The sequence below is a fragment of the Puntigrus tetrazona genome, chromosome 1, assembly GCF_018831695.1.
Source record: "Puntigrus tetrazona isolate hp1 chromosome 1, ASM1883169v1, whole genome shotgun sequence".
Lineage (NCBI taxonomy): Eukaryota > Metazoa > Chordata > Actinopteri > Cypriniformes > Cyprinidae > Puntigrus > Puntigrus tetrazona.
In genome coordinates, this window is record NC_056699.1 from 17,015,289 (window position 1) to 17,142,788 (window position 127,500).

The window sequence follows — 127,500 nt, forward strand, 5'->3', positions numbered from 1 at the left end:
GCTTTTCTTGCAATTGTGAATTTAAAGCATTTCACAACTCTAAAGTCTGAATTGCAAGATGTAAACTCACAATTCCATTAATAGACGTCTGAATTGTGATAATAAAAAAAAAAAAGGTCACGATTACTATTACTTTTTTAATGTGATGGACACAAGCTTGCATGGTGACCAAAGGCCATGAATGTTGGAATTTTCGATGACTGGCATCAGCTACCATTCACGTCCAACCCCCATCCACTGAAGAGCAATTTCAATCAAGGTTCCAATTGAATTTTTGCATAGAGGACCCAGTTTTTCTATTGTACATTCTATAAAGTAATGACTCATTCAGTTTAGGTACTGTAGTGTCTTGCCAAGAACGAACATATTTCACACTGTAAAATGGGTTTCAGCTGAAGGTAAACTGAAACTAAAAACAGAAAAGAAAAACAACCTGTTTTTTATATTGTCTATTATACGCAGGTAGATCTGAGACGTGACAAGAAGTATGGTTTTTATAAAGTCATCAACTGTTAGAACTTTGTCCGTCTGTGCTCTGTGATTGACTCTATGTTTCCGTGGGATAGAAAACAAGTGCTAATGTTTTGACCGAATGACTCAATTTTGAATCGAGCTTGCTGTGTTTTGATAGAAATAGTACTGTATATGTATAAAAAAGACTTCAGAGAGATGGAGAGTTCAACATCACACAATTAGCTAAACGGTTTAGAAATAAGTACTTTAAGTATTGGTAAACGCTTGGTAGCAACTGAAAAAAGAGTACTGTAAAACAGTGAGCGTTAGTGTGAGGCGCTGATGAGTTAGTGCTCTATTTTGATTGGTTGCGTTTGAAAACGGGAATCAAGATACTTAGAAAACCGTGCATTGTGTGCAGCTGGAAACTGATCCAAAGGGTTAATCAATTAGTTTATGGTTTCGATTTGGTTCTAGTTTGTGGTTCTAGTGTTTGAATGTCGAGTTTCAGAAATTGTGGAAAACAAAAAGTTAAGTAAGTAGTCTGCTATACCGTTATAAAGATTATAACATTCATTTACATTACAAGCTTCTCATTACATTCTTCATTTTATCTTACATTTTGGAAATATATCTAGATTTCATATATGACCTCATTCTACTGTCATATCGCTAACGAATTATAAGAGCTATAAAAAAAGAAAAGAAAATACATGCAAACTTTTTGTTTTCTTTTTTGTCTAAAGGTTCAGTAAACTGTTCAATAAAACAAGAATCAGACTTTGCACTGTGAATATGCTAAAACCTTGGAGGAATGGAAAGAAAATTGAGAGTGGATAATACACGTGTCTGCAGAGCTCTGTCTTGGCTTTTAAAAATAGACAGACAAACCTTTTTCACAAAGATAAATAAATAAATAAAAAACGTTGGGTTCAGTGAAGGTACAAAAGTACTATCTGTTCCATCACAGAACATTCTGTAAAGCAGGAAAACAATCCGTCTAGCACCTTTGAATAAATTGGTTTGAATTAAGAACTGGGTCGAAGACTCATCGCTTGTGTTAAAACTCGAAAAGTTTAAACAGGTAACAGGAAGTCTTTGGTAAATAAACGCTCGCTGTCTCCAAAGACCGTCCCTCAGGTTGTTAGTCGTATAGCGATTTGAAGGAACAAAAACACAAGGAAAGTTCTTCCATGGTCTCTTAGGAAGCTGAGCACCATTGATGTTGTTCCATTCTTGACCTCGCAGCTTCCAGATCCGGCGTGGGAGCACTCGCAGGGACCCAGACAAAACGGAACTATCACAGGGATAAATTAGCGATGTCCCATGTGGCGCGGGACAAAAAGAGTGGCATTTTTACAGAGACCCTTTGTTCTGCGGAAAGTCAAGAGAAGCCGTGTGGATCCACTCTCCTTCATTTCCCCCGTCAGAATACAAGTGCATGCTGCGAACAAGGGATGCGGAGGAGGGGAGGGAGATTAGAGACTCTCCACGCTGATTCTCTCTTCTCCCAGCAGGAGCAGCTATCGAATCACAGGCCACGAACAGAATGGTTTTTAATGAGCCATCAGACATATTAAGGCTGATAAAAAAAGAGCCATATCCTCTAATTTCCCTTCATTAATTAGACGGAAGCCAGACTCATCAAAGGCAGCCGGGGAGCCTCCTCATGGTGGGAACGGTGAAATGGGGGAAGAGAGGATATTTGGTTTCAGGGAGCTTTAAAATTCCCCCTGGGACATCTTCTGTCCCCCACCGCCACCCCCCCTCCCCTGCTCGAGGAGAGAGAGAGAGAGAGAGAGATGTGAGGAGGAAGAGAGAAACGGAACAAAGCTATGGACAGACAGACAGGTTGCTCGAGAAAGAAGGCCAGAATGCTTGAGGGTGGATGTTATAGCATTCGGTTATATCTCCAGGAATTATTCTTAAAAATAGTATTTCCTCTGAGGTTATATAATGCATCAAATAAAGAGGCCAACATTCTTATAAAAACTGGAAAAGGACTTTATAATTCTGTGTGCAAAGCCTATAGGTGCTTTTTTTTTACTTTATTATTTATTTCTGACATTGCTGTATGTTATAATATAGAATACTGTAGTAGCAGATGCACTTTTTTTTATTTTGAAACAGGTGACACACTTTTTAACAGGCACGCCAGGTTCCCATGCTCTCATAAGACTGAAGAAATAGGGCATTGTTGTTTTGTGTTATCTACTGTGGCAAGTGTGTACTAAGTGTGAGTGTTTCTTGATGTAGAAGCAGGACATCACGAGACTGAGGCCCTTCTGTGAGTGTGAATAGCTTCTGGCATGTCTTTAAGGAAAACACGGGTTATGACACGAGTGTCCATGGTGGAAGAAAAAATGAAAAGGTCCTTTAAACATTTAACATTTGCCGTGCTCTTTGTATTCAGTGGTTCTGAAAAACTTTAGTTTCGAGAAATGTTTAAATGTATTGACCTTGACACATGGTGTATCTATATATTGATTATATATATATATATATATATATATATATATATATAATGGAAAACTGCACACGGACCAAAATAAATGTTGATGATGATTATGTGCTTAGTAATGCAAGATGGTTTCTTTTTGAGTTTTTTTTTCTTTGTTTTATCATTAAATAATGAATAAAATATTATGCCTACTATTTCGCTTTTCTTTTCAGATTTTTTGTTATTTTAATGAGCCATTTTATTCATTACGAGGACAGCCGTGAATACATATTACAAAGTAATGAATGAATAAATAAATAAATAAATAGAAGAAAATATGATGGCTGGGACTCGCAATAATAGCTAATGGCAGAAGTTACCGCTAAAGCAGTTCTTTACTGGAGGAGGTATGTTGGGATGTAGATGATGAGGCACTTACGGCTCCGGAAAAAATGTTTTTGGCACATTTCTTCCTCACAACTGCAGATATGAAAGTCAGCTAAACTGAAAAGACCACAAGCAGACCGCTAAGGCTATGACTCAAGGCGATCGAAGATTTGACAAGAAAACATTCACTTAGAATGAGGCAAAAGAAAAATCTGCTATAGTGCAACTCTGCCTCAGGTCAGATGTCTTTACTGTTTGGAGACCGAGTAACAATAGAGTCCGTCCTCCTCAATATCTTCCTCTTCCAAAAAAAAAAAAAAAAATGTCATTTCTTCCTCAGTACAGAACCATTTCCCTTCAAACCCACTCCAGCTGTGCGAATATATGTCCTCCTGAACTTTTTGTGGAAATGGAACTGAACCGACACGCACCAACAGACTTCTGTTGCATCTGCATGAATTAGAGCTTTCATTTGTCAGGCAGGTAAAACACAGGCAGAAGAGAGCATGGAGACGCTGCAAGAGACGGGCCTTGTTGACTTGCTGAAATATGTTGCCAACCTTTCCTCATGAATTCTAAATCAGCATGAATTAATTCATGTCCAAAGCAAACTACAAATAGAAATTCCTCAGCAGGAGTAAGAGCTTTCTCAGTCCCTGTACAGGAGGTATTTTTCAATGTCGATTCACCTCTGCAGGCCATGCAGGAGCACGGCTTTCGCATTAAGAAGTAAATATTGTTGTACCGCTATATTTAGGCCAATAGAAAGAGTATCGCAGGGTCTGTACATATTTAACATAGGTTCAGCTTTCCTCTGTCTATTTTAATCACGATCAGTTGGACGTAAATGGCATACATTAAAATATCTTACAAACCATCTGGGGGCTTGATTGTAACATATGCTAAAGCTGGCCTTTAGGTGCACATACCATATGTACCTGAACAATACTGAGTCAAACACCACTTACAGACTAAAGAAGTATTAATAAATAAAGCATTAATTTATTAAGATTTTTAGATTCTCATTTTGATGGCTAAATTATATATATATATATATATATATATATATATATATATATATATATATATATATATATATATATATATAGTCCTAAACACCTCATATTCCATTAGAAGGATTCCATGAGAGATATTAATAATAATTCAGACCTCCATATTCTGATAGAAAGCGAATCCGTGACTTTATTAGCCCTTGAGTATTTGCCTTTTCTGTTAAGCACGATTTGTGAAATATTCTCTGAAATATTCTAAAGTTCAGTGGTAAAATTTGTCACCCAGCTTCCATGATATTTATTACATCACATCAAGTGATACTGTATAATAACGCTATCACATATAATTATGCTCGTGTGTGTGCTCCTCCAGGTATTATTAAGTCTAACATTCTCTGCATTAGTCCCACCTATTACAGAAACCCTGCACGGCACTCAGTTACATGCAAATGGATAGTGTTTTTATTCCCATTAAATTTTAGATATCGTTTTGATGTGATGATTGGGTCTCTTTGGGCATAATCACGGAGGAAGTGACAAACAACATTAAGCAATTAAAATTCAAAGAGAACTGCAGAAAGACCAAAAGAAACACTGGTACAAGCTGTTCGGTGGCAAAAAGAGGATAAGAAAAAGACGGCATTTGGGGAAGCTACTTTGAAAATGTATAAGCTAATCATATTTTAGTAGTATTTAAGTAGACTAGTTGAACTTCAGCTCATTTTTTTAGAACAGCCAATCATGTTTAGCCTATTTACACCACCACTGCCAACTATCGTTTATAATAAAGTGTATATTGAAGTGTAGAGTGAATAGTTCTTTGGTGTATGGTACCATATAGACCCCGACCACCGGCTTTTAGTGATTTCATGGCCAGGTATTGCATCAAAAGAAAATATAGCAAATATTATAACCACTGACTTTGTGATATGCCTGATATTTCATGTGCTTTGAATCTACTGTCAATAGGATCAATTAAATAGTAAGAACATTGGCTTTGACAAGTCCTATTTTAACAGCTTGTTTGCATCTGTGTGCAGACTTCAGACGGATCTCAGGGTCAGGAACAAGTGGATATTTTATTTGTAATTGTGTCCTAGAATGTGTTGTGGGATTATATGTTCGTTCAGAGCATTTGACTCCAGATTGTTTTGCAAATGAGTCACAGTATAATAAAGTTGAAGGTTAAAGCCGACAAATGTAGGCTATACACTAAATCGCATCTTATTTTATATACGTTTAGTGACATAAAATGGTATGATAATTTGCATAATTAGCAAAGCTCAATCAGGGTGACTAGGTGTCAAAATACATTTTTTACTAAAACATAAACAGCACAGTTTATTTATTGACTCTGTTCCACTCTGTTAGGCTTTAAATGTTAATTAAACTACTAAGGGCGTGATTATAGTAAGGGCGGTTATATTTCTTACGGGTTCATCCAATCACAGTGCACTAGGTCAGCTGGCCAATCAGACTGTGCTTGTGGGAAAGTAAAAAAAGAAAAAAACTAAGCGTTTTTTGAGAGGTGGGGCATAGATGAGCTACAGTAATGTTTAGTATTTGAAAAATAATTTTTTTTTTTTACATTAAAGCATATCAGCATATTCTGTTACACCAAATACACCACACAATGATTTTTAAAATTGCATCATATGACCCCTTTATCGTTTGGTCATGCTACAAAAATGTCTTGTTACTGGAAACACACATATTTCCACTTCTGTGGAAATATTGTATCTGAATATAGTGTAGCAACATAAATCCAACAAGAAGGTTCATTAATCAAAGCATACAGCTATTAAAACAGAACAAGGGACGTGGTTGTGGTTGTGAACATTTTTAGTGTGAAGAACCCACTGATTAATTGCAAGTCTGCAAGTCACAGAGGCATAAAGTGCCTTTTTTCAAAGTTGTTTGTTCATAATGGATTTTGTGAATTAGTCCTTTTGGTGAAATACTTTTTTATTATTGCTTTTAGAAGGAAAATGCTCTAATGACACTTAGTGAGGGCCTGAACTATTCAGTACCACATTGTTGTTTTTTTCATTTTCCTCTGGTGAGAAATTTTTGTGTAATTGCTTGTGGCACTAAAATCCTGTCAAAATCTTGAAATTATGTTGCTTTGATAGAGCACAGTGAGAGAGCTTTGGGCTAATTGAAATGACTAATTGTTGCAATGACCTGGCAGGCCTTTCATGTTTTATATGGGTGCATAGCCACGAGACTGTCAAACCAGACTAAGAGACAGTGATGACTGAGAGAGTGAACAAGAAATAGGCACAGAGGGACAGGAAGTTAGTGATTAGCAGGGAAAAGTGGTCTTTTATGTTCCTGGGTTGTAGAACTTTCAACTTTCAAAAACTCTATGGACTATGTCAGCCAAAAAAAAAACTGTCCCTGGTTATATATAATTGAAAACCTTCCTCTATTCGATGCAATGCAAGCATGTATTTTTGTTTGAAGCAACCTGCTTAGAAGTGCTTGTGATAAATGATGTCCGTAAAAAGTTTCAGGTTTAACTTTATCTGATCTGTCAAGCTGTACAATGAGCCACTCATATCAGACATTAATATTAGATTGGTATTTTTGTTTATCCTAAAGTGGTGTGTGTTGATGGTCAATGCACAATTACTGTAATACAAAAATTAATTCAAAATTTAGACTGAAACTGCATATACTTCTTATAAAAGCACTGTGATAAAATTAAATTATATTATATTTAATGATTTCTTTTTTCTCCTCACAATGGCAATGAGTAGGTAAACAAAAAATATACCCTCTTTAAATCATTACCCTTGCGACAAACTCATAAAATAACACACTGTTAACCTTATGAATCGATTATAAATTATAGCACTGATTTGCGTTTATATGGGAAAAAACGAAAAAAATCTGATTGGCTGAGAGGAGAGTGATATTCTAATGATTAAGCCATTTGTCTGTTTGTATTTCTCACAGTGCCCAAAATAATATTATAATATAATTTTATAAATAATGCTTTTTTGGGTCACAGAATGTAATATATATATATATATATATATATATATATATATATATATATATATATATATATATATAGTCCTGTGGAAGTCTCAGGATCATAAAATGATGCAATGATAGGATGTCCTACGCACCTATCAGACTATGTATTTGAGAACTTAAGATTTAAAACATTTACTAAAAATAAATAGTTGATTGTTAGATAATGTTTACCCAAAAACAAGGGTTATTGACAGTTTAAAATGATATGTCAGGCATGTTGAATAAATGTTGACAACTTATAAAGATCTTTCCACTGTAATGAACACTATTCATCTGAGGATTCAAACAACACATGCAGTTCGTTGTTTAAAGACCTAAGCAAATCAAACTAATATTTAACAAACCCATTTAAATTCCTTTAAAGACATGAATAAATACACACATCAAAAGTTATGTTATCGCCAGCAGCCTATTTGCACAGCTATTTGCAGTCACCGAGTCCGATGGGGAGTAATCGCTACCCACTGTGTTATAGCAAACATCTCCCCACGTTCCTGTTCACACAGATTTTCATCCATATGCGCAAATCAATGGCTTCCTTGTGCTGTTCTGAAACATGGCATGAATACTATAGCTGCCATGCATGATTTGCTTTTATGAAGCTACAGACATGTACGTGACTTAGTAAGTGCATTTATTATCTAGTGAGTCTGCTTGCAGCATCGCACCACATGTGGCCTGTTAGGTCAGGCAAGGCGACGTGCTCCACAGAGAGAGGATCAGATCCTGCAGGCTCGGGAAGCATCAAAGCCTCGGCTGGTCGACCCTAGAGTTTCCCTCTGAGCCCCTGAGCCAGAGATAAGACAGACTTCATAACAACAGCAAATCATGAGTCTTGGATAGAGGATAGAGGATGGTGAAAGTACTAAAAATATGCTGGTTTATGAAAACTCAAAGACTTAAGAGCATGAACTGGAGAAGGGGGCAAATGGATTGATCTATGATGCACCAAGATTCATTTTCTGATTATGGATTATGAGAAGGGATGAAATTCTCATTGATTATTGGGAAATTAAAGCTAAAGCCCAATTTCTATGTGATAAGCATGTATGTATTCAGATAACATACTGATTTGGGCTGAGAAGTTGCCATTATTTTTTTTTCTTTTTTGTTAATTTAATACACATACTTTTACCAGAATCTGAATGCAGAGGTTTTCATCAGTCTGCTGGGAAATAAAGTGGTGATAAACATGCTGCTACACTGATTTGCTGAATGTGAGTAAAGAACAAGAATATTTTCCAGTAATTAATTCAGCATTGTTCAGAAATTGAACCCGATTTTACAAAGTGTGACATGGATCAACATCTTTGTTGACCCTGGAACAGCAATGTCCAATCTATCTATCTATCTATCTATCTATCTATCTATCTATCTATCTATCTATCTATCTATCTATCTATCTATCTATCTATCTATCTATCTATCTATCTATCTATCTATCTATCTATCTATCATCTTAATTATAATAAAGCATTTCATTTTAGAGTATGAAATGTTAGAGTTTAGTGGAATGTAATATATGTATAGCAGGTCTCCAACCTTTTTTCATGTGGGAGCTACTTTTTAAAAGTGAAAGCAGCTAGAAAAAAAAGCATAATATACAATACTTATCTTATATAAGTTCCTAAATGCATCAGTCCAAACTGTTATAAACAGTGTTGTTAAAACATTATGGAAATATTAAAAAGGTATTCATACACACACTGAAATAATTGTTTATTTAATAATTTAAAGTTTTTGACTAAAGCCAACAAACAAAATTACCATGACTACGCACTTTTTGCTTGCATAAACAGTGAATTAAAACATAAGAAAATCATGGCCAGATTTTAACTAACAAAAAATATTCAGAACATATTATCTACTGACATGTACTACAAGTTCAAATAAAGTTTTCAAAATAAAATTATAACATATCAGCCTTGAAATATTTATGAGGATGAGTCAGAATGATATATTTATTTGCATCTGCTTTTGCATAAGCTAATGTGTATTTTAACAATTCCAAAACTTCTAATAACAAGGTAGGCTATTTTCCATTGACCAGTTAAGATTTACAACAAACATTTGGTCTAATTGTTATATTGGTCAGAACAAAAATACGGCAGATGGAATTATATGAATATGAAAAACATTGGTTAAGTAACCATAGTTTTCTGTCTGTCAGTCACTACGAGTTATGTCGTCACTGGGATCTTGCTTGGAGCCCTGATTAACTCTGATTAAGAGAAGATACCAATGAAATTTGGCAAGTGGTTAACTATTCCTGAGCCCCCCTTCCCGTCACATGGGTATAAATAGGCGACAGGTGTAACCACTCGTCAGATTTTGCTTCAGAGCCCAGTGCTGCATGTTGGCTGTACTGGCACTTTCGCTAGCAGAGAAAGCTGGAAAAGGAACTGTTTGTGTGGCAGTAAGACACAGTCAGCTGCATCCCTGCTCTTGGGTGTGGTCATTACCTGTCTTGCACCTACGACCATGAGCGCCATATTGGAATCCAGGGGGAAGATCAGATGTCGATCACAGCATCTCACAGGCTCTCATCAGCTGAGGATAAATACTTGAAGGGGCTTTTCTTTCTTCCCAGAAGTGCATGAGGAACAAAGTCGTGGACGGCCCCTTTCTTGGTCAGAAACCGCTTGTTAATAGTCTGTGATGGGGGAAACGTCCAACCCTGACACAGCTTGCCCATTGTATGTGGCCCCCAAGCCAGGGGTGAAGGCATCCTTGTAAACCACAGCATGTCTGAAGACCTGTTCTAGGTGTACTATAGCCCTGAGAAATGCAAGGTCTGACCATGGGGTGAGGGTTTGGAGACAGGTCAGTGCCACTTGGACCCTCTGTCATACCGCCAACACCAAGAGCTACAAAGAGTGTGCTGAACTCATTCAGTCTTCTCCTTTTTGGTAGAGTAGTCAGGAGCTGATATGACTCTGAGTGACCAATGTAACTTGGAGTGACCAACTGAAAGGAAAGCACTGAAAGGTAAGTTTAGCAGAAGAGGGTAAATTTAAACTGTAGAAAAGAGCTGTTTTCATGGTAACCTCTGCAAACAAAGCTGCACTTTGTTTCGAAAGGCCAGTTTACACTGTACAGACAACCAACAAACAAGTTGGCTGAAGTTGTCATGTTCACACTGCACCAACAGACACTGACTAACCAAATATGGGCTTAATGATAAAAATACAGAATGGGATCATTAAAATAATCTCATGGCCAATATGTCAATATGACCTACCTCCATTTAAGTCATGAGCTACTGGTGGAGATCACTACTGTATAGTATATTAGCCTGTGTTTGGCATGTTTTGCATGATTATGAAAGCCGTCATATTAACCCTCCTCTTTCCCAGCACCACCTGTAGAGGTCTACTAGGGGGGTGCTGCATTTCCTGCAGCAGCCATCCTTTGTTATTTTTGACTAAACACATAATTATAAGTAAACAAATAATTATATTTGCTCTTCAGCAGCTGCAGCATAGCAGCAAACAGATTTCATCTGTCAAAATTTTGCTGTCATGGCAGATTTTTTATATTTTAAAATATATTTAAAAAGTCCTGTCTATTAGGGGATAACTAGAAATAAAGTGAAGTAGTAGTAGAAGTAAGAAGTTTGGCTCTGTCTTATACTGATACCACCCTTGGTGTTTAGGTCGAGGCTTGTGTCTGATTCTATGATCTCCTGCTGTTTAATGTCCTCAGTTGCCCTGTTTTCTTTCTTCATCTGCAGAAAACGGGAACAGTCAGAGGATGGAGGCTTCCTAATTGATGCATTGCTCAACTACCCCTTGCAAAAAAAGAAAAGAAAGACGAAGAAAGATATAAAGTTGAAAAAAATATATTGAGACACGCCCCATTATAACACTGTTCTTACAGAGCATATCCACACCATGTTACATAAGAGCTCAGAATGTCAGAATGTGCTGCTTTGTGCCAATGGCTAAACAGAAGCAATGCTGATCTGACCACCATGTCATGCACAGGAATAGCCAGAGGTTTTAGTCTATATTATAATTTATGTAATGCCAAGTCAGCCTTACTCAAGAGAAGTGCTGAGTTTTTCGAAACAAGAAGAAGAAGTGATTTGGGCTCATCAAAACCTTTCAGTGAGCAGTTCTTAAAAAGATCATATACTCTAAAAGTTCTTAAAAAGAACATATAATCTAAAAAACATTTCCATTGTAAAAAAACCGTCTGTGTAAAGAAAAGGTTCATTGAATGTTGAAAAGTTGATGTCCAATAATGACTCTTTGATTTATGAATCCAATCAGTACAAGCCAGACTAAAACCTTGGCAGACCAAAGCATTCTCTGATCTCTCTGAAGAACAAACATCTCACATTTCAGATCAAAATGACCAACTTTACAACACTTAAATTTGAGATGTCTCATTGCATCCCTTTTGCGATTTCTCAGCTTAAACTCATTCTGCCTACTGTGCAACTCACATTTCTGGTTGCGGAAAAGATTGAAGGCCAAAAATAACTCGAGGACATGTTCTTGCAAAGGCTGGCGCATTTTAACAGCCTCAGCAAAAAGATTGCATGTGATTCTGTGTCCGTATGATTGCTAGCCCACTCAACAACCATATAAATCTGTAAATTCCTCTGTCAACTGTCACCGATCAAATAATGAGCTCCTAAGCAACCCTGTCACATTACAATTCTAAAGAGCGGTAAAAGCATCACTACAGCTGCCTGACATCCATTCTCAAAAATCATTCCTTTTTCTTCTATCTATTCCACTTCGGGTCATAGATACGGGAGTTTTGTTACGACTTTAGTAGTGGAATGATTTGCAGATGAATGCAGTGCAGTCTGAATACTGTATACTTCTCTAAAGGTCAGCAGGATTATGAGAGAATGGGAGCAGCGTCTCTCTGAGAGTCATATCATGCTGTCTGTTCCTCTGGGTAGAGCTTGTCCTTTCAAGCTGATTTAGGAACGGCTTCCCCTGAGTAAATCTTACCTTCATGGTGAGAGGAGAACAAGTACAACAGATTTTGGATCATGCGTGAATAGGAAACTTCAACTGACTCTTTTCATGTGCAGTCAGAGCACCAACCTGACTCTCAAAATAAATAGCCTTCACAATGGAATGACAGCTGGGATAAAGAACACTGAAGTCTATACAAGCCACTGAATATGCAGGCTTTTTTTGTCTGCTTGCATGTATGCATGCATAAAAATTATTTTGAATGAGATGCGTGTGCTAGTTTTATATATATAAAAAGTGGCTGACTGGTCTTTTTGTAATGCTGCGCAAGTGCTCACGTAAAAATGAAGCTAGAGCTGTAGAATGTACACATTAAAATGCTGACATTTGTGGCCCACAAACTCATCCCCATGTGCAGAGGTTTGTTAAGATACGTTTCCTCTGGGAATTCTCAGAGTGTAAAACAGAAAGCCCATTGGTGTTCATTAAGCCTGACAGAGAATAGCTCTGCTTGATGCTCCCTGCTGGATTATCAAATTGCATATGCAACATTGGAATAAGGAAGAATAGGGTGGCTCCAGTTGAATTTAGCTCTTTTTTTTTTTTATTAATAATTGTTTCGGCACCATTTGCTAAGGATCAGTCTCGATGAGCCCTGTGCTTGAACATGGCATAATAAGCACCGCTTAGCTCAGCGTGTCGCCCTTTACAGCAGGCCTGCTTGTACAGCGCTAGCCTGTGCTTTTAGCATTAGCATTGTATAATGTGAGTCTGAATTCAGATCAGGGAGGTCAAGGAGAACTGTAGTGTTAAGTAGACCATACAAAAGTCGATCAAAATATTACAAATTAAAGTAACTGTTTTGTGTTGCATTATATTTAAAAATGTAATTTAAATCTGAAGATGAAAAAGATGTAAAGATTTTTTTTAGCTGCCATTACTTCGGTGTCACATCACCTACCTTTACCATATTTTCTTAGATACAGATGCTATTTATAAAAGCTATTTACACTACATGCTAGTAGCCATAAATTCAAATTACAATCCTCTTTGTTGCGAATAGTGTCAATTATCTGCACTTAATTATTGTAGTACATTATAAAACAGTACGCATTAATAATGTATTGAATCTGAATTATAATTTGAATTCAAATTATTAAATTGATGCCACCTTATTGGGACAATAAAACTCTCTCTACACCTACCCTAACCCTACCCAGCAGTGGAAAGAATACTACGAAATTGTACTTAAGTACAATTATTGCTACTTATAGCATAATTTACTTTAGTAAATGTAAAATGCATCAGATATCCTTACAGCTGAATAACATGGAGATAGAGAAGCTTGCACTCATGAAACGTGGGAGACAATAAGCACACAAATGCAATGCAATGAACGCTAATTGACATGGCTTCTATCACGGTATAGAGTACATATAGTATAGTATATACTGTATATATTAAAAATATCTATTTTCTGTCACACTGTGATAAGAAGCAACAAGGAAACTACTGGAGCTAACTGTTTCAAACATGACTGGTGTTATATAGTAATTTTAGAGGAAAACATGATTTGTCTTATAAATTGTCATGTTTGACGCTATTAGTCAAACCTACCATCTCAGAGAAAACAGTCTGTGAGTCTTCATGATTTAAATGGTTTAAAAATCACATTGAAAGTGTACTTTGTTATAATAACAATGGAGGACTGCTGGCCCATTTTCAGTAGGACAAAAAAGAGCATCTTATTAACATGTTAACCCATACCTAGGCTTGGGAACACATATGACAAAATAGTTCATCTATTGTAATGAATGTTATGTCAATTAGCAAAGTATTATTCATATACTATATTCATTAGCTGGAAATTGCCTGACAAATTACTTTTTTTAGCTACAGTTATGTCTTTTTCCATATAAGGGATTTTCTGCATGTTATAAATTATTATTACTTAGAGATTGACAGTCAAAGCAAAGCGTGGTATAAACGGCCCGCCCCCGCAGCTGTTTTAGAAATTCTGATTGGTTTTGCACCAATCAGAAGTCAATCCTGTCTGCTATTTGCTGAAGCCCGGCAGTTTGAAAAGGGTTTCTCCAGTGGCACTTTTGTCTTTTTATATATATATATATATATATATATATATATATATATATATATATATATATATATATATATATATATATATATATATGTATGCATAAACAATAAACAATGCATAAAGGGTGCAGCCTGTCCTGATATCAAAAAGATATCATATCATATAATTTTCATGAAAAAAAAGTAACAGTGAACAGAAGTGAACGAACAAAATCAATATGTTACATTCATTTGTATAACAAGAATATAACGAGACATGAATATTAAGTCAGGTCTGATTTGGCTGTGCGATCACAGGGCTTTGATAAATCACATTCGTTAGGGATGGTAGTCCAAAACTTGACTACCAGAAATTAGATTTTTAGATGTCCACACTAGAATATGTAGAACTGTGCTTGTCGTCCACTATTCCTCAGAAGAAACTGCACGTACTGTAATACAAGTGTAAAGTGCTGCAGCAATATGCTGCACTACAGTGTCGCAATAACTCATTTCTTCACTGTCATGCCTTGTTAGCAGCCTCTGCTGTCCCAGCAATGTGCATAATTCATCAATACTCAGTCCAAAGAAGCACGGACAGCAATTACACCAAGGCATGTGTATGGTCATGAACCTAATTACATCTGCAAAGCACAGAGATTCCTGTCGGTCTGTTGTCGTTGGGGCTGAAGGATGTAGTGTGAGTTGCTGTACCAGTGACATCCACTCTTGCGGAGCCTTGAAAATGTCATTCGCATCCTCAGATATGACTCTGATGTGTCACCATGGCAAAGCCTTTGTTCCAGAACGCAAAATTTCATCAGCACCTTGCAAAGCCAAGGACTTGTCACTCTGGCATAACAAAATGGATCAGGGGATTGAAAATGACATGGTGTTTTATTAATGTAATACATGTTTTCAAATTCTTTTTTTCTCATTCATAGACGTACTTTTTCTGCACAACAGTAAAATGATCTGAAACTAAAATTATTTTTATTGTGAATTCTTTTTCTTTCTTTCTTTCTTTCTTTCTTTCTTTCTGTCACACCCCTGGACTGTTTTGTTTGTGTTTTCACCCACCATGTGCTCTGTGTCTGTTTCTGTCTCCTCTTCATTGTGTTGTAGTTTTCACATGTGTTGTGTTAATTCATGTCATTATTTGCCTACTATAAGAACTACATGCACTACCCAGCCATTCACCTCTGACCGTGGACATCGCGGACAACGACACCATCCCCACTCAGGACCCAGAGCCCAGACCACCATCTCCGGAGAGCCAGAGCCCAACACCACTAATAACCCAGAGTCACAGAGTGCGATAGTACTGACGATTGCCTCGGAGCCAGAGCTGGCAACAGAGCTCGCCATGGTGGAGAAAGCCCGAACAGCGAGAACAGTGGAACTCCACCCAATGCACCATGGCTGAGGGTGAGCTAATGCATCTGGGGCTGCAAGAGAAGGATCTGATAGACTGGGAAAATGAACTGGAGTTTGATCCTGCCCTTTTCCTCTCTCCTTCATCTGTGCTGGTCCCGTCCAGCCCAGAAGGGCCTCCCAATACTCCAGTGCCCGCACCTCATAGGTGCCCTCCAGTGTTTGCTCCTCAAGAGCCCCCTCCAGATTTAAGTCCAGAAAAATCTCCACCGCTGGCTCTCCACTCTGCTCACCCTCAGCCCACCATCGTCGGTCACCAGCACCATCTGCTCCGAATTGGCCCTCCGGATCCTCACTGTCGACTTGGCTCATCGGCTATCCGTCTCTGTCTCAAGCTCCTCCTCCACCTTCTCCGCCGCCATTAGTCAGCCCCCTTGAGTCTGCGGTCATTCAGTGGGCCCCCATCATGGCTGTGGCCTGGGTCCTGCCTGGCTCCTCCTGCTCCTCTCTCTGTTGTCACCACCCAGGACTCTGTCCTTCATCCTCCTCCCGGTCATCTGGCTACCTCCTGAACCTACCCCATATTTTCCTGTCCCGTTCTTTTCTTTCTATGGGGTGAGGTTGCGCTTCCCAAAAGAGGTATGAACTGTCACGCCCTTGAATTGTTTTGTTTGTGTTTTTACCCACCATGTGTTTCGTGTGACCTGTGTCTCCCCTTGATTGTCATTGTGTTCTGGTGTGTTGTTTTAATGTCATTATCTCCCCAATATAAGTTCCATTCTATTCAGTATTGGTTCTCTGGTCTCACCAATGCAGACGTGTTTGCTACCTTGCCTGTCGGATTATCTAGATTATAAAAAACTGTTTATTGTGAATTTCCGTTTTCAATGCGCTTCTGCCTGCTGCACACCATATATGTTCCATAAAACTTGTATTTTTAAAAATATCATTATAAGACATATTATAATATTACTAAAAATATTTTTCCTGTCATTCTAACGCTGCAAATATCCTAAAACATCCAAATATTTTTTTGTTTTTGCTCAGCAGTTCTGCTCTATAATTTTTTTTCTGTTTTCTATAAATGTTTTCTGTTTTCCATAAAAAAGTCTAAGTACTCAGATTGTATTTAATCTTATTGAATTAAATCTTGTTTTTGAACAAGAATAATGGATGGAAGAGAATAAAAAATATTCTCTTTCCCTGTTTTACTATAAACTCATTCAATCTTTTTTTTTTTTTTTGAGCAAACAAAGATGACAGATGATAAACAGCATTTAATAATCCACAACAGGGTAACACACACACACACACACACACATAGGTTAAAGCCAATTCACTGTAGAACTTCACAGTGAAAGACAACTTCTTGAACTCAGATTTTTTTCCCAGCTCAGGGTCTCAAAAAACAATCAGTCAAACTCTAAAACAGATGCTGCTGCTGCTATGGTGGCTCGTATACTGTATAGTATGCTCAGGTTGCAGCTGGCCAACATGAAGCTTCTGCGAATCACTCTGGTAAACAGACTAAGTCTTTGTTTGAAGATGCTGTTTACACAAGCTGATAAGTCAGATTTATGAGGACAGAAGGTAAAGATGGTGGACCAAAACTGCACAGTAATGTCAAGGGGGCACAAAAGACAGTTTCACTTCATAAAGCAGATTGTTTTTGTAATTACATTGAAGTGTTAATGCTACACCAAACAAATATGGCTGTTAGTTTATGTAAATTGAGGAGTGCTGGCTGAAGGCTGCATGCAAGCTGCAAGAATTAATTTTCAAACTACAGGGTGGCACACGATCAACAGCAATCAAAATCCAATTAGATTTCACTGCAGTACATACAGTTTAGTTAACCATGGTAGTATTGGAAAATTACACATTTTTATGTGGAGTATAACTGATATAGAATATAGAATTTAGTTTGTGTAGAACCATGGTACTAAAAACACCAGGTAATGGGTTTAACCTGGAAGTCACCACCATATTGGTATTTATCACAAATATTATTATTTTTTCTTCTCACGAATGGAAAGATGTTGGACTGCTGTGGATTGCTCTCCCATAGCAACATGCATATTACATTTTTTAGTAATAGAGTACATTTTGTTGACCATTGACATTTATTAAAAGCATTAGAACACGTCTGAAAAAAAATAACATGAAGTCCCATTAACATTTACCTTACCTAACAACTGAAATCATGCATCACAGTTCTGATATATATATATATATATATATATATATATATATATATATATATATATATATATATATATATATATATATATATATATATATATATATATATATATTTGAGTTATTATTATTATATATAAAAGTTATTATTATATTTATAAAAAAAAATTTATGATGGGTCTAAAATTAATTCAAAAGAAAAGCCTACCATATAATATTTAATTTGACCACCTAATGTCAGCATATTATTAATCAAGGTTTAACTTTCTCTGAAAATTGCTTGAAGGAGAAGAAGAAAAAATAATTATTAATTTCTTCATTTTGAATGAGGCTATTATGTACCCTGACCATGAAAACAATTCTGAGGTGTTCCATTTATGTCAATTGTTTGGTCAACAGCTAATGTCACAATTATTTAATTTTAACATGTCCCTGGCAAGCATATCTATAGAATCAAACTCAACACAAAAGCACAAACACTCTTTGTCTGCAGGGACTGAATATCTCCACAAGGCCAGTAAAGCTACATTGTGGAAATCAGCTGATAGAAAGCTGATAGAAGTCATGGAAAGTGAAAAAAACCAAACAATATAAAAAAAAAAAAACATAATCTATTATTGACAATCACACACGGCGAAGGAGAGAAAGTGATGGTACACTATTTCTATTGGCATGACAGAGCTATTGCAAATAACCATTGAAAAGTTGTGCTATGGATATTCACGTTTAAAAAACTTGCTATGACAACAAGATTAGTTTAGCCCTTCTAAGGTTCATACAGCAATGAGCAGCATTTCTGCTCCTCACACATTTATTTGATTCTGTGGTATAGAACGTCGAAAATATTTCAAAGTAGCCCATAGCTTTGCACAAATTTGCAAAGAAAAGGAAAGAAAGAAAACTAAAATAGCCAACATACTTTTCCATATTTCTCAATAAAATAGATGATTCACCTTTAATTATTTACAGACTCCTATATTAGATATTATTTCACGTCTATAAACACAGTTTTAAATGTTAATTTTAAATTGTATTCATTTTAGATCTTCAGTCTAATTTTATATTTTATTTTTAAGTCTGTGCTGCTTTGCTGAATAATATATTTGTTTCTGAGCACAGTTTGAGTTCCAAAACCTCAGAAATCTTCTAGTTAAAAAGAGGTGACTGTGTTCCACTTACAGCTGTGAGCTTGAGAAATACTGTGCAAAGGACAGACCACTCCAGAAACCAGACCCATTTACAGTCTAGAATAAAGGCCATCATTTAAACAATGATTGTCGGGCAAAGTCTAGTCTACTTTCAGCCAGCGCTAAAAAAATATGAGGACACTTCACTTTGACTAAGAGGTAAAATACAACTTTAAAGTTGAAAAGTGGTACAATGGATACTTTGCGCTAGGGAAATCATTTTTTGGACATCTCTGAGCACTTAAAGTTACATTTAGACCATGTCACTGAGACAACAAATAGCGCCGCTGTCTTCTCCCATCCTTCAAAAGACGAGGAGCAGAGGAGCTGGTATTTGACCTGAAAATAGATTTTAATTTGTGATTTATGCAACCGCTGCAAGTCTCACAGTATGGACTGTCAGGAAATAGATGATATTAGCCTAGGGGCGTTCGATAACTAATTTAACCCTGGGCGCTAATGCTGAGTCTGACAGATCAATCAAGAAGGTGTTAGATTCTCTGATGCTTATGATTCTCTCTAGCTCTGTCAACCTGCTCTATTAAATGGAACTGACAACATTAGCAGACTCAATTAAATATCAAAAGTCACAGAATGTAATTTTGGCTGAATATTGTGAATTTACTGCTTAAATTTGTCATGGGTTGTCCTGCTCCTCGAAGAAAACTCCCCTTGTCCAAAAGTCACACTTTCAGTCATAACTTGAGTACTTGTATGATGTATTTGTGTCTGAGTGAGCATGAAGACCACAAGAATGTGTGAAACTTTTTACTACCTGATGGGATACACGTACAGGGGAAGTTTTCCGGACAGGGTTTAAGAAAGCCAATATAGGCCTAATTTGACAATCAATATTTCTGGTGTTCTTTGGTCAATGAATCCACATACAACAAACAAGCAAAAACATAATGTGATTTTATGAAACTTTATGATGTTTTTTTGTCACCTAGGAGCATGAAATTATCCAGCTATGGCTTCCTGTTTCACAAGAATATAAATATGAGGAACACAAAGGCCAAATTCTGTTCATCATTTATCACAGACAAATAAATACTTGAAATGTAACAAAATATGAAGTCGAGAAAATAGCACAAGACTTTAAATATATAAATATAGAAAAATAAATAAAAATTACACTGAAGTTAAAAAAAGAGCTAAAGTATTGAGCATTTCCACTATCATGACAATAGTTAAGTTCAATCAACAAGAAATGTTACAAATCTGCCTATTGTATATTGTCTGTGTCTATATTGTCCTACTAGAACGTGAGACTCGCAGCTGGATAACTGCTGAAAACAGTTCAGTTTTGGGGTCAGAAACCCTTATAATGGGCTGTGGTTGGATCTTCAAACAGAACAATGACCAAAAGCAACGCAAAAAAATGGGTCACTGAGCACAAAATGAAAGTTCTGCCATGGCCGACCCAGTTCCCTGACCTGAACCCTAGAAATGTGAAGAAGAGAGAATAACTACATGGAGATGGGAATCTGAAGGCTCTGGAGAGATACTGAATAAAGGAATGATGTCTGGTTTCTTGCCAGGTGTTCTTCGAACTTATCAGTTACAGTTAGTTATACTGTAGGTGAATACTTAGATATGGGGTTGAGTTTGCAAAAAGTATTGAGAGAGAGAGAGATTTCGCTTTTCAATTCCATTTTACTTGTTTAAGTAGGTTGTTGTTGTTGTTTTTTAATAAAAGATAAAATTATTAATAGGACAGATTTATTTTCACTAACTTCTTTGTTCATATCTACAAAGGGTACCAAGAATTTTGATATTTAAAACAGGTTTAGCAAAATCTGATGTTAAACCTGCCTCCTGGTAGGTTCAACTTGAGCCCCAATTTAGTCCTGAAATATCTCTAGTTCCTCCAAAAAAATCAGACTATTAAATCTGGACCAAACTAAGTCTAACACTATTTGGTATAAAGGGCCATTTTAGTGTAGGACTAGGTTTAATCTCTGTCCAGGGCACTGCTACACTGTGGTGTAGTGCTTAGTATGGTTTTCTAATTTGAGTCAATACGTCACATCTGTAAACATGAAGTATATCATCTCATTCGCTTGTAAGGATCCTGCAGGTGGCGCATCGTTTAACCGTTTAACTATAGACTATTTCAACATGATCTCAGTATCAGAGCATTAAATGCATATTTGCTATAAAATGGGTAGGTTTAGGTCTGGGGGTAGGTTAAGGAGCATAAAAATCTACAAATATACACTATACTCAAAGTCACACAGTGATGATGTTGTTAACATTATTCATTTGAGAAAAAAGTATAACAATAACGATAATTAGCAGGACGGAATGTGATGTGTTCGATATAAGCTAACCGATCATTAAATTTAATAAACAAAATAAATATCACCACTGCTCATCTTTGCACCAGAAAAAAATGTTGACTTTTTTTTTTCTACCAGATTATTAATATCTAATTATAATATCTAAGTTTCTGTGGCCTCCCATGAGGTCTCACACAAAAGTCTCACGATTTATTCCGAAACACGATGCATAATGGGATGCACTAGCCTCAAATAGATCTCTGCAGCGGTATGTGCAGATTTAGTGTTTTTAAGGGCACTGCGCTTGCCGTTTTTAAGACCTGACACAGTCTTCTGCACACACACATGCTCTCAAGTGGCCAAGACCTCAAGCGAAGTTTTGCTCCAATCATAATCAAAAACACCTGTACCAGCCAATCAAGGTGTTCAGGATTACTATGAACTTTGTGTGTTTTGTGCAAGTTGAAGCAAAACTCTGCAGGACATTGGTCAACAAACCAGACCAGTCTGTGAGTTTAACTAAAACAGCAACCTTTACATTGGGTGGGCTTAACTACTATGTGCTTACATTTAAATTAATAATTTGGTCAGTGCACTTATTGTGTACACACGTTTTTCATTGGACTTATATTTTTAAAAATACTTATAATAACATTTAATTCATTTCTATAATTAAATTTGTAATTAAACTTTTATCCCTTACAGCTTAACCCACCCATCCCACCAAACCCATATCCCACCTTACCCAGCAAAAATGTTTTGCAATACAATATGTACTTTTATTAATTGTATTATTATCATTTATTTATTTTTGTTAACGTAAGCAAATAGTAAGTTAAGGTCCTCTAATATAAAGTGTTACACAAGTTCCCATATGTAAGAGAGTGATTCAAGTCAGTATTATGTAAGATACTACTCGGGGAATGTAATTTTAGGATAAAATTAATTTTTAGAATTAAATTGTGGAAGTCATGCATTGACTCATGCTAACACGGTCTGCCGCTGCTTGCTTCCTAGAAATGATGTAATCTGATTAGTCTTGTCAGTGTCAGTGACATTAAAGGGTGTAGTTAGAAATATAAGTGGCAGTCAAGCATATGCGTAGATGGTGGCTAATGTTGCACTACCGCACTACCATTTATTGATTGATTGATTGCAATCTTTTGAGTTTATTGTGGTTCCTTACTTATGAAACAGAAGATTGATTGCCAGGACAACTCAAAAGCCGCTTGAAGCCTGCCTTTTTTTATGAATGCTATGAATGCAGAAAAATTAATTATTAATTATATATATAATTACAAATAATGATATGAATGCTACGTTTTACAGGGTAGATATATATATATATATATATATATATATATATATATATATATATATATATATATATATCGGTGGAGGACTATTAAGTTGTCCTCACAGATTGTACGCACATGCAAATTACTCTTATGAATTGCTTATTTTTAGTAAACTAATGTCAGTGGAACAAGTCTGTATACTGATTTATGAACAGATGATTTATGAGAAATAATGTATAAAGAGAGTTTGAATCAGACTGATGTTATTATAACTTCTTATTGAGGTAATGAATTGAAGTCTCTTCAGCATTTGGTGGTGAAGTGAAGAGCGGTGCGGGTAGTTTTGTATAATCGTGTACAAGAAACTGTTTGGAGATGCAAATGTTCAGCCTGTCCAAGTATTTGATACCACTCATGTATTAAAGATGTGTCAAAGCCAGCTGTAACAATGCCGTTGCTCAATGGATTTTTAATATATCATGACTTTTTGTTTGGTTTTATAAGCTAACCGTTTAAGTTATGCACAGGGTCTTTTAGAGCGGAAAAACTGGAGATGCAAAAACAAAACAAAATTAAAAAAAACACTTGGCCAATATTTTTATGAAATTATATTGCTGGCGTGACATGCATAATACAGCATCTTTTATTATTTTCGGAGATCCAAGTAAATGGGGATCTCCAAACTACAACTTACATTAAACCACTTTAGACTACAGCCTACTTTATCAGCTTTATAAAATGTAAAATTATGTGGAAAAGACTATTCTAAATGCTCAACAATAATTTTTATATCTGTATGCAAACATTTCAAAAACGCAAAAAAACTTTTCTGATTTTAGTACATTCTCACAATAGCTGAAAATGAAACATTTTTTGGGAATCTAGTCCTGTCTCAGTGGTCTCAGGCATTGATGCTTTCTTCTTCTAATATTTGCAAAGTCATGGACATTTTTATTTGTGTCACATCTTTTGTTGTTTTTGTCTTGTGCCACGTGCTCTCTGTGCCCTACCTTCCCTTCGTGTTAATTGTATAATTGTCTTCACCTGTTTCCTGTTAATTTAGTCAATTTCCTTGTGTATTTAGTCCTGTGTGTTTGTATTCAGTTTGTCTGATCGTCGAGGTCTATACGTGGTTTATGTTCTGCCTGCCTGCCTGTTTGTATTATTTTGCCCAATTTAGAGGATTAAATCTGTTTAAGTTTAGCGCCTAAACCACACACCCTTTGCGCTAAACCACACACGTGACAATTTGTTGGTGATTTTTTTTTTGCATTGCTGCTGCAAATGTAATTCATGAAAACTTTGGGATTTACATATTTTGCCCAAGTAAGCAGATATTGGTACAAGCTGTTCTCTATGGGTAAAAAATTTCAATATTTTCTGTTGATGGATACGATGCCACCTGTTTCAGCCAGTGAAAAAAATTAAAAAGGTAGTTGCAACTTATCTCAAAAATATTCTTTTTTTTTTGTCAGATGCAAGTTATAAAGTCAGAATTGTGTGATACAAACACACAAATGCTCAGAATTGTCACAATTGTCACAATTAAAAAAAACTGTGACATATTACACATTTCCAATTCTGACTTGGAAATATTTTCTGTGATGTTTTCTGGAAAGATGATCTTTTCTTTAAAACCATACCTGATTTATTGCAGCAAAATTTGTTAATACTGTACTATAATTATGGGGTGGATAATTTGATCAGTTGTTTATTATTCATGCAGTATATTACTTATTATTTATTATTCAATAAATTACTGTTATAATTTTCATTAATAATCATTGCTGTATAGCTGATAACCTTGTCTGAGTGTTAAAACATGATTTGTGAAAATTTGCTGTCTTCGTCATGCTAGTGTTTGCGTATTTCACTTGCTCTACAGATCTGTTTACTCAATACTGGTTTTGACAACATTTAGGACGCTTCTGACAGATAATATCAAGATATTTTTGCATTTCCCTTACGTAAATGTGCTATAACTGTCCATGTGCTTTTTTTGACTTCTCTCATTTTGATTGCCGGTGATGCAGTGTTGCCAGACATTGCTAATAAAAACCGAAAATGAACAGAAAATGAACAGAAATGATTTCAAATCTTTTGCAAATAAAACAAGACGATTCTAAATGCTTCAAATATCTGGATCTGGCAACCGGAATGCTGCGCCGCGTCCTCACTCATAATCTCTCTCAAGAGACTAATGTATTTCGTCAGCATCTCGCAATGATCACTTGCATGCCACGGACGCTAAACTCCTAAAAGTATACTAATTCGCTCATTCATTCAGAGGGCAAATTTTATTTTTGAACATGAAACATTTACAGAGGTCCGGACCTCGGTAACCTCATAGCTGGCAACGAGCCCGAAGACTATGTGTGCTACACAAGGCCTATAGCACTGCAGCTAGATCTGTCCGTCTGCCCGAGAGAAATACATGCATCCTTTCCAACATGTTTGTTTCACAGTGAACATATACCTTATTGGCGAAAATATGATTTAATATTAGGAGAGTCACCGTGGAGGAAGCAATAATTGCTGCCCATCACATGGTCTATATTTCTGTAATTAAATGGCTGTCGATACTTCATATTTCACATGAGGCAAACGGACAGCAGCTGACCTTGCTCTTGTTCATGCAACAGCTAGCAAGTCGAAGCTTTTCTTATCTCAAGTGCAACAAGGTGTTACAGTGGATACGGAAAATAGCTCTCTCTTGTACAATTGAACAAATCCATTACTCGTTGGAAACAAACAAATTACATAAAATTGCCATAATGAGATACAAGGATGTTTTTCTGTCTAGAAAAGGGGAGGCTGTTTTCAGTCCTGCTGCGCAGCAAGCTGCAATCTGTAAGCGCTGATTCGCAAATCGATTGCAGGGCGCGGATAGCTTTTTGATTAAGAACCTCGATATCTTTCTGTCTCTCTCCGTCTCACTGTCTCTCTATCTATTTCTCCTTCTTTCTCCTTTTTTCCTTTAATTTTCTCTTTCGTTCTTCTGCTCTTTCTCTTTCTTTCCTCAAACCCTCTTTCACTCTACCTTCCTAATCTTCCCCTTCCCCTCCTGGAAGAGGAAGGTGTCCTCGGCAGACGAGGAGCATTGCTCTTGTGAGGACTGCTGTCTGGAGAAACACATGGGTTGGAGACGTAGGGAATGCACCGAACACCGCGTTACAGATGGGATGCAGGTGGCGTATTGATCGGGACCCAAAAACTCATCAAGTCATTCCAAGAAACTGTCCCATGGATTCGGCAGTCTGGACATCAGTCTACAGCGCATCCCTCCAGCCTCTGACGGATGAGTACATCCCATCCTTTTGGAGGCCGAAGACGCAGTCTAACATTCTTTGATGTGTCCTAATTAGATGCTTATTTTCATGCTTCTGACAGACTGACCCTACATTGACCCTTTCCTAGGCCTACCTCAACAACTGCTGCCATCAAATATTTCCTTGAACAAGCTTTAGCTCTAATTTAAGTCTGAGAGGCATTCTGTCTGTGTGAAATAAAACGTCATGGAAAACAGACAAAACTCTTTTGTTTTAAAGTGCGTGCTGCATGTGAAGCAGCCCTCGTTTCGAAATAAACGTGTAGAACGGTAGCAGGCCACTATATTTTCTTTAAGGTAAATTAATGTTAATAATTTAACACCATTTCATTTACTTATTGATTCATTGTAACGTCGATAGTGACTAAAAGCATCGTAGCAAATGCGTTTTGAACAGTTCTGTTGTTAATGTTATCACTTGTAATTACTTTAAGATGTTGCATTGTATTTTCACAGCAGATATTGTGTAAAACAGGTAGTGATGGTAACCGTAGTTAGGTGGGTAGGAGGATCGGTTCTCTTTAGATTCATTGGAGCTTGTCAGTAATGATTAACACAATGCGTATTATAGCAATAAGAGTAAATCATGTACAATTACAAACAAATAGTGTTGGGGTGTAACTATTTACATGTAATGGAATTATGTAATTTAATTACAAAATAAATATAACTGTAATTAGTTACAGTTATTGAGAAAAAATATGTAATTAAATTACAATCACTTTTGAAAATCTTAATGATTAAGTGGGTTACATTTGAACACAACGAGACATCAATGTTTCTGGAGTTTAGAACACATGCTTTTCCGATAACTGTTTTATTTCCTATTTTCCTTTTATTTTTGAAGATAGTTTTTTTTTCCATTGCATTGTTAGATGCCAGTGTTTCTTGTCATAACTATGCATTTTAAACCTCAAAATGATCTCAAAACGATTGAGAGGTGTTAAGCCCGATTTTGTGATGGCTGTACTTTAAATTAAATTATTACATGGCTCTGTGAAATGCTTAAATCTGACTGGTCAGTTGTGACATAATGTGCATCCAGCCATCAAGTTATGAAGGATTTTGAAAGTTTGACGGAAACCGTTGAGTGCTGCTCTGAGGTTAACTCAGCCTGATTTAAATGTTTCAAAATGATGAAATTTATGAAAATAATCAAAAAGTAATCAAATGTTATAAGTTACATTACTTATAATAACGCATAAAAAATTACACTACTTATTACATTTTGAATAAGGTAACTTGTAACCTGTAGCCTGTTACATTTCCAAAGCAAGCTTTCCAACACAGCAAACATAGAAAATATTGTAGCTCCAAACACTCATCCAAAAATCCAGTTTGCAAATAACATAGGGAGCGTAGATGAATATCTTTATTATATTAGGTGCATTATGGTGATACATGTTTAATAAGTGCAGGTGTTGCTTGGTAGCACATAGCACTGAGGAAGTGTTAACCTTTTTGCACATATATTTTGTGACCTCTGAAAAATAAATGAAATTAGCCTTTTCAGCTGAGTCTGAATGAGTGCGGATCTCTTTTTTTATATCAATTAGAAACAGCAGCAACACTTTATTTTAAGGTGTCTTTGTTCCATGCTGCATGTAGCCTACTTAACATTGTAATAACAATACATTATGCAGAATTACATGCAAGTAACCCTAAGACAAACCTTAACCCTACGCTTTTAGTTAATATTAGCAAGTACATAAATGTATAATTATACTGTAACAAGGACCTCAAAATAAAGTGTAACTCGAGCAGCTAACACAAAACTATTAATCTAAACCTTATAGTAAGTGTTGTTATTGTAACATTATTTACTACTTAATTTTATAACTGTATTGCTACAAAAAAGAAAGTATAACAACAACTCTTGTACCATTAAAAAAATTCTCAGATTTATAGTAATCGCTTATCATTCCAGCAAGTCTTAAAATTAAACGTAATGAGGACAAGATGAAGACAGACCTTAACAAATCACAAAATGTTCTTTTCAAGTCAAAAGAGACCTGTGTAACATGCTAGTGACTCTATACTTATATTGAATTAACTATCATTTTCCCATTATTCTACTGAGATTTCCTTTGAATTAAAAAGTGTTGGTCCCACTTTATATTAGGTGGCCTTAACTGCTATGTACTTACAACAGAAATAACTAAAATGTACTTATTGTGTTCATATTGTACTGCAAAACACTTTTGCTGGGATACAGATAAGGTTAGGGACAGGTTTGGTGTTATGGGTAGGTTTAAGGGTGGGTTAAAGGTGTAATGGATGGGTCAACTGTATTATTATACAAAAATGTATTAAAGATGTATTTACATAAGTATTTTAAAAATATAAGTACAATGTAAAAACATGCATGTACACAATAAGTGCATTGTACCAAATTATTCATTTAAATGTAAGAAAATGGTAATTAGGGCCACCCAAAAGAAAGTGGGACCAATTTTTTTCTTTTGAATATCTGTGATTACATTTTGGGCAAAGGTATTTGTTTAAAATGACTGGTGAACCACTGTGTGACAACCATGACAAAAAAGGACTTGCACATAGTCATTGTGCATTCACTGCCAGTGTGCCTTGTCCACAGTTCTGAATCACATACAGTGTGTGTAATATGCACACACGCACACACACACACACACGCACGCACACACACTGCCCCAGCTAGCAAGCTTGTCAGACTTAGTTCTATCCCCTCCACACTGTGAGATGGATGAGTGTGAGTCAGAGTGCTGTGTGTTTCACCACAAACCTTCCCCTCTAACTTTCTGTCCTTCAAAGGGCAGATTAGAAGATCCATACTGTGCACATTTGGAATTATTCCTGAACCCCTAAGACCTTAGTGTGTAAATCCAAACCCTGGCACTTGTACGGGTCAAGCAGACACTCTCTGAGCATGTGTGAACTCGCATTGTCACACATTCCTATCTGTTACGATGTTTAGACCATGGGAGTTCAGTAGCAGCTGCCCTGCTGTGCTGATCCAAGATCGGTTTTATAAACCCTTCAATAACCTTTCAGTCTGGAATCCCCAAGACGTGAGGAGAAGGAAGATGGTTCTGGTTAAGATGAAAGGGCAACTTGTACCTGGAGCAACAAGAGGCTGTGACCAGTCGTGTTCATACAAGGATAAACATAACATGTGAGATGACATCTTCACAGACATTCTCGCTGTTGCAGACTTAATTTACTGTACTGGTTTGTCTAGCTAACATGGTGGAAGACCGGTGCAGGTTAAAGACCATCTGGGGTCTGATGAGAGAGTAATACTGTATTCGTGGGATTTTGAGTCGACCAATGTTGATGAGCGCAATGATGACAATAGTATTGCTTATTTGCTCTAGTATTTTGTCTAGCATTTGTCCAGACTTGCATGCATTTAGGTTAGGAATTTGAATGTATGTTTATATAAAGTTTTTATAACCGAAAACTTTACTATACTAATATATCACAAAATGATCTAACATAAATTAGAAAGAGAGAGAGGAATAGAGAAAGAGAGAGTGAGAGACTGATTGAGACGCTTTACCTTGAATTATCTGAAAGCACAGCCTTGAGAACACCTATCACCCTCAGAACAACTTTGTACTTGACCTGCCACATTTTTTTCTAGCTCCTCCATCACTGCCTGGTACATCCTGCACTCGTCTGCCTTGTTGCTTTCATCACTTTCTGTGAAGCTTCCCATTTGCACTTGTCTTTAGCAGGTGCTCTGCATACATTAGGTGATCCATCTCGTCGCCCTGTTTGTTTCTAATCAGTGCATGCTGTTAATGTTGCATTAGGAGCTGGAGGCCTGCCTGCACAGTCTGCACTTTCAGTCTATTTTGATGCCATAGAGTACTGTTTATTGATCTGATGATGTAATATCAATAATGTATTCATATATGCTTTGCATTCCTGTCATCTTCTTTTCAATTTGAATGAGGCTTCTAGATATGAAAACTTCAGGTGCAATGCTAAGCACATTTCTTATCGCAAAAGCAGATTTTCTTTTTGTTTATTTTGACTGTGTTCGGTTACTCTCTTGTTCAACTTGCTAGGATGACTGACAGGGTGCACGAATTGTTCTTTAGATCAAACAGCAGAGGTCATAGGTTTGATTCCCAGGGAATATATAAAGTGATAAAATGTGTAGGCCAACCATATATTACCAGAACTGTCAGTGACTTCTCTCATAAAATATTTTATTTTATAAAATATTTTTCTATAAACGTATTCCTTATAATATGACTATAAAATTAGTCCTTAATATCAGTCCATAATATGATCAAGATTTTAAGACCAAACATCATTATTTAGAGGTAATGGCTATTGTCTGTCCCGTCAGTAACCCCCCTCATCATAACATTCTGTATGAATAGGCATGACAGATTGTAGACTGTGAAGTAAATGGCCACTGCTATGATTGGCTAAGAGTTATGTATATTTAACAAGGTACATTTCTCTTAGAAGATGGAAGCTGCTATGGCAAAAACACTTAAATCAAATTGATTTTCGTCAAACGATCTGACAAAGCAATAGTGACCACGTAATAAAAGGTTACTCGCACTTGATTGTTGGGCACAGCATTGTTTTCTAGCTTCAGTCTTTTTCAAAACCCTGCATTGGATTGTTTGTAAATGAATCTACGGTAAAATTAAGCATACAAAGGACCAAATTCTTACTAACGCGGTCTGGAACTTCATTAAAAAAAGAGGTCATCCGCTCTTTGCTAATGTCGGTGAGCGTTTGCCAGGCAAATTTGTTTGGTGTGTTCCACTCGTCGGCTCTTGCCAGCTCACGTCGCATTCTCCTTTTGAATGATAAATATCTAATATTTTTTTTTGCTGCTGATATAGACAGTTAATTCCTCTCACGCAGGCACAAAATGCACGTGTTAGTTTGCAGTTGGGGTGTACTCTGAGCAGTGTGTTGAAGCTTTTTGGTCCAGATGCTGCTGACACGATCCTGGCCTACAGTTGTTCACCCTTCTCGTTGTTGACACTATGGTGAGCAGGGCTAAACAGGCAGTGATGTTTAAGAAGACACCGATCGGCGATGTTGAGCCACACTGTTACATCATAAAGTCAACAAAAGATCAAGGGAATTTTGGTTTCTCAGTTTTTGACTGAAGGTTTTTAGAAAGGCATTACCTTGTACTCCAGTCAACCCCTCATACGGAGCTGCTATTGAGATCCTTATTTGCTCTCTAGGAGCATAAATTCCTGATGAAGGCCTGTATTGTTTCCTCTTAGCTTAATGTGGTTTGTCTGGTTTTGGGGGATTGAATGCCTGATTTTATCTAAAATGTTCAAATTCAATTAATTATTTGTCATGCTATACTTGCAAAAAGATGGCATTGTTCTTTTGTTTTACGTCAGATTTTATATTGACAACTTGCACGCTTTAATGCCGTTTAAGTTAAACATATACAACCGTTTTGTACTTACGACAATGTGATGTATATGATAAGAGATAAAAACAGCGGGGTGTAAGGGGGAGATCGTTGGATTTAATCACCATTGGTAGAGCAATGCATTGCAATGCTTTTTGATCTCAGCTGGTTAGAAAAAAAAAATGTTCATTCAGATTCAGATTACATTTTCCAGTGAACATTCTTATTTGGTGTAGTGACTATGCACACCAATGCCGGTGACTAACAGCCACACATACACCTCAAAACATTAAATTCATCCACACCGAGCTGGGCCGATGCACAACCCACAAAAAGATGATAATTCTGCGAATAACTGCAATTGCAGGTTTTAAACAGAGATGGCAACAAAAAGGCAAAACTTATAGGATGCAGTAAAATATATGATTGAAAATCCTTAGTTAGATCCATTATAAAATTGTATACACTAATTACTATTTGAAACCAGTGCTTAAACAGAGATTGATTATGAATATCTATGTAAACTTTATGCATTAAATATGTATTTGCATGATTTTGTTTGCAGCTATCTGAAAAAGATTCTGTAAATTACATTTATGAAAGCTAGGGGATACAGTGTGACGATTTACCTCACTTTTATAAAAACATGATATCATATTCAGAATGTGTTACAGTCAATACCTCTGTGTTTTTTTTAACACTGTGAAATAAAATGACAAAATACTTTATCACTTTGCACCTCTAGTGGCCCGAGGCTTTAAGACATCAGCTGTGTTAAACAGCTACAACATCATTGTGCCATCAAGCGCTGGTGGAAAAACCTATTTTTGTTCACGTGCACATGTGTATGCATGCATGTCTTAATACCTGTGATGTGTGACCACCATGTGCAGATAAACGTGTTTTTCGCCTATAGGAGAACGTTTGCCTGAATAATCTTGCTTTTAAGATGGTGTGTTTATGGTTTTCCAGCGAGTGCATGTGTGTCCAGAATCACCACATCTGTAAGCAGGTCAGTCTTCTGAAGCTCCCCTTGAGAAAACCAGAAAGAGTTTCATACCACCACTAATGATCCAGCATCGTTTTCCAAGAAAGTGGAAAGTCCTCTCCTGACCTTAAAGGAGCGCTCCACTATTTTTGGGTTGAACAGCTGAGTTTTGCCGTTTTCAAATCCATTCAGCTCTTATCCAGGCCTGGCGGTAGCACTTTTAGCTGCAGCTTAGCATAGATCATTGAATCCGATTAGACCATTAGCATCTTGCTCAAAGAGTTTCAATACTAAGAGGAAAAATGAAAAGATGCAATGCTCCATGATCTATACTAGCATTCTGGAGTAATAATCAAGGAAATTTGCTGTGGTGATATCACGCAGTGCCTGAAAATGCTGGGGACTAGAAGAGTCAAGTTTAAAATAGGAAAAATATTGAAGCTCTTTGGTCATTTTTGAGAGAGATGCTAACAGTCTAAACGATTCAATGATCTATGCTAAATGAATGGATTTGAAAATGGTAAGACTCAACTATTTGCCTTTAGGGGAATGCCTATTATCAGAAATAGTGGAGTGTTCCTTTAAGAATAAAAAGCAAATATGAAACGTTAAATGACATGCAATAAATCTTTCTTAAGCATTAGTATAACGTCAATATCAGTGCTACTACATAAAAATTGCAAGCTGCAAGATAATCATTTGTTGGTTATGACAAAGCAGATGAGTTCAATACTGTGTTCATCTCATTTGCCAATGAAATTTAATATTGTTGCTGCATATTTGCCTGAAGGCACAAAATTATGCACTCAGGTGAAATGAGAATTGCAAATATTTATGCGTTACACAACAATGTTTTATTTATTTTCATCTGATATGCCTGATTGAATTGTGTCAACAAATTCACACGAGAGTCAAAATTGTTAAACATGCAAGCTCAGATACTCAAAAAAGCATGAAGCTACACTTTTTCAGAGTTCTTCTGAGCTCATTTACAGACCATCTTTCAATATCATCAATGATAAGGCAGAAAAATGCATAGGGGTAAAAAAACAAAAAAAAAAACAGGAATGCAATTATTCACCATTAGAAGGAAAGAGGCACTCATGAACACAAACAATATCATCAGTCTATAAATTATTAACAGCTTAGGTCATTGATCTTTTTGCCCCCTTTGCCTTCCGTATCTGTTGCTGCTGAAGGACAGCAGCACTCCAGTGCTTATTTTAGCTGCTCTCTGTATAAGGAGATCCTTCGGAATTGGACCACTCAATCTGTCCATCAGCCCTTGTGAGACTGGCAGATGTCACTGAGGATTCATATCAAAGATTTTGCATGGATGTGCGATGTGGAGTGCTTCTGTCTGATGTGGGATGATATAGACCCTGTGGTCAGTGTCTGGGCGAGGATGTTCTGTGAAGGAAAGGTTGCATCCTCTTTATGTCATTTTGCACCTTGCAATGCTCTTTTTTTAACTACTTATGTCCAAGTGAGCACCTGGTGCAGGGTAAGGTTAGTATTGCTAACTAAATGTAATGGATTAGGGAGGAAACTAGCAGTGGTGAAATTTTCTGTATATTTTATTTTAGTTTATTTTAAATGCAGATGAGTTGTTATAAAAATGGCATGTTTTTTATGATGTTATAATAATTACAATACTGTTTCCAATAAAATATTAAGTAAGTGTTAAATATATGTATTTCCAATAACCCTCGTATAGAGAGCTGAAACCTTACATGGGGTGAATAGTGAAGAGGACGAATGTGAACCTTAATAAGGTTGTGGCGTTTCATCAAATTACATTCCGCTCAGTATCATTTTACATGGATGACATTTTTTTGAAAATTAAACGTAAAAATAATCTTATCAAGACCCATCACTGGCTCGTCACATGGTTTTTGCAATTTAAGTCTAGATAAACTGATAAAGCAAATTGTTGAGGAAAAAAAATAACTTGTAGAATTGTAAGGTCAAGGGGACTTAATAAATGATTTTTTATTCATGCATGCATCAATATTTAACTGTCATATTAATATTCATTGACACTAAGAATCCATATTTATCATATAAAGTAGATGCATTATGGATATGTGAGTAATTTCTCTTGGAATCTCTTACACAGATTAGCTGCCACATGCTTTACTTCATCTCTTGCTCAATCCCCTTGAAAAGGAATCTACAAAAAAATAATAATATTAAAATATATGAAAGAGAGTCATATGCAAATGCATTATATTTTCTCTTTTCTCTCTCTCTCTCTCTCTCTCTCTCTCTCTCTCTCTCTCTATATATATATATATATATATATATATATATATATATATATATATAACATACAGGTGCATCTCAATGAATGTCATGGAAAATTTATTTCAGTATTTCAGCTTAAATTTAACTCAAATTGTGAAACTTGTTTTTTTTTTTTTTTTTTTTAATAAATTCAGTGCACACAGACTGAAGTAGTTTAAGTTTCTTTCAATTGTGATGATTTTGGCACACATTTCATAAAATCCCACCAATTCATTATCTCAACAAATTAGAATACTTCATAAACTTTCAAAAAAAAAAAAATTAGTGAATAGTTTTGTAAAGTATGTTCATTTACTTTACATGTACCCAACACTTAGCAGGGGTTCCTTTTGCTTTAATTACTGCCTCAATTTGTGGCATGGAGGAGATCAGTTTGTGGCACTGCTGAGGTCGTATGGAAGCCCTAGTTTCTTTGACAGTGGCCTTCAACTCATCTGCATTTTTTTTGGTATCTTTTTTCTCACTTTCCTCTTGACAATACCCCATAGATTCTCTGTTTATTGTCATTTAACCAACTTTTGGTGCTTTAGGAGTGTGGGTAGGTGCCAAATCCTTCTGGAAAAGTAAATCAGCATCTTCAAAAAGCTGGTCAGAAGAAGGAAGCATTAGGTGGACCAACACCAGCAGATGACATTACACCCCAAATCATCACAGACTGTGGAAACTTAATACTGGACTTCGAGCTATGAGCTTCTTCACCCTTCTTCCAGACTCTAGGACCTTGGTTTCCAAATGAAATACCAAACTTGGGACCACTGGACAACAGTCCGGTTCTTCTTCTCTTTAGCCCAGGTAAGACACCTCTGGCTTTGTCTGTGGTTCAGGAGTGGTTTAACAAGAGGAATATGACAACTTTAACCAAATTCCTTGACACTTCTGTGTGTGGTGACTCTTGATGCCTTGACCCCAGCCTCAGTCCATTCCTTGTGAAGTTCACTCAAATTCTTGAATAGATTTTGCTCAATCCTCATTAGGCTGCGGTTCTCTCGGTAGGATATGCATCTTTTTCTTTCATACTTTTTCCTTCTACTTAACTTTCTGTTAACTTAAATACAGCACTCTGAAGAGCCAGCTTCTTTGGCAGTGAATGCTTGTGTCTTACCTTCCTTGTGAAGAGTGTCAATGATTGTCTTCTGAACAACTGTCAGATCAGCAGGCTTCCCCATGATTGTGTAGCCTCGTGAACCAAACTTAGAGACCATTTTGAAGGTTTAGGAAACCTTTGCAGGTATTGTGAGTAGATTAGCTGATTGGCATATCACCATATTCAAATTTTTTGACAATTTAAAGAAACAAAGACTTAAACTTGAATAAATAGAATTTATTTAACACACACGTTTCACAATTTGAGTTGAATTACTGAAATAAATCAACTTTTCCACTGCATTCTAATTTATTAAGATGCACCTGTATGTGCATATACAAGTTTTTCTCTGGGGATTTTATATATGATACAATCTAAATCTATCCAGATAATGTTAATATAGTATGTGGAAGTTATATATCGCCTTATATGTAACATAAATAGCAATAGCAGGGCAATATTATATATTGCAGTTCCAGCCATTCATAAAATAATTCCCATTCAGAATTATTCATAACCAGACAAGGATGCTGTGTATTGAAACTTTCACCCCAAAATTGAACCTTTCATGGTTGGATGCACACTAACAGTGCACTTTTTCACTATGCCACAGCCAAACGTAATATTTAATATCAAATCAATACAAACAGTGCTATATGTCAAGTACAGAGCATAAATTATTAAAGAACAGTCGGCTCAGTCTTACTCTTATTCTCATTCCTTTTGACAGGCGCACTTCAGGTGTAAAAGCTGATATGCTATTCCATACCGCCCATAGCACTTGGCCGGCTCTCAGCAGCCATTGATGCGGGTGTCATGTCCGATACATCACAGACTTTTCGCTAGAGACGCAGCAATTGTTACATGGCTGCGGGATGCAGCCAGATTAAATGTGTAACTATGTTTAGGGTCAGCAGGCACCAGACAGATCCCTGCTATTAGACTGGGATGAGGGAGACAGTGAGGCAAAATGAACTGCATTGACTCGGGACGTGTGAAAATCTGAGAAATGGAAGATGTGAAAAAGTTTGTGTCGCTGGGTTTCTCAAACATAATAGCGATGGAAGAATGGGATAGAAAGTGGATGAATGAGCTGGAGACTCGGACTTGGGAGCTAGTGAGTAAAATATCTTTCAGCATTAGATTTATCGAGATAGATTAAAATAAAATTACATAAAATTACATTTTATACAGCAATAATAGGTGCTGTCCATAAAGTTTGTACTGATTGTTGTATTGGCAACAATCCCTTTGAAAAGTCTTTTTCAGTCTCAGCCAGGGGCTGGAAATATTTATTTCCTCAGGCTTTCGCCGGGGAGACAAAACTATAAAGTGTTTGGTATATGATTATGTTTTAAGAAGTACTGTTTTGTAACAGATATGAAGAATAGGCAGTAAACAGTGGCAAGGATCTACTCACATTACACTCGCGTGGGCCCTCGGCTGCCATATGAATCCATTTGCTGCCCCGAGGCAACAAGCTTCATCTGCGCCGGGAGTTTGAACGCCTGGAGAAATGAGCGCCCATAGTCTTTGATCTGAGTCTCTCGCGCGTGATTGTATCTTTGCAATCTGAAGCACTTAGGCACGCTCTGTAATTTCCACTACAGCCACAGCACCACAGTGCATCAGCCACTGTTAGTAATTGTACCTTCCAAGCTGCACATGTTACATAACGGATGCCCTTTTAATCTAAACATCCAATTACAGCTGCGATCAGTAATAATAATATCGCAGATTAAAACAAACTAGTTAATAAATGACAGAAGCTTTTTCTAATAGAGAGCTCTCTAGAAATGACAGCGTTCCTTGCCGTCCTGAAAAATATAGGATATTTCATAACATGAAGTCTCGTCTCAGGAAATCTAAAGTTCAGTGTCTGTATGTTTGCCACAAAAAAAAACTAAAAATATATGATATGCGCAAGTGTATATTATATAATGCTGTCAAACGATTAATCGCAATTAAAGTTTTTGTTTACATAATAAATGCCCACAAATGCATGTACATATTTAAGAAAAATAAGTGATGTTCATATTTTAAATATATTTATATAATCGAAATTATATGAATATCATCTTTATTTTTATAGCACTTTATACAATAAAGATTCACAGTTTCAAACAGTAACAAAATCAATGATGTCAACTTCAACTGTAAGACAATTTTCAAATTTTGTCCTCATCAAATTTTGTCAGTGGTGCCAACTTGATGACATACTTTTAATAAGTTACTTTTAAAAGTGAAGCGTTACAATATTTCACACTCCCTAAAAATATAACTAATTACGTTACTTTTTCTGGAAAGTAATTCACTATGTTACTTTTGTATGGAGACCCGCACATGCAGGGAAAAAGAAAATGTGCAGAAGATTTGCTGTTTTGTTCTTTCAATTTACTAATTTGTATGCACGATTTTGCAAATGAAAGAACAAAATAGTAAATTGTGCACACGATTTAGCCTATATTTTTTCTTGCAGGCCACGTGGACGGGTCTGGGCAGGGCTTTTTTGTTTGTTTTTAATATCAAAAAAGCTCTCCATTTACAAATCTAAGCCCTTTGCAAACAAAAGTGAAATAAACATGCTTCGGGCGATGCAAGAGAAGAAAGTTCAGCATCATTCATTCATCAGCAACAAAAATGAAACACAAATAATATCTTTTTTGCTTAGTATGGTTGAATTGGATCATCGAAGGTCAGTAGCAAAGACGTGGGTTTATAAAATGGGAATAAACACATAAATGATATTTGTCTTATTTAACATATTTAATTATTGCAGCATTGTAGAACATTTAAAGTTTGCATTTGACAGTTTTTCTTCATTTTGACGAATATTGAATTCGTTTTTGTGCAGGTGAGATGAGTTAAGCATACTCAATGCCTATGTACTTACTCTACAACATTTCTCTCAACATGGCAACACAAGAGCGGTCAGCCAAGATGAGGAAAACAGTTACTTATTTAAAAAAGTAACTCAGATATTTCCTTCTATATATAAAAAAAGCGTTACTGTAGTTCTGATTACCTAAATGCATTAAGTCTTTTGACCCCAAATAAGCAAGCCATAGGCATAAGAGGCAAGGAACCCAAACTAGATTGGGTGACAGAAGTGTCAGGGAAAAAAAAAGTATCCAGTAATTTCCAGTCATTAGTACTAGAACATTTCACTGTTTGTGGACAAGAGCATGCGAGCAGTGCATAGCGGAAACAGACTTTTTCTGCAGATGTTTATCATTGTAGAGTTGAAGAAATGGTTATCTGAAATTGCCATTACGAATAATGGACAGCTCTCCATTGATCGCCCCAGCAAATGTCCATGACAAATACGAACTGATGTGAAATCTTTTTTTGGAATTCCTCATCACATAGATTCCTGTTGATATTACCGTGATCACGCTTTTATCATTTTCAGCCAGAAACTGCAGAGTATGCTGAAAGTCAGACCATCTATACATTTTCTCAATGATGACTCAGAGCAGAGAAAACCTGACGAGGAGCTCGATAAAAACCCGGACTGGAGCTCACACTGAGAAGGCAAATCATACACTGTTCCAGACTGTTTTTCCGGTGTGTAAATTGCTTGCCGATTTTCAATTTCAGAAGTTTGACCTCTTTTGAAACAATCTCAGTTGGCGGAAGTAAAATACACAGCCCGACTGTCTAATTTCCGTTGAAAAGTAAACTGTGAAATGATCGAGCGGGGAACCAAACCATATGGCCATGTATATATTCAGTACAACGGCACTCGTACTTCCTTGATATTGCTTATACATAGCTGTAAACCAAAACAACCACAAACGCAGCTATTATAAATGTATCAAAGCTGGTTAAAGGGTGATAGAGTGAATGCGGCAATCTATTGGTTGTAGGCATTGTAAATTTCATTCAGTGCAGTCCAATGGCAACCAGAGAGAGAGAGAGAGAGAGAGAGAGAGAGAGAGAGAGAGAGAGAGAGAGAGAGAGAGAGAGAGAGAGAGCTGATACAGCCTCAGTCTCTCTCCCTTTAATCTCTTTTTTTCCCAGTCAGTGCTGCCTCTTTCTATGGAGACAATCAGATTCTCTACAATTTACTGTTCCTCCGCAGTGATTTCAATGAATTACCTTAATCTATGTGGGTCATTTACATCAGATATGTTGCCGCGTCTCTGCTGAACAGTCCCCGGAGTGCAACCTCTCTTTCGGACGGCAGCATCACGTTGGATTTTAACAGGGGCAGAACGGAGTTAGATTTTTTTCCCTTGTGTGGCACATACATTTTGACCGTACCTCAGGAAGTCGCGGCGGCAGGACAGAAGCCGTACGATGCGGATACCGCAAAGGTAAGCCACGAGAGCAGCCCTGGAAGTGAAAGTATCTTTTATATCGTGCTTACACAGAGTTGAACTGTTTGCCAGACGCCGCGTACCCGCTTATCCGCCGCTGGTTCCCGGGATTTTCCCTCTCTCTCGCTCTCCGAAAGCTTCATCCATCCGGACGAACGATGCAACGATTTTGCTTCGAGTGTTTAATTCGCTCCGGCTACTCGCGCTGATTTGCATGAAAAAGGCTGACCCTACAAACTGTTTCAGTAGTTTGTGGGCAATGCAATTCGCGTAGACGTTTCCCCCCCTCATCCAAATCATCGTTATACTCAATAAAACCCTTATTGTGCTCTCCATCATTAGTGTCCGAATCTACATTTTAAGCTGAAGCGCTGGATAAAAGAGCCTTTCACATGAGTCATAGTAATATATGTACGCACTTATTGAGGGGAAATGTTTTTAGCTGAGGGTTCGTGTGGTAGAAGTGTTTCGGTACATCACTTCTTACCTGTGGCTAACTAAACCTTGGCACAAGATGCTATGCTGATTGACGCGTTATTGTTTTCTCCATTGCACGTTTGTAGCGGTTCACATCCACATTTGCGTCAATCGCTCACTCGGCTTTTAAAGTACGATAAATCTTTCGAAATTCGCTTTCTCGAGAGCCATAACGTCGGGGCCGGGGGGGCTGAAAGAAACGCGAGGTTGGTTTTTAAAACGTATTGCGTTCGCGATAAAACGCAAGGGGCTATCAAGCAACGGGACACTTAGAAGGTGCGCTCGGACCGGAGGCTGAAGAAGCGGCAGTGTGGCGCGTTTTGTTGCTTAACTTTCGCCCGGCTTTGTTGTGGTTACAGACGAACCACATTCTCCTCAAAAGATGCGGCGGGTCCAGACTTTCTCATCACAGGGACCACTGTCTCAGCCCGAGCCGTCCCGCTTATACAGCGGCGAACCACAAGGTGGTACTGTGGACATCTCCTGAATACGTGCGTGTTTTGGGGACGGAGCGAGGAGGGGAAACCGGGCCGCCTCTCGAACATTCGCGCTGCACGGCGTTTTAACCTTCACTTCGTCAGAACGCGAGTCGGTTTAAGTGGAGAAATACGGTTCATAATTACCGTAAATTGAAAAGCGCCAACAACTTCAGTCTCTATGTAATGAAAATCTCTAAAGACACAATTAGCTGTACTTTCTATGTAGGAACTAATTTAAAAACTGACTGGCGATGGATCTTATTTTAGGTAGGCTAAGCGTGTTTATCTGCATGCATGCTACTTTATTCACGAGGACGGCATTGGTTTTTGATCAGTTATGTTTTTTTATGCTTTGACCTGTAACTTTCCAACTTTCCAACAGTAAAATGAGAGTAAATTCATTGCGTGCTGTAACTTAAGATGGCCTACAGTGTACCATGTGTGCAACTTGATTGTTATCTGTAGTAAGCGTAAAAGAGTGCTTTTTTCATGATGTTCATGAATATTTGTATTATCTAAATAATTCGTTGTGGTGCTTGTTGCAGATTATCTGATGCAAAACATGCATATTTTGACACAAAGGTGTGTTCAAACTTGGAAGCAAATTGTTAGTTTTATAAAACGTTAATACAAGTGTCATAATAGAGTGTTGACGGGTCTCAGGATGAAATATTGTTTTGGATAGACAACGGGAAATACCTTTTATGGTTTGTGCAATCATACTTGTAATCATCACAGTTGTTTTGAATAAGCCACATACAAATATATATATATATATATATATATATATATATATATATATATATATATATATATATATATATATATATATATATATATAATATTTAGTAAAAATAGGCATGGTCCTTTCCAAAGCAAAATTAATTCTGGTCTTGATAGGATCAGTGGTTGGCTTTGAGTGTCACCTTTGAATGAATAATTTTCTCTCTCTCTCTCTCTCTCTCTCTCTCTCTCTCTCTCTCTCTCTCTCTCTCTCTCTCTGCTTTCTGGGGCTCCTGTCCACACTCAGAAAGAAAGATAGAATGAGAGAATACAGCTTGAGAAAACAAATTCCAGCTGACTTGCCAGCCCAGACGCCATGTTGAATAAGTCATAGCAGGTGCATTTGCAGCGGAATTGCACAACGTTTATCCGAAGTTCACCCAAAGGTCACAGCGCTGTCTATGCTTTATTCCATGGTCTTTTGTCTATCTCTCGGACCAAATCGATACTGTCTCCTGTGTGTCACGAGTCACTCTTTGAACAGTGCGATTGTTAAAGCCTCCTTCAAGCAGATCATTTATTATAATTAAAATTCAGAGAGAGACTCGGAACCTTCATTGAGATTCGCACGAGTTATCTTCGGTGATCACAGAGGCAGCGAATGCTATTTTCTCTCCTTTTATTCTCTTTGGTCTCATTTCTCTTCTTTTTATTTGTCATACTCGCTCACGTATCAAGGGTGCATTTAAGCAAAGCGTACAGAACATTTAGAATAGACCTTTTACCTTTTTTAAAAAAATCACCTTTATCTAAATATAACACGTTCTCTCTTCCGAAAATATTTCATGCATTTAACACTGGAAAACCTTATTTATTTATTTACTTATTTTAAGAAATATTTATAAAAGTGGGGTCCAATTTTGTGGACAACATTTTTTTTTCTGAGAAAGCGTTCATGAAGATTTTCGACAATATGAGGGTGAGTAAATTACCAAATAAAAAAAAATAATTTTAGGTGAAATATTTCTTTGGGCTGGCAGCCAGTATGGTCAAATTTGTTCTTTGTTCTTTTTCGTTGTAATGTGGTACTTTGGCAGAAAGTACCTCCGTATACTGAGCTTCTTAGATGTAGGCATTGCTTGAGGATGTAGCGATATTGGCGTAAAGTTATTGAATAAATCCCTCTTGGCTGCTCTAGCTAGACATCAGAACGAGAGTGCATGCAAAGCGGTGGATGCTACATAGCTTTTTGTCTGTATTGGAAATTAAATTGCCGGCCAGACATGCAGGCCCATCTGCTTCAGAGGACAAAATATGTACGTGAAAGGTTTTCTGAAATGCCCATCTCAGTGTCATTATATGTAATGATAAATGGCAAAGAAAGAACTAACGAAAGGTTAAAACTTAAAAACCAGTAGTCATACCTCTTAGATCAATAAAGTCCCGTTGATGGATAATGCTGTCTTATTTGTTAGTTGTTTGTTGAGTCTATTAAAATGTGTTTTATTTCAAGAGAAAACATTTCCCCCCTTTTTTGTATCCGTTTATAATGAAGCCATTGCTGAGTGCACACAGCAGTCTTGATATCTGAGCTAAATGATGGTTTTAATTTTAAAAAAGACTGGACTTAAAACCCCAGGGTGTTATGGGATGGGTCTTTCTGAGACCACCAATAAAGATCTTTTAAAGCATGTCATGTGCACTGGGACTCAAGCCTTATTAAAGTGGTACCCCTTCATTAGATGCTGCCTTAGAGGAATATCACCTTTCAAAATGCTGTAAAATGCTTCCGTGTTGTTTGTTTTCTTGCGCTTCCTAGTTTCCTCTTGTGACTGGCAGTGCTTAAAAACATCCTCTCGTTTTAGTCATGAAGTGGGAAAGTGAAGATAACCCTAATCCTTTTGTAATTTAGCATTGCTCAACACCAATTTCAGTTAATGTGACTGTCTCAATGAGTCTATTATATCATCACTGCTTTGTTCGCACAATTAACTTTCCTTGGGTTATACTATCTACCATCTGATCTTCGCTGAAATTGCTTTGAGATATGAGGAAATGAAAAAGTTACATCAATCAATCTTAGATTCCTGAAGAATTATTTAGACAGGCTTTGAAAATGGCAGAGTAGATAACGCTGGGCGTGACATCTGTTAAACACACCGTATTTCGAAGATGTTGGAGAAACGATGCCCTTTTACGACTATTTAAATAAGAGGTACTGATTCGAGAACAGTCTCATAGGAAACTTCGCTTCGCTTTCACTGACAGAGCTATTAATGGAGGGATCAGAGCGAACCAAACAGTTCATCACTTGCAGATTTACTCAAGGACTCAAGTCATTAAAGTTTCCCTCCAGAGGTTCCAGCGAGCCTAGTTCGGTAATTTGAGGCAAGTGTGCATGAGCAATCCATGTGGTGATCTTGAACTGTATATGAAGTTATACAAGTCAGAGCTACGGTTGAAGTTGTTGAAGTTCAAGAGTATCAAAAACACCAACTGATGAGGATCTTCTCGATTCTTGTTTTCACACCCACTCTCTTTCCTCCTCTTTCTTGTATGTGGATGAAATGCATGAAACATTCATTATTTAAATTCGCACGCTGGGTAGCATTTCTTGTGCATAATCTTCTCTCAGCTTTGTGGGCTTCTTCTGTCTGTTCATTCAGGTGGAAAGATTATCATTTGTTCAGACAGTAAATGCGATGCAGACATACCATTTTACAATTCACATGTAGTTAAATCAGAGGGAAATGTGTATTCATGTCTACTCCAATATATATCTCTAAGGAAATTTCTTTTGTGTGCATATGATTTATACCGGAGGATCTTCCTGGAAAGATTCCTGGAAAAAAAAACAAAACACTGTGACCTTTAGCATTTCCAAATCCCGAGGAGTCTCAAACCGATGTCTTTCGTGACATTCGTGCTTTTCGTAATCACGCAATCTGTTTTCTATTGCTAAATTCCCAAATTTGTACTTGAACAACAGACTACAGTCAAAGGATAATGGATAAATGACAGACCATAATGATTTTCGTGCTCTGATTGTGCCCAATGACTTCACATCTCATGATTTTACTGATGATGACTATGAAGAGTAATCATGGTGCACAAATACAAAACTCCTTGAAGGTCACTGTTTTGAATGCCAGGGGATGCACGGACTGATCAAATGTTTGCCTTGCATGTGATGTAAGTTGCTTTAGATAAAAGGGCCTGCCAAATACATGCATGTTGAAAATTCACAATGACAACTAAAAGTCATAAAACACTCCAAAGTCATACGTAGAAAAGAGAAAATGTACATATATCAAACTCTATGTTTTGTTGCTCTAAAACATAACTGGTTCAATCAAAATGCCTGTTTTGTTCACAGATAGACATTTTTTTACGTAAACGGATCAATATGTTCTAAACAGTCTTATTTAGTGCAGCTAACCTCATAAATAGATACACTATACTATATTTTGTGTATACACTACAATGCTACGCACACAGTTATTTGAGCCTATCAATTTACCAGACCACTTACTGTACAAATTGTGGCCCAGTCAATGGAAACATAGAGTCATATTTCAAAATTGTTTGCTATTGTTTGAATCTAGAGTATAATGATGTCTAAGTGTTAGCATTTATTTGCTATTTACGTCTATTGTTGTATATTTTTCTCCTGCAGTGCAAGGTTACCTTGGTGCCTCCAATGTTTGACACAAAGCATGCAAAAATAATGAAGGAAATGCAATTTCTCTATTTTGACAATGAATGATAATTTATGGGCTGTTTTTTTCTTTCCCACAGGCAAACCAATAAAGGAGGTATTGAAAGGAGGGAGTAGTTACACCAGAGGACAGCTCAGAGGGAAAGAACCGCATTTTGTTTCTCATCAAAAGGATAGCAGTTAAAGAACAACAAAAATACAGCTGAGATCTAGAATCGCCCTCATGGCATGGGGGAGTGACATGATCGCTGATCTGATTGGTGGGCGCACTGTCAATCATCTGTCCATTGCAGCCTGAGGGCGGGGTTTGACCTTGGCTGTGGAAGGAGTGGAGGACCGCGAATTCAAACAACTCTGCTAAGCGCAGCTGGACCATGTCACGACTCAGAGGAACCCCATGGATATCACTCACCATGATTCATCCAATGGCTACTCTACGCCTTTTTACCTGGATTGTGCTTGCGGCTGCTTGGCTAGCCATTACGAGGGCTCAGCAGCACCCTATTGTCACGACAAACTACGGCAAGCTAAGAGGCTTGAAAACGGCTCTGCCCAATGAGATTCTAGGGCCTGTGGAACAGTATCTGGGGATTCCCTATGCCCTCCCGCCCACGGGGGAGAGAAGGTTTCAGCCCCCCGAGCCCCCCATGTCGTGGCCAGGGATTCGAAATGCCACACAGTTTGCTCCTGTTTGTCCTCAGTTTCTAGAAGACCGGTTTTTACTCAATGATATGTTACCCGTATGGTTCACCGCCAACTTGGATACTGTTGTAACCTACGTACAAGATCAAAGCGAAGACTGCCTGTACTTAAACATTTATGTTCCCACAGAGGATGGTATGTCATTTACTTCTTTAAAATAGTATATATATATATATATATATATATATATATATATATATATATATATATATATATATATATATATATATATATATATATATATATATATGATGTATATATTTAATGTTTTCTTCTGGACAAGTTTCGTTGTTTGTTTGCTGATCTCAGTTGTTTTTTTGCAGCTTAGTTTGCTTAGCTGCCATCATCACAACTTGATCTACAAAGCTTTTCCAAATTCAGCTAATTGTTGCTGACATTCCAAAAAAGGTTTTCCAAAGATTAATATTTTTATTTTATTTTTTTATTTATCACTGATAACTAATGGCTTTTGCTTTTTAATAGTTAGTCAAATTAAATTTAGATATTGTATAGGATTAAGGATGTATGAAATGGTCATACCAAATCTTTGCTAATATACGAATGAACAGCCAATATGCCGGTAATATCCAATCTAGTTATTTGACTCGGTCCCTATACTACAGTAACAAGATATCCCATCACATTTAGAGCGCTGATAAAGCTCATGAACTCAAAGTAAAGTAGTCTTTTTTTGTATGATTATTATCATACAAAAAAACAATAAAACAACAACTACAAAAGCTTAGCTGGGTAGTCTGCTGTAAATCTTATCTTAGTTTATTTTCTTTATTATTCAAGTTGCTGTTATTTAGGTGTATAATAGTAACAATTCACATATACGCTGAACTGTTCAATTATTAGTGTTGAATTGCATTTAGTGAGCTAAATTTAGCTGAACTGAATGATTAAGGAAAAAAGATTAAATTGTAAATGAAAATCTCTCAAAGAGTGGAGCAGCCATGTTTGCACCTTCAGATAGTCGCTGTATTATTATTGTAACATAATCATGATGAAACATTTTGCCAAGGATTCAATTATTCAGGCATTTGGGGAGAATTTGTATCTTGAAGTTATGAATCTTGCTGCTCCGTACATAGTGCTTTTTTATAATAGTGTTTATTGCAATCTGAAAACTAAAATCTATAACAGTATTTTTTTTGGAACTTGGAATATTTATTTATTGATTTTTTGAAGTTAAAGTTACTATATTCTGAAATCATGACTGTTCCTGCACCAGTGTGCAGGACATTTCTAACAGAATGTGTCAGCATATTGTGACAGCCTGCAGTTTTGCTTAAAAAAGTCTCTTCTGTGATGTTGAAATTCAATCCTCTTTTGTGCCGTACCGAAGTCGGTCATCCCCTGTTAGCTTTCAAGCGCTAACCGCCCATCATGCTTCGGCTCTCCAAATTGCCCTTTTCAAAATCCTATGTAATATGGGACCATCCTGGCATTTTTGACTCAAAGAGGGACTTGCTCTGCAGTTGTGGCACTTTTGAAGCAGGATGACAGATATAAAAAAAAAAAAAGCCCTTTAGTGCAAAGACCATATCAAAAGAAAAAGCATGGCCTTCAAAGCTAGAATGGAAAACCGGGATCACCACTTCCTGATCTGTAGAAAACAGGTTAGAGACACATAAATTCTCTTTGTGTTTTAGTTGCCCGCTTCTTTTGTTAGCTAGACGCACAAAAGAGACTGCAGTCTGTTAGTGACGGAGTCGGCTTTATCTCTCAGTGCAGTTACGAGTGAAGGCTGTGGAGGTGGCATCCTGTTTTGTTGTGAATTAATCACAATGAATGCTTCAGCCTGAAGGGACGGTCTGGGTGAAGAGACAATGCGGGCTCCCTTCCACTCTTTAATTGGGAATGCTAACCAATTTAATTTCAATTGGACTATTCAAAAAAAAAACCTATTCAGAGAAACAGAAAGATGTTGAAAAGAGGCAGTCACGACAAATCAGTGCTTGTTAACCCTCATTGTCTATCTCAATGGGTGGACTTCTGTAACCTAACATCGGAAATCCAGTCTTGTTTTAAAGATAATTGAGATCTACTAGTGTAGTGCAAATGGGGAACTGACACCTATGATCATGTGCTGTATTTAATACCGCTCACTGACCTTCCACAGCCTGTAAGCCTATATGTTCATAATAGTGGCCAGGACTAGTTTTAGGGAATTCATTTTTATTTTAATTTAATTTAATTTAATTTAATTTAATTTTTTAGTATTACTTTTATTTTATTTTATTATTTTATTTTATTTTGTTTTATTTTATTTTATTTTATTTTATTTTATTTTTGCCTGTCTGGTGGCATAATAATCTGATAAAAAGTTCAATATAAAATTAATTTGAGGATTTTCATAGTATTTCACAGGCTTTTGTTCTGTCCTTCTTTGATGACAGCCCTATCCAGCTGATATTGACTTTATAAGTATATGCAGTACCCACAATAATTCATTTTCTGCCATTATTTGGGAGTTTTTAAAATAACTATAATGGAAGCGACAAAATCTGACTAAGCAGTTCAGACACTGTCAAATGTGCTGATTTGATGAGTGACCTAGAAGAGGGAACCGTCGTATAAATATTTCTTATTTAAAGTCATAACATTTCTTTCTTTTTTGAAATCATAAAACTTTTTCACCTTGAAGTTGTATTTTGAATCCCAGACTTTCAATGTCATCTCAAACTTCTTCACGCCACTAAATATATCTCAGAATGCATCTCAGAAGCTGCCGATCTCCTGGGATTGTTAGACACAACAGTCTCTGGAGTTTGGAGGAGAGAAAAAAAAAAACTGAATTCAGATGAGCAGCAGTTGCCGGTGAAAGTGCTTTGTTAATGAGATGGTTTGACAGAGAATGGCTAGAATGGTTCAAGTGACCAAGAAGGTGGCAAGAACTAAAATAACAATGTACAACAACAGTGCCATCCACCCTGAATCTTTAAGTGGCTGGCCGGAGGAGATTCCTCTGTCAGCTAAGAACAGAAGGCTGAGGCTACAGTGGCTAGCCAAACTGGACATTAGACGATTAAAAAACATTGCTTTGTCTGATGAATAAAGAATTCAGATGCAATACAGATGGCAGGGTCAGAATTCGGTGTTAACCACATTAATTCATGGATCCATTATGCACTTTTTTTTTCGTCTCAGTCTGCTGCTGCTTTTAAAATGTTGTGATTTTTTTCCTGGCACACAGTACGCTTTTTGAGCATCATTTAAATTCCAGATCCAACCTGTTGTGATCCTGCGTTCTCGCTGACCGTGTGCATCTCCTTATGGTCACGCACACACACAGTCTGCCTATTTTCTAATAGTTTGTTCCTGCATGATAACATAGCATGTCAGATAGACTGGTGAAGTCATTGAGTTTAGTGCAGTGGTCTCCTGGGAATGGCATGAATGTGCAGCTGATGCTAACGTGTGATATTATCATGTCAGTATGGACTAGATTCTCCAAAGACTGTTTCTGGTTTTTAAAATCCATTCCATCAAGAATTCATATTATATTAACTAACTAAAAATAATAATAATTTACTAACCACCATGTCATGAAATTTCTCATGTCTTTCTTTCTTCAGTCGAAAAGAGATTTTGAGGAAAACATTACAGGATTTTTTCTCTGTATAGTGGGCTTCAAAATCTGTCTTTTTCTAAATCATCAATGGGTTTTTTGAGTAGTCCAATTGAAGTTAAACTGGTTAGCATTCCCAATTATAGAGTGGAAACAAGTCTCTCATCTCAGAGCTAGTGCAAGCAGTTTTGGTTAAAAAGTGTATAAAAAATTACCAACCTGGTACTAAATATCTACCTCTTTTTGTGCAACTCCTTTTTTTATGTACCTTGCTGCATGTTTCGGTGCAGCTTCAAAGAGAAATGTTCACTGAGTGGCGCTAAAACGCAGGTGCAATACGTGGACCCCGGCACGTTTTTATTACATCGATATAGGTACATATTGCTGTGTTTTTATTACGTTGCCTTGGGTACGTATGGCGACGGTTCAGAATATCCAGAGACTTTTGCTAAAAGTTAATGCTCTTATCATGTTTGAAATATGCTAAAACTTTTTTGATGCAACCGTGCCATTTCAACTCCCCATCACGCAGAGTTGAACAGTTTTTTTAAACCGTAGTGACACAGGAGATCCTTAACTCTCAAGCACATCTCCGTACTCCGTGAGCTACCGAGCAAACCTACCATCTATAAAAACCCATAGATGTAATTCTGGATATGTGCGATGCTAACCTTCAACACATTGGCTCTCACTGAAGTCCAGTATATGGAGAAAAAAAAAACACGAAATCCTCAAAAACCTTAATTTCTTTTTGACTGAAAAATGAAAGACATGAACATCTTGGTTGACATGGAGGTAAGTAAATTATCCAAAAATGTTAATTCTGGAACTAATCCTTTAAAGCATAAAATAACATATGATACTGTAAGGTGAATCTTTGAGGTACAAATTGCGATCACGTATGATCATCTCTCATTTTGCGCCCCGCTGAGGCTTTTAATTTGTTGCTGTCAATCAGCTATGAATAATTGGCCATTTCTTGTGGTTAATGTGTTTTGTGTGAAACCTTTATTTGAGCTGTGGGGATAGTATCGACCGCTGGGTAATGAGATGTCCTTTGAAGCTTAGCCCAAAAAAAGTGTTCAAAGCTAGTGTAACTTAGTTTCTCATATTCTTCAGGTTGAATTATTAATGAATATAATGTAATGAGCTTCTGAACTAAGGGATTAATAAATGTGCTTCGTACATGCTAAAAATACTGATTCAACCTGTGCTGAGGAGAAAACGAAAAAAAAGTGTATTTTTTTTATTTTTTAATACAGGGGTGGAGGGTATCCCTGTGAATTATTTTTTGTGGTTTGCATATGACAACCATATTAATGCCAAAGTTTCAACATTCATCCCGAGAACTGAAAATGGCAAATGATAGCAGAACGTGCAACATTTTCTCTACTTTACAGGCCATGGGTTTCATCATTTTCAGAGCGGGTCCCAACATTAGAAACATTCTCTCGGCACTGGTACGGTTTTCTGGATAATCTTGAATAGCGCTGAAAATCCTTCTATGAAATGAAACAAAAAATAAGACTTCCAGTTATGAAATGGGACAAGTCTTATTTCGTGTGGAATCTTGCATTTGGTTAATAGCACATCAAAATCATAGAGATGAACGTTTACCGGTTAAAATTGCTTTAGGGACCTCTGAATAAAATTCTCCTCAGTCTTGACATTAATTAAATAATTTTATGTAAGCACATCAAGCTAATCTGTCTAAGCCAATGCAACCATAACATCACTTATGCAGTCATTTGTGTAAGCTAATGCTGAAAGACTCAAGGGCAGCGAATAAACATTTCTAGAATAATTCATGCATTTTAAGCTACAAAAGCTTGCAGCTAGTAACTAGTAGGGTCAACTTCAGGTAATTTTCTGAGTACTTATAGTTATTTATTTAAAATATATTCTAAAGCATGTTCTGTAAAGGTATAAAACAAAACTAGTATGTACTGTACAGCGGCAATGAAACTATATATCACTTTTTTGAGACATATGTATCAGTCAAAACTATTATATTAAACAATATTTAGATTTTATTTTTTCCTTTTTGTTTTTACATAAAATGACACCAATTTAAATAGATATAAATCAAATCTGTTTATTCACTTTGTGCGTAGGAATGTTAGGTCACACTTTATTTTGATAGCCCACATTAGACGTGCTAGTAACTTTGTAACTGAATGTCAGCTGATTCCCATTCATTTGCAACTGCATGTATGCTAACTCTGTGTTAGAATCTGTCTAAAGTGGACTATCAAAATAAAGTGTTACCGAATGTTATGTGGGTTTGGGCTTGGCATCATACCTGCAGGTCGACATGCAATGCAATGTAAAAACTGTGGTGCTTTGAAAACAGCTAGGCTTATGTGTATAGAATATTAATCAGTTTGGGTTTCATTTGACATACATTGTATTGACTTGATAGTTATTGGGAAAAGAGTACAGTCAATAAGAACATACAGATATACCAATACCAACATTCTTAAAAAAAAAATATATATATTTAGTTTTGTGCTCCACACAAGTTTGAAACAACGTTATTATTATAAATTAAGGATGATTACAATTTTTGAGTGCAGGAGTGTTTAGGAAACATTTTTGATAACAATCATTACTTTTGCAGTTCCATTTAGTCCCACTAGTGTCCAATTTGGTCTTATAAAATTATGTATATGTGCTTTTTGCGCAACACCATTTTTACTGCACTTTCAAAGAAATAAACCCACTGAGTGTTTTTATTACGTTGATATAGCTACATATTGCTGCGTTTTTATTACGTTAAACATCCAGGGACTGTTGCTAAACATTGATGCTCTATCATGTTGAAAGTATGCCCTGCTAAATGCAACCCTAAACCTACCCAATAGTGTTAACAAATGCAAAACTGATATAAAAAGGCATTTGTTGTTTTGTCTAACTGTAGTTACATTTAATTTGAACCAGAGCTCCTCTCTATACTCTCTCTGTATCCCTCTCTATGTGGGATATCGAATAAAACTTATTGTCTACAAAAAAATCCTGATACGTGTGATGCTAACATTCAAATGCATCACCTTTATTAATCAAAACTCAAAATTTGTGTGAAAAGGAATAAAAGGTGCTGGAGTTTTAGTGCCTCGTTTCTTTTGGAAACTGCAGTGATATGTACTTGTAGGTACATATTTCGTGTCTTGCTAAAAAGTGCACCCAGGTAGCTAGTGTGACTGTTTTTTAACATCAGTCAGGCTGTAGAGGTTAGGTTAATGTTTAAAACAACCGTGAAGGGAACCTTGGTTCTCCAATTTCGGTTAAGAGAACAAAACTGCTTCGTAAGGCAATATGGAATATGTCAGAGCAATTACACAGCAGTGTGTGGGGCAGTAGATCTCCTTTCTCTGACAGGAAGTCAGATGAGTGGAAAGACACGGGTAAGTGTCTGTGGAACCGGTCAACCGTAGAAAGCAAATGTCATAGAACTTCACTGCAGGGCCATGTGTTCATAGACACATATGCCTAAGCATGATTATATACTGTATGCACACAAAAACTGCATGTTACCACATAGTTTGATATACTTCTTTTTTTTTAATGCTCAAGAGCGGTGGCATGAGTGCCTTTACTCTGCACTGCTCTTTTTATAAGGGTGTTTAATAGATTGTGTGATGTCTATCAGATTGTGTGTGAACTTTATAGGCATATTGCTGGTGATGTAAGAGTAATTGCACACAAATCCAAATGTGCCAAGATAGGATTGGGCTTATATTTAAAGAAGACTTTTGCATGTACTACCAAATGATATCCATACATTTTGCTTGCTGATGTAGCTGAGTACATGGAGTAAACTCTTTAGGATTTACATCTGTACATGTTAAATAAGATATTGGAATGCCTGTTGGATATTCATGAATCCATTTCAGAGAAATATGAATTGACAAATAACAAACTGAAATGACTCGCAGTCTTGCAGACAGGTTTCGTGTAATACACTTTTCAGCATTTTTTTATTTGGAGACACGACTTAGAATACATATTTCAAGTCAAGTCAAGTACTTCTTTGTCACTGTTTTACACAACAAAGAATTGTCATTGTGACTCCTTAGATTACATATTTAGCATGGACAACACATATCACTCATGCAAAACAATTCTGATTAGAACATATATAAACTTGTATATATCTCGCATGCTATAAAAACTCGACATGTTTTTGTACAGACAAACTTTAATAATTCAGAGCTTATTCTGAGAGTAAAGACATTTCTGCGGACCTTTAATAAAGCATTACGACTTAATTAGTTTAATTATTAGCACATCTTTAATTATTTATCCTTTGATTCACATCATTAATAAGCATGGACCATTTTCAATTTCTTTTCCACCAGGTCAATATTGACATAGACAGTTCACCTTTAGCTTAATTACTGAGCCACCAGGGCAGTTCAGCTTTGAAATCTTTGGGCTTGCTTTATTAAAAATCTGCCATTCTCATCCTTTTTATGAGGAGATTATAAACAAATGAAAGTGATTTGTCTTATTCAAGACAAAATCCTGGACCATAACTACTATATATATATATATATAGAGAGAGAGAGAGAGAGAGAGAGAGAGAGAGAGGGGTTGACATGTCTCACCCAGTTGATCAGTAATGATTTCCTGAAATGTTTTATATGTTTTATATTTATGGCATAATGCCTAATTACTAGATATTGACAGTAATTATTAGATGAAAGGAAAGGCAAACAAAGAAACAGCTTTCCTTATAGCAAGTCAATTAAATTGCCTGAGGACCTGAGGTTAGGAAAAATGTCCTAGTTAGCAATGTCATGCTTGGTTTGATATGTTAGTGTGTTAAAATGAGAATCGATTTTAAGATTAATACTTTAGCTCTTGATACCTAGTCAGAAGTCATTACCTCATAACAGTTATCTTTAGATGATGCTGACTAAACAGATCAGTACTTTGTTACAAACAAAACTTAATTATTATGCAACTAATATCTGTTAATGTTAATGTAAGTTATAAAACATTACTAGATTTTCACATTTTTACAGCTTGTGCAATTCAGTAAAATAAGAGAATACGTGTGAAATAAAACGAGAAACATCATTTCCAAAGGGACTGTTTGTTTGTAATATGCAGTGTCAAAATGCATTGCCCTTTGCACTTTTCAATTTGAATAGCATGATGCGGAAATATTGATTTCACAAAGTTGAAAATAATACGTTAAATGTGAAATTGTGAAGTAGATCAGCAAGGCTGGTAAAATGTTCACCATGACAGATTTTTGGCTATAAAACTTACCACATATATATATATATACTTTTTTTAATGAAATTTATGAAAAAGAAGCATGAGATAAAATATTAATTAATGTGTCACGTTGGTGGAATATTAGCCAGTGTTAGATCAAGTTTAAGGGTTATTCCTTTAAACCCCTGAGCAGACAAAAGAAAAAGTTGCAACAAAAGACCAACATCAGGCCAAATTCACCTCAGAGCAGATGTGCTTACTCCACTGATCACACAACTGCAATATTAAACAGCAAAACGTATGAAATGGACGTGGAATACTCTAAAATAAACGAAACAATGCTGACAACAGCATTGAAATGGAAAACAGAAAGAATAGTGTAGTAAACGCATTTTATATTTTTTAATGTAAATTACGTACGTCTACTTATTCCATATCAACTCATTCCGAACCCCCATCTGTAAAACTTGGCACGGGTCCCGCTGCTCTCATATGTTAGTCTGGAACCATGCAACATTCACTTTCGTGGCTGGAAACACATACTTTAAAGCTGCACCATTGCGGAGCTTTGTATAAGACGAGCCTCTTTAGGAGGGTTGTACAAAAGAAGTCATTACTCAGAAAGAACCATGTAAAAGGATCTGTGCAGTTTGCCAAAATTCGTAACACTGATGCATTGGTGAAGGGAAAGATTTAGAGTCCAGGACAGAGCTGTTTAGCTAGAAGTCAAGTAGATCTGTGTGATGCGAACCTAACAATACACCGCACGGAACACACCGCATCTAAAATGAAGTATAATGGTGGAAGTATCCCGCCGTAGGGCTACTTTTCATCAGCAAGGGACAGAACATCTTATTACAAGAAAGAGAAATTGAAGACCCGATGCAGAGAAATAATGCAAGAGAATATCATTTGACTTGATATAAACCGAATCTTGGTAGTTCATCTTTGAAAATATCAATAACTCCAATTCCGTGCTACATAGGCTACATGACTCTGTGCGAAAATTGATATATGCTAATGCTACATCTCTTTTTGTCAACGATATCGTATTACATGTCTAACATTAGCATAATTCCCAGCTTACTACATTTTGAGCGTACCTTAATACGGTTTTACTGTATTTGTAATTCGGTACCGGTACGGTATCTCTGCAGAAACGCAACCCTCTTTTTTTATTTTTCGTAAGACTCGACATTTACTATTGGGTCATTACTCATACAGGAAAGGAAGAGAGAAATGCATGCTAGCAAGGTTGCTAATCATCGAATGTCCTACTGTATCATGCCAGTCATTTATTTAATTAAAAAGTCTAACCTTTAGGCTGAGACTACCGCGGCGCATTATTAATATCTTAGCGTGAAAAACCCAAACTAATAAGACAAAAGAAAACAAAAGAAGCGTATAATTATTCAGGATCTATTCTCGATCACCTCTGGGCAAAGTTATGTCTTTTTGTTTTTCTTGTCCAACCTCATAGTCCCTGTTGTGTGGTGCTTATGACCCAGCAGGGTGGGTGTGTTGTTCACACTCTAGTGATTTACATGCTACTTACTTTTGTTTATACAGCTTGACATCCCACAATCCTCTGTTAACTGAAGAAATATTGGAACCTGCGTGATCTCTCAGTGTGAGCCAATGTTAACACACAGCGCCGCATATGTAATGAGCCAAGGTCATTTACAGAAACAGCAGAATCACGATGCTCATTCCGCATTTGCTTAAAGCAAGTTTTTTTTGTGTTTTTTTGGCACTTTATTCTCCCCCTCATTTTCACAGCAAAATGCAAGACCACTGAAGATCGTGATTAATATAATTTGTATTTTACAACAGTAAGATTTCGCTGTAATCGTGTATTTATGCATTCAGAAGTATATCATTTTTTGTTCAGCGGATTTTCTTCAAAACCTTTTGAAAAATGATTTTCGTTTAATATTTAAGCTGCTGTTTGAAAATCTGTTCCCCCATTTATCCTCTTTACTTTTCCCCTGTTGTTGACAGTAGGAGCCAACACAGTCAAAGGCGATGATTTCACCAATAATGAGGGTGGCGAAAATAAAGGTATTTTTCCATATTTGTTCCATTTTTTAACAACAAAAAAAGATTCCAGCCTGAAACCTGCATGAAAGCGAAACCGATTTTTTTCCTGTAATGACTTCTTTAGATTTGTTTAATTTGGTTCTTACGTTTTTTGGCCATCGAAGCGCACCATCACCTTTTTGACACCTCTTTCCTCTTTGGCGACTCCTATATAGCACAGAGCTGAAGGACTGTGTGAAAAGGCTAAAGTTTGCCTCTGCAGAAAATACAAGAACTTGTTTCCACATAAACATTACCTTCTCCCAGTGCTGCAAAGTGAAAGATGGTCGACGAAAGTCTGCATGCTTTTTTCCTCTCCTCCTCAAAGAAATGATTAAACAGTCATGTTTCCCTCTTTTTTCTGAGTTTTGCCATTATTTTTCCTTCATTGCCCGGTGAAGCATGAGCACTAACCTGTGTTGTTTTGACAGTGGAAATCTGTTCATTTGTAACTCCTGTCAGATGCTGTGTTGAAGAAACTCTTCTCGCTGTAATATTAATGGCTTGCTCTTTTGCATCCCATTACACATGGACAAATAATATTTTGTGAGACACAACGCATTATAAGCTGCCAAGAAAGGGTAGAGCAACGTTAATGTATGTTGTATACTCGGTAGACAAATTGTAAAAAAAAATGAAATAAAATAAAATAAAGTAAAATAAATGAATAGAAAATCAGGGTGAATGATTTTAGCTGTTGTTACGCAATAAAGAAATATGTATTTAAAAAAAATTTTTTTTTAATAAAACTAATACAATTTTCGATAATGATAATTAAATGATATAGTGTCATGGGTTAACTAAAATGGTTAGTAGTATTCAAATGAAATAAATCAGCTGATTAGAAGCAAGAGAATATTTTTGTGAACGGATCGTTGAATCATTGACTCAATCAATTCATTCAAAAGCATTTTATAGTGGTTTATCTTAGCTGCAATAAAACAAATACATAAAACAAAAAAGAAAGTGTATTAGCATACTTGATAATATTTCATCCCTCCATCTCTCACTGTCACGCATACAGCGCAGTAATGTTATGTATCTTATGTCTGTTGTCTTTTTAAAGAATGGCAAAAGTTATTCTTTTCACGACAAATTACAATTACTTGAGCATGCTTTGCAGCTCGTATTGAATTTTAATTGGCCGATTATTGTTATATATATGTGTGTGTGTGTGTATGTGTGTTCAAATATAAAAAATGGTCAAATTCTCACTGTTAACTACATTAGCTACAACTTTTGCCACAATTAAGTCCAAATTTGCTACTTATTAATAGTTAGTAAAGTAGTTAACAAATGGTTAATTTACTCAAAAATGAAAAATAACCTTTATTTCACTCACCCTCAAGGCATCTTAGGGTTATACAACCTTCTTCTTTCAGACTAATCCAATCAGAATTTTATTATGTATGCAAGTATGAAAACTTAGCTTTGTTTGTTCCGATAAACAAACTCAGACATGCTTTATTTTGTCCTCTTTGGGTGAACTAACCCTTTGTGTTTAGGCACTGGCTAGTATTAGAAATGTAGAATATAGATATGCAGAATATGTGCTTGATGAGCAGAAATAAATAGTCTATGTGTTAATATATAATCGCTTGCTATTATTACAACATAATAATATAATAGTGACTAGGTGAAACCCTGTGCAGGCTAATACGTGGCACAGAAACAAAGAGACAGGTCAGTTAAACATATGATAATTGAATTGATCTGTATTGGGCACAGGATGTAGTGGTGTCTCTTGACGCGTCTGATAAATTGCTGTAGTGGATCTGACTGTGGTTTGTGGCTGCCGAGGAGTCAGCTGTCATGATCTCTGAGTGATGTGTGCGATCATTGATTGCTGCTTTCCAGACATGTTGTACTTTCTGATTGCCCTCTGATACCTGTATCTGTATGGAATAGAGCAAACACGTGTTTGTAGACAGCTGGGGAAACACTACAAGAAGCATCTTTGAGATCTTATTTCTGCTCTTTTCCAAGGTTCAGCCTGAACGATAATCTAAATACTGTAGCTCACGACGTTTGTTGAAATAGATGGCGTTCCTCCAGCGACCTGTCATTGTGTGAATGCGTAATGGTAAAATTGTCCATACCGAAGATAGTTCCCATACAAAAATCAGTCTGTCATCATATACCTCACCCCTATGTCATTATAAACCGTTCTTTCATCTGCAGAATATAATATTTTGAAGAATATTGACTTCCGTTGTACAAACACAAGAGAAAGAAGAATGAAACAAATTCATACTGGTTTGGAATTACACGACAGTTAATAAATGACTGAACGATCTCTATAACTTTGCTTTCTAAATGTAGTAGGTTACATTTCAGTTTGGAGACCACTTCTTTCTATTAACTGTTAACTATGACTTTTGCCTCAATAAACTACTTTTAATATGTGCGTTAATATGTGCTTTACAGTATACGTACCAATAAACAGGCAATATGCTAGCTTGCTAATAAGCAACTAGTTAATAGTACGAATTTGTTTATAATTTTATTGCGTCATTTTAAAATCAGCAATATAATGAACAGACTTGGACTGAGTTGTCCAGATGGCATATTAACATTTAAAAATGCCTATTTAATCTCTGCATTCTGAAATCCGTCTGCCTTAAAAGAAACGGTGTTGAGTCATGTAGTACCACCACCAAACGCTTCTTGTTCTGAAGAGACGAAGATGGGGTTTTTTCAGAAGGGCAGGATCGATGCTCTCTGTCTGTGCGAACATCTGCAGTGGCGATGAATTACTCTTCCTGGCTCCCTTGAGGTTGTACCTATGCCATAAGACTCCCCTGCAAAATCACCCTACAGCAATGCACCAGCCTCCGCAATTTCCTGCCACCTTTAAAAACTCACCCAGAAAGACTCTTTAAATGCAGAGAAATGAAAGAGAAAGCCGTTCTTTCCATCTGTAGTCCCTTTGAAAGGATGACACTCTTTAGACTCAGCCTGCGCAGAAAGAAAGAGCTTTAGTTTGGAAATGAACGAGTGAAAGGATATCACTTGTCAACCATGTCTTAATTGGTTAACATGGGCTCTGAATGAAGGGCCCACGGCATTACTTTAACAGCTTTATTAAGGGTTGATGTTGAAAGCTTACATTTGAGACCCAGTAGCAGTACATGAATATCAAATATGTTGCATGTCCAGAAGCCACGGTTGACTTTGGCTTGATGCGAGGCCAATAATCGGCATACAATTGCATTTAATTATATTTTACAGCTATGTTTTTCGCTGGTGTGCCTGCCCTGTATTGCTGTGCATTACAATTCTGTGTTACAGCTGAACAGACTGACTGAACAGCTCAGCATTGTACAGACTGCATGGTCATTAACAGCCATCCCTCCCTACTAACACTTCTGGGAATAGATTATTCAAAAATGAAAATTCAGTCATTATTTTCTTATCTTTCCAAAACCTGTATGACTTAGTTTCTTCTGTGGAACACAAATACGTGATACATTTATTTTAATTAATTTATACGCAATTATACGTACGTTTTGGGCCAGTTCTGTATTTATTTTTTTTTTTTTTTTGGTAACACTTTACCTAAATCCCTTTTGTGTAATCTATTATAAAGGTGTTAATGCATGAACTATGCATTGTAATATGCCTTATAATACATTGTACAGTCTTATGAGTAATTGTAACCAAAACATTGTTAACGCTTATTAATTCATTGTTGCATTATACATTTTAAATGTTAATATGGTTTTCATTATTTATGAGAAAATACAATGTATTACAACACACATTATGAAAACCTATAATGCATTATACTACACATACACACACACACACACACAAATGGTAACTTTATAATGCTATCAAAATAACCTAACTACAGTTTGATTGAGATTAACTGGAATGCACGATGCAAAAATATGATTTTTGAAATCTGTTTTTGCAAATAAACTCTTCATATATACATATCAGCATATTACAATCATAATAAGCATCATGTTACTCTGCAGAGTGGATTTAATGTCTGCTAAAAATTTGTTTTTGCATCACAGGGATAAATGACATTTTAAAATGTATTCTAATAGACAATTACAATTCTTTATTCTGAATTGTAATCATTTCACAATATTTCTGATCAAATCAATGCAGCAGAAAGAGTGAGCAGAAGAGACGAGTACATTCTGCACAGAAAGCCAGTACATTCTGCTAAATATCTTCTTCCATATTGTTCCATAGTAGTCATACAGGTTCAGCATGACACAAGGATGAGAAAACGCTGACAGAATTTTCATTTTTGGGTGAACTATTTCTTTAATAAGAACTGTTGAGTCTAATGAAGAATTCAGCTCTTTCTCTCTGGTTCTTGCTCTGTATAAAGATGAGTAATGTGTGCGGTGCCGTGCAGCACATGAGGGAATATATTATCCTCCTCGGCCTGTCCTGGCAATGATGAATGTCCAGGGTGTGTGCACTGCTGAGTCACCCCCACTCACTCTCTTCTTTCGTTCCTTCCTCCCTTCCCTTTTCTCTCTATCTCTCTGACACTCTTTTTCTCTATATCTTTTCCTTTTATTTTGTTTCTGTCTTTCATGTTCTCTAGTCCTCTTTACCTGTGTCTTCTTGTCACTGCACAGTTCCACAGACAAAACAAGAAAGGGAACTTGTATAACATCTAAGCGGGGAAACTCTTGGCACTGACAGGATGGGGTCAGAGTGGACGCCTAAAGGGCCGTTCACACAAGACAAATTCTTGCATCTGCCTGTTCTTCTATGCTCTAGAAGGATTATGAGTAGCTGAATGAGTAACTAACACAACTACTACTGGGAAAGGATAAAGAAATAAAATAGACGAGATGCACAGAATGTAAGTGATTGATTTCGTCGTTGCTATGGACTACATAAACTGTTGTTTCTATGAACTAATAAGGTGAACATTTAGATTACTTGTATCATGATCTTTTTGAAGCTTGAAAATGTTGGTTGTGTGGACTGTCAATGCATGAAAGTCTCAGGAGAGAATATTAAAAATATCTTTATTCGAAACACAAAAAGGGTGAGCAAATACATTTTTAAATAACAGGGTAAGGCAACGCTTTAGCCATAAAGTATGTTTGCAATTATGAAAATAAAGATGTTTGGTTCCATTCCACTGCGACAGCAGTAAATGTTTTTGCATGCAAGAACTCAATCTGGGTGAACAGCCCCCGACTCATCAATCCCAAGGGCCAACATGTTTGCCAACTTCGCAGGTTTCCAATGCCAGTTGAGTTTCAACACACCTGGGATGCAAAATGTGCATAGATGCGCTGCCTTCTTTGCTAACAGCCCCTCCGATATGTCTCCGTGATCTATGGGTTTCACCGTGAAGAGCCTTAAGATGTGTATCGGCATCTACTTTAAACAAGTTCATGGCAGCACTCCATTCTCGTAATGTGTTTCTGGATGGTTCTCCTTCCAATAGCTGTGGCGAAGAACGATTTAAATAGTTTCCTCGGAAGGAGCCCACGAAATTCGTACCTAAACTGCTTCTACTGGGTCAAGTTTGTCAGTTAGGATTCTTCATAATAGAGCTCTCCAATTACGTGGGTGGAAAGTTTTGCCAGCGTTGGTAGTAATGGGTCAGGATAGGTAATCCTAGACCTGTATAAAAAGGGTAAAACATCAACACAATGCTTGTGTAACATCTCCACTAAACGAGAAGCCCTTGCGCAGCTATTAGTCTGCCTGGTTGAGAGGCAGAGTATTAGACAGGAGGTTCTGGCCTTGCTGATGGTCCAGCGCAATAAAGGCGCTGCGACGCTGAAAGTTGTACACCAGCAAAGAGCTGCAAAATAGATGCACTCGCATTAGTGCGCTGCCTGGCGCCCACTCAGAACCCGACCGAGATTAATCACCTGTCACGACGGGTTGTTTTCCAGCTCTCCCTCTCTTTCTCTTTCTCTCTCACTCTGTTTCCCTCTCTCTCCTTCTCTCTGTTTTCTTTTGCGGGGGAGAACGATACACAGACTTGCCTTTAATTCTGCTCGCCTGCCCACAGGCGCTGTAGGATTGTGCCAGCGCTGCAGCAGACCACGCTGGGTGTGTGTGTGTGTGTGTGTGTGTGTGTCTACGTATTTGTGCACCACCTCTATGCAGTTAATGAAGCCATATGCAACATAAACCAATAATCAAAGTACAGTGATGTGGCTTTGGCTGAATACCAATTACTCTGGGTCTTACAGCGTACCCCTGTTGGACTCCACTCCAGTCTGAGAAGCCAACAAGGGCGTTTCTAATGCAGATATACCACTCCCACTGAGAGGAGGCTGTTTGCAGTGAGTGTGTTTACGGTGGATGCAAACACGCACACCAAATGTCATAACCCCTTTTTGAAGCCATTAGCTCTCATTCCATCAGCTGTTTTGAGCAGGCTGAGGAAGCTGTTTGATGAAATATTAGTATACACATTACCCTAATAAGAGTAACAGTGCAAACCACAGAGCATTAAAACACACTTAATTAAAGATGCACACTGATTATTCACCCTGAAACAACAGTGTTATGACTTGTTTGTTACCAGTATTGTTTTCTTCATTGAGGAGGCTTTGATTCAATTTGAAGTTTTTGTTACGTAGGTGTTTTTTTTGTGAACATTCAGAAAAGTTAAAGTCTTAAAGAAATAGTTCACCCACAAATGAAAATTCGGATTTCATTTAAGCACCCTCGTGCCATTTCAGATCTTTATGACTTCCTTTCTTCTGTGGAATGTATATATAAACACCCACCAACAACTTTATTAAGTACACCTTGCTTGTATCGGTTATGACCACTTTTTGAATTCAGAACTGCCTTGATTCTTTGTGCCATATATTCAACAAGGTGCCGAAAGCATTCCTTAGAGATCCAGTCGAGGTTATTTGAGTAAAGCGAACTCATTGTCATGCTCAGGAAATCAGTTTGAGATTATCCTGCTGGAAGTGGTCAGAAAGGGATGGACATGGTCAGCAACAGTACTCAGGTAGGTCATGGTATTTAAACTTTGCTCAACAGATACTGAGTTGCCCAAAGTGTGTTAGAAAAATATCCCCTACATCGTTGCACAACCTGCAGCATCAGAACCAATGATAAAAGTCAGGATGGATCCATGCTTTCATGTTGTTTACACCAAATTCTGACCCTGCCATCTGCAAATCACAGAAGAAATTGAAACTCAACAGAATGGCAACCTTTTTTTCTATCTTGTATCGCCAATTTAGATGATCCTGTACAAACTGTAGCCTCAGTTTCCTGTTCTTAGTTGACAGGGGTGACGCCCGCTTTGGTCTTCTGCTGGTTTGATGAGTTATGCGTTCAGAGATCTTGCTCTGCATAACTTGGTTGTAACGAGTGGTTATTTGAGTTACTGTTCTCTTTCTATCAGCTCAAACCAGTCTGGCCATTCTCCTCTGGCCTCTGGCATCAACAAGGCATTTTCGCCCACAGAACTGCCGCTCACTGGATATTTTCAAATTTTCTGACCATTCTCTGTAAACCCTAGAGATGGTTGTGCATGAAAATCCCAACAGATCAGCAGTTTGTTAAATATTCAGACCAGCCCATCTGGTACCAACAACTATGCTGTGTTCAAAGTTTTTTAAATCACCTTTTGTCCCCATTCTGATGCTCAGTTTGAACTTCAACAGATTGTCTAGACCATGTCTACATATTTACCTAAACGTAGGGTGATGTCCTCTTTTTCCCAGACATGTCTTCTTTTTGGACCTAAAAACGCATCTGGCTGAGATGTATAATTTGCCCTAAATGTTTGGGATTTGGCTTTTGCTTTCTTTCAAAAATTGCCATTCATTGGGTGCATTTTTGCATCAATATCTCTGTCCGGGACTGTTTTCTTATTTCGGGTACCATTGAATTTCTGACAATTACTGCCTGCACCTGCAAAAAAAAAAATAAATAAAATAAAAATTTATATAATTTTCGCATATCGGGGAGCCTCAATAAGTATGCAGAGTATTTAAATCACTTTGGATGCAACACATGTTCGATGCAAATTTTACCAAATCTACATTTTTGGCACGGAATTGGACTGATTTTAAACTCTTGTGAAGGGTGGATTTTCGCCTGTGGGTTAAAAGTGTGAAATATTACATGCATTACATTTGACTGAAATTCTTGTATTGAAACAGTTTTACATTCTACCCATGACAACACTGGTAGATGTTAAGTTTTGTGAAGGATGGCCAATGAAAGCCTTTTAGCTGTGATTATGATCAATCTGCCCTGAATTGCTGCTATGTGATTGGCTGGATAGATATTTGCATTATCAAGCAGTTGAACAGGTGTACCTAATAAAGTGGCCGTTGAGTGTAAATATAAACTAGTGGTTTACAGTTTCCGTAATATGCATTCGTTGTTGTTATTACACAGCGTCTGCACTAAAAGCACTCGTATAGAAAGTTTTAGTGCTTGTTTTTATTGCGACTAAACAAAAGGACACATCTGTGTCTGCATTTGTTGTTCTATTTAAGACCATTAGATATCTGCTGTGAAAAATCTATAGCCTGGTAAGCCTGCCTGCAATTTGTGAAATGTTATCAAAGACTTCCTCATCCTAGGGCTTCATGTCTTCTGTTTTATAATCAGCCTCCTACACATGTACTAATCAGGGGCTTTAATCAGAACAAGAGAGCCCCACAAATAACCAACTCATCTGCAGCAATTACGGACTTCCCTGTGCATGAGCCACATCTTGAGGTGAATCTCGCCGAGGTAGGATTAGTTTCAATGAAAATTCGGCTTGGTAATGGTATAAAAAAAGCTATTTAATTTGGGATATTTGTCTGATCTTCTCATTTGGGATTTTACTATTGGATTTGCTTGTCAAAGTGTAAAGCCTAATGTGTTCTACTGATCTTCGTTTACTGAGGAAACACTGCTAGTGCTTTTGTCAGGCCACTAGCAGCTGGCGAGAAAGGGTTGTTTAATCATACTGCAGATATAAAAAGTGTTTACTGTTTGTTCAGAGGATATTTTGCTTCATTTTCTCTTTCTGTAGACATCCACGATGAGAATGGGCTGAGACCCGTAATGGTTTACATCCACGGTGGGTCCTACATGGAAGGTACAGGCAACATGATTGACGGCAGCATTCTGGCCAGCTACGGAAATGTAATTGTGGTGACCCTGAACTATAGGCTGGGAGTACTGGGTAAGTCATTGGTTTTTCATTAAATGGTGCATGGTTTTGATTATGGGATATCTTGCTGACCTCCTGTTTTATATTCACCCTCCCACACACGTAATAAAGATATACACATGTGTTCAAGTGCCTCATGATCTTGGAATAGCTGAGAAATAAAAGGGTCATGGGTTTAAAAGTCACACACTTTAAAATGAAGATTTCATTTTGTTTATTCGTTGAATAAAAAGAAGAGCTAGAATGTTATGTAAATGCTTTATGAGGCCTAGTTTAATTCCCTGCACTCAGTTATGGTCATGAAATGCAAATAGAATATTCTTATGAATCTTTTTCCTGTTGGAAGAAGTCCCTAATGAGTTCAGTTTCTTGATCGGTTATGCTTCAGTGTTATTATGCTTTTATAGTATTTTTAATAGCTAGTTTTTCTTTTATATATCTATTTTGGTAACACCTCATTTTGATGGTCCCTTATGAACATTCTGTTGACAATAAGTAACTGTGCATCTACATGTATTTTTTTTTATTAAAGTATAAGTAGATTGTCTGATTTTATCTGCTAACTCTTTATTGTGATGATCTATCAACACACATTCCACTGACTATAGGTAGATTTTCAAGAACATGTTAACTTATTCGAACCCTACAAGTCTACTAATACTCTACAAAAAATCTAATGAAAGTTAGTTGACATGTGGGTGCAATGGTACTTATTGTCAACAGGATGTTTATAAGGGACCATCAAAATAAAGTGAAACCAATTTATATTTTTAGTTATAGTTTACTTTCTAGTATTTTTTAAAATATTTTCTTTAAGGAACAATTCTCACTCTTATCTACCTGCCTATTAGCATGAATATTACTAGCATACAGACCATTTATTGTTACATCCCTTAACCTTACCTATACCTAAAGCTCAACAACTACTATAAAAATTATTAAATAGAAAATTAAATTGAGTAAATTAGCAGTTTATTAAGTGATTTTTTTATTAGCTTAATTTATTTTATTTATAGTACATTTTGAATTTAAATTTCATTTAATATAATAAGGCACAATTTCTCATGTATTTATTTTTATATCTTTTGAATTTGATTGTTTTTTTGCTTTATTACACTTAACAAAACTGAAATAATAATACAAGCTATGGCCATTTTTACTTGTCTTTGCATCATGACCAGGCAAAATTGCCTCTATAAATCGTAATGATTATATTCCACAAACTCGAGGGGGACAAATTCAGTACTTCTAAATTTGAAAAAGGAATATTCTTACTTTTTTTTTTTTTTTTTTTTTTCGAATTCAGAATTTGTGCTGTTTAAACATCCACTCTGGATTCACAAACTCTTATTTCACCTTTCATTCCAGTACAGTTAGGCTTTAGAACAGGATGTAGTATGATTAATAATTTACATTTAAGAATCTCACTCTTTCAGGCTTGCTTCTATTGGACATAGTGGGTAAATTATAAGAAAGGATCATAGTTTTATTCACAGTCCTCCACTTCAGCTGTTCTTACTCATTATCAGCCACAGCTCGTTTTGAGGCTGGCTATATTTAGATGTGTTGGAGGAAAGGGTATAGGCCTCTGCAAAAGTGAGCACTGCGGGAAAAGACAGTAGTTGAAGGGAGGGAGAGAGGAAAGTAGCAGGAAGACTGAGGACAGGAGTGAGAGAGCGCGAGGCCTTTGTTGAACGTGTTTCTGCTTCTCTGCCTGACAGTGCTCAGCATGAAGGTGATGGAGAAATTCTAAAGTGTCTGGCTGTCTTCGTCTTTATGGAGAACAGTTTGAAGTGTGGTGGCAGTGAAAAGCTGAATCCTAGATGGAGGGTAAAGTGAGATTGGAACATGTTCCCAAGCATTTAAAATCGCAGGATCATTTCCCTTTTGTACCTCTTCTTCAGAGAGCGAGAGCTCTTTTTCCACAACAAAAGTCATATTTTAACACCTCTGAGGTATCTTGGTTGTGGCGTATGTGTGTGTGTGCGCACCGACTGCTGTCTAGTTGGCCCATGCCCAGTCTGCCACCAGCGAGACAGATTTTCTTCTCAGCTGTTTTTAGACCTAGTGTTGTAATGGCTTTATCCAGCTTTTAGACACATGCTCAATGATTAGCCAAGGGTGAGAGGAGCATTCCGGTGTGAAAATACTGTTTGCAGAAAGTCGTGCTCTCCTTTCTTCAAATGGCTTGGTAGAGGACAAAAATCGCGGCTGAACATATGTAGATAAGTAGATAAGATGGATTCAGCAACAGTGTGATATGCATAACAGGGTTGTTAGTGTCATAATCATGTGGGAAGTAATACGAATGCATTGGAGTTTATTTATGTTCGTTTTGTATAGGCTGTATGGGCACGCATGTGTTCAGACGTGCATTTTTAATAAATTATTTGTTTTTTTGTCAAATGCAACTGTGTGTGCTTTCATAGTAATTGCTTCATCTGCAGTGGGGCACATGTGGCCTGCCGATGATCCAGTTGAGGCTGTTAGAATGAACTGAGATGTGTCACAGGCACATGACTCTCTCTTTCTCTCTCCCTCTCTCACATGGCAACGTGATCAGACTGCTGATGTGCTTTATAAAACAGCAGAATGGCTCTGTATCTGCACTTTACTCTTCATCTTGGTGCATTATGGGGAACTTAGTTACAATTTGTCACGATCAAGTATTTATGTACGCTGCACTAAATGAAAAATCACAATGGCTGTGATCACAGATGCTGTCACACAGCAGCACTGAGCAGCTTTTTAATTTTTGTGTTAATTGTTTAAGAGATGGCTACCAAGAGGACTGAAACATGTAGTTCTCCCGAAAATGTAAACTGTCATTTACTCGCCCTCATGATACTTGAGATATATATATATATATATATATATATATATATATATATATATATATATATATATATATATATATATTGCAATGTATGTGTTTTCTACCCAAATATCTTTTTAACATTACAGTATTTGTGTGATATTCCAGTACTCAAGGCTTTTTTTTTCCTCTCTGAAATATTCTTTACCAAATATACCTACAGCTTGCACCAGAGCAAACCATTTTTTTGAACTACCGGGATTTCTAATGCTCAAAAGCAAAAAAGGTGTGGGCAGCTGAACTTGCTGAATATGCAGTTTCTCTTTCAAATGCAAAATTTATGGGAGTAGAGTACTAAAACGAATCGCTAATGATTTACTAACATTTGCTCTCGTCAAATTACAGGTATTTGCACCATTATATAAAGCCCCCCACCCCAAAAAGGCTTGTTTGGTTGCATCTGTGTTCTTTGATGTGTGTGTGTGTGTGCAATAGCATTGTCTTTAATTCTTTCTAGTGAACCAGCATCTATGGCTTAGGTCTTTGGTTACAGGCATCATTTGTGACTGTGAGCATGATCGGTTCAAACTCATTGCTTCACATACGTTAGCAAATACCGCTGTCATTCCTAAACGGGTGACACTGTGAATGTAGCCAATCAGCTTAAAGTTCCCTATATAACCGATTTCTTGCTGAAGCGCTAGTAGACATGCGCGTCGGAAAACTGCTTCTTGAGATTTTACAGTCCATAACCGTAAAACTGTACTGCAGAGAGTCCTGCAGAACCCCACTCTGGCTTTTGTCAAGCAAGACACTAAAAAAACCCTCCCAAATCACCCTCCGAGTCGTTTAACAGACAGTAGCTTACGCTAATAGACCCCTCTGCAGTGGGTCAATCTCTGCGGAGCCTTTATCCTGCTCGCTTCTGTCTCTGTCAGTCTGTCTGGCCTGGAAGGCTCCTACAGTTTCCCTGAGGCCTCTGTGAGTAGTCTCCACAGCAGGGCAAGGACAGGCACAGCCCAGGGGAGGAAGGCCAAATGGGCTTCGGTCCTCCGAAACGCTTGCATTTGGGAAGAGAAATAGAGAGATTAGGAGCGACAGAGAATGAGAAACAGAGGGCTTTTTTGGGTCGCATTTTAAGCGATAGCAGGAAAATGACGCAGTAATAATGGCGCGAATGTGCTCGTATGTCTGTGGGCATGTCATGCTGTCCTCAGTTGCCGAAAGGCAGAGTTGTTTGTTGTTGTCTCGTGGTAGTTCTAATGACTTTGCTTTCTTTTGCACAAAAACAGAGGTGATGTAAGGTAATGGCAGGAGAGGTCAGTGGAGGACTGCTGCAGGTAAATGTGTTGAGAGTTAGAGTGGACAGGAGTGAGGGATCACAGTCTATTGAGTAGATTAAAGATAGCATGTCAACACTAGGAGAGGAAGGGCAGAAGAGGCTGCCAGAGAACGCGAGAGACGACACGGGGAAACAGGGAATAGAAGAAAGAACATAAATTGTTATGGACGTTAGAGCCACGGCCTGTGTGTTTCAGGCATATTCTTTGAGAAGAGATTTGAATTCAGCCTGAAGTGATTCATGTGAAGATGGGCAGATCCAACTTAAAATATTCATACCTTTGTTGCTGCTGTTATATAGAGATGATCGATCCTCCCATGTAAATACCGCTCCGAAGTGTTTCGAAACTCCTGATTTCACTATTTATTTAGTAGGGATTCGAGAAGGGAATCTCTAGGCACCTCGCAATTTGACTGGGTTATGATTCAGAAGGCTACACTGTGATCACGAAACGATTATCGATGCATCTTGATGTTTTTTTTCTGTGTAGTACTTTTCTCATTTGGTACTTTAATGATCTATAGTGAGTTTGCTGCCAATATCTGTTAATTAAACAAATAGAAGCGTTACACTTCCTGATCTACATTTTTTTAATGTATATTTGCATTTGTATTCACATTAGATACTAATGATAATAATAATTGCTTCAAGAAGTATAACAAGCTTAATGCAGATTTAAAACTTAAAAGCAAATATAAAGTAATAAGTTGAACAAAGAAACATTACAAGCGATAAACAACATTTACTTTCAATATCTGAGAGTGCTTTGAGTATCTGAAAGTTTCCAGACAGACACGGTTATGGATTTTTCTCTTTTTCTCAGCATTATTGCCGTTTAATTATTACTGATGACTTCAGCTTCAGGTTTAATATGCTGCATTCACACTAATGCACAGATATCAAATGCTTTCTTCTGTGCTTAAAACATAACTGACTGCCATTACATCAATCTTGCATAGTAAATGCATTTGGATATTCAAGATAATTAAACTGAATATACAGAGCAATGCACAGCTGCAAACATGAGCTTACCTTTTATTAGTTTTTATAGTTGTAGTTTAATCCTAACATGAAACTGCCTTTATGAAACTATATGCTATATGAACAATTAAAAATCTGAAAGTGTTTCATGATGCAGCTAGGTTAGTAGAGGTTGTAAAATGTGTTGCGAAATTGTAAACATATATTTATGAATAATGACCTTATGGTGTTCATGTAGAGCATTAACTTGAAAAATTACAAATTACAAAAAAAAAAAAAAAAAAAAGCATGCATAAATATATAATCTATCACTGGATCTACCTAAAACAATTTATACCCACAGAACTATATATTTGATATTTTTTTAATCCGTTCAATCAGGTAGAAATGGCTTTTTAAGGTAATAATTGTTGTTCAACACATTTACAGCATACTCAATCAAGAACTGATATTCTTGTTGCTTTTATGTCTCATAATTCCCTGTTGTTTATGTACTCTATTGATCCAAAAAAAAAAAAAACTGCAAAGGGTTGGATGGATGAGGAAGGAGGTTTATGTTGAGAAATTGAGGTGACTGCCTGGGGGGAGTCTTCAAAGCACGTCACATGCAGCGCATGCAGCACTGGTTAACGTCTTCCCATTACAATCAGCTCAGAACACAAACAATAAGCAAACAAGCTTCTTTCGAATGGCACTGATGCCCAAGGCGGGTGAGAAAGCTGATTTGCCTGTACCAAAAGAATAAAAACAAAACCTAATTAAAGACAGATCAAGCCCCAAATGACGTTTCCCTTTTGACACATAAACACTCACCTCTAATGGCTTTTAGAAACGCAAACCTCTAGGATTTATATAAATGAGCAGAATCCTCTCCGGATGATGCAAGCCCTCCTGTAGTGATTATTCAGACATTTTGAATCATCGTGGCCCTGTGAGAGGGTCTGGCAGCTCTGATAAGGAAGGCTACCTTGAGAGCCACTTGTTGAAATTCCTCCATTTTATGATTTTGCTGCGTAGCATGAATCTTTCAAACATTTAAATACGGTTGAGGTTTATTTATTTATTTTTAATGATTGTTGAAAATAATATGCTCGGAATGAACAAAGTCTTTTGTCTTATGTCGTTTTTGATAAAGATTTAGCTTTTACAATAGCTCTTGTCTTAAGAACCTTTAAAGAATACGGAATATCAGTCCTAGTTCTGCCCTTAAAAATGAGGATGTCTATGCTTGGCTTCCATTGTAAAGGTCATTGTTGTCATATATCCCTGTAAAGCTAGTATTATAATAGGCTCCGAAGTATCATTATTATTTTCTCTAACCACATTCCTTATCTATTTGTGAAAAAGAAAAAAAACGTTGTGTACTCATCTCTGCTATCTTTTTTTGTTGTTGTTGTTTTTTTTATTGTACACTCCTGTTCATTATGTATCATATATGGTTTGGATACATATTTGGCACATATTTTTAAGAATAGTTTATTTAATACATAATGAACGTCGGGATGTGTTTTTTTTTTTTTTTTTTTTTGTTCTTCCTTTTGTAAAGAGGTATGTGCTAACCAGGGTTGCATGCATTTATTGCATATATAAAACAGCTTTTAATGCATTTACTGCATATGTAAAAAAAAAATTTAATAATGTATAGCTAATATAATATAAATCAATATAATATAATGCTTTGCTGCACAAGAAACATTTCCGATTATCAATGAAAATCCATATAACTACAATATGTGTGATTCTAACAAAACCATTTTTTTTTTTTATAATTTTAATATTATAATATTTAATAATTTTATATATTTAATAACTTTTAATATAGCTCATCTATACCTTGTGTAAAGATTCAAAATCTTGAATATTTGAGGGATTTTACACTCTAATAAGCGTTACCTTAAAGAGATATTTACACAGTTGAATTGAATGTATTTAGCTTATTTTAGCGGTATTAAATAATATTTTTGTCTTAAAACCAGTTAATACAGATGTTCCCATTTGTATTTATGTATGCATTTATTTATTTAACAAATTAATTTTATATAAACCTTGCAGATGAATATAAATTAGGAAATAGAAAAGAACAGAAAAAATTTTGAATGTCATTTCCTGAATATCCTTAAAATGCAATTCATAAATTCCCAATGAAACTAGTTCCCGTTTAAACTCCCTGTAGCGCACAGCTAATTCACTTCAGATGTGATCTCCAAGATTCATCCTGTTCTTACATTCTGACTTTTGCCTAGCCCTGCAATAACTAGATCAGAGACGAGATCAAACAAATGTGCATAGTTGTTTACAGACCTGCAGACATCAGTCAAAATGCATACCTCCTGTCATCTGACTCTCTCAGTCTGGTATCATCATATCTCCACGCTAAAACAGGGAGCTCGGTTTGCCCTCAAAGTGGACCTTCTTCGTGAACCAGATGTACTGGAGAGATCTGGCCTTGTTTTCACCACAACTCCAGATGGCCCGGTCCCTGTGAGAGGAGGAGACCTCGCTGCGTTGATTGGTTAATCCTATAAATTCTGTCTGAAGATCTGTGGATGGCAGCTTGTCGCTCAGGGATGCAGTGTGCCGGGGCACAAGAGGGCAAAGGGTTAATGTGAATCTGGCTGCTGCCTCTCTGGCTGGTTCGAGCCTCGTGTTCAGTCACGCTTACCTTGTTTTTGGGCTGCAGCGCCGGGGGAGATGCGGAACTCTTTGCCCTGCACACGTTCGGATGCTAATGTGCTGTTTGCTTGTTTTTCTTTTCGAGCTGCGGCATAGCTGTGCCACGGGATGGAGGATGTAATTGTGTAGGGCATTAAATCTTGAAATTACAATCACATTTAGAGCATTGACAAAAGTAGAGAGGAACATAATGAGGCGTAACGGAAAAGCCATGTAAACATGCAGTGACATGACCTTGACTTCACATGAGTCACTTAGGGACACTAAATTGTTTTATTTGTGTCAGTTCATTTACTGTTCTACCGGTAAATGGGGTTAAAGGGGGCTCTCAAATGCAATTTACATGTAGCCAGTTACAAAAAGTGATTTTCTTTGTACAGTTCTCCAAACATGGATCACTTTGTTTGTTTAAGAGGTCAAACGTACTGTTGTGTGGTTGAAAAATGCCTACTTTAAAAGGATAGTTTAACCAAAAATTGTAATTCTTTCAAAACTATTTAACTGATTTCCTTACTGCCTTTCTCAGCAGTAGTCTCAGCATCTCAGCTGTGTTGCTGACAGAAACATTGTCAGAAAGATTTATCAGAATTTGTTTTCTGAGTATAAACAAAAGTCTTACTGACATGAAGGTGAGTAATTAATATCAGAATTTACATTAGGGTTAACTAACCCTTTAACATTCAGCAGTTTGGGGTTGGTAAGTTTTGATTGATTGACTTTTTAGCAAGGATGCATTACATTGACAGGCAATGATTTATTCAATAAATCTTTCAGCTCTTTTTAAACTGCGTATTCTTCATTTCTAGTAAAAAATATGAAGCTGAAACAGTTTTCAACAATAACATCAATAATAATAAGACGTGTTTATTGAGCTGCAAATTAGTATATTAAATGATTCCTGAAGAATCATGCAACACTGAAGACTGGAGAATGTCTGCTGTAAGATTATAAAATATTTCAATATATTACAATAGAAAACAGTCATTTGAAATTGTAAGAATATTATTTTATTTTTAATTAATTGAGAAATAAAGAAATCTTGCCCTTAAACATTTGTACAGTGATGTACACAGTGCAACATAACGCACTTTTACTGAATAACAGGGAAAATAAAACATCCTTAGACTGATGAACTTATTAACACAGTGTTTCTAGTGTGAAGCTAATAAGACTGTTGATTTGAATATGAACATCACAGCTAACATCGCAACTCTAATCACAAAAGAATCTTACGTTCCAAAATAAAACATTTGCCCCACGTCACATGATAGTTAGCTGACATAGCATACTCTATGAATCCTTACGTAAATGCCAACCCAATCCCCCCTGAGGGCTGCAGGGTGTCCTCTATGCAGTGCACTCAAAGATACTCATCATGACTACACTAACCTCTAGCAGTAGAGGTAGGCTAGCAGATTCAGTGAAAATGCTGAATTTATGTCTATATGCTCTGCATACTGGGTGAACACTATGTAAAGCATCTTACTACACAGCATTGATTTAAGTGTTATAAAACCAACATGGTCTCATAAAAATACAGAAATGTCCAGCGAGGGCCACTAAAGCACCGGTTCAATATGTGAACCCTGGCACGTTTTTGGTGGTGTAGGTACGTATTGCGACAGTTCAAAATTTAAATATCCGTTGCTAGAAGTTGATGCTCTATCACGTTGGAGATATACACTACACCAAATCCAACCCTAAACCTACCCAATACTGTTAGCAAATGCAAAACGGCTATGAAAAGGCATTTGTTAATGCAAATTCAAATTCCTTTTACACAGATTTGAACTGTTTTGTCGAACTCCTTGAGTTACCGAACAAACCTACAGTCTATGAAAACCCATAGATATGGACATGTGTGATGCTAACGTTCAAAAGCATCAGTTTTCAAATATCCCAGCATATTAATATCGCTTTGAAGTCATAACGTGACATAATTGTAATTGTGCGAACGTTATGCGTTATTAATCAAAACTCTGTTGAAGTTTTAGTGCCTCTAGCGTTCATTTCTTTTGGAAACTGCAGTGATATGTACTTATTGTTACATATTACCTAGGTACGTTTATGCCATGAGACCAGGTAGTATAAAAGTACAGATACAGAGAACATGAAAGAAGCTCAAGGAACGGGGTGAACCAGCAACAGAAATCAAAATGCAGTACCCATTTAAATGCATCAGATCATAATGTTGTGTTTCTTGTCATGTTGGTATGATGCATGATATCGTCATTACCCACAATCCTAATATCCACACATACTAGGTTTGATGGTTTAAACATGCAAAACATTCAAACATTTGCATCAGTATGCATGAAATGTAGTGCATCAACTGCAAAAGAATGGACTAGTGACAATTTGACTGAAGGAAAAGGCTTGATGTGGGACTGTGGGACGGAGATGATGAAATTGTAACTACCTTGGCAATGTTGTTGCCTTGCTCTGCAGGGCTATAGCGCAAATATTCAAACATTGCCTTGCTCTAGCCAAAATAAGACTTGATCCTTATTCTCGAGGGGTTTTAGTAGATCGTATTGACATTAGGATGGATGACGGGCATGCATTTTTGTGCTTTCAAGTAATTGATACAACTGTCCTGTGTTTCATAATAAAGAAAAAAAAGAAGAGGTCAGATGCAAAAGGCTCTAAGTGCTATCTGAAAATGTCTTCTAGAATTAGCATTTTTATAAGTCACCTATGTTTAGGCTGTTTGTTTTACACTAAAGCAATGTATAGACCATTTTCTGGGCAGTTAAAGTGAACTAACTAAACTTTAGCCTGATAAAAATGCAAATTTTGGATAAACATTTCAGATGGCAGTTAGAGGCTTTTGTATCAGAACTTTTCAATTGTCCTTATTACACCAATTATGGGAAAAGTGATTATTGGTGCATACCTTATATAAGAAGTTACTTGAAATATAGTACATTATATGCCTTTTTTAAAGTGAGGTAAATGAGGTAGATGACATTTTTTAAAAATAATTACCAGTGTCAAGTGGTACAACCAATATTAAATACATTTAAGTCATTTACACAGTCAAAACATCAGAAACATAGCAGGAACATTGCTAAAACAATCCATGTGACATCGGAGTAGATTCATTGTTGAATAAAATCATTATTTCCGTTTTCTTAGCAAAAAAAAAAAAGTATTGTAAAATTATGGTTGAATGAAGATGTCACATGGACTATTTTAACAATCTCCTTGCTACATTTCTGAGAGTTGATCGCGTGAGGGTCCTTGCTGTATATGTGGTGTCAGAAATCTTCTCGAAATGCATCAACAAATCTTTATTTGTGTTCTGAAGATGAACAACAGTCTTACGACTTTGGAACGACATGATTAGTAATTAAATGACAGAATTTTCCATTTTGAGTGCATAACTGTCAGATACACTCATCATATTCAATATGGTTACACTACTTGACACTGGTCAAGTCTTGTTGTCAGAAATGGTTATTCTCTCTTTCTTATGAACATACCTGTAAAATAATGTTAATATTTCAAGCAAACAGCTTGCCAAACAAGCACTTCTAATAGCTTCTATAGTGTGCCAAGTGTTAAATTAGTGCCAAGTGTTAAATAAACTGCATTTGGCTAGTTATGTGAAAAAAAGCATCCTCTTTGTTTTCCCAGAGAAGGAGGGACAATAGCAACACAGTGATGTGTTGCCAAATGTGCTGTTGCACAATATTGCACATTTTACCTTCCCATGAAAGCAAAATTGCTTAGTTCGATAACAATGATGTTCAAAATGCAACGCTTTTTTTCCCTCTTCTCCTTCCCTCCAACCCTGCAACTTCTCGCTTCATTTACTTTTGAATGAGGACCAGGCTGTGTTAAGAGCCTTATCTCTCCACAGGATATCTTGTGTAGCTTCAGTTGGCTACCACTTTTACATCAAAGGTTATTCTCTTTATCCAGTACAGACACTTAAGCCTCTGTCAGAGGACATTACTTAAATGCTCTTATCAAGACATCCTCACATTTGTACATAGGTGCTTTGGAAATGAAGGTGGAGGGAAACCGCTGATGGGCTCAGCTGGACTTGGCTGCTAAACGGTCATGTGATCACACCGTGAACTGAAAACACGAAATGTCATGAGCAATGGGATTGCACTGGAACAAGGCAAGCTTGGTGAAATATGAGTTTTCCCTCATAATTAGGCAATATTGCAATATGAATTGTTCTAGTGATACGTATAAACACATTAGGGGTATAACACTCCAAGGATACACTAATTAATGTACGGCATAATGAGGTGTATAGCTATTTTGAAGCCTTATGGATGCGATCACAAGCAGATATTTAAATATAGTATAATTAGACAAATAGTTCATTTTAAAAAAATGACGGTTGAAAATGAAAATCCTCAGGCGATCAAAAGATGTAGATGAGTTTGTCTCTTCATGGGAACGGATTTGGAGAGATTTAGTACTACATCACTAACTCACCAACTGATTCTCTGCAGTGAATGAGTGCCGTCAGACAGCTGACTCCCGTCCATCACTTAATGTCTTGTGAAGCAAAAAAGCTGTCTCAATGAAGAAATGACTTTAAGTGATGGATTCTCAACCTGACGGCACCCATTCACTGCAAAGGATCCAATGGTGAGCAAGGCATGCAATGCTACATCTCTCCAGATTTCAGTGAATCAACTATTCCTTTAACAATTGGCAAATTACAGTGGCAGATTTCCATTTTGCCTTCATTTAAATTCTTTATTAGCCCATTGGCCTGATATATGTAAAGCAGATTAAAATGGATTATGCTATTAGATGCATTGAGATATAAAAGGAGTGCAAATGTGTAAAAATGCTGCTTTACGAAGTAAAACAATTAGAAACTATAATGTAGAAAACGTAGCAAAGCTTCTGAATGGAGCGTGCTCTTTCATGTTTTAAATTAGTTCTTGAGGTTAAAGGTCCCAAAGATACCGCTGTTTTGTTCTAATTAGAATGATTGTCATGACTGTCCTCTTTGACATCACTTGCCTTATCAACATAATCATCATTCACACACCCATTTCTTCCCAGTTCATTTCCCGTCTTGTACTTTTGGCTAATTTTAAATTATGCATACTGTTTTGATGTGGTGGTCTGATTGTAATTCATGAACTTTTTTTTTAAATATGCTGTTAACAGACATATAAAGCAACGTTAATGGCTTGACACTAATTACTGGATGATCCCTGCTGAGAATGATTTTAATTATATGAGCTTGGATCCGATTAAGGCCTTCACCATAAGTCGATATTCAGAATGTCAACATGAGCAGTGCATATTATAAGCTCCTCCAAATATACTACATTTATTGCAGCTATATGTCCAAGGCAATAGGTTTAAATGCCGGTTTATAAATTATGGGGGGTTTAAGTCACTGAGAAAAACCCTAAAAAAAATAAAATAAATACCTATATATATATTAGCACTGCTTTGAATGGATTGCCCTGATCTTCTGTGTAAGTGCACAGCTGTTTTTCGATGTTGCTTATTTTGCAGGTGATGGATCAAAGGCTTTAGAAATGTAAAATATGCACATTCACCGTATCGGTAGACATCTTGTTTGTTTGATGACTAAGCGTGAACTCGAGAGTAATTTTAGGGCTTGGGTTTCTCCAAGCCCTAGTACTCTAAAATTAATCTTGATTGAGTATTTTATATCAGACTTTGACCAAAGACCATACTGTTAGATGAGCGCTTATTACTGCCTGTAATTGTATGTATGAGCAGATTTGTGCCACAGCTGTTCTCCGGATGATGTTTAGAAAAGACTAAGGAAATCCTGTAACAGCATGTCTTTCCCTATTTTCTGCTTCATCCAAATGATACACATGAACACATTTTCATCCACCATGCTGCGATGAAAGACAAGAGATCTAATTTAGAAACCATGAGATTTCTTTCACAACAACAATGCTTAGGGTTACACTGTTGCTCAGTTTGGCGTAGTGTTTAGTTAATCCATCTGCTGGTTGTTTTTTAGGCCAAGGGCACTCTGTGGATCCTTCAGAATGGATGCTTGAATTGCATTCGATACCAAGCTGTTCACTGAAGCAGGTATCTGCCCGAGGAGCTGAAACTGAGACCTGTCAGAGCAGATGTCGTCCATCCATAGCAAATCTTAGATAAAGAAGGAAGGAAAACAGAATGTAGTGGAACGTGGAGCTTTCTAGCAACTCAAGCTGAAAGAGAGCAGTCTAAGCCTTCAATGTCATAAATCCTTTGCTCTTTACTTAGATTTAAGAACGTATGATATCTGAAGATTTAAGCATCAATATCTCATCTATCAAAGGGTTTAATTCATGTGACATGCTAAAACACATGCTAAAAGCGTGTATCTATATTTGAGATCATCATCATCTCTAGTTGTGACATGCATAACATTTCAGACAGTAGTAAGTGATGCTTTGACATTTAGCAGGTTTGCTTCTTAAACTGATGGCATTTCTGTAGTTGTTTTGTTATCTTCAGAAAATGGCCACAGCATTTGAAAAAAAATTAACTTAAAAGTTAATTTTCATCTGTTATCTGAGGAGTGAATTCTTCTCAGAGATTAAAGTTGATTAAAAATTCAAGCATCTTAATCAAGTGTGCATATACACAAGTTTGTGCATGGAATCTACATATGAACATTTTCTAAAACTATGACTCTATAATATCTCAATAAAAAAAAATAATAATAATAAGGGGATTTTTAGGTTAATTCAGTATGCTACTATTTTCTCACTTTTTGTAAGTGTATACACAAATATTATACTCATATTAGTTAATATTAAATATTGAATATTATACACAGATTTTTCGTCTTAAATATATTCCATAACGAACAGGAAATTACAATTAAAAATGAAAAATTACATTACAATAAAAAAATCAGTGAGTGAGTGCTGATCCTGCTGTTTTCATTAATTCAGTTTTTTTTTTTTTTTTTTTTTACTGATCTATTAACTGGTAAGTATTGGGTGAGGTGAGAACAAATATATATATATATATATATATATATATATATATATATATATATATATATATATATATATATATGAATAATATATGTGTATATATGAATAATATATAAAACCCGCAGGTCTCTCTGAATAACAACATGTGTCTGTGTACAGCTGGCTAATTAATAGTCTATAGGTTTATATTAAAGGTGACTGAACTGGTTTTGAATATGTAAAACCTATCGTTGATCTGAGATCTTGCTAGTTGCGTTTTTAAAAGAGAACATATTTTCAGAGAGCACCATATGCTTGCTGAGAAAAAACAAAAGGTGGTGTGGAAAACTCGAATATGGTTTAGGTGTGTTTTATGCAAATGAATAAACTCAGAAATGTATACTTTTAAAAGTCAATATCAAGGTTTAGAACAAGTTCGTGTAAGTACAAAACATTTCATGAGAAATAACATACATACATGAAATATTAAAATAATCCATGCATTATTAGTGATTGAGACCCGATACTTACAAAACATGAAATCATCCTTCTTTCATAACTACAATGTTTACTCATCAGCATTTCATCAGATTTTCTGCCTATTTCTATCTGTTCCAAACAATATATATATATATATATATATATATATATATATATATATATATATATATATATATATATATATATATATATATTTACTTAGTGTGAATCTGCTGCTTGTGAAACAGGTCTTACATAACCTCACATCAGAGAAGCCGTTCACACTCTAATTAACAAGAGAATATGTAAATTATTGTGCATATAGCTGTAGATTCCCTCAGTGCTTTAATAGAAATGAGGATTTGCATATTTGCTAATGCAAGTCACACTTTGATGTGCAATCATGGTCGTCATTTGCAGGATTATAAATCAGTTTTTTTAATCGTGTCATCTATTCTGCGATAACTCACTTCATTTTTGAATTTTAATTATTGATGATCTCAGATAAAATTGAAGGGAAGGCCAAATTAATTATGTTCTTTGTAATACGATCAAAAAGACATAAGTGACATTGTGTCATATTGAGACAATTTAAACATTAAGTGCTCATGTGAAACGTTTTATTTGCATTTAGATTTATAACAGCATAGTCAACCGCTATTGTGTTTATGGAATTTAACATGGCTGTCTAAACTGTAATTAGCCAGCTTCATTTTACTGTGCAAAATTACTAAAATGCATATTAGAAGATAACAACTATATGTTGCCATGACAATTTTTTTTTATCCATCTGCTCTGGGTAAAAGCACAGAGCACTTCATGATTTTCTGGGTGCATTAAAGTAAGAAAACTATTTGTTTGACGAACAGGTAATTATTACAAAGATTAGAGTCTTGATCCCTGCGGTGCTCAAGCCAGCTCTGATCTTAGCTATCAAATTTCTTCATTTCTAATTTCATTTGGATATTTGGATTCACGGTGTTCCTCTTTTTTTATACCAGGGCTTAATTTATTTCAACAGTGTGTCAATGCAACTTAGTTTAAGGTTAGTTTTATTTGGTGGCTCGGCATCCACGCTCATAGCGATGTGTAATATGAGGCAAGTAGCCGCAACGCTGTCATTAAATTACAGCATGATGCTGTTGAGATGCGGATAGGTCCCAGATGTTGCAGTTGATGGAAAACTCTACACATGTAGAACCCTGACGGGGGAATTCAGCATATTGTACAAAGGAGACCCATTTGAGCTGCTGTCATGGCTCATTGGTAACAAGTTTGCATCATTTGTAGAGTGCTGGTGTTTTTTGTGGATCCTGGCCTTTGTAAAGAACTCGATGAAGAGGATTTGTTTGTGTTTTGACATGGTTATATATTTACTTAGTATCGATCTGTCCCTAATGTGTCTTCTCCACTCCCCTCTTAGGGCTGCGTAAAACGTTTCAATGACACAACAAAGAGCTTTAGAGGCCAAGTGCTTTTTACTAAAAGAGCAAACTCTATCAAGGAGCTTCTGCCAGACGAATGAATTAGAGACAAAATGAGGCTAAATGCCATCGCTAATTGGTGCCATCTTTCATATTACTGGATCCATATTGGACCATTAAAGTTGCTCTTTAGCTTAGGTTTTGGTTGAATTATAAAACTCTTTCTTTGTGCGTCACTGTGAGACCAGCTGTTGATTATCATGCAGCTAACCCTCGAATATCAGAGGATCAGCCGTCATTGTGTGAAAGAGTCTTGGTAAGCACCAACGTACTTAAGGTTATTGTAAGTAAAACTGTCATTTTAAAATGCAAAAATTAGAATGATTATTTTTGGATTCCACTTGAATGGTGTAATCACATTTGTGTTGTCAAACAGCATGTCTAATTGAATCAATTCATAAAATATTAACAACTTACTAAAATTTTGTCAGGGCCCAAGGTCTCTATTGTTTAAAATTTGATCCAGATTTATCATTAAATTTAATTTGATTGTGTGATGCTCTATAAAGCATGTTTTTTATAAACTGTCCTGTTATTAATTGTAGTGTTACTACTCCTACTACTGCTGATGCTGCTGCCTTAAAATAATACATTCAGAAATGCGCAGATCTCATATACGCATGCATTTTCAGTTTGATAGACATGAAAATCAAACAGATGCCTTGTTTTGGAAGGATCCAAAGCATTTTCGCATCTCATTTGCATTTAAAATTCCTGTTAAAAAAAAAAGAAAAGGTAATTTTTAGCATGGTATAATAAATGATGCTTTGGGGGTATTTTGAGTTGGAACTTCACAGGCACATTCTAGGGACACCCGAGACTTATATTAAATCTTGTGAAGAGCAGCATAATATGTCCCCTTTAAATAACTTGTTTAAGAATTAAAAAAAAAGAAGCCAAATTCTGTGACAGTAATTTCCTTTTTTTTCCACAATTTCGCCTGCATTTATAGCACTGCTAAAATCATAGGCCCCTACAGTAGTTTAACATCCTATAACGCTAGAATAATAATGCTCAGGGCATGTTAATGTTATGCAACTTAAATGTCACTGTGCTCCATCTTCACACTAGCTTTGTCACTGACTGACTAATGCTCCATGTCAAAGGTGAAGGAGAAACGAATCATATACTGTCTGTAGGTTCTTCTGAGCCTTGAGGTGAAGACCACCTGTCTTAATGAGTACAACCGACTCTGACATCCATCATCGACACTGACAGGAAAGCATTTCCCAGGCGTGATGTTCATCTTGTGAGTGAAGGATAGTGGCCTGTTAGGGACAGCAGACTTCATCATGGACCTGCGTGGTTTCCACTAAAGTGCTGAGGGATGTGTACTCTCACCCCTGGAAGCATCTTAATGTTTGATGGAGCGAACTGAGGGAGCCCAGAGTTTGAAACTGAAAGTTATTTTGACAGTCTTTGCAGGTTTTGGGCATTGGCTAGAGGTTAAAAACTGGATAGATCTACTTACTGCTGTGTCATAAAGCAGGGCCTCAAATGAAAAGCGCATATGTCGCAGGACTTAAAACGATCCAAACTGATACTAATATTAATGCAATTCATATTGTATAAAAGTAATACGATTTAACTGACCCCATAATTTACTCACCCTCAAGCCATCGTATGTGTATATAACATTCCTTTAGTTGTATTAAAACATGTCTTGGTTTTTCCAAGCTTTAAAATGGCAGTGAATAGTAGCCAAGATTTTCAAGCCTAAAAAGTGCATCCACACAAAAATTACTCCAAACGGCTCCAAGGGATTAATAAAAGACTTCTGAAGTGAATCAGTTGGTTTGTGTAAATCATTGGGGAGCTTATTATGCCTACGCCCCCTGCATCTTTCACTGCAATGCCACTCTCTCATGAATGCATATATGACAGTCAGCGGAAGCTAGAGATTACAGTTTTAAGTTTGGATATTTTTTCTTGCACAAATGGATCAATTAGGTCAGTGTAGAGTACCTTATGCACTGTTTTAGGCTCACCATTCACTGCTATTATAAAGATTGGCCAATTTTTAATATAACCGGTTGTATTTGTTTCAATATACACTTTGGTTGCCTTGAGGGTCAATAAATAATGTTTTGGGTTTTTTTGGAGGGGTGACTATTCCTTTAAGGTACAAAAATGCATTACCAGTGGGTGGGCCTTCAAATCAAAAAGGTTAAAAAAATGTGATTTTGACTGATTGTCAACCTTGAAATACTAATAATTACAACAAATAATAATTATAGATATGAATCATATGCTTTAATGTATCCTTTTAGAGTAAATTTGCTGAAATAGAGAACTACAGTCATATTACGGGAAAAATATATATTACTGGAAAAATAATATAGGTATGCCTCAATGCAAGTTCTAATATACTATTACTACAGCAGCATTTTTTTCTCTAACTTCAGTCTTTATGGATCATCATAGATCTAGTCGTAAGCAACTACCCAAGTTAACACAGTAATGCTGTACTCTATATGCAGACATAAAAGACTCTGGCCTGTTGTTTGCCAGCTCTTGCAGAGAGTTGGGTGTTAGTAAGAGAGAGCTCAGTGTATTTGTCAGATGGCATGGGCACGTGGGTTTTGCTGCCCTGCAGATAGCGACCTGGGAGACCCTGATGGATCTGATTGCCATGCTTTTGGAGGACAGATGGCTTGTGTTGAGGTGATGTGTGTGTGTGTTTGTGTGTATGGACTCGCAACAGGGGGATTTAATTCTCTCTGACCCTGATCTCGGTTAAGCAGTCTCCACATTTTCCCCTGTCCGAGGTTGTTGGAATCCCGGGGATGACAATGTGTTCTTTGCTACTGTGATATATGTGTTTTTTTCTCCTCTGTTCAATCCCTGAGTATTTATGGTGGCCTGTTTTGCCTCTGTTCTTCTCTGCAGCTTCTGGTCAAGGGCAAATTCACGTTTTATCAGACATATAAATGAAAAAAAAAATCCCTCACATGTGTTATGGGAAATCAGCCTTTACTGCAGAGTTTCATCTGTGGCTCTCTTGACTCAAAGATACCAATGAAACTCGAGTAAAAGGTTTTGATCAGAATCCACATTTCTGCTTTGGGACAACATGATGTTCAGGCCGTGTTTTATTTATGTGCGAAACGATGAATCGGACTCATGTCTGGGTTTCTGACCCTTCTTGTGACAAGTGATGAGAGGAGGTATTCTGAACTGACTAATAGAGAAATATTCTAGAGAGAAATATATAGCTCAAACATACACTACATCCTCCTTTCCCTTCTGTCAGTGTCACATGTCTGTCTTCAGCCGAGCTGTCATTGTCCACCCATGAAACACTGGTGCCCTTCACCTGAGTGACCAGTCATTCAGAATACCCACCAGACACAACTTTGATTCCTGTGACAGTTTAACCATACATCAGAACAGGAGAGACCTTCTTGAGCAGAGAGTGTCTGGACTCCATCACCCAAAGGGCCCCTCATCAGTCTCCCACTCACTGCCGATCCTTGTCCAGTCAAACTGAGTAGACTGGACACCTGTCTTAATATGAAGTATAAGACAGACAGAAAGAAGGCTAAAGATGATAGGTAGGGGCCTACGGGGATGGATATGCTGTCTATCAGAAGAAGAAGAAGAAAAGGCATAGAAAATGAGTGACAGTATAGCTTAAAATTCAACTTTAACCTCATGGTGTTCCAAGCCTTATGACTTTGTTTCCTCTTAATTGCTTTTTTTTGTCATTAAAAAATTAGTCAGCAGGGCTCAAAACAACACTGACTATTATCGCATGTAGAAAAGACACTAGCAACAAAGAGCTGCTAGCTAGGTTGATGCCTGAATCCACAGTGGTGAGAGTAAGACTAGTCCTATTGGTGCCGTGACCCGGGATGGTTTAGAGAGTCAATTAAGTTCAACTATGAAGAGCTGTGCTAGTGAACCTCATTCACTTGGCCTTTAGCATCCATTTTAGCTGCAATGCTGGTCGATGCAGGTTCGAATCCCACTTGAAGTGGTGTGGGTAGGACCGAATACATTGGTGCTGTGACCCAGATGGATGTGCAGATTATAGAGGTGAGTGTGATGGAGGCAAGCTAAGAAGCAATACTTTTTGCATCCTGTCAGGGAGTTAGTGAGTGAGAATAACAGAGGCAGGCTAGGAAGAGCTGTGCAGGGCAAACCTGACTTCTCTGGCCTGAAAAGGTGCACTATACAGCCTGAGGCTGAAACATGCTTGTTAGTTCTCCTGCCTCCCATGCCGGTTTATGCTTGTTTGAATCGGCTTTAGAGCGGCCAGTAGGAGTAGTTATATGAACAAAAAAACTCTAAATATCTGCTTTTATATTCTGATGAAAGTCATGAAAGTTTTGAAGGGCATCGAGGATGAATAAATTATGACAGAATTTTCTTTGAGAGTGAAATCTTCTCTACAATGATTTCAGTCACATGCAAACCCTGCTTTATTTGTCTGCATGATGCCACTAAAAGCATAATCATCTTTGTTTTTTTGATAACAGTTTGGAGACAGAAAACATCTTGAGTGTCTGTCTAAGATGCTCTAAGCTCTATTCTGTGCAACAGAGTGTATGTGAGTGTTTTAGTAGAATATTATGTTCCAAAACCAGCAGATCTACCTACCTAGCTGGCATCATAGGCGCTCTCTTGACACAAATGTTGTTTGAAACGGTAGGTAACAAAATTGTGCTGCCTTTTAAAATGTTCATTTTGGCTGAACTCTTAAGCAGCATAGCATGTATCCTTCACAGATAAGGCATTGCCAGAATGCATTTCAATAAGCTCAACTTCAGTTTCATCCAAGATGAAAAGGACAAAAACTCTGAGGAAATAAATACTAAGTGCACGCAATCTCACCTAACGTGTTCTAAATGCTACTGCAGGTGTTTGAGGAAGCAGCAGGAGTTACTAGGACTAGACAACACCGCTAAGACTAGTTCCACCTCTGTGATTAAGGCACCCTAAACTGACTCTTAAGAAATGAATGCTTTAAATCATCAAGGGTGAAAATATTTCAAATAAATGCTGTTCTGTAAACTTTCGGACCATTTTAGAATCCTGAAAAAGAAAGTTGCGGTTTCCAAACCTCAAGCTTAAACAGTGATATTGCGATTATCAGCGGTGGTTATCATTATTAATGCATATAATTAATTTTCAATGGTTCTCAATTAAGCATTTGACATATTTTTTTGATGTATTAAATATCGAAAAACTTTTTTTTCAAATAAATGCAGTCATGTGGTATTCAAAAATTTTCTTTCTTTTTTATTCAACAGATGTGCATACATACAGACATTTTTGAGACGTCTTCAGTTTGAGAATAGCCAGTGTGAGAAAACAGAGCGAAAAGGGAAAAAAAGAAAAAAGAAAACAGAGTATGTTAAGAATATATCATGGTCCAGAAAAAGACATCATCCATCAAAATATGTCTATCTGACAATGGCAGAATGGCAGGAAGTGGAGCAGAAAGAGGACTCCATCAATTACCGCTGAGGTTTTTGCTGATAGATGGGGAATATTTTGTCCTTTACAACATCATGCCCCTGAAGCTTATCCTGCTTTTACACAATGCTGCCAAGACTTAGTCTAATAGAGTCATATATTAAAGACTTACTTATTTGTGCCTCGGAGGCCAAAGATAAAACACCTACCCGCGAGGGGTAAAGATTCAGCATGCAGTGGCTAATTTTATAACCGTCTATGGAAATTAATTCATAAATTTATGAATCCAATTACATTCGCACCACAAATTGGTCGAACTGAGTGCAGTCTGAGGTTATACCACCTCTTAACTCAAACACACACACACAAACATAAACTTCCTTCTGAACTTGCGTAAGAACTTATTAAGAGTTATGCACTGTACTTTGCCTCGGTTTTAGGGCTATTTTTTACCGTAGGATCCTGCAAGCCTTGCAGTCCTTCTCTTAGGGGTGTCAAATAGATTCTAATTACCTCGGCAGAATTAAATGAACATACGCTAATGGATCATGGGAGGCATAGCCTGGCTCCAAGGATGTGTAACCAATTGCACTCTTCACGGTTCAGAGGGACTAGAGCTGGAGGACTCGCTTCACACTAGACCTTCTGTATGTATTACCTCACTATATCCTTTTAAACCAAATGACACTTGACTGAGTCTTTGAGGATTTTACTCAAAAAGAGAAATAAAGAGAGAAATTGAGAGGCATATGTCATGTCCTGTGTGGGGAAGAGCACAGCGGTTCCTAGCTGTCTAGAGTCTTCTGAAATGACTGGGATCCGACTGTGCGTAGGACTGTCTACTTAACCCTTTGAGGTAGGGATCGTAGCCATATGGTATGGGAGCAGATCGTGTTCTATTACTAAGAATTCAAAAAAGAAATAAATCACTTAAAAAAAAATAAACCAATTGAATTTCTAGAAGAGCAGACTTCTAAAAGCACCACATGACATTTGATTTTTCCCTCCGCTTGCATAATATGTATGTATGGTTAGTGTTATAGCAAAATTGGGTATTTGCATACGTTATTTATGATATATAGTAACTAGTAAATCATTTACAAGTGAGACGCCAGTTACCTTGTTTTCTTATTTATTAAGTGACAAGTCTCCTGTCTCCATGTTGGAAGAAATCAGGAGTGCGGAAGCGATATGTGCGCTGTGGGAATACGCTGTATTTATCAAATACATTAATTTATCTCACGCGTGAGAAAAGAGATTTAGTATTCATCAAAATGAATGAAATACAGATTCAGAATATTACTGATATTCTGATAATGAAATGTTAAAGAACACAAATGTATCTAATCATGTTTAATTAACAAATGTCTTTGCTGCCGACCTTTGATCCAATTTACCCAAACTAATAAGCAAAAATGACTGTAGAAGTTTTTTTCATTGCTGAAGAGAACTTTTTTTTCCTGTATTCTACTGCAAACATGTGAATTTTTTTCCCTTCAGCTTGAGATTTATTCATTACGCTTTTTGGTGTAAAAGGGCCTTTACGTTTGCTATAAATATAACTTACAATATAAAAACAGTACCATTCAATCAGTTTCTCTTTTGTCTTTTTAAACGCGTCTATGGCAAATGCAATAAAAACAGTTACCCATTAGCTCATGAAGTAACAAATAAATAGATGAAATGATAATGGTTGGCTCAGTTTGGTTTGCACGAGTTCTAGTTTGTATAAATGTATACTTTTAGGGTTGTAGGATTTGTTTTAGTTATTTATTTTTTTAATCAGCAGGAAACTGTCAAGACTATACACTTTTAGCTTTTTATTACAGGAGATCTTATATCAGGACATTTCCAGGAATTTTGAGAGTTTAGCACACGAAAGTGCCCACTATTTAAAGAAACAAGGAAAGATGGCAGGCTGTAAGAGGCAGGAGTCCTTGCTTATAGATGGACCTCGAATGACTTCAGGCGGACAGTCATCCATGTGCACTCATCTGAAATGCATGCAGCTCACTATAATTCCAGGCTTTACAATGAATAATGCAATTTGATCAGTGAACTGGGATTTCGTTTCATGGTGCTTTGAGGTACTACCTAAATATCCCTTTCTCTGCGCGTATTAAGGAATACCGAAAATACAAGACCACGTTGAAAAACGGGTATTTTAAAAACTAATTTAAACCAAGAAATACACAGAATGTTTTACTATTAAGAAAAATAAGAAATAACTAAAATATTACACTTTGTTTTCTTAATAACTAATGAAATAGGCACATGAACAAAAGATGTTTTTGCTTTCATTGAAACGCAAAATAATCAAGAAAAATCTAATCATTTTGGAAATCAGTCTATGCCAGCTCAAGTGGCTGAAGCAAAGCATACATGAATTAATGTTTTTTTTGTTTTGTTTTACCCAAACGATTATGCTCATAATATAATGAAATTGTATTAAATGTGTGTAGAAACAAGCGAAATAAAAGCCTTTTTACTGGTTGGACTTTTCAGCCAGTGTATGTATCTTTATTTTTCTCTCTCTCTCTCTCTCTCTCTCTCTCTCTCTCTCTCTCTTTTTACTCTGAAGATGTTAAGTTACAGAATTGGGGCATTTTCCCTGCAAAATCCTAACCTTTTATGCAACAGACAGACATCGGCGCTCGTGGTAGAAAAGACACTATCTCACCAGCACAATTCTCACTAAATAAAGAACAGATGGCGATTCCACCACACATCAGACAGACTCCCTGATAATTGCACATGCTCATTTTAATCGCTGTGCTTCTGTGTTTTATGCAATAGGTGTGCTGGAGCACTATTTTATGTTGCTCCATCGACTGACACTTACATCTCCATAAAGCAAATCACTTTTGCTTGCATTTGTTTTAATGTAGGGAACGTACAGTGTGTGACTCTTGTAGCTTCTCAATTACTCTTTAGATGCTGTTTAGTTTAGAAAATTATGTTTTATAGAGAAATCTGTCTAGAGATCTCTCTAGGGAAGTTTCTTTCCACCACAGGATGCAATTTAGTCTCTTTTTTTTTCAGAATTGTGAGATGTCATAATAGTGAAATATAAACTTGCATAGAGATATATTCGGTTTCTTTTTTTTATCTGATGGTGGAAATAAATACATCTCTACCATAGTCACGATAGACTCACAAAGATGTTTCTCCAGATTTTCCTAGTCGTGAAAGAACATTGTGACAGAGTGACTCAATTGCAACTTGACAGATTGACTCAATTGCAACTGAGTCAGGGAAGATAGCGCGCTGTAACTCTGAAATGTAAATAACAAACAGGAAGGCTCAGAAACACTTACGGCTAGACAATTACCATAAGTGGCATAATTCTTTATGAAACAAGCTACAGGAACGGTATAACCAGTGCTTTTATTCCTTCCAAAAATTAGCTGAAGTTCTCATTTGAGAGCGAGAGTCATAAATTATCTAAATCATGCAGTCTGACATCCTGCAAGCGTATCATCAGAACAGAACCTCAGGCTGACGGCACAGTTCTACATTAAGTCCAAAGTGACAGACTGAATCCAGTTGTTTACTCAGAGCCAGTGGCGTAAACCATTTGATTAAAATTTTTACATAAACATTCACCAAATATTGCGCCAGATTGCAGTTTACGTAATCTCAACGAGAGGCAAGAAAGTAAGTAAAAAAAAAAAAAAAAAAGCAGGACTGAGTATTGGTCAGAGTCTTATTTTAACTGTGGCATTTGGAGTGAGAACAGTAACACAGCTGTTATTGTATAACCAGCGTGTTAATACATGCAGCTTTCACTAGATGCACAAATTGAATGCAATCCAAAGCTGTAAATAGCGGTTTGCTTTGGTAAATAAACCCACTGAGGTTCCTCCTGATATCTGTGATGACACTGGGTGCATTATTTATGGAAATAGTAAGCAAATTTAATGGTAGAAAGGACTGTTTAATGATCTTTTGTTTGACGGATTTGATTCATTGCGATCATGGTTAAGGTTTGAGAAGACTAAAATGTATTTGTAAGAAATCTAAAAAAACACATGCAGAAATGAATAAATGTTTTCTTTTAAATGTATACATTTATCTATTCATTTTATTTTATTTATTTTTATCGCGAGAACCCTTCTCCCAGTATCCGCTCCGACTTATAAAGCTTTGTTTACTTGTTTAGGCTTGAAACACACAGATAAAGAAACTGAGCTGCAATGTCAAGCAAACCCTTTAAGGAGCTTCTTTATCAAACAAGACAGAAAAAGAGTGTCTTTTGAGGACACGTGTTTATAGCTTTGTTTGCTCGATGCTCCAGATGAATAAAAATAATCTGCAAGACATGATTTATTTATGTGCATCTTTGCTGAAACATAAATTCACATGCGTTTCAGTCAATCTTAATTCAGTTGTGTGTGAGTCTGTGCATGTGTGTGTGCGACACGAACGTCTTTAAAAGAAGAAAAAGTGGTGGGTGAAAGATCCTTAGATTCAGAATTATATGTGTTTTTATTTGTATGTCTTTTGATTAATTTATAATCATTTGTTTACATAATAATTTTCAAATCTTTAGTCATGCATATGATTTATTATTAGATCTTTTCTTGAATTAGCATTATATTAAGTATTTTTTACTTGTTTATTCATTTATTATGTCTTTTAATTGATTATATTTCTTTCTAGTTGTTAGTTATTTTTTCCTGGAGTTGCACTAAATTGGGACTGGAACTTTCAAGTGTCAAAAAAAAGAATGCAAAAGCACTATGAAAATAAATAAATCATTTCTGAAGCCACACATTTAAAATGAATAGCGCAAATAAAATGCTTGCATATAGACATTCATTTCAAACCGGAGCGAGTGTCTTCCTTTTGCGGATCACACAAACATTTCCTTTTCCACAGAATCGTACAGGTTTAAAAAAAAAAATCTAATCTGTGACCATATCTTTGAGTGAATTAAACTGGACGGCTGGACTAATCAGTTATTGATTCACTCGACTAAATAGAACTATTATTTAACATAACAGCGGTTCTGTTTTGTGGTTCAGTGGTTCTACTTCTCTAAAAAAGCTAAAGAATCAAGAAAGATTTTCAGTTAATAACCCTATAACGTCAATTCATTACACTAAAAATCATACTAAAAATCTAAAAGTCTAAAAAGCTGCATAAATCATGACTCTATTTTGTTGTGTACTACTCGTACGTGTTCTAATGTATCCATGTTTCGCACATCTTGTAGTAGAATTCCCTTTACAAACATGTCGATGAGCATCTGCTTATGTAAGTAAGCAGACGCTTTTATCCAGGGTGACTAAGAGTTCGGTTATTTTAGAGTCTGTCCCTGCTGGGCTCAGCTATGATGGTTCTGGTTTCTTCCGGTTGCCAGTCTCAGCTTTGGCCGATATCACTTCCCCCAGAAACAATAATTTACCAAGAATAGATTTGTATGGATACTGCATCATCTCAACTGGAGATTGAGGTCTAGTGTGAATGCAGCGATGGGAGCTGATGGACTGAGGTTAATTTCCCATCAGCCCTAATGGCGGTCATTATAACCGCCACCTGCACCTTAGAGATGGCGTACCGGACTTCATTACCGCTCTTTTGACGTCATTCGGAAACGAAAAGAAATTGACCAATAAAATCTCCAATAAAATTCCCGGTACGGTGCATGTGCGTGACCTGACCTCAATTGAGCTAATCCAGACTGTTTCTCTCACATCTCCTTTTTTGAAAATTAACATTTCATCTCAGAGCCAAAGGGATTATCTTCCTGACAGTGAGCACAATTAGACACTATTACCATCAGCCTGTCAGAATGCGGCTTTCTTTCCTTTTAATCTTTCTTTCTCTTGCTGTCTTTGCATATTTTGATTAAGCAACATTAGTTAATGATTGCTGAATGCACGTATTAAAGACAAAGGGAGGATTTGGTATTAAAGACAAGTTTTGACAAACGGGACTGTTATTATTCCGTTATAAAATTAGAGGGTGTCACGAGGGTGACATTTTTTCCCCCTTACGACTATTCACTTGGATCTGACATAATTGTTAATATCAATACCACAGACTCAAAGCTTTCCAAACTATTTCTAGCGTGTCCTGACCAAATAAAGAAACTACATAAAATTTGTCCGTTTCGTTCAAAAGTATGTCTGTCGAAAAACCGAAAAACGAAGACGATGTAATGCATCGACATAGAATATTTTGAAACTTTTCATTAAGCCTAGGTATTACTTTATTCTCTTATCCTTTATGCTGCTGTCCTTCTCTGCTGAGATTTATCTGTATGGTTTATGGTTGCCTACATCTATCCTCTTACAGGCCAGTATAAAAGGTACATAAAAGATTACGTGACTGTGTTACATTAAATTCCTGAGGTTTAGTTTTGGCTGATTGCTTGAGCCAAAGCTGGTGTTGTTTATTTTTCACACAATAGTTTAATCCTTAGTTAAATTTGGTGTGTTAAAGGAATTGTTCACCCACCAAAAAAAACTAAAGAAAACAAAAAAAGGTGTATATAAAAAAGTGAAAACAAAAAGTGTTATACTAAAATAAAAGAAAAAGTATATATATTTTATATATTTATATTTAATCAATATATATATATTATATATATATATATAATGTATAAGAACTTTTTTTTTTTTTTAGTGGCACCTAGTAAACACCTCGTATTAAATATGTGCAAAAAGTGTACATAGTTGTATGCATTTTGCATCTTGCCAAAAGTTTTCAATATGCACAGTACGTTTTCATCACGAGACCAGGTTGATTGAAATATGTATATATTTATTATTATTACTGTTATTATTGTTGTTGTTCCTATTGTTACTTTAAAAATGTTGGTAGCTAAACAGTTCCCACCGACTTCCTTTGGAAAATACAATGCACATCAATGAGTACAAAAACCGTTTGCTTAAAATTAATCTTCATTTAATCTTTTGGGTTACACAGAAGAAAAAAATGAAATAAATCATGCAGGTTAGGAACAACATGAGGGTGAATAAGGAGTTTCAATATATATATTGGATTATATTATCACTTTAATTTCTCCTTCCTCCGTTCTACAGAATAAAGAAACAAACGGTCTTCCATCCTGAGAGATGTGTTAGCCATTATTTATTATTTTGTTTTATTATTTATTATTTATCTTTTCCACTAAACTCTCCTGTCGCGCTTTTTTAGGATGCCTGTTTAATTTATCGCTCCCCTAGAAGACATAACTGTCGCCGTAGACTGCTCCGGGGATTGTTACTGGTGTATAATCGCTGGGGTGACATCAGTGTGAGCTCCCTTCCCTTCCATACATCCTGCTGAGGTGTGTTAGGGATACATTTGGAAGTGTTTTAGTGACAGCAGCTAGCTGTGAGCCCGGCGAGATCTTTTTGTCACCGTCGCTCAGCCTTCTGATCTCTCCATAGTATTTGGAGGGGTGACCTACATTTCAGCACGCCGTTCTCGCTGGCTTCACCATTTAATACAGCAAAGGATTAGCAAGGGTCTTACTTTGAACAACATACCAGAAACCACATCAATCCTTGTTGAATGTTCCGTGTCCATCCCGACACTAATACAAAACTGTCCACATCCTGTGGCCAGATATTAATGTAATACTTTGGTCTGTCAAGAGAAAAGGACATGTCGCATTAAGCAGGTGTTAATATTACGTGCGTGTACCATTGATGTCCGCAGTAAAACACATTGCTGAAGATGCACTGTCACTGAAAAAAAAAGAAAAAGGAGGGCAACAGAAAAGTGCCGAATTTACATGATGGTTCTACTGTTATTGTCAGCATTTTATTGCAGCTTTCACGCTGAATGTTTTCGGATCCGGGCTCTTATTATGGTGTACCATGCTGTGAAATACAATTACTTTTTTTCAGTTTGCCACAAATGCCATTTTCAAATGTTTCCTGCCAAACCAAATAAAGACTTGTACATCCTTTTTTGAAATCTTTCACACACACACACACACACACACACACACAGGCAGCGCGCAAACAAACATTCTTGTAAAGAGCGAATTGATTTCCTGATGAAATGAATTCCTCGTGAAGCCAAAATTTCAGCAATCTCGCAGCACACATGCCCTGCAATGAAAGAAACAAACTTCCTAATCTGGCGGAAAGATTTGGGAGAAAGACTATTTGCTTATCCCTTTCTCCTATTCTGGTCCAGTGTCAGCAACTCTGGTTATTATAGCTATTTCACGCATCTACTGTATCTAAAGAGTCCATGATCATAAGCCCTGTATGGTTGGTGTCGTTTAAAGGTCTGGTAAATTCACAGTAGTCACTTGTATTATGAGAAAGATTAAAAACTTGTAGAATCGTGTTCTGCTGAGGAGGGGGCGTGGCTTTCTTCAGGAATCCTTGTTAGTGTATCTCCAGTGCGACCCTGGAGCACGGGAACTAAAACTAAAAGGTCTTTTCTGGTTTTACAACCGATCTGAAGATTTCTTCTGGTCTGGGTATTTAAAAGAAAGTTGCAAATCAGTCGGGACCTTCAGTAGTCAGAATGAGCCCGCGGTAATAAGTGTATTCACACACTTCCTACCATGTATCTTTTAAAAGTCAAGTATGCATCTTTGGGAATATGATGTTTTTGTATTGTGTTAATAATAAGCTGCTTTATTTGACATATTCTGATCTCGTTTGAATTATTTTTTTAGTAGATTACTGGGTAGTCTATCATTTCCTCAAATCTGCGTCTGGATTAGGTCACACTGGAGTACCCAAAGTTGTTATGAGCGCGCGGGGTGCTTGCTTAAAGGTATTATAATGACTCTTCATCCGCTGAGCAAGTCAGAACCGGTGAGTCTGCCTCCGAGGATTCAGTAACAGCAAGGCCATGTTAGGTCTGTAATGAACGGAGAATTTACATTATGGGATTTCAAAAATAATCAAATATATAAATTAACATAGAATAGATATGGATATATTCGTTTATATAGTTTTAATTATTAATATTGCCTAAATCCAATGATCGCTTAAAAATTGGAGTCAGATTGAACATGGAGCTAGACTAAAATTGTAATCAAATTTTAATAAATCACGCATTAATCCTTCGACCAGGGCATCGGATTCTGCTCTTTGGACCAGTGACTGGAATATCACACTCTCTTTTATTTGACATTAACTACATATGGACACTATTTAAAGTAAATAAATAAATAAGCATTTTTATGAATTTGTCTACTACTATTTAAATTATGGGCTAAACATTTTGGAAAAGTTCCCCCAAAAAGACTTAGCAGAATCAGAAACTTACATTAAAGACAATTTTAATACATCAGTTTGCCTGAATGAGCTGTACATAAGTCTTGGTATTTTTAACGTGACGTGATATAACAATGGTATCCACAGACTAATTATTTTCAGTCCACTGCATTATTTTCTTCCTGATAATTTTTTTTCCCCACCTTTGTACTCTGCTGTATGAAAAAAAAGACAACATATACTTCACATTTTTGCTCTGCTCTCCTGATTGAATTTATGATATATGCTATGAATAATTCTTTGGAGAGCACTAAAAAATCTCTCATTTTTTTCTGTAAATCCTCACGTCTCTTTCCAGGTTTGTTTTCACATCAACGCTTTCAAATTTATTTGTTATGCAATAAAGGCATATTACTACAATGATATTTAATACATACAAAAAAAACTGGCTATGGATAAAATCAAGCTTGAGGAGTTGTTTGTGGTATGTTAAAAGCAATTTATTATTGCATTTACATTTTTACATTTCCTATTGGTGAGAATAAAAGAAAAGTTACTCTTATGATTCATGCAGTGCATCTTGGGACTTTGTTTAACAATTAATCCAATTAATTTTAATGTACTGTTTTAATAGGCCTAATATCTGCATGCATTTTCTTGTCTGAGCAGATTTATTTATTTTTTTTACGATTTTTTTTATTTTAATTAATTGTAAATTAAAGCACCAGTTTTGACATTTAAATAATTACATCAAATTCATAATAAATATTATTATTATTATTTTTATTTGTTTGTTTTTTCTAGCCCTTTTCCACTTTTTGCAGGTTAGAAGTAATCCCTTTAAAGTGGTTTAAATAGTGAAAGTTACAGTATTAACATTTAGTTGATAGGGAATTATGATGTAAGTCATTTACGGTCCATATACTGATTCAATCTAGAGTCATTGTAAAGTCTATGCAATAAGTCAGGATTAGAAGTGGTTTTGAAGAATACCTAGTGAATGGACTGTTTCACAGATAGCAGACACACAATAGTGGACGAGGTGCAGTGTGCACCAGATGTGCCTCATCACACTGCCAGCAATATTCCTTTTGATATGAATGATTCTTTATCTGCAAGCATATCTTCTAGTGTGTTTTACAAGGACATTTCTATAAAGTCTACAATAAAATGCGCTCGCAGAATTCCTCTGGCTTCTTTTCCCACTTTGCCATGATGATGTTGTGTATTTGACCATGGCCTTGGGTTATCCAGTTGAGCTTCAGTAGCGATGCTGTCCTGGGCTTTGTAATCCCTCTCCCACAGCAAGCCCCTTCTGTGTAGGCATGACCAACTGGATCTGTCCCTCTATCAAAAAGCCACAGTGGCTAGCCCTGCTTCCCTTGCTTCTCATCCTATTTGTCCAGCGCTGTCTGGGACCAGCCCCTAAGCGTGTGTTCGAGGAAAGTGCCTTTGCCATAGGCCAGAGTCAGAAATCCAAGACCGGGCAAAGGAACAGAATCGACACCCCTGAGGCTTTTCCGGGTCTTGCTAATGGGTTTAAGACAGTGTGCTAATTTGTCAACCTGTTTGTGATTTTGTGCACATTGACAAGCCTGTTAAAGGTTGGCACGCTTACCGTAAGCCGATCGGAGCAATGGGGATTATTTAAAAAGTCTTTTAGGAAATATCTGTTGCTGTATATTTTCACTTTGATGTAGTGTCTCCTCAAATAAGAAGTGATTTTGTCAAACAATTCCTAAAGACAAATCACCATTTAAGAAGAAAGGACTGCCTTCCTTTAGCAATCCGAATGTTAATTTTGATTAGAATCTAGCTTTTATCCAAACCGAGACCTCTGTGGAAAGATGCCATCAAGCCATCTTTTTCATGTCATTTGAGGGCCCTACCCTTAACCCAATTGAAATTACGAGGACATCCACATTCAACTTTGAATGAGTATCTAAATTGCATCAATTAACATGGATGTAACCTCAGCCTTTTTCCATAAAGACGGTCGAATAACCCTATTAGAGTCTAAAATGTAACCTTGAACCATCCTCTGTGCCTTAACAGCATGTCTCTTGCACCAGAAGTGGTGCCTTTTTGATTCTTTCTTTACAATGATGACTTTAGTGAAAGGCTAGCGGGACAGATTGGGTCCTAAGGTAAATAATGAGAGGGTTTTGAGGGCAGCCATTAGTGACCTTAACATGAAGTAACCAAGACATGCCATTAAGGATCTCTTTTTAGAATTCTGTGCTCTCCCTATTCAGATGTCAAGTGCAGCGATTCTTTTGTGTACAGTGTGTCAAGCAAAAGACAATCGGAATGAAAATAAGTTTAAATCAAATGGCCCACAGATATCTATGAGAAATAAAAGGGTTATATGGAAGAAAAAAAACATAATTAAAATATTGACGGTAAATAGGAATGGTTTAATTTGAAGTAATGCCTTTAAAAACTTTCAGAGAATTATTCTAAATGCATTTTTTTTTTTGTGTGTGTCTCACTAGGGTTCCTGAGTACAGGTGACCAGGCAGCCAAAGGGAATTATGGGCTGTTGGACCAGATCCAAGCACTTCGGTGGATCAAAGAGAATATCCAAGCTTTCAAAGGCGACCCGAAAAGGGTGACTATATTTGGATCAGGAGCCGGGGCGTCCTGTGTTAGCTTGCTGACCCTGTCACACTATTCAGAAGGTAACAAGCATTTTGTAATACACAATTAGATATAGTACAGTGTTAACAGAACATTGTTTGGGAACTAATTTCCGACCAAATCAGCTAATTGTGAGATAAAATCAGGAATGAAGTCATGAGTGAGATATGTGCTGTTTTAGCTGTGAAATATATAAGTCACAGTTGTGGCACACATTACGATAAGTTGCAATTACGAGATAAAATGTCAATGACGAAAAAAGGAAGACACAATAGAGAGGCGTAATCATAATTACATAATCACAGACAAGGCTCAAACCTAATTCTAGACTCAAATGTAAATCTGAGCTGTTTCAACTGAAAGAAACTTGCATTGAATTATCTTAAAACATGTTAGTGACTGTTTTTTGGCTTACACACCAGTAATGCAGTTTTATTTAAATGTTCTAACTGAACTATGGCCTAATCTTGGTTTAGTAAGCCTTGTCTGTGAATCCGGTCTTGAGAGATGTATCTCAATATCTAAAGCAAAGTCATTGTTGGTACTAAAGTCACGATTATAAAACAAACAAAAAAATGAATAGTTCACCCAAAAAATAATATTTTATCATAATTTAGAGACATGTTTTGAAAAACCCGAACAGTTGTTTGTCCCTATAGATTTTCATAGCAGGGAAAGAGATACTGTGGAAATCAATGGGGACCATCAACTGTTTGCTTACCAGCATTCTTTTTTGTTCAACATGAGAAAGAAACTCAATTTTGGAATGACATTAGTGTGAATAAATTTTGGGTGAACCCTCCATTTAAGGCCGTTTTCAACTTGGTTCATGATTTGTCACCAAAACAATCATTTGGGCCTGATTGAAGACAAACTCTAAATTGATATGCATCTGGAAAGATGGCAATCTAAACCAGCAAATGAAAGAACCCATATCTTTATGCATGAATTCTGCTGCATGAAGGAAAGCTCTGTTTGTCTGGCTAGCAGAATGAATCAGTTAACCTGCAGCACAGATGAGGTGGAATCGGTGGACTATTGCATCACTGCAATTCATAATCAATACACCCTCTGTTTATCTGAAAATACTGCTCTTTGTGAAACAGGTTTAGTGAAGCACTGCTGTCCTGATATAGCCTTAATTTGTGTTCAGACTCATAAATAAATATAACTAATATTTTAAAAGAAAGCTGCTGCACCTGATGCAAGACCAGTGGCATTTGAACAAATGTTGGTCCATTTAGAAATGCTGCCTTGTGAAATCAAAGTACACATAAACATAAATAAGTGTATGAAGAAATGAATGAATGAATGAGTGAGTGAATAAATGAATGGATTAATGAATAAACAAATAAATAAATACAACAACAGCAAAGACAACAAAAACTATTTTTAAGGGTTAGTTTACCCAAAAATTTAAATGAGTCCATGCATAGTCACTGTCTAGTAATAAGATGTATAAGACCTCTTCTTTCAAATGAATCAAAATAATCCTGGCTCTTTTAAGCTTCATAATGTCTTCATTCCCCCCCCCCCAAGCCATGTGATGTACATTTTAATATGCATACGCATTTGACAACTTCTGACCTGTTGAACAAAAAACATCTGCCTGTGTCATTGTAAAGCTTGACAGAGCCAGGACAACTATTAATATAAATAATATAAATAAATACATAAATCCATGGATACATACCATACATACAAGTCATGCCCTAAATTGTAATTATGACAAATTATGAGAAAACTGATTATGTTCCTTTTTGTTTCTCTTTCTCTCTCTGATACAAAATTAAGCTTCAAAAACCATTATTTATTTACATTTACAACAAACACACAATCCCCTATTGAAAGATCTTCTATGTACCAAAAGCCCTTGGTTCCAGTGTGCCTGGCTGCATATAATTTTCATTGCAACAACAACCCCTACAAGGCATTCATCTGGAACTCAATTGTCCCACTATAAAAATAGATTTTACATTCAATGTCCAGCCTGGCTAGATAGCAGACGAAATCTAGTAATGGATCAAATGACCTCTGGCTACAGTTACTCTAACACTAACACAACCCCAAATAAGGAAGTGCCATATTTGATCAAAATAACAGGACAAGATGTACAGTTCCCTCCTGGTGTTCTGTCTGAAAGGTCGGCAGTGATTTATGAATGAATTACATAATGTAAATTGTAAAACAAGCAGAAGGGCATTTAATTTCACTTGTTACCCGCTACTCTCCCGAGCCCTTTGTCTTCAGATGCATGCCAGGCATACTACAGTTTTTTTCTTTCTTTTCTTCAACAACAACAAAAAAATCTAATATTAATAATAATATATAATAATTTTTGTGTTAATAAAATACATCGATCTATAAAATAACAACTTATTTCTTTTTTGTTAAGGAAATTGCTGTTATTTCCATTTTCCATTTATAATTATTTCAATGTGCCTAGTAAAGCCTTCATGCATCTGGGTTTGATTTGGACTTCCTTTAACCTAGTTATGAGTAACCTGTCTTTGTTTTATGGGAAGGGTCTGCTAAGCTCCATTGTCTAGGATTGATATTGACTAATATTTTTAATGGCCAATGCATTTAAAAAAACTCTTGACAGTAGTGGCGTCTTTTTGAAATTTGAAACTTGAGTGAAGGCTATTTTTCACTCTGTGTCAGTGCGTCTGAATCCTCGGTTCAGTCCAGCGAGATCCGTGCCCTGAGGTATTGCTATTTTCTAGGACACAATCTGTGTCAACGTGTTATGGCCACGGCTGGCTGAGCTGACAAAGGTACAGCATCAATGCATATGCATATTAGTTGGCGTCTATGTCAGGCACTGTCTGATATTACTTACCCATATAATATTATGCAGGGACAAAGACCCCAGGCTTTTTCTAAAGGCGCTTTCATCCTTTTTGGTCAGGTCCAAATGAAGTCTTCAAAAGCACATTGTAATATACGATATGAAATAAACAATCACCTTGCTTTTTGTTTCTTCAATTTCATTATTATTAATGCTCGGTTCTCACTTTGATTTTTGTTAAATGGACAGACACAAACACACAATCAATTCTGTTATTATTTACTTACTCCCGTGTTGTTCTAAACATATAAAACCTCATCTTGAATAAAGATATTTTGGTCACACGCAATTATTGCCATGAACAAACTATTAACTGCAACTATTGCCTCGATAAAGTCTTCATTTACTGCTTATTAATTATTAGTAAGATAGCTGTTTAGTTATTGGATATAATTAGGGATATAAAATATTATCATACAGAATATCTACTATTACTACAGACTATTAAACAGTACTATTAAATAGCCAATAATCTAATAATAATCAGTTAATAGTGAGTGCTGGTTCCTACACTAAAGTCCTGCCAACATTTTAAATGAAACTTCTGCTTCATAAAGTTTATGAAGATGTATGACACGATCCATTCATATGATGCATAGATTTAATTTAGGCTTTTGTACGCATATACGCACTGACCACCACACACACATAGAGCACATCAAATATGGTTCATGGCAGCTTAGCTGTACTTGCTTGATATGCAAACAAAACTCTTTGGTTCTTGTAGAAGCTTAAATGAGCTTAATCTACACATGGCGTACACTAAGCAATTTAAATGTTGGAGTTAAATAATCTTTTACTTAATAGTTTTTTTTAAATTATTTATTTTCAGATTTATTTCAGAAAGCCATCATCCAGAGTGGGACTGCTTTGTCAAGCTGGGCCGTCAACTACCAGCCAGCCAAATACACCCGCATACTAGCTGAGAAGGTGGGCTGCAATATGCTAGATACTATAGATCTGGTGGAATGTCTACAGAACAAAAACTACAAGGAGCTGATCGAACAGTACATCACGCAGGCCAAGTATCACATTGCTTTTGGTCCAGTCATCGATGGCGATGTCATCCCCGACGACCCCCAAATTCTGATGGAACAGGGAGAGTTCCTCAACTATGACATCATGTTGGGAGTCAACCAGGGTGAGGGTTTTAAATTCGTGGACGGCATCGTGGACAGTGAGGATGGTGTCTCTGCAAACGACTTTGACTTTGCTGTGTCTGATTTTGTGGACCACCTCTATGGTTATCCGGAGGGCAAGGACACACTTCGAGAAACCATCAAGTTCATGTATACTGACTGGGCTGACAAGGAGAACCCAGAGACCAGGCGGAAGACTCTAGTTGCGCTGTTTACTGATCACCAATGGGTGGCGCCAGCGGTAGCTACGGCAGACCTTCACGCTCAGTATGGATCTCCAACATACTTTTATGCTTTCTACCACCACTGTCAAAGCGAAATGAAACCTAGCTGGTCGGATTCAGCACATGGAGACGAGGTGCCTTATGTGTTTGGAATTCCCATGATTGGCCCCACAGATCTCTTTAACTGTAATTTCTCCAAGAACGATGTCATGCTTTCAGCAGTGGTAATGACTTACTGGACGAATTTTGCAAAAACTGGGTAAGTTGAAGCATTTTATCTGTTATCTCTGATATGTGTGAATAGTTATTTGAACACTAACCACAAATGAACCCTAGTTTTGCTTTACTAGCCATAGCTTAACTATGTTATTTGTAGCAGAAATGTAATTATACTAATGATAATCAAACCAAATGACTATATGCAATTCGTGCACATAGATCACATGATGTCTGCAATGCCCAGATGTACAAAACAGAACAAACAGATAATGTAATAAACACAGAGATGTTAGTGACCTCCATATCGGTACATGCAATTTGCAGACGTGGGGTAATAAGAATCAAAACTTTAGATTTTTATTATTTATATTGTCATTTAATTACATTTTTGTTTAAATGTGTAATTTATTGTTTTTCTTTGATGTTGGACATTTGTCATTGGCCTATTAAGTAGCACTTAAACATTTCTTTACCTGATCATTTCAGCATGTTTAGCAGATCTTCATTAAGATTTCTTAAGATTAAGAGTCTTTATAAAGAATGGTTGTTTTTAACTGCCTCAGACCACACAATGTGGAACATCACATTCTATTTAGGGAACTTGTCCTAAATGAGTCATGGTTTTGATTAAAGAACCTTCAGTGGCCTTTGCTGTCTCCTCACATATCATAATTCTGAAGACAGATTCAGTCAGATGATTGTTTTAATGGCATCAGACCTGCTTTTAACTAGCCTCTTTAGTTATGGGGTTCTCTCCAGCCTTTTCCCCATACAGCATCACTGCACTCAGGGCAAGCCCGTTTCATCCCGAACCTACTTCAAATATAAGTGACTGGGGCCCCCTCATACTTTCAGGGCTCCATTCGCCCTTTATAGGCAGAACAGGCGCTGCTGTTTGGCACCACTCCAGGTGATACCTGTGTGTCAGGAGATAGATTGGCAGGCTCATCAGTCCCTCACGTCAGGCTGCTCTCCCTCCGCTGGCTAAGTGTTTCTCTCAGCTCGAGTACTTTAAAACAGAGGAGGAAAAACGAAAGCAATTTCAGCAGCACTTGGAGAATGCTCGCTTTGCAAGAGAGTCACTCCAGCCTCTGGTAAACACTCCAGCGGTGATATCAGCCTCTCTGAGTGTTTCCACAAAAAAACAGGGCGAATAAATAACGCGGAGGGAAATGTGTAGAACGTATTGTCTCATTTGTAGCCTTCTTTTGTTGCAATGGTCGTCAAGCTTGGGTGCTCAGCCTGGAGACGGCAAGACATGAGTCATTAATGCTATCCCTGAGGAAAATTAATATACGTTGGTGTTCTGGATGTCAAGTCTCAACATTTCCTTTGTGGATTTTATGGGTCAGGTATATTGTACATGCACATTGTATTATGCATCAACAGCAGACACGAGATAAAAAGCTGAAATGGATAGATGGAAATCTTTGCCACTCACTATCATGTTGTTCCAATCCGGTATTACTTTACTTGTTCTGTGAAAAGTCAATGGAGTCCAAAACAACATTGAACGCTATTGACTTTTGTATACACAGAGAAAGAGAGAAAGAGAGAGAGAGAGAGAGAGAGGACACTGAGAAACAATATAGTTGTTTTTAATGTAATGTTCTATAGCAGTGGTTCTTAATCCTGGTTTTTGTGACCTCTCACTCTCCACATTTTGTATACGTTTGTCTTCTCGCTTCAGAGGTTTGTTCCATTCAGTCATAAGTGCCCTACAAAGTGGCCATCACAGGATATCTCGACATGATTCCAGTTCGAAAGGGATATACATGTTCCATTAAAAGGGCATTATGTGACTACTACGCTAATCTCAAGATTATGGCTGAATAACCTTCACACTTCTGTAGTAAGTTTTGTCTGTGCGTGATGACAGTGCAGGTGATGGTATAGAGCCAATTTCTGCTGTTAAGTGAAGTAAACTTCAGTTGATTTCCTGTGTGCAGGGAGTGTTATTTAATTGTCAGATAAATTTTACATTAATACAAACAGAGACATATTGAAACATGCCCTGGCTCTTCCAAGATTCATAATGGCACTGAATGGCTGTTAAAAAGTCCAGTAAAATGCATCTATCATTAAAAAGTACTCCACACAGCTCCGGGGGGTTAATAAAGGCATTTTAAGTGAATCAATGATCAAACACAAACACATAGATTCACTTCAGTAGGCCTTTTAATCTCCTAGAACTACGTGGAGCACTTTTTTTAACAAAGGATGGATGCATTTTTTTAGCCTTCAAAATCTAGGCAGCCATTCATAGCCAGTATAAAGCGTGGGAGAGCTAGGGCATTTTAAATATAACTCATTAGATTTGTCTGCAAAAGGTAAGTATACACCTGTGACAACTTGAGGGTGAGTAAATCATGAGGTAATTTTCATTTTTGAGTAAATGGTCCTTTTAAATGCAAAAACACTACATAACCACTGCATTTTTGGATGAATACAGTTCAGCATCTGTTTTATAAAATTGTATACAATTTTAACTTGTTTATCAAACATAAAAAAATAAAAGAAACAACTGACATCGTATCTATATATCTTTAAAGCACTTTATACATTTTATAACACTGATAAAACTTACTTTATAAAAAATAACACATAGATTTGTTTCAGCAAATAAAATAAACCAATTCGTCAGTGCTTTAAGAACAGCCCTCTCCTAAATAGGATGCAAAAAGCCTTTGCTTGGGTTTTAGTATGAACTCCCCTGCTGGAGGGCATGTATATATCGGCATGTACAGTGAAATTAAATGAATCACTTAATCAATGATTGGGTAATGCTGTAGAAAAAAAAAAAAAAAAATACTTTATTCATAAAAAAGTGAATGTCAATCACTCTCTAGAGGCAGAATACCCCCACTTTATGTTTTAGAGGAGTAATAAGATTAGTACCCCACTTAATATCACCACGTCATTCTATAGGAATTGAAAGAGGTGGTATAAACGGCTCTTTTATGACGTTTCTTGCTTAAATGCTTGCACAATTCAGTTGTTTATTGTTACTGCGTGACACACCGGTTAGCTTTACAAGCCCTGAAATATTGCCAGTATTGTGCATTACATTACAAATGACGATAATGGCTCTACACAGATATTAGTTCCAGGAAGCACGGGAAAATGTGAAGAAATGACTATCCCCAGTTATATTCTGCACACACCATTAAGTGGATCTTTAAGTAAATGCATTTCTGCATCATGGAATCACACCGTTTGCCAAATTCTGGCTGGGAGAGTCAAATCCGTTAATGAAAGTGAAAATCAATATGGATTTCAGCCATTACAGAAGTATACTCACTGACTGAAATGAAGCATAACATTCCCTGATGCTGTCTAAGGATACGGTGGATTTAACCACAGAAAAGGCTTTTGTAATTTGAAAGAATGTACCATCGCCTACAGTGTGAACCATCTGAATATAAACCTGTGATGACTGTATACTTAAGGCAATGCCTAAATAATATGAGCTCTGTATGACTGAATATCAGCTTGGCTGTGCAGTTTATAAAGTGTTTGGTGTTACTGAGATACGCACAGACTGGCACTTTGTCTGGAATGTTGCAAACACACTAACAACTGTTAGTCTTGAAACGAAAGCAACCCAATTTAAGATGTTTTGAAACACATTTTGAGTTTAATATCATTTAGCGTGGTTTTCCTTACTGTATTCTAGTTCATTTTTGCAGGAGCACTATATTACACACACATATATATATATATATATATATATATATATATATATATATATATATATTTTTTTTAATCTCAAACATCAGTTAATATTTCCAGATTAATTTAAGCTTAAATCTTGTAACCCTGTACACATCCACTGTATGGATCTTTGTTTTATTTTTAAATTAATACATTTGTAAATGCAATGTATATAGGCAATTTGAGTATATGTAGAATTACACTTTTGATAATATGTTTTTATTTTTATCTTTATTTTTATTTTTTCATTCATGCATACCCTTAAACGTTGAATTTAACATAAAAAAATGCTCTTCAGTTAAAATAGTGCCGGCTCTCATGCTGGTGTGCTGATGGAATCTGAACCAGTGCTGGATAGTACTTGGTGGAGAAACTACCAATCTCTAGCTGATTCAAGTTCGATAAGACATCTGACTCACATATACATATACATCACAATAGTAATTTGCATTTCATGTTGTCTTTAAAATGCTATGTAACAATTTATTTTAGTGTCTTTAGTCTTTAGTGCCTTATTCTACATGACTTTATTTTACATCCCTAATCCTACCCGAAGCCTAAAAACTTAAGAACAGCAGCAATGCATTGATGGAAAAGACATAGTTAATAGATAATAAGCTCACTAGATCGCAACTGTGTGATTCTATAAATGATAAAAGCAAAGTGGATGTAATGGGACATATACAGTACACTGTGCCACTTTAGTGAAGTGCAGCTCTTATGTGAAATATAGAAATTAAGCAGCTGTAGATTGGCTCGGTGGATAAATAGCTTAGAGCATCGCTTGCTTTTCTCGGGTCTGAATTCTCTAAAACAGTCATTAGTATTATTATTGCTTACATACATATATAAGCATAACCAGAGGTTAAAGCAACAACTGAAATACCATTGATTCTTGTGAATGTTTGCTTGTAGCTAGATTAGATTGTTGATTCTCTGTCATATGTGCTTGTAGTGAGGCTGTGCCCTTTGAGAAGATCATTTGTGGAAAAACAAAAACACACACACACATATATAATGTATAATGTTCCATAATAATTTACCTCGCAAGCCATAATAAACAATATTTAAACTTTGAATAAATGTAACATTTTCCATCGGCTGCCTTCCATTTGATATCAGTAACACACCTAAATAGAAATGAATGCCCCCCAGAAATGAATGCCATTTGTTTTCCTCACATAATACCAAGACTGTATGATTTTCTTTCTTCCATAGAACACAACATTATGAATTAGCTACTTATTTGTTTTATGTGATTATAGAACTGGTGCTATTTGACCTATAGCAACATAATAATACGCCAGGGTTCACGTATTGAACCTGTGTTTTAGCGCCACTCAGTGGACATTTCTTTTTGAAACTGTGGTAAAACGTGCAGTAAGGTACACAAAAAGTACACAGAAGTACACATTTTTAGGAGACCAGGTTGAATCAAACAGTACACCATATTACAACAACGCATATGGCCATATCATAGAATCATAGGAGTCAGATTCTATACTGGACTCTTTCATTTTCTGCTGTCATTAAATATGATAATCTAAAATGAGACCAATTAGACAGGCAGAACACTGAACCATATCATCCTCGGAAGTTTCACACATTGACACACTATTTAAGAGCCACATATAAACTTGAATGAATGTAGCAGCTGAACAAAGCTTTGAAATAGTTCAAAAGATTTTTTTGGATTCCTGCGTACAGTTCCGTGCTGTGCATGTGAGTATTTTGCATGAGCCATTTTCAGTCTAGCAATCAGCCAGCTTGTAATGAAACAATGCAAGCTAATTTACATTAGCTGTCTATTTTCAGAATACTTTGGAGTAAGGATGATACTAAGCTGCTATACATACAACTACATGGCTGCTATCTACATCATAAACCCCTACATATGTAATCATGTGGCTCAGTAAAACCAAATTCCAGTTTAGCCTGATTGACATTGATATTTACTCACTAGAGACTGTTCATATATTTATTTATTTATTTATTTATTCATTTAGCAGCCGTTTTTATCCAAATACAGGAAGCGCTCGTAATACCAAGTTTCAAATGTTGTTAAATAAGTACAACTATAATAAATAAAATAGTGATGAAAAAGATGAGTTTTCAGCTATCTCTTAAAAATAGTCAAGGAATCAGTGAAATTGTCAGGAAATCATATTTACATAATGTATAAATCTATAGCAGCAATTAATCCCTGAAACAAAACCATTCATTAATAATGAACGTGATAAGGTAAATGAATAAATATTCTGTGGCTTTCCAATACATTGATTTTCAGTCCAGTTTTGGTTAATTACATTTTAACCATATTCTTTAGTGATAGACCCCAGCAGAGTCACTATATTCACTCAGAGGGGCACTGTTCTCTAGATCTGCTCTGTCAGACATGCATTCAACCTCACTGACCGGTCTGTCAGGGTCGGATTAACCATATGGACACTGGGCATGTGTTCAGGAGCACCATGTCCAGGGTGAGCACATCTACATCCATGGGGAAAATGCTTTCAAATATTCATAATGGCTGCTCGTCCATTTTATTTATTTATTTATTTTTGATGATTTTAGGGTTCTTTCGCCTTCAAAATACCATTATAACATGCTTATGCAACACGTTTTGGTCACATTTTAATTTAGGGTACCTATTCTCACTATTATTAACCACAACTTCTGCTTCGATATGCTCTTGCTTATTGCTACTTATTAAGATCACATTGTATGTTAAGGTTCAGGTCCTGTTAACTATGACTTTTGCCTCAATAATCTCCTAATTTGCTTCTTATTGATAGTTCCTAAGGTAGTTGTTAAATAGTGAGGTTAGGTAGTTGTTAGGTGAAAAACGTGCCATGGTCATATATTAGACATGTTATTTAATGCCACTCTTTTCATTTATCATTTCTCTTCGAACTCAAGATACGGAATTACGATGATGCAGGAATGTATGTAGAGGCATTGTATTTCCACGAACCTGGGTTGCATTTTTGGAACTCTCTGCAAAACCAGTGCATGTTGACTGTGTTTCTACAACAGCAAACTATATGCATGTATATCTTTAAATATTCAGTGATTACTATGGTTAACATTGTCAAGGTGTAAACTAGCAGACTCGTCAATGAATCTGGAGTGGTCAAATAGGGCATCTAGGATGCTGAATGTGTGCTTTATAAGCACTCATAAACAGCCAATATGTTAATAAAATGAATGCTAATAAGCACATTAATTAATGTCCCTATACTAAAGTGTTACTATTATAAATAGTTTGTGAGGTATTTTTTTATTAATGGGTATGATTAAGGGATCTAAAATATGGTCGTGCAGAAGAATATGTGGTCTATATGTTCCAATAAACACTGAAAAAACTTTGTATCAGTCATTTATTTCTATTGCTCATATATATTGAAGAGAATAACAATAAAATGGTACATTTGTCCTCACAAGCCTTCAAAGTTTAAGTTCATGCATTCCAAAATGTGTTTCTCAATATCTTCAAACCACTGCAAAGCCTACTTATTTTTCCTTGCTGTCATGCTAAATTACTGTCAAAATATTTGTGCACTGCAATGCTATGTAAAAAGCCTGATGACAAAAGATGACTACTGAGGCCAATTTTTAAACAAACAAATTTGAGCAAAATCTGCGGAGAAGTGAAGCTATTGCTTCAGAAACAAACCTTGACAACGCTAATGCACTCAGAGAGAAATGCCGGCCCGGTTTTTACCACCTCATCTCCATATTTAGAAACCTTTTATGCCCGGCTAGGTTGTCTGCTGCTCCCAGACTGAATAATGTGTAGGAGTGGTAAATTGGCTTTCCGGTTTAAACCTTTATCACTAGGTATGTTCTTTTTTTTGTGGCTAGGAAAGCTATACCAGTAATGACTGTTCAAATACAGAGTAGTTCTGTATTTTTTAGTTCAAGCGTGTCAGTTATGAAATTGCACTGAGCAGATTTTTTGCCTGCTATGAATCTGAGCAAAAAGACTGATGAAGAGGAATCATATCCCAGAACACTCCGAGGCCATGAATCTTTGTAAACGATCATGCGTAGTAGGCATCTCGATGTTATAAAACCCTTAGGTTCAACAACCTAAGGTTAAGCTATTATTATAGCATATGTGTGTTCATAAACACATACAGCGCACAGAGGTTAAAGCTATTGATGAATGTGGGTTTATGAGCATCTGTGTAGACTTGCTCTTTAATACTGCAATTTTAAATCACACGCTGCTTTGGATTTACAAAGCTAGTTGCTTTACTGAAACAATTACTGATGTTTTCTTTTCTTTTTTTAAATTTCTTGTCTAGGGATCCCAATCAACCAGTTCCACAGGACACCAAATTCATCCACACAAAGCCTAACCGCTTCGAGGAAGTGGCTTGGTCTAAATACAACCCCAAAGACCAGCTCTACTTACACATTGGGCTGAAGCCAAGGGTGAGAGATCACTATCGCGCGACTAAGGTTGCCTTCTGGTTAGAGCTGGTACCTCATCTTCATAACATCAACGAACTCTTTCAATACGTCTCGACCACGACTAAGATACCTCCTCAGGATACTACCCCATTCCCCTACACTAAGAGACTAGGTAAAACATGGCCATCCACCACACGCCATCCTGGCGTTCCTCCCGCCAACACCAAACAAACTACAGACCAGCATAAAGGCAACGATCTGGGCGACGACTCGGCCGTCGTTATCGAGACAAAGCGAGACTACTCCACCGAGCTCAGCGTGACGATCGCGGTGGGTGCTTCACTCCTGTTCCTCAACATCCTGGCCTTCGCGGCGCTCTACTACAAGAAGGATAAGCGTCGGCACGAATCCAACCGACGTGGGCCCAGCCCGCAGCGGAACTCTGCGCCGGCTAACGCGGCGGCTAATGCTAACGACATAGCGCATTTGCAGAGCGAGGAGCTGATGTCGCTGCAGATGAAACAGCAGCAGATGGAACACGAGCACCATCACGAGTGCGATTCTCTGCCTGCTCACGATACGCTTCGTCTTACCTGCCCGGCCGATTACACACTCACTCTGCGACGTTCGCCTGACGACATCCCGCTCATGACACCAAGTACCATAACAATGATTCCTAACTCTCTGGCCGGAATGCAGCCCCTGCACAATTTTAACACGTTCGGAGGTAGTCAGAACAGTACCAACCTGCCCCATGGGCATTCTACCACCAGGGTATAGCTTTGTGCCGTGAACTGAAAGATTAGAACTATTGGACATGGTCTGCTAAGGCATTGGGGGTTAAGGACCTTTGTTTGTCATGGCAAACTGTGCTGACTTTGTTCCACTCTGAGACTTATCTTGGTGGATGAGATGTTATTTTCCTATGAAGCCTTCTTGCAGAATATATCAAAGTCAAATATGACCTACTTGCGAAAAAATGAATGTTACTAAAGTAATACTGTATTTGGAACCGAGCTTGTTTAGGGCAGGGGACTTTGCACCAAAAGACGAGAACTCTTTCTGAAGGACTGTTTTGCTTGCGTAGACAACATATACTACATAAACGACAGAGAGGTCGGAGGATCTGACGAAGCTTAGTATGTGCCATATACCATATGTCATATACCAAGAGCAACAATGAGAGCAATGTTATTATTATACGAGAACTATATTTCAGACGAACACGTTAATATTATTTTCTGAGAGTGTTGTCACATACCGAACCTGTGGACTGAACTGAAAAATCCCAGCCTGAAATGTAATTATAACAGAAATTTGTAAAGGTGACAAAATGTAAATACTTGTGAGTCAAATACAAATATTAAAAGAACTACAAAAGCTTTTACTGTTGTTTAGTTCAAAATATGACTATTATGAGCTTACGCTTTCGTTAAGGTGCGTGTAAATATATCAGTCGTTATCTTTTCTTTTATTCTTTTTGAAATGATGTCTGTGCTAAACAGCCTTTACACACGAAAAAGAAATAAAGGAGAAGACAGTATTCTTATTCCAAAGCCTCTAAATATCCATTTCAGTCATCTGAGTGTTCCTTTGTCCCAATGTTTGACGAATAATGCATGTTTGATTGCTGCTTTACATTTGATAACCCCATACCGTGACCCCATACAGATGTTAAAAATGAAATATTGCTTCTAATTACATTACAGTGCTGGGTGAAGTTGCCTATTCAAGCTGTTCAGAGAGTAGTTGTAACGTTTTTCTCATTTGTTGGTTTGATAGAGGAAGGTGGGAAGGATGTAAATCAGGGCAACTTCTACCCACATCCAATTTGTTTTACCTGCATAAATCTCTCTATTTTTTACTTTTTTTTTTTTTTTTTTTTTTTTTAAATCTGTATCATCACTGCCTGAGCTTCAGATGTGACCAGCATTGTATAATTCAAAAAATATCTTTAAATAAATAACACAGGCAGTGGATTTGGGTATCTATATTAGTTGGATATGTTTGTAAAGAAGTATATGTTAGATATTTCTATTCGTAACATGCTAGCAATATGTAAAGTATTGTGCCAGGCTTGTGATATTTTGGGTTAAAACGTAAGTGAATGAGTGTAAATACAAATTATTATGATTACTATAAATAAATACAAAGAAAGAAAAAAAAAAAACAACCCTGATATTTTTCAGTTCTGCATCCTATAACAAAGATGTTGAAAGCGAAAGAAAGAATTTAAAAATAAATGAACAAATGAGTTTATAAAGTTACATTTGTATATTAAATCAGTTCATGATTCATGTTAGCCCTTGGCTTGTTACCTGTCAGTACAACAAGGGTCAAATGTAGGGTTCTAAATAATAGTTTGTCTTATATTGTTTGCAGTTTTTGCCTTAAGTGATAGATGATATTTCTGGCTGGACACCTGTATAAAATTTTTCTGCCGCATTTTTAATAAAATATCACAGTATTTTCTAAAACCGTGTCTTCAGATTTGTTGACTTTTTGTTGAATTTAAATCTAATATGCACCTGGTATGTGATATTAATATTAAGCTGTTTCTTTTCTCAGTAATAGCACTTTTTAGCATTGGTAAGAAATTTAATGCATTTTAAATGAAAAATAAATTTGACTTGCCTCATTAAATTTGATAAGCCCACTCCATTTCGTGCTTTGAATTCCAACTTAACTTATTTACCAAGGCTATAGTACATTTTTTTTTCAATATCAGTGCCCTGTGCACGTCTTGTTAATTGTAGATGATCTATATTTGAAAATTAATCTTTTTTTAATGGTTGTTACGAGATAAACTGATGGCCTCTGTGCTTTGAAAAGTTCATGATAATGTCAAGCAAAGCCAAATCAATTAGATAGCAGTAGGGGGCAGAAAACTCACTCAAGTTCAAGCTTGCTTTCTTTTCTTTCCCACCTAATACTTTCTCTCTTAAGAAGTACAACCTCTGACTGTACTTTCAAGAAGACATAGGCCGTAAAATTCCTACACAAAACAAAGTCGTGTTCTTTAGTTACCGGTTCCTATATCAACCTATGACAGCTGAGAACAAATAAACAAACAGGAAAGGCCTGTTATTCAATCTCTTTTCCACGCCATCCCTCTTGACAAGTGATGTGAACAATATTTCTCATTAACATTCTATGAATAGACAAACAGCTCTGCTGCTCTTGACACATCTGTCCTTCAGGTTCAATCAGGAATCAGATTTTTTCAGGTTTTTTTTTTTTTTTTTAGAAGACTATATACATGGATTTATTTATTCATTGTTAAGATTAATACTGAAATTGATTAGCTGTTCTGCAGGTGGTCCACAAATGTTTCCTCTAATTCTGGTTCATCTGTTCATCACTTGCCAGTGCAATCTCTCATTTTTCAACCTGCAATTCATTTTTGTTCAACTGCCAACTTAGATTTTGAGATAAGCTGGAGGGCACGTAGAAAGTTGTGAATTTGCAAAACCTAGACTTTTTAATTGTACGTTCTGTGGCTGCAAGTTAATAAATATGGTATTGAAGCTCGTTTGCAGCTGTATAGTAAAAAACGAAATAGTACTGCATCAATGATGATTCCTTCGAGAACAGTGCAAATGTTTTTGGCGATTGTTGGATTCATTTCAAATGTAGAATTTAAAGAGTAAACCATCAGCAAAAAACTAACAAAAAAACAAAGAATTACCTCAAAACTCACATCTTTCTCAGCAAGCACTTTTATTTTGTAGCATGGTTAATTTCCTTACTCAATGGTTATATATATACCATACACAAAGTCTCGAATGAGAGGAGAACAGGGCGTAGGGAGAGGAAATCACTTTCACAGTTTTTACTTCATTGAGCTCTCAAATCAGAGTTTATCAACTCCGGCAATCTATCCACTGGAACTTCAGAACACTAAATTGAATTCTAAATTGTTTAGTCAAAGCAACTGACTTTGTGATTGGTTACCATAGCTGATAGAGAGAGAGAGAGAGAGAGAGAGAGAGAGAGAGAGAGAGAGTATACATATGAAACTTAAAGGCATAATACATTGAGGTGAGCCTTGCATGTTCCCCAGTAGGAATCAGCATGGAGTTCATCTAGAGGTGCAATAAATTGCTTTGAAATTCTGCCACTCACTTTCATTGCTGTTATTGATCTTTCCTAAAATGGCGTTAGTAAATTAGCTTTTGAGTTAAAACTGAAGTGACAGGAGACAAACCAAAAGCTTAAATAGTTATTTGCAATTTCTCAAGCATGATAGATACCTTACACATTCCATGGGGTATGTTGAGTCTTTTGGGGATCGAAAGTCAGACATGGAATTTAATAGATTCTTTGAATCTAGCAAGGTTTTAATGGCACAGTCTCTCAGCAAAAAGAGGGTTATGGTACCTTGTGATTTCGTAATGCATAATACTTCTAAAAACCTAGGAATAAGCTAACATTAGTCCTTTCTGTGTATGTTACAGATGTCACATTTAAATGTCATGTTTTATTTAAAGTCCATGCAGTATATAACAGTGTTATAGTTTTATCAAATTCACATCCTATTAGGGCTTAACATCAACACCCGCCAACCTACCAAGTGTGGGTGGATTTCAGCAGTGATGGTTAACTCAGTCACTATTGCTATCCACTTTGGCAGGTTGAATTTTATATTAAAAGAGCTTTATCATTAAAGCTTGTCTGGGAAAAGTAGATTATTTTGTAGGGGCAAGTAAAAAAGAGACTTTTACTTGCTTGACGAGACAAACAAACATCTAAAACATCTAATTAGGGAATCTGGAAAAAAAAAACTAACTGAAAATCAGTTTGACTGCAAATTTGATATCAATTTTATGCAAGAGTTCAAACAAGCAGTTAATTTTAAGTGTCTTATTTTAAACACATTCAAGTTTAAGAAAAATAGTTCAAAAAACAGATCAAAGAGTTAGTCCCACATGTCTGAGCAACACAGTGTTTTGATCCAATAACCCATTCATAAAGACAGGAATTCGTTCACCCATCTGAACGAATCGTTTGAATGAATGACTCAATGACTCACTAAATAAGAGAGTCACTTGCTGCCACCCACTGTTGTTTTACTATATTTAAAAATATTTCATATATGTATATTTAAAAAAGTAAATTTTGCAGCATAAATGCGTTCACAGCATGCTACATTTAAGCTTAATTACGTTTATCTGTGTAAAAATGCATCTAAATACCACTTCATCTGCTTCTATTTATTCTGCAGTGGAAAAATTCGACTGGTAACGGTCATATAATGTCTCAATATATTAATTGTAATTTTTAATACAATTTTATTATGTGACATTGGAAATTATGCATATATTCAATAAGTTTAGTAACCTAGAAGTCAATTTTAGTCATGCAGTTGTGAAATTCAATAATATAAAATGCAATTCCCAGTAACAAAGACTTCCCTTTAGCCACAGTGGTCGGTAAGTAAAAAAAAAGAAAGAAAAAGAAATAAATAAAACAAAAATGTCATATTTTTTACACTCTCATATCTAAGGGTTTCGTTCTGTGAAACTAGACTCTCAAACCACGCTGATTGTTTATAAGAGGCAAAATCAGCAAGAAAAGGGAAAAAGTGAGTGGGCCTGAATATTCTTGACTCAACTGGAAGTTAATTAAGCATGCTCCAGCATTCCATCAGTCTCCCTGCCCCCTGTCTGTCATTCACGCGTGGGCCCTTCTAAACAGTCATTACCGTGGCATATCGATCCAAGCTGTGACAAGGTAGCCATCCAAAATGGAGGAGCATAAAGGAAAGAGGACTATAGGGTATGGTAAAGGAATTTAAGAATGGTCAAGGATGTTCACTGGGCAAATGTACAGAAATTAAGAAAAGTTACTAAACTACTAAAAGTTTTTTTTTTTCCTTTTGAAGAATACAAATTCTACACACCTATTCTTTCTCACTCCAGCAAACTCACACTCTTTCCCTATTCTTCTCCCCGTCTTTCTGCACTTCTCCTTCTCTAAACACGAATTAAGATTCAGGTAAATACCTCTGCATCCAATTCAGCTGATTGCCTTTGCTCCCTCAGTGGCAAGACCTTAATAGATGAATATGAAATCTTCTGAGCCAATATATATGCTGAACAGTTAAGTGGAGAGGAACACTCATCTGTGCCGCCCTGCCTGGGTAATGAATATAGCCCAGAGAAACTTCTTTCTTCTTGTTCCCCCTCTGTGTTCCTTCTCCTGTTTTCCTCCTTACCGATACTGTGTCGACAACTTTTACAGAGTTAAAAAAAGTTCATTTTTCGTTCTTGCTGGTGCTCGGTCTTCACGTAAATGGATGACTAATTCCTTCAGTGTAGTGCTAGAAAGAACAATGAGGAATGAGACATTTTGTCTTCTGAACATGGCAGTTAATAGACAAGGGCCACAACACAACGTTGATCATTAGCGAACATGAGCGTGTTGGAAAAATCCAGACTGCATCATTCGTCTGAAGAGAGTGGAAAGGAAAAAGGGAACTCGGTGGAATACAGTGAAACTCTTAGCTAAGGCTTGATTAAGGCCTCTCGAGTTCTCTTTTGGAGACACTTAATTCTGATTTGAAAATGCATTGTTTACTTCATATTTTATATTTTTCATGACGTAAACATGGGTTATATTTGTAATGTATTTAAGTCCAAATTTTTGTATTCTCATAATAATGATATTTTTCTTTCATAATCATGGTATTTCATTTCATAATTTTGACTTATCATCTTAAGGTTTTACGTCATATATAATTAAACTGGGTGTAGTATAGTTTTTGACAGGTTTCTTCAGGTTTGACGTCAGTCATATCAAATGCAATTAGTTCTGAATTACAAATACCTGTAGAAATCAACTACGATGTATCACAGAAACGTAATAGAATTGCTGTTATATTTCTGTGTTTTTCGTCATGCAAACATGATAATATCCAAAGATTGTCGAGGCTTTGATGGAATCCTCCACGCTGAGGTGAGAATGTCACAAGAGCAATGAGGTGAAGGATAAAAGAGTGATATTTCCCTTACGAGACTGTCCTGGATTAAGATATTTTCCTTTTATGTTTATTTCACAAAATGTTCAACACAGACAGGAAGCTTTTGAAGAAAAACTATTTTTGTGAAATCGTGTTTTAAGTTTGACATCACAGAAAACGACGGAGTGCTTTGCTTTAGTGCTAATAACATTATACAGGAACGTACGGTATATTGCATACGTGCTTTTCTCGTGCTGCTTGAGAATCCTTTATTTATAAAAGCTAAATAAATAATTCTTTGTTTATGTAAAAAATGGTCTAAAATTAGTTATTCGGCTGTAGGTGTTTAATTACACAATCGCATCTAGATTTTATTTAGATCTTGTTGCCATGTTGGCCACTGTTGCCTTTGTACTAAGTTCTGACAGAATGGTGAGGATGAATGTTTCAGTCGGTAATTCTTATGGCTTCATCATTTTCTCTCTCTTGTTTTGTTTCTCTTTCGCTCTGTCTTTATCTCATACAAACAGGCATACACTCGCTTACTCAGCATCCAAAAACAAGAGGCTCCCAATTACAAGTTAATAACATACTTCATTATTTCTGAGCGGCTCTGTGCAACATGTCCAATTGGCAACAGCTTTCAGGGACCTTCTGATGAAAAATCTCCACATCAACTGTAAGATTTTATTAGCTTCTTTAGAACTGGATAATTAGTTAAGTAATTAAATGATAACGTAACAATTGATTTGACTTATTGCTGGCTTTTGTACTTTCTCGAGACTTTTAATAGCATCTCTATCTAACCAATGTAGAATATTACCCTCATAAGCTGTTTCGCAATCAGTGTTATCCAGAGTCCCAGTATATGCATCATTCGGAACTAAGATTTAAATATTATTCCGGTCCAAATATTAAACCGCCACTTCATAATCCGGTTTATTAACTGTAAGAATCCGCGTGTAATAGGCAGACTCGGTATTTTTCAGCTGAATGACTAAACAGGAAAGTAACTTCAGTGTAAGATAGATCCTGTCATGATTCTTGAAATCTTATCAAGACAAGCTGTCAGGGAGAAATGGAAAATAATTCACACTGAAGAGTTGGGCTATTGAAATCCCCCCTCATTCTCTCTACTAGCGGTATGAAGTCGGGCTCCGTGTCCCCTTGGAAAGGCATTTCCATGGTTACTGATGTAATCTGCAATCTGCTGCTGGCTAAGTGGACAGAGAGGAGGCAGCGTGATGAATGATGAGGACTAAACGTTGACATGTAAAAGCGAACGCTTATCGCGCATTCAAAAACTACACAACACAACCAGCATGTATAAGTGAATGAGTCTAGCACATTTTTCTTGCAGTTACAATGAAGACTGACACAAAAAGAACCATAAACACCCATAGGGCTTATGCACACTATATTCACATACTGTATGCAGAGCTTTGTGTCGAGAAAGAACTGGGAGTGGAGTGGTTATTCACTGAGGGAATTACTAAATCAGTTTGATTTGTTCAATGCTTTCGTTTCAGATCAGATTTTTATTTATTTATTTATTGTTTTTTGACATCCCCACTTCATTCATTTTCTTTAAAAGGGACATACATTTTCGCAAAAGTACAAGTAATGATAATAACATCGCGTAGAATCGGAACAACATTGGGGCGAGTGAATAACGGCAGATTTTTCATTTTGGGGTGAACTGTTCCATTAAATAACGCTTAACGGTACTTTTCTCCCCTGCGCAGATTACTCATTAGCAGCAAAAAACAAACAAGATTTTAATATTCAGACGGACCTGGCCTGACCCTGAGAAATACTTTCCGTAAAAATAAATCAGTTCAATTTGAATTCCTTAAAGGGAAATTTCAATTCACTTTTTTTCCTTTTCAGTGCCGCCGGGACACTTAATGGCTCCTCTCAGCGATTTGTCAAATTCAAAACATTAGTCCTCATTCACAGCCAGAGCTAAGCTGAAATCTAATTCCTCTTAATGGCTGGCTGTGCATGCACTACACTGTTAGCAGGGAAGAGGCCCAACAAAACAGAGTAAATGTGCTCATCGCTCTTCCTGACTGTGTTGATTAGATTAAAAGCTGTAAGGCTCCCCGATTGCCTCTGATCCTGGACCAGCATTCACATCTAAAGTACTAACCTTCCTTCTTTCGAGGCGGGATGCAAAACCAATCCGAGATCAGTGTGAAAGGGCGAGTTAATTCCAGGTTAAGTATTGTCCCTGCTGGCGTTAGTGGTGGATATGACCTAGTTGGACACGGAGAGAATGGTGATACGCAGTGATACGGAGTTCACTCTTAGCAGCTGGGCAGCCAGCTGTGATTTTCTAATATGCTCATTTTTCTAAATGGTTTGCTTCCCATCACCAGCTCATTTGACTAATGTAAGTCAATTACATGGACACGAACAGCCAGTGCCATCAAGGATACAGCAAATGACAGCCTTTTTTTGGGTGGGGGAAAGGAGAAATGTAATAATATAATTTGAAGTTGCCTGAATTTGTAACAGATGTAGCACCATCTTGCTTCCTAAGCCATATTTGCCATGGAGTGCTTCCAGCTTGTTATAGCGGGCTGATGGTGGACATGTGTGCGCCGCTTAAGCGCTATTAGATGATTGTTATTGGATGTTATTGGACAGATTATCTATAGGAATAGTACAATAGGCTGGAGTTGAGCAGCAATACGTTAGCAGATAGTGTGACGCCACCAACAGTTTGATATAATAATTTTAAAGGCACAGTCACCTAGTTCTCAATACATCTTAATTAGGAACCATTTCTCAGTAACCAGTGGGACTGATAGTGGTATAAAATTATAGCCCCCTTGCAGTCACCAAGCTTATCCCTCGAATCTCATCTTTGGTAATCAAAATGACATATTTAAACATTTTTTTATGTGTTAAACGAATTTCCTAATGCCTTAAAATGGCTTGAATATAACTCATTTAGTATAGCTATGAATATGCAAACTATTTGCAGCCTCCAATCAATCAAGCAGCTTGGATCTGCTCCACTTTCACTCAGTAACATAAACACTCCACAGTGCAAGTGACAATATTGGATTAATTCAGCCTATATGTTTGAACCGGAAACCAGTTTTAGAGAGGAAGAGTGAATTATACAGGTTTGCACCATTTCAGTATGGTAATACATTAAATATATCGCTCTCTGCAACGTCATGGTAGCTAATAGCACTTGATATCATTAGCATTTGCATTGACTTTGCTCTCAAACATCTATTCATTAATGTGTTGAAAATGTTACATTAACTATGTTCCCATGATATGCTAATGATATTAAAAAACCCCACCAGCAGGTAAGAAAAGAGTTGGTTCAAATCACAAGGAGAAAATGTTCAGCACTGATGCTGATTGATGTATTTGCACATGGTTTGTATTTAAGCATATTAAAAGTGCCAGATGGATATGTAAACAATATTAAAAACTTGATTTTCACCACAGGGGGTCTTACATTAATAGACATCGCAATTAGTTGGACTGATGCATCGACAGTATGTGTGAACGCAGTTGACAGTCCTTGCTATGTAGGACAAAAGGACGTAGAGAGATTATTTTGTTGTCCTATCAGAGAGATTATTTTTGCCCCCTTTCACCAAGGGGATGAAAAGACAGCAATGATTTATAGGGAATCTGAGGGATGACACATGCCGAGCAAGGCAACTTTTTTAGTGGCCCAGAAGATGCAACTGAAATTGGGTTACTCACAAAATGCAAAGGGCTTCGTTTCAGCCTTACAAACTCAATCAGTCATCCTATCCCTGGAGGTCATTTTAATAACGCCACATGACAGGGATCTCTTGCCAAACAAAATGCAATCTCTATACCTAGTCTTTTGGGAATTTCGCAAAACAGCATCCTTAGAATAGTTGGACTGTAATCTCTGGCAAAATACAGAGTGGAAAAAAGTGATTGGATTTAAAATGGCAGGCCATCTGTGTAATGTTTTATTACAGGATATCAGTGATTAGATAGATAATATAGAAGATATAGTTGTGGTCCAATGACCTGGTGTGGACTTCTGGAATTAGGAATCCTCTGTGACATTTATATATATATATGTGTGTGTGTGTGTGTGTGTGTGTGTGTGTGTATGTGTATCATTTATTTGTTTTTGTAATTTAATTATTGTCACACCCGCTTCACGTAACACCAGTCCCAGTTCCCAGGATCAAGCACCGCCCACACAATCTCCTACTCAATGCACCCGTGAACCTTCACCTGAGTTCTAATCACGATCACCTGCACCGCAATCACCACACCCTATATCTACTCACCTCTGCCATTCCCCTCGGATGGAATTGAAGTTACATGTTATTGTAATGTCGGGGTTGAACTGTTTTATTGTTATTTTAATTTAAAGCAAATGTATGTCTCATTTTATGTGATATTTTCTTTTTTGTTCTAAAGAGATGAAACTTCATCAGCTAATGTTGCAGCACAACTTAAACTATTACTAACTATTTGATTTCATATTTTTGTTTATATATCTTTGTACTGTTTTTCCCCATCCAACCGGTCAAGGAAATACATTGAAAAGATGTTAAATCAATATCTATAACTATCGTCAAATCTTTTATCCACATTGACATTTATTTGTATATATTTTCAATTATATATAACATTTAACATGCATTTCAACAGTTTAAGTCACATTCATATTGTTTGCAAACCAGTATTGAAAGAATAAAATGCAGAAGCTCTACAGAATTTTTCATAACTGTGCATGAAAATATCTCCATACTGTTGTTCTTAAACATTTAAATCTGCTTTGCTCTGCTTTTCTTTTCTTCATGTTGCAAGATAACAAATCATTAAATTGTATCTCCTACCTTACAGATACTTGTTGATTATTCTTCATCCTGTTCTAGGCTTTGCATATGCAGTAATAGTATACCTCCCTGTTTGCATAAAGACACGGCCATTAGTTTAGTGCTATTCAACTATTTCAAAGAACGCAAAGGCAAAAGTTTACTTTTATTGCCAGAGAATAACTATGCGTAATTGGGATGTGAGATGTCGGTTGCTGTACAAGGAGCTCTACAATGCAAACAATGCAAAATCCCATGTAAGCGAGCAAACTCATATTGACATCGTGTTGGATGCTGAACAAGGTGTTTAGACCACTGTCGATATTTCAATGGAAATGTCAGAGGGAAAGTCGGGCGGACGATGAGAGATTCACAACTACTACGCTACCCTCGTTTTCACGCGGCGATGCGGTGTTAGCACTTTGCCGCTGTTTAACTTTTCACACTCTGCTAACATATGCTCGCATCACAATATAAAACTAACAAGACTTGATTGAACATCATTAATATTGATATTTCCCCTTTTATTTGAAGAGCCATGAATTATTGACCCGAATCCCTGTTAGGAATGTCGTTAGCTGGTGAAAGGGTCATAATGAATACTCGGTCTGGGAGGCTTTGATCTCAGGTCCGCAGGGAGCATGCTTGTTTGTGTGAAGACATTTATTCAGTATGTGATTTGTGTCATGGGTCTATGAACAAGCTCATAGTCTTGCTCTACATAAACCAAATTTGGGGTCAGCGTGTGTGTGTGTGTTTTTTTTGTTTGTTTTACTTTTTGAAAGTATTTAGCAAGGACACATTCAATTATTTAAAGTGACAGTACATACATTTTTACATTTAAACTTACTATTCTTAATATTAAACTCTTAATTTACAATTCATAAAGAAGTATCACAGTTTCAACTAAATTTTTTTTTACATCAATAATATATATATATATATATATATATATATATATATATATATATATATAATTTTTTTTTTTTTTTTTTATTTTGCAGCAAATACGCACATTTATGACTACGCACATTTAGGATCATGTCATTCATCGTATCATTGGCTCTTATAAGAGACCTCTTTCAAAAACATAAGAAACAGCCCAAAATATTTTCATTGGTTTTTATTTTATTTATTTATTTTTTTAATATATATTTTTGAATAGCTGTCAGTATTTCGTTTGATATCTTACAGCTATAGACATTTTATATTAAAAACATGAACTGTCAATAACCATTTCTGATTGATTGCTGCATTTAGCACAGGGACAATTTACAGTTTCTTTCGCTTCTCTCTCACTTGTCTCACAGCCTTCCAGACCAGTGTATGTGAGTGGTGTTGGGGTGAAAGCAGAGTCGTGTGATTTTGCTTTGAGCAAGGTGCAGGTTTTAGTGTTAGTGCTTACTTTAGCTCCAAGATCGCTCAGAGCAAGTGAGGAGCAGGAAATGGAAAACTCTGAGTGGAGCTGGAAAAGCCAGGGTGATTACAGAATGCTCTGAGCGCTGAGGGAAAAATTGCTGTCACCCCACTCCACAAACAACTCTGCCTGTTTGTTGCTTGGTGACATACAAAACTTGATGTTTAGTCTTCTCACATTAGTAGAGAAAGAAATATGTAAAATGAATGCAAGCAGATGACACTACACACACACATATATATATATATATATTTTTTTTTCTAAATTTATTATTTAATTAGATTTTTTTACCCTACATTTACATATACAATTACATTACAAAAACTGAAATTCCAAAACAAAACAAAAATAAAATAAATAAATCAACGATTTATTTCCTAAGGATTGTATGTATTATTATTTTTCTTATTATTTGTGTATACTGTATTCTGAGGAGATGTGAAACATTGGTTAGGTGACACTTCATGCCAATTAAGGCTGCTGTGTTGCTGAGGCTTTTTTGTACATAAACCATTGAAACTCGTGTTTTATTTGCGTCGTTGCCCTTGTGGGTGAGACTAAATAAACAACAGCAAACAGTGTTACGTTCATTTCATTTATGTAAATGTATGTAGAAAGCAGTATAACGTTGTTCTACAGCATCACGATTGTGATTGCGATATTAAACGCATAATAAAAAAACTGATTCACCATATCACTAATTTTTCAGTTTGGGAGAGCAAAATAGTGCATATTTAAATTGAAAAAAAAAAACTTAAATTGAAATTAACTCTGATATGCAGAAATCAGGTTTGCTATCATTTAAATTTAGTACTATAAAAATGTATTTTGTCTACTAAAACTAACTGCAGTTAGTTTTAGTTCTAAATTAAGCTAGTTGAGTTATTATAGAACTAGTAGATTGTCTAAAGTAGATTAATAAATATAACCAATTATCCATCACCATCTTGTATATACTAAACTGGTTTCCCAAAATTCTTCTATTTTTTTAGTAAGGCACATTGCTCTTAAAAGGGGCACCTTCTCTTCCATTACCCAATTTATTAACTGTTCGCATATAAAATGATGCCCAATTTTCCTCTTTAGACAGGTTTTTTTCAATGCATCTGTTTATGGAAGTCAGGCAAGGACATATATCGTTCTCCAGCTCCTCTCAGAGGATCAGTCAGCACCGTATGAACGAGGTCAGATGTTATTATCATGGCTGCAGCGGCGGTGCCATGCATTTTTTAATGACACAGAGGAAAATAATTAAGACACGGAATTCTGTTTTTCTGAAAGCCTCACCTGAGGCGCACGACAAATGGAGGGCATTAGGATGCGGCCAAGTGCGCTACAGGGCTGCTGAGGGATACAATCAGGGGCATGTTAAGAGCTTAAATGAGAGCAGGCTCGTCCATCAAGCGGGAAACAAGATGCAGCATGCTGACAGCTGCAGGAGATTGCATTGATTTTCAGTTCACCACTTCCCGCTTCACATCTTTAATGTACACAAAAAGGTGA

General features: G+C 36.6%; 1 protein-coding gene across 3 annotated transcripts; it reads left to right on the plus strand.

The window, feature by feature from the left end:
• The first annotated feature begins 39,767 nt into the window (after nt 1–39,767).
• Nucleotides 39,768–115,255, plus strand: nlgn4xa (neuroligin 4 X-linked a). Of its 3 annotated transcripts, none has more exons than XM_043249805.1 (6): nt 39,768–40,103; nt 45,584–46,340; nt 66,092–66,244; nt 100,068–100,253; nt 103,896–104,685; nt 112,670–115,255. In XM_043249805.1, exons 2-6 carry the CDS (start codon nt 45,878–45,880, stop codon nt 113,556–113,558), a joined length of 2,481 nt encoding a protein of 826 aa, XP_043105740.1. In that variant the 5' UTR covers nt 39,768–40,103; nt 45,584–45,877; the 3' UTR covers nt 113,559–115,255. The 3 variants fall into 3 exon arrangements, with proteins under 3 accessions (XP_043105740.1, XP_043105744.1, XP_043105754.1); XM_043249809.1 differs by lacking the exon at nt 39,768–40,103 and adding an exon at nt 41,180–41,329; XM_043249819.1 differs by lacking the exons at nt 39,768–40,103; nt 45,584–46,340 and adding an exon at nt 57,050–57,069.
• The last annotated feature ends 12,245 nt before the right edge of the window (nt 115,256–127,500 follow it).

Coding starts and splice junctions, on each gene's coding strand:
- nlgn4xa (XM_043249805.1), top strand. CDS start 45,878: ATGTCACGACTCAGAGGAACCCCATGGATATCACTCACCATGATTCAT. Junction 46,341..66,091: donor TTATGTTCCCACAGAGGATG/GTATGTCATTTA, acceptor CTCTTTCTGTAG/ACATCCACGATGAGAATGGG. Junction 66,245..100,067: donor CTATAGGCTGGGAGTACTGG/GTAAGTCATTGG, acceptor GTGTCTCACTAG/GGTTCCTGAGTACAGGTGAC.